Source organism: Carassius gibelio, chromosome B3, assembly GCF_023724105.1.
Source record: "Carassius gibelio isolate Cgi1373 ecotype wild population from Czech Republic chromosome B3, carGib1.2-hapl.c, whole genome shotgun sequence".
In the NCBI taxonomy this organism is placed as follows: Eukaryota; Metazoa; Chordata; class Actinopteri; order Cypriniformes; family Cyprinidae; genus Carassius; species Carassius gibelio.
In genome coordinates this window covers 20,364,321-20,482,576 of record NC_068398.1, presented here as the reverse complement: position 1 = coordinate 20,482,576, position 118,256 = coordinate 20,364,321, and the positions used below count along the sequence as shown (strand labels likewise).

At 37.7% G+C, this 118,256-nt stretch overlaps 5 protein-coding genes and 1 long non-coding RNA gene across 14 annotated transcripts; 4 read left to right on the top strand and 2 right to left on the bottom strand.

The window, feature by feature from the left end:
- The first annotated feature begins 2,259 nt into the window (after nt 1–2,259).
- On the top strand, nt 2,260–10,546 carry LOC127952009 (U1 small nuclear ribonucleoprotein 70 kDa-like). The gene is made up of 10 exons (XM_052550221.1): nt 2,260–2,453; nt 2,974–3,127; nt 3,312–3,374; nt 3,631–3,685; nt 3,769–3,833; nt 3,925–3,987; nt 4,082–4,163; nt 7,929–8,030; nt 8,320–8,419; nt 8,959–10,546. Exons 2-10 carry the CDS (start codon nt 2,981–2,983, stop codon nt 9,752–9,754), a joined length of 1,473 nt encoding a protein of 490 aa, XP_052406181.1. The 5' UTR covers nt 2,260–2,453; nt 2,974–2,980; the 3' UTR covers nt 9,755–10,546.
- A 116-nt stretch (nt 10,547–10,662) lies between these two features.
- On the top strand, nt 10,663–14,994 carry LOC127952010 (protein lin-7 homolog B). The gene is made up of 6 exons (XM_052550222.1): nt 10,663–10,941; nt 11,484–11,602; nt 12,684–12,755; nt 12,839–13,048; nt 13,168–13,331; nt 14,272–14,994. The coding sequence occupies exons 1-6, from the start codon at nt 10,866–10,868 to the stop codon at nt 14,291–14,293; spliced, it is 663 nt and encodes a 220-aa protein (XP_052406182.1). The 5' UTR covers nt 10,663–10,865; the 3' UTR covers nt 14,294–14,994.
- A 4,472-nt stretch (nt 14,995–19,466) lies between these two features.
- LOC127953730 (potassium voltage-gated channel subfamily C member 1-like) lies at nt 19,467–89,324 on the top strand. 7 transcript variants are annotated; one of them, XR_008153320.1, is made up of 8 exons: nt 19,467–20,400; nt 26,169–26,853; nt 53,838–54,822; nt 57,302–57,508; nt 58,757–58,882; nt 82,662–83,591; nt 83,758–84,114; nt 84,886–89,324. XR_008153320.1 is itself a non-coding variant. In XM_052553011.1 (6 exons), exons 1-5 carry the CDS (start codon nt 20,339–20,341, stop codon nt 58,870–58,872), a joined length of 2,055 nt encoding a protein of 684 aa, XP_052408971.1. In that variant the 5' UTR covers nt 19,467–20,338; the 3' UTR covers nt 58,873–58,882; nt 84,886–89,324. The 7 variants fall into 7 exon arrangements, 2 of the variants coding, with proteins under 2 accessions (XP_052408971.1, XP_052408972.1); XR_008153322.1 differs by having other exon boundaries at nt 53,838–54,732; nt 82,662–84,114; XR_008153319.1 differs by having other exon boundaries at nt 82,662–84,106.
- Nucleotides 72,662–75,178, bottom strand: LOC127953732 (uncharacterized). The gene is made up of 3 exons (XR_008153323.1): nt 75,052–75,178; nt 74,188–74,227; nt 72,662–72,786 (listed from the first exon to the last, which is right to left on the bottom strand). It is a non-coding gene; the product is annotated as an uncharacterized LOC127953732 (long non-coding RNA).
- Nucleotides 89,325–93,713: 4,389 nt separating the features above from the next.
- LOC127951767 (apoptosis regulator BAX) lies at nt 93,714–106,171 on the bottom strand. 2 transcript variants are annotated; one of them, XM_052549771.1, is made up of 12 exons: nt 105,778–106,171; nt 105,660–105,690; nt 101,827–101,997; nt 101,599–101,734; nt 101,056–101,160; nt 99,849–100,925; nt 99,727–99,757; nt 99,388–99,546; nt 98,990–99,071; nt 98,693–98,825; nt 98,347–98,439; nt 93,714–94,374 (listed from the first exon to the last, which is right to left on the bottom strand). In XM_052549771.1, exons 1-6 carry the CDS (start codon nt 105,797–105,799, stop codon nt 100,770–100,772), a joined length of 621 nt encoding a protein of 206 aa, XP_052405731.1. In that variant the 5' UTR covers nt 105,800–106,171; the 3' UTR covers nt 93,714–94,374; nt 98,347–98,439; nt 98,693–98,825; nt 98,990–99,071; nt 99,388–99,546; nt 99,727–99,757; nt 99,849–100,769. The 2 variants fall into 2 exon arrangements, with proteins under 2 accessions (XP_052405731.1, XP_052405730.1); XM_052549770.1 differs by lacking the exon at nt 98,990–99,071.
- Nucleotides 106,172–106,658: 487 nt separating this feature from the next.
- Nucleotides 106,659–117,006, top strand: LOC127953696 (aldehyde dehydrogenase family 16 member A1-like). Of its 2 annotated transcripts, none has more exons than XM_052552961.1 (17): nt 106,659–106,707; nt 106,899–106,996; nt 108,959–109,058; nt 109,155–109,278; nt 109,357–109,514; nt 109,622–109,699; nt 110,999–111,345; nt 111,764–111,922; nt 112,020–112,173; nt 112,374–112,449; nt 112,545–112,650; nt 112,829–112,959; nt 114,245–114,412; nt 114,522–114,726; nt 115,314–115,499; nt 115,685–115,810; nt 116,034–117,006. In XM_052552961.1, exons 2-17 carry the CDS (start codon nt 106,910–106,912, stop codon nt 116,208–116,210), a joined length of 2,382 nt encoding a protein of 793 aa, XP_052408921.1. In that variant the 5' UTR covers nt 106,659–106,707; nt 106,899–106,909; the 3' UTR covers nt 116,211–117,006. The 2 variants fall into 2 exon arrangements, with proteins under 2 accessions (XP_052408921.1, XP_052408920.1); XM_052552960.1 differs by having other exon boundaries at nt 109,152–109,278.
- The last annotated feature ends 1,250 nt before the right edge of the window (nt 117,007–118,256 follow it).

Below are 118,256 nucleotides of genomic sequence, written 5' to 3'. Positions count from 1 at the left end.
CCTAAATGAACAAACACAAAAAAAAAAACAATAATAATAATAATTTTAAATTCTAGGCATGTAGTTACAATATAAAATATTTTTGATATCTGGATAAGATTATATTTAACAATGTAAAAAAAAAACTTTTAAGTTTTCCAGCATCTAACAACAATCAGCAAGGTTAATGCCCGGTGGATTCTAATTGGCTGTCAAGATTTTTAGCCTTCCTCAGCTTAATTTACAATGATACTGTTGCTTTGTGTCATTATCATAATAGTTTTTTTGTGTGGCCTTTCCTGTTCTCATAGAACGATTACTAAAAAAAAAAAAAAAGTCATGAAAAACGTTCTAGAAAAGTATGTTTATTTCAAAGGTTTTAAAAATGTAGAACTTGGAGGGAATCTGACTAACAAAAGTAAAATACAGAAGGGGAAGTTGTGTGGCACTAGCCATCTTCATCTGAGGGAGGCTGGTCATCAGCTGCCTGTTGTTTCTGCATCTTAGCCATGAGCTCTGAGAAAAAGAAAATAGCTTCTTATTCTTAATTTCAAATAATATAGTCTATTGGTGAGTGAAAAATCAGAGATCTGGCAATTTTGGTGACCACACCTTATTTGTGATTAATGTTAAATCATTTTCTCCAAAAGTTTGGGGTCAGTAAGATCTTTTTTATGTGTGGTTTTGAAGACATTTTGTGGAAACCGTGACACGTTTTTTTCAGGATTGTTTGGAAATATTATGTAAGATCATTGCTAAATAAAAGTATACATTTCTTTCAAAACCAAAAATCTGACTGATCCCAAACCTTTGTTCAATTCAAGGATAAATAGATAAGCACCTGTGGCAGGGTTGAAGACGTTTGGTCTGCTGATTGCAAACATAGCAGTGCTTTGTTTAGCGTTAGTGCTGGAGCACAGGCCTCGCAGAAAACAAAGACATTATACTTCTGAACAGACAATGACATACTAGTTCCACAGTCAAATATGTGGCTATGACATACAAACACAATGTTAAATTATTTAGATATGAGAAACTAAAGCAAAATAATGTGGATTTGTGTTGTGGTAAGAGTAGGGAATAGTATTTGCAATTCAAACTGGCAATAGCTTAATGTAGCATACTTTGTAATAATGGGGTTTTAAAATGAATCTCTACGAATGAAATAAGGGAGAGTATTCTCATCTCTTCATAACGTTACGGTTGAACCACTGATGGCAGATGGACTATTCTGATGATGCTGTCACACTTTTCTGGACCTTGACAGTGTTAATTACTTGGCAGTCAATGGGACATTTACAAGCCTCCCAGTTTTCATCCAAAATATCTTAAATTATGTTCCGATGACGAACAAAGCTTTTACGGGTTTGGTACGACATGGGGGTAAGTGATTAATGACAAAATGTTCATTTTGGGGATGGAGTATCCCTTAAATCAACAATGAACAATTATGTTAAAATACTCAACAGATGTTTACTTCATCCCAATTATAAGCTAGATAAACAGCACATATGGTCAAAATGTGTCCTTTACCTTTGTTAGATCACATTCATTAATTAAAGTGCCACAATCTTGTGCGGGAATTGCAGGGGCAGAAACACAAAATTCGAACTCTTACAGACTCTCTTTCTCACACACACACATATATACATTTTGATGCTTCTACATTTGTATTGGGGTTTCAGACATTCTTAATATTAATAATAATATGTTTAATTTATTAGCGCCTTTCCCGAGCTCAAGGACGCTGAACATTGAACGCCAAAGCAACAAAAATTAATAACAATGAACAATTTCATTGGACATTTGCCCAATGCAAATATTGCAAATGATGCAGTTGCATATAACACAGATTATGTAGTGAAGACATGAAAATGGAAAACAAATGTGTATCTACATGTTGTGTAAAATCAAATAATAGGTAATAAATACATTTTTGAACGTTACATTATGATGCACTGGTACGAAAGAAAGAGATAAACCAATGGATATTGCATTTGCATTCATAATTACATTCGCGTTTTGTGAAAGAAAGGAAAACAAAGAAAAAGCTCAAAATAAAATATAACATCTCTTTTCTTTATATTAATTTTAGATTCAACATTAATCCAAAATAATTTACCATACATAGGATGCAAAAAAAAAAAAAAAAAAAACACCAGAAATGGAAGATGATCAACTTCTAGTCAAAGCTTTTATTTTGTCATACGTAACCACGCCCCTAACGTAAAGCTCCACCAGACGAGTACAAACGTCGTAAAATACCAGCGTGGTTTGCGGCCTCGCGCCATTTTAAGAAAGAAACGGCTCGTTCAGCTCGGTGAGGATACACGCTGGGTATTGTGCGGACCGAAAAACACACAAAATACTAAAGGTATTTAATAAATTCCCGCACGAAAAGTTCCTACAGAGAGACGCAGAGGAGTTTCTGCGCTGAACTCGGAGGTTTCGTCGGAACCGAGTGAGAAGCTGAGGTAACGTTAACTGACTTCAGGAGGCCGCTCATCTCTGATCTGATCAGCAGAAACCGTGAACTACTTGCAGCTGACCCTCACCAGGGATGAGTCTGTGTTTACACGTGTGTTACAGAGCGTGCACTTCCATCACTTGTGTGAAGCGTTTCGATTTGTTTACCATAATAGGTTAAACAGAATAGTGAAAACGCGGTTTATGTAATCAATAATGTAGTGCGATTATGGTGTTGTTTGGTTGAAAGAAGCTAATCGAGGTAACGTTAGCAGACACTGCTAGCTGCTAACTTCCCGAAAATCGTTTAAGTTAGGGGGAGTAACTTTGATACAGATACTGGAAATGCTAGAAAAGTTTCCTTCTCCGGTTAAGTTTACCAACGTAAATATATCACTGCTGTTTTTTTCCTTAATCTCCTCTTATTAATAATTTACCCAGCTGTAACTGCACAAATATGGTGTTTGGGGTAAATGTTAAAGGTTGTTCCAGGTTCTGAGTTAATCCATGTCCACTTCTCGTTTCCAGGTGAACAATGACTCAGTTTCTCCCCCCGAACCTGCTGGCATTGTTTGCCCCGCGGGACCCGATCCCGTTCCTGCCCCAGCTGGAGAAACTGCCCCATGAGAAGCATCACAACCAGCCCTACTGCGGGATCGCACCCTTCATCCGGCATTTTGAGGTGCTTTTAGTTGTATTTTATCTAAACAATTATTTTATAGATTCTTTTAAAATAATATTAAAGATCAGATTTCAAGTCTTTGATTAAAAAAAAGTGTCGCATGCATGATTCGAATTATAAAATATATTTTGATCATTATTGTGTAGAATTGTTATATAATGTTTTTTTGCCCACTGTTGGTCAGGACCCCAGAGATGCTCCTCCACCCACGAGAGCAGAGACGCGGGAGGAGAGGATGGAGAGAAAGGTGAGCAAGTTTTGCCTGAATTGACTTTTTATGGAAAGTTTACTCCTTGTTTTGTAATGCTGAATGGAGTAAAGCTTGTTCACAGGCTTTTATTCAGAGGCTTTATGAGTTCAAGACAACAGAACAGTATTTTTTAAGATTTATTAATACATTTGCCATTTTAAAGTGATTATGTGAGTAGTATTCTTTATATAGTACACTTTTCATGGGAATTTTATTTTGTGTGTAATTTGGTCCATTGTGATTTGAATTGCAGAGAAGGGAGAAGATGGAAAGGAGGCAAGTTGTGGTGGAAGGAGAACTGAAGCTATGTATGTATCTGAACCCACTTCTAAGCGAACCAATACAACACACTATTGTAGAACCCTAAAAACTGTTTCTTGTACTCCCACAGGGGACCCACACAACGATCCTAATGCTCAAGGAGATGCGTTTAAGACCTTGTTTGTGGCTCGAGTTGTGAGTGCTTTTGTTGACTGACAAGAATCTAAAGGTTTAGAAATTGTCTTGAAAATGCACGTCTTACCATTTTTATTTCCTGTTCATGCAGAATTATGACACCACAGAATCCAAACTACGCCGCGAGTTTGAAGTTTATGGTCCTATCAAACGAGTAAGTTATACTAAACTTTAGCGCATTTCCATAGTATGCTATTGTCCATTTGTAATCCTGCAGACTCATCCCTGAATTTATTTGGTTTTATTAGATCTATATTGTGTTCAACAAGAAAACGGGAAAACCAAGAGGCTATGCGTTCATTGAATACGAACACGAGAGAGACATGCACTGTGAGTGACCAAGACTTCTCATTCTTCTTTAAACTGTGTTCAGACCAGCTACGCCACCTGTTAATACAAGGAATCATTCATTCTTTTCATCCCATGAAAAATATTAATTCATTTTATTTTGAAGCAACAAAGTATGTTGTGTAGACTGAAAAAGTATAGTCTAACTTGCATATGAGAATGTGTAACTCTGCCAAGTTATAAAACTCCATTTGTGTGTGTTTTTGTGTGCTTGTATGATCGCTTGTCAACCCTATTATGTCTGTGTTCGTGGTATATTCCTGTTTTTCCCCCGTGTGTATGTGTGTTGCATTTGGTGTGAGTGTGACGGTGCAGCACATGTGGGGGGAGGGGGAGTGGCGTGTGGCTGTGCGTTAGCCCAACACACATTCTGATGAATGTTGCCACTCTATGGCATCTCTGTAATGTTTAGGCAGTGTGACACAGCAGTGTGTTTCCGACCGGAGCGGTGATGGTAAGCTAAAGGCTAAGGCCGTCTGTTGTGAAAAAGGTGACCCATATACTTACACACCTGTTCATGTCTGGTGCACAATCAGTCGTTAATATCAAGGCTTTTGTATAACTCCGTTCACACACAGGGGCGTTCATGACTGAAGTGTTGCGGAGCGAGTCAATGCTTTCTATTAATTGTGTGTTGTTCTCATTGCTACTGCAGCCGCCTATCTCTGATGGCTATTGGCCAGAGCTGGCTTGCAGATCTTGATGATGGTTTTGATACATCTACACCCTACTACCACAGCTCAGTATATGGTTGGTATGATGGGTTTGTATGATGGGTAAGATTTCTTTACACCCCTCATCTAATTCTAGGTTAGGTGTACCAAATCACAGCCCCATTTTTATGGCTAAACATAGGGCCTCCAGTTGTCATTGAGTGTGGCTTGGGCCCGTTGTAGTGAGTTTGAGCCTACCATTAATCTCTTCTATTAAAGCCATCGTACTACTACTAATGTGGTTGTACTCTGTGAGATTTAGACTGTAGGAAAGTTGCATTTGAAACAGAGTGGTGCGGTAAAGAGAACCTTTTGGGTGTATTGCAATGATGCATGCAGTGCACAATTGCAGAGTTATGTTAAATTAAAAGGCTGATCTGATTTTTTTTTTTTATTTAAAGCATGCAGAATATATTTTGTTTTTATAAAGCAAATTTATTTGCCTAATACGTAATACCTGACACAAAGGTGCAGTCACATTTGCTGTTTGGTTAAGGCAGTTTTGGCAAGCTTGTCATTTTAAAAGGAATCCAATCAGGAATTTTGCATTTCAGGAAGGCGAAAGATTTCCCTGCAGAGTTCACTGCCGGTTCAAGTTGGTCTCGCAAATTTGCATGTTGACCAGCAGAAAGTGACTTCTGTGTGACCTGTCATGTATAGCTATTGACAATACACAATTGTTTTTTTTTTCCCTAAGAAATTGTGACTGCACCATAACACACTTACTCTGCAACGACAAAATTGATCTACATTTGTGTTGCACATTAATAATGTGAATGAATATTTCACATTTCTACAGCTGTTTTTATATCGCTAAGCGTTATAGAGACCATAACTATTTTATTACGTAAAAGATTTCACAGTTGACACTTAATTGTTATTGATTATTGGCATTGTGTATAGGCATAATGTTTGGAATTTGCTTTAATAGAATAGATTAACAAAGGGCATTGGATATTCAGATCACTGCACGGAACCCAATTACATTTAAAGATTCTTGTCATGGATTCACCCTGTACTGCTTCAGTGGTTAAATTCAGTCCCAGAATTCTTCTGTGAGATACTTACTCCATAAATCTAAAATTCCCATTTAGGTTGAGAAGCTAGGAGCTGCATGGAGAGTAACCTTTCCTATGTATACAAATAAGCTTTATCTATACAACTCCAAGTGCGCTAAAAATAGGTGCAACCAATAAAATATTAGAATTAACTTTTTACTTCCCTTAACAGAAAGGCTAAGGGTTCATACTATGTTTATTCATATTCTTCTAAATTTTAGAATTAAAAATTAAGCATATTTGGAGATCTTTTTAAATGTCATTTGCGAAGTAGATTTAATCAAGACTGAGAGATTTTGTTATGGATATGAGGGTGGTTGGTAAGCCCCTCTTATTGGTTAGGAAGGTGAGGGTTGTGGTAAGGCCCTCTCTTAACTGCTAAAAATGAGGGTGGATGGTAAGGCCCTCGTTGGGTAGGTGCCTTGAGGGTGTTTGGTAAGCCCCTCTAGTCTGGTATGGTAGTCTGAGGGTTGTTGGTAAGGCCCTCTAGTTGAGATGTAAAGAGAGGTGTGTGAAAGAACTTGAGGGTTTGATGGTAAGGCCCTCATAATGGGTTTCAACTGAACGTCGTCGACAGTGCAGACCAGAGTAGCATCGTGGATTTCATCGTATCGCTTGTTGAAGGATTGGATCAATTCCTTGGTTCAAGGTTGTCCAGTTGTGGTAAAAAAAAAAAAAAAGTATCAAATGTACTGAAGGACGTTTTGGTTCAAGGCAGCTGAAATCACCAGGCTACATTTCCGTGGGGTTATCCATCAAGGACTTCCATCCTTGGCCAGGTGTTATGGTAAGATAGCATCTCCAGGTAATGTGGTAACACTTAGATGACTAAATTCTCAAGGGCTTAGACTTTTATCTTGGACCAGCAGAAGGAAAGGGACCAAAGGTATTGGCCATATTGAATTGTGAGAATTTTGTAACCTATTTAAAAGTGGTAATTATAGCAAATCCATTATTTGTAATATAGAATCTAAAAGTAAAGCTCTACCAGAATGTTTTCTCTTTTCCCTTTTAGTTTGTCATGACGTGCGTGTGAATGGTAACTTTGCTCATAGAAATTGTGTAGGCTAAGTGTGAATGAATGTTCCTGAAAGATTTTGGAGAATTGAGAGTGTGGCTTTTAGCTTAACTGTGTTCACGAAGTGCCTTTTTTTTCAAGATTTAATGAGATTGAAATGGCATTAATGGGTAGTTAATGAGGATCACTCAAAATTTGGAGATGACTTGTGTGGTCAAAGCTGTTGATTACAATGCTTCCTAGTTTTTGTGATCTACCTGGCACTACCTTGAACTGCCTCGATTTTTATTTCCATCACTTAAGTTCTGTAATACTCAGACGATCCTTAATTCTTTTTGAATCTCAGAGAAATGGCTTTTTACCCCTGTATTTCACAAAGCTTTTTGTAGCACATGCTTTAGTGCCTTTGGACTTTGTCAATTGATGTCTGGATTTTGGAATTTTAGAGCATTTTCGCTTTTTCCCAATGCGTCATACTTCAATTTAAGGAATTAAGAACCTTGCAATATTCCTTAAATTTGAACATGAATCGTGTGAATTTATATACAGGATTTTCCCAAAGCATTGTGCTTACATGTATAATAAATGAACATTAGTCACTACTGTCCAGCTTTTTAATAAAGCAGTTTTTGTCATATTTGTTAGTGTCTAAATCCAAGTGTGTAATCAATAACTGATCGTGATGTAGATGTTTTTTTTTGTACATTTGTTTTAATGGATGGCAACATTGTCAATTTATCTCATTACTGGTGGCTTATCCATTCAGAGGTAAGCGTGTGCCCTTAAATAGCATAACATGTTTGAATGGAGTTCTTCCCAAATTCAAGGTATGTAGCAGGAAATACTGTTTTGTGTATTCTTGTTTCTCATTGTATACCTCTTTCTCTCTCTGTATTCTCCTTATTCCCTTTTTCCCTCAATCTCTTCTTTTCTACTGCTTGTCTATCAACTCCCCTAGCTGCCTATAAGCACGCAGATGGCAAAAAGATTGATGGACGTAGAGTGCTTGTTGATGTTGAAAGAGGACGAACAGTCAAGGGATGGCACCCCCGGAGACTTGGTGAGCATTTCTTGTTCTAACCAAGTGCTCTTTTCAAGGCTTTGTTTTTCCAGTTCTGCTCCTGGGGGGCCCATTGTCCTGTAGAGTTTGACTCCAGCCTACCCCAATTTTAATGAAGTTTCTGTTAATCCAGAGGATTCTTATTAGCTGGTTTTTCAGGATAGTGGCCCTCCTGGAACAGGATTGGACATTCCTGTTCTAGAGCAAAGCTCTGAAGGGCAGTGGCTCTCCAGTGCCAGAATTAACCAAAGATGGGAAGTCTTCATTGTACTTTTATTTCAATGTCCAGGCGGAGGTCTTGGTGGTACAAGGCGAGGAGGGGCAGATGTCAACATAAAACACTCAGGCAGAGATGACACCTCCCGCTATGATGACCGACCGATTGGAAGGTAAGTTGAGTTGGACATGACTGATTTTAAAGGGCTAGTTCAGAAAAACTACAAAAGCTACTACCACGTTCAAGACCCAGAAAGATAAGGACATCATTCAAATAGTCCATGTGACATCAGTGGTTCAACCATAATGTAATGAAAATACTTTTTGTGGACAAAGAAAATAAAAATTAACGACTTTGTTCAACAATTTTTTTTTCTTCTGTGTCAGTCTCTATTGTGCATTCACAAAAAGTATTCTTGTAGCTTTATAACATTGCAGTTGAACCACTGATATCACACTAACCATGTCTTTACTACCTTTCTGGGTCTTGAATGTTTGAATTGTATTGTTGTCTATCTAGGGTCAGAAAGCTCTCAGATTTAAGAAAAAAAAAAAATCTTTGTTGTTCCGAAGATGAACGAAGGTTTTCTGGGTTAGGAATGACAAAGGATGAGTAATCACAGAATTTTCGGTAGTTTTTGGGTGAACTACACCTTTAACTAGGTACATTTCAGTCTTCCAATCCTGACCTCTGTTGTCTCTAATCCCTTAGTGACCGCGATCGGGATCGTGAACGCAGGGATCGTAGTCGGGAACGAGACCGGGACCGTGGTGAGCGCCGTCGTACTCGATCCAGAGAGAGACGGAGACGTACCAGATCTCGTGAGCGCGAAAGGGTCCTCGCGACTCCAGCGGAGGAGGCAGGCGGTGGCAGTCGCCGCCGAGAAAGGGAAAGAGACAGAGGTGTTTCCGGAGACAGCCGAGAGAAGAGTAAAGACCGAGACAGAGAAAGAGACCGCAAGAAGAGAAGCAGGAGCAGGGATAGAAAGAGAGACCGTGAGAGAGGGAAGGGTGTGGATGGAGGAGAGGAAGGCATGGGAGGGCTAGGTGATGGCATGATGCCCGAAGGAGGAGATAGGGGTATGGAGGACGCCTTGGGTGGTGAGCCAGGACGAGGGGAGGATGGAGGGCCTGAAGGAGAGGAGAGAGGACGGGATCGAGAAAAAGACAGGGAGAGAGACCGTGACAGGAAACGCAGCCACAGAGATAAAGATAGAGACAGAGATCGGGAAAGAAGGCGAGACAGGGATAGAGATCGTGAGCACAAGCGGGACCGGGGCGATCGGGACCGTGGGGACCGTAGGGAAGACAGACACGTGTCGTCCTCAGGAGATCAGGAGGGTTTGGGTAACAGAGGTGAAGAGGGTGAAGATCAGCTGCCGCCACAGTCAGAAGAAGGTTCACAGGATGGGATGAGGATGATGGATCAGGATTCCATGCAGTCAGGAGAGGGCTATGCCTCAAATGAGAATGGATACAAGATGGAGCCCCAGGGCGATGAATACTAAACGTGCCACCATTGTGTGAATCATCAGAGGTCGTACCGTTGTAATGTTGATTGGATTCACAAATATCCTCAACCATTATTTAATGCCTCCACCGTTTGCTTGCACTATGTCCACAGTGTGTAAGTATTATACTGTACTACCATACCAACAGCTATCACAGAGAGATCTTAGTGTCTCCCTGGTCGGAAGCATCCTTTTGTTAAAATAAAAAAAAAAAATAATGTAGTTGGAACTGTGAGCCTTTTTTTTTTTTTTTTTTTTGAGCCCTATTATTTTATTTGTGGGGCTTTGTTTGCCTAAACTTCACTAAATAACCAGCCTTATGAAACATTCTGACATCAATTCTTTATCAAGGCACTGTTTTATTACGATGTAGTTTATTTTGTAAGAGATGGGTAACTGTCAGATGATAGGGGTTGTTTAGTACAGGTATGTCCATTTTCATAGATGTTTGTTGATTACAGGAGTTATTTGCCTGATGGTTTTAAACGTTATTCGTATAATGATACATTTATATCTGCCCCCATTTTTCTGTAACTTTTTTTTTCTATATTTTGTCTTGTACATTTTGTTTTATATTTGGTTCAATATATGGATCGTTTGCAAATTGTACAGTGACCCCTAATTTTACTGAAGTAACCAAGGCAGCAAACATGGACACAAATTTGTTTAAATGGGAATGTCTGCAATGGGTTCAGAAAAATCGCTCTTAGGTTTTTTTTTTTTTGGAGCTTGTAACTCTGGTCGTATTGGTTATGCTTTTCATTCTTGAATAAACTTTTTATTGCCAAATTGTCTTGATCACTTATTTCTGAAGTCTTGCCTTATAAACGATGATAGATACGCCACTAGTTTGTAACAGCGAGGTGACAGTCTTTGATTGAGCTCGCGCCTCTGACGTACTGGATTGCGTCATTCAGTAAGCGGCTCGCGCATCTCGCCACCCACCATAGCTGCTCTTTCACTGCGAACCTGCTGAAAGCGATTGATTTGAACAAAAAAAAAAAAACAAATCTTCAGCTTCAAACCTATATCTTCTATATTACACTCCTGCCTCTGATAAAAGGAGGTTGAAAGCGGTTCAGTCCAGCACTGCAGCAGACGGGTCTTCATGATGTCCTCGTATTATCACACGGGGAAAGAGCTGGACATGGCGGCGTTGACGGAACCGCTCTGCTTGGAAAGGGGTAACGTTAATTTACTTAATTCTGTGCCAAAAGACGCGAGTGCTGTTAGGAAATACTCTGGCAGATATAGCCTTACCAATGAGCTGACAGGTTGTTTTTGTGTCTTCACGAGCACTGAGTGCCCACGATGTGAGTGAATGGATTTCCCCAGTAGAGAGTGCTTGTATTTGTATTACGCTCGAAATGCATTGCCTATTTTTCTGTTATTTTGTCCTACTTTAGATTTCTTCATCGGCAGCGCTGCTGATAATATTACGGAGTCCCTTTTATTTGGCTTGAGAAAACCAGATGATCTACTTTATTGAATTAGACAAATGTAATTTTGATACTTTTTCAAGGAAAGTATTTAAAAATAAAACCGTAATTAAAAAAACAATTTGGCTTCAAAAAATGAATAATTCCAGAGTCTGTCCGTACGTCCATTCATCTATTTATCTGTCTAGCATCTATCTATCTACTAACCTATCCATCCATTCGTCCATCGGTCCATACTCTCAATTTTTTTTAAATGTATATTTCTGTGATGTTTTATTTTCTGCCAGATGTTTGCCGAGTGATAGAATTGCTGGACAGGCTTCAGAGAAGCGGTGAACTTCCTCCTCCCAAACTCCAGGCTCTGCAGAGAGTTTTACAGAGCAAGTTCTGTGCTGCCATCCGAGAGGTAAAGGTTGCCACAGCCCTTTAAACACAAGGACTCTTGACTGGGACTTTGCTTCTGTTTAAACTGTTTGCTGGAATCTGTTCATTAGGAACAAATTGCATTAATTTAAAAAAAATAAATAAATACTAATTCGTTTTTTTTTCTTGTACTTGTACAGAACACTAATGGAACATAAATAGCTAGGTAAAAAAATGAAGGTTTGAAGTGAAATGTGTCAGCACATCAGACAGCACTTGTCGTCTGCCTCCTCCGCACGTGTTTGGTCTTTTCTCGTAGAGTGAATTGTGCTGCACTGTTCCTCCTGGATGACTCACTTTCTTGTCTCTTGAGACAGCATCTCACTTCAGTCTCCATAACTCACTCCTTGATTTGTAGTAATGGGTTTCAATGGCAGAGTCCAGTCTGTTCACAACTTGCACAGATATTCTTGTCAGACTCATTCAGCTTTCACATGTCCTTCAGATGCCCTGCTCTTTTGCGTAGCTGAGAGATAACATATTATAGGAAAGACAAGATTTTGATCAGTATGTCTACTTTGATTTATTCCACTAAAATGTGCCTTCTACTTCACAAAGCTTACATAGGATTGACTGATAAAACTACACACTTGGTTTTTGTATGAGAGCTTAAATATAGGATTAGGTATCTTTCCTCTTATATAGAATGCATATAAATTATTTTCACTAAAATCAACATATCATGCCCATCTATTTTATATATGTATTTGGTAATCAACTGCTGTGTAATAAGCAAGATAATGGACATTCACATTGATTGTCACAAAATAAACCCATAGCGCCAAGTTCTTGTGTGATACTACAGGGCTTTATTTAGCAATAATAACCAACAGATTGTACATTATCATTTCATATGAAGTCAACAATGAACAATTTTATATTGTTAAAAGACATCAGCAGTTCATGTTAACTGAGTTATGTATGCACTTGAAAATATGAGTCAAAGTTTTATGGCATTTGAATGTATATTATTCAATGATCTGCAAAGCATTGTGTAATGTGATAATATTTTTTAATCTTACCTAACTAACTGTAAAGTACAAACATTTTTTCCCTTTTTTAAGGTCTATGAGCAGCTTTATGATACACTGGACATTGTAGGTGGGCCAGAGGTCCGAGCACAAGCCACTGCAAAGGTAACTTTTCACCAAACAAATTGCAACTATATTGATCGAGAATAATTATATACTGAAGAAGACACTTCGTTGTTTTTTTCCAGGCCACAGTTGCAGCGTTCGCAGCCAGTGAAGGCCATGCACACCCAAGAGTGGTCGAACTCCCTAAAACAGACGAGGGGCTCGGGTTCAACATCATGGGTGGAAAGGAACAAAACTCTCCCATCTACATCTCCAGGGTCATCCCAGGGGGTGTTGCTGACCGACAGGGTGGTCTGAAGAGAGGAGACCAGCTGCTCTCTGTTAATGGAGTGGTATGTGGGGACTTTACGATTTAGATTTCTGTCTGTGACCATGACATTGCTTTGAGCAGAGCTGTGTTTAGCCAGAATAACAGATGCCAAAACGTCCTTTATTTCTTCATTGTGTGTAGAGTGTGGAGGGAGAACATCATGAGAAAGCTGTAGAGCTGCTAAAGGCTGCGCAGGGTTCGGTGAAGCTGGTGGTGCGTTACACCCCTAAGGTCCTCGAAGAGATGGAAGCCAGATTTGAGAAGATGAGAAGTGCCAGGAGACGCCAGCAACATACCAGCTACTCGTGAGTGTGCCACTTAAGTTCTTTTCCTTTCATTCCTTTTCTCTGTTGTTCTTTCCTTTTCTCATCATCTCTCTCAGCCCATCATTAATCAGAAGACATTTTAGTTTTGTTCAATACATCCTTGCTGAATAAGCACTCATTTCCTTCAGATCTTTCTGAATGGTAGTGTATCTCACCACATCTATTCTGTGTTTAATACAGTAGACAGTTTGTACAACTGACTGTTAAAATTAATAAAATAAAATTGTAATCTTCATGTTAAAGGGTTAGTTCACCAAAAAATAGAAAATTATGTCATGATTTACTCAACCCTCATGTCGTTCCAAACCTCTAAGACCTTAGTTTATCTTTTGAACACAAATCAAAAGATATTTTTGATGAAATCCGAGAGCTTTCTGACCCTCCATAGACAGCAACACAACTGAAACATTTTATGGCCCAGAAACATAGTAAGACATAGATATAATAGTCCATGTGACATCAGTGGTTCAACTGTAAAGTTATGAAGCTACGACAAAGTGCACTTATACATCATGGTACTCTCGTGAACGTGTGCCGACTGACATGGAAGAGAAGAAAGTGTAGATTAAAGTTTATAGTTAAAGTATTCTCGTAGCTTCATTAAATTACAGTTGAACCACTGATGTCACATGGACTATTATATCAATGTCCTTTCTACATTTCTGAGCCTTGAATGTAGTAGCTGAATGGCTGTCTATGGTGGGTCAGAAAGCTCTCGGATTTCATCAAAATATGTTTTTAACGGAGAAAAACGAAGGTCTTACGGGTTTGAATGATATGAGGGTGAGTAATTAATGACATCATTTTCATTTTTGGGTGAACTATCCCTTTAAATGTCTTTAATGAAATATGCAATATTCTACTGAATGCGTTAGTAATCTGTGTTTTAAAATTTTGTCTGTTGTCTTTTCACCGACAGGTCTTTGGACTCCAGGGGTTGACCAGTCTCAACCTCTGATCGACCATACGATCCATTCTCCCATCCTCTCTGCTCCTATAGGATGACAGAAGACCCAGAGGAGATCACTGTAGACTACCCTTAGCTATTTATGTTAGTGGAACTATCTCAAAACCTGTAGACCTCAAATGTACTATTTTCCCTGGCCATGTAATGGGAGAGACCGTATAGTGCATCTGTGTTCTTATGTGGACCCTGCACCCTGTGATGTTCTCGGGGGTGGTGTGTGTCTGTTAGCACAGAAGAGAACTTTAAAAATGGGTTGGCTAGTGCAAATACACTGTGTGTGTACTTCTAGGACTTTGTCTTTTTCCGTAGGATTATTGCTGAACTGAATGGCATGATGGCTCCTACTTAGAATATTATTCATTCATTCCCGAATCGAGCCTGTGTTTTCAGACAACATGCATTGACAACAGAGTTAAAGCTATGCATCCCAGTTCTGTAAGTATTCTTGTATTACGTGTTCTGCTCTGTGTGAGCTACATCAGGAGACACAAACACTGTAATTGCAGAAGACCCTTCCTGAATGAACAGATCGCTCTGTACAAAGCATGCCATACTCAAATAGGGTCGTCACTATGAGTGGCTTTGTGCTGCCAGCCATAGTGCCTGTGTTCAATGCTTGAATTTTTGAGTTTATTAATACATTTATTCATACATTAAAACCAACAATTTATTGAATAGTCTTGTGAGTTCATTTATGCCCACCGATTGTAAACATTTAACATGATCAACAAAGCTTTGACAAAATATTTTGCGAGGGAGTGTATGAAGCAAACCAGGGACGAAATGTCCAAACCAGCACAACCATTGGACACGCATCGGCAGCCTTTTCCGTTTTTTACTTTAAAACTTGCAAGGTAAGGTAGACGCGAGAAACCTCAAACTTGGTTGCCAACCAAGAATGCCCCTCTTCCTCCAGTGTCAGAACAAAGGTCCTGCCTCTGCTCACTTCTCTCTCACCTCACATATTGAGCATGAATGTCACTGAACGGATCTCTGTACAATGAAATCCTCTTTAAAGCCCCTGGGCACTAGACCACACACTTCCTCAGCGAGCTGGCCCAGAGGGTGAGGTGTGTGTGTGAGTGTCTTTGGAGATTTTGCTAGGTATTTGGAACTTAATGCCTTTTTGTATATCATTCATATGTGTCTGTTCGATCCTCTGCAGCTCAGAGACTGGCCAACAGTGAGAGTGCTCTCTTATCTTATCAGTAAAATGCAGGACGGGTCAGTTTGCAGCACGTGAACCTCCGGCTGAACACTTTAGCATTATGCAGGTGAGATAAAGAGGCTGAACATTGTAGGCTCAGGAAAAATGTCTTCTTGTCCATCCTTTTCTTTAGAAAAAAAATAAAAATCTGAGAAAATTACAATGAAACTGACATGGAACAGGCTGTAAACAGTACATTACATCATAAACATTTATTAATGGTTTGTACCGTTATGAGGAGTCATCTCTGGCAAAAAGTGTCCCGAAAGACTTGAATTTACCCTATTCACACATCTTTACGAATCATTTATAAATCAAAGGGGGGAATATATATATATATATATATATATATATATATATATATATATATATATATTTTATATATATATATATATATATATATATATATATATATATATATATATATATGTTACGCAATGGGCAGTAACTTCATCAATATATATAAAAAAAAAATGCTAATTCAAGTAAAGTATCTTCTGGATGGCTCTAGCTATGAGGATTCAGTAGCGCTCCACTGACTATAGTTTTATCTCCATTCTCCACCGGAGCTTCTAGGCTGATGGAATGACTCGCACTTCTCAGGCACTGAACAGAAAGCTCGAAACGGCTCAAATGGCGTTTGTGCGGGAACCAGTAACGTTACCGTACAACCACGGCCGACTTCAAGTACTTTAAAAGGGTAACTCTCCAACACCAGAGGGCGCTGCGAATGCACTGATGGGTTAAATGTGAATTCTGAGGTCAGCAGTGGTGGATTCTAAAAAGTGATGAGGGAGATCAAAGGGTTTACTGACGTGATTCCGTCCCAAGATGTAAGTCGAAGGTAATGTATTATTTGAGCAATCTACTTCTAGATGCCATTAGACCAAAGCATTTTGTTAAGGCTTTTTGTTCCAGAAAGCACCAGAACATCAGGGGTGATGTAAATCTGAAATCTGGCCTATAGTGAAATATGTGCAGCTCCAAGTAGTTCCTGACTTTTAATTGTGTATAGCAGCAGAATGTATATCTTGCATTGCTTGATTATTTAGAATTCTAGTGCATGTAACACACACTACACAGAATCCAACAAATCTAAAAAATGTCTTTGCAAACGGACACTTTAACAACAGTATGTTTAGGGTTTAGAACTGATTGCAAACCATTTTTTGAGATGATGTAAAAATAGTTAAAAAAAGATCATTATTTAATTTACTCCTATCATTCCCAACCTGCATGATGTTCTTTCTTCATTGAACTAATTTTTTTTATTATTTGTGCATACAGTATTGTGTTGGGCCCCATCCTCTTTCATTCTGTAAACACAGCCTGTTAAAACATTCTTCTTTTATGTTCCATACTAGAAGAAAGTCATAAGTTTAGAACAACATGACGGCAATAAATGATGACAGAATTTACATTTTTGAATGAACTATCCCTTTTTTGTTCATCCAGCTTTGAATTTGCAGCATTAGACAGATGCTTTGTTTTTCATGTTGGCTTGCTGTAGGCTTTATTGGAATGATTTGGTGAAGCATCGCTCATCTCACCTTCTGGCCTGGTGAGATTGTTTTAAGAGCACTTAAACCTTCTTCCTGTGTTTTAGCTCTTTTACTGACACAGCAATGGTATGGAATATGCAAAGGCATTTCCTTATGCTATGGAATGAAGAGCTTTAGTCTCAGAGGACCCACCAAATTTGTTTTCTATTGACAAAGTAATATATGAACTAAGTGGATGGTCAGCATAGAGATAAAGCGAGAAGTTAATAGACTTCAGAGCACTAGTATGTGCATGCAGTGTATTAAAACTAGTCTGAGAGTCTTGTGCTTTTTCTTGCCATTTTCCTCTGTTATTGATAACCCTTTTTTTTTTTCTCCTTCCAGGTCAGATTTGTCTCCTCGCTCTGTCCTGGATGCAGCTACCTTTAATAGAAACCTTACCAAGAGCGGAGCTCACAGTCGACTTCCTGCTCACAAAGCTCCATCCACTCTATCATGTGAACCTCGACTGCCTCACACACCTCTGCCTGTGCCCCACAGGGGGAACAGTAGTCTGTACCTGTGCCTCCCCCAACATCGCAAGCCACTGGTGTTGAACAGCGTAGGATGAAATGGCAAGAAGATGGTTGTAGAGGTGTGTTTCTAGTACTGAGAATCAGACATATGGAGGAAATAAGATGTCTATGGTATAAGAAAATAGACAAACTAGGGGGGTGGTTTGATTTTCAGTTTTGCTATAATTGATCTAAACTTAAAAAAATGGTTTAGTCAATATTGCTTATTTTCCATGCTTTTCTTTTGTCACTCAGTAATAAATGGAGAACAAAAATATGTTAGAAGTGATTGGTGGAAGCATTGATTTATTGATCTGGAGTGTGTTCCAGTATGCATGTGTTCTTTTATCCTTAAATGGTTGGTTCATTCAAAAACGAAAATTCTTTGCTTATCTCATGCTCATGTCATTTGAAATTTGTATGACTGACTTTATTCTGTGGAACACAAGTGGAGATATTTTGAAGATCATTCAGCTTTTTTGGCCATATACTGAAGTTGTTGACCTTGTATTAAAAATAGTGTCTTATGTTCCACAGAAGAAAAATAAGTCATAAAGGTTTGACACAACATGAAGGTTAGTAATATTTTCCCAGTGTGCTGTAATTGACTATATATGAAATTATTTAGTGCATTTTATTCTGAAGATTACAGGAAGTGTGCTTAAAATCCCAGGGGAAAAATGCTGCAAGTAAAGAGGGAAGACCAGGAAGAGACAGAAATATCGCTGAGGAGGCAGTTGGCTGCACACCTAGACAACTCTAGAGGGTTGCACAGTAGTGTGTGCTTAAACACTACCTTTCTCTGCTCGTGATCTCATAAAGAGAGCTTACAACAAAACAGAGAGCTTGGGGTAATGGGTAAAATATAGAGAATAAGTAAGAATGTTGCAATATAGTCTGAATTTTGTCCCAGCCAGTTTCCTCCACCTATACTTGCTCTTGCGACATTTGACTGTCCTCCCCAGCTCTTCCTCCGGCAGCTTGCCAAAGAGAGCGAGAGAGCAAGCAAGACTGATGATAGGCCATATATGGGAGCTGGATAAATAAAAATTAAGTTAACAGGTGAAGGCAAAGATTATGAAACAGAGAAGGCTAGATTTATCTTTCAAAGAACTATTAAAAGCAAATCAAATAGCTAAGGGATAGTTAAAAGATCAGAAAGAATAATCATTATTGACCATGTCTAGACATCTATGACCTCTTATGGTCTTCAGGTTTTCTCATGGTGTAATTTGATTAGAACATTCTACAATCTAGCCTGCAATTTTTAATGCAGACTAAATGTTAGAAGTTTCCATTTTTAGGCGTGTCCCTTCAGGATATTTTTTCTTCGATATCTGCCCACTTTTGCCCAGCTTGCATTATCTGGTTTCCTTTGGATGTTGAGTCTGCCTATGCAGAATTCTGGGACCTGACCTGGTGCTTATCCTAATTGGTGTAGTGTTGTTGCCATTTTCACACAGACACAAATCCCGCCGTCTTGTTTTGGAACACCCATGAGAAGGAGACATGTATCAGTATGGACTGAGATCAGGGTTATAGATTTACACTGGTAATTTATGGCCCCTGGGAACACACAATGACCGAGGCAAAAGAAACATTCCTGCTGGCCAACTGGTCGACATGTAAGTAGAGCTAATCTTTGTGCCATTTATTTCACTTTCTGTATAATTTCGTGTATAATATTTTAAATAAACATCTAGCTATTAATAGCCCTATTTATTCATTTATTTATTTCTTAAATATAATTCTGCATTATTAAGGGATGGGTTAATGAATGTGTTTGGGATATTGCTTTTTTCACGTATGAATGCCGGAAATAGCGACAGGTTTGTTTCTTGGCGTGTATATGGTTAAATGGCACAGGGTGGGGTTTGGGGAGGGGGCACCAGCTGCCACCTTTCCTTTAAAGAGCTGAAGGGAGGGAATAACACCGAGGGATCCCATGTCACCATTAGATTAAGGAATAAATTGCATGGAAATACAGATTTACCAAACAAAAACATCGACAGAAAAAAAGGGAGGGGAACAAACGAACGGAAGAAATAAGAGAGGCAGCTCAAGGAATAACATTTGTAGTCGTGCCCGGCAAGCTGCTTGTTCGGCATAAATCAATTCAAACAGACATCTCAGTCTGCAACTAAAGACCTGCTTTCGGTCTTCTTAACCCTGGACAACGGGAACGGGTGATGATACGGAAGAAAGGATGCTAAAACTGAGAAGAAAGGGATAGACTGTTAATGGAGTGAGTGCATGAAGATTTAAACAGAGAGAGAGAGAGGGAGAGGTGTTTCCCCGCTGCACGTTTCGCTTGGATGAATAGACTTGTTTCGTGTAGGGAATAAAAGTAAAAGGTTAACACGAGCTTCAAGAAATAGAAATGCTTATTTACCAGGAAAATATTTTTTGATATCAGACCTGTAACACCTGTGTAAATAACGAGAATAATTTATTTGAGGAACAAGGATATCAGAGGTGCAACTTAGGTGATTTATTCTGTTTTTCGTAGGCTAGTCTTCTGTATCACCAGAGGAACTGAACTACGCACTATAGCACAGTTGCGTTGTTTTCAACTAGCAGGTGTTGTAGCGAGAATAGCCTATATTGCATTATTCATAACTGTAGCCATTTTATAAAAAAAAAACAACTAAATCTTGGGTTTCTGCACAGTCACTTGGACCTACGCCAAGAGGATCCCTCAGTTCAGTCAGAAAACAGGCAATTGCACGTAGCGTTTTTGTGCAGTTTGTGTGTTCATGTGTGTGTGTTCAGTGACACGCACACTGCACGCACGCGAACAGAGCCAGACCCAAAGCGAGTAAGTATGTGATATAGGTGTCTGTGCTGTGTCTGTGTCGTGATTTTGTGTACAAGTGATAAAATATCACGTATGTTCTGAGTGTTTCTGACTGTGCCCGGTGTACTGATGCAAAGCAGGCCTTCCTACCCTCTGCCTCTGCCAGTCAACGAACTCAACAAGTAGTAGTCAGGTCTACTTTGTTTTTGCCACTTAAACCCCGGTGCGAATTAAGGGAGGGATTTAGTCTAAGCCCCATAATTAAGATTTGGAAAAAAGGAAGAGTGGTGTTCATTTATCACATATAAGCATTTGTACGGTATTACAGCGTTTTGCTAAGAATAAAAGTCACATAACAAATTGTAGTCAGAATATGCTAAATAGACGTTCGCAAATAGAATTCTGGTGATGTAACTACGGCAACGGTACACCCATCGAAACGCTTTAGATTAGTATCGGACGGTACAAGTCCAAACAAAATGACTTGTCACATAATCATAAATGTACACTATTATAAATCGGTCACACCAACCTTGTGTTTTGTTCAAACTGTCTATTAGTTGTCAACTAGCTGTGAGACGTTAGTTACTGACAGAAAAAGGAGACCCCCTAAAGGTCACTCAGTAATTCGCACACAACTTAAACCCCTTCATAATTTTATTTTAAGGTATTATTTTAATATAAGGTATTTCTGGTGTGTTCCATTATTTTGAGTTGTCAGTCCAACAGATACATGGACGTTTTATGTCCCACAATTAATTGGTGTCTGATTTTTTCTTTACAGTCACGTCACCTTGATAGGTGATGGAATGTGTCTTTTCTCAGTGTTAACGTAAATATCAAATCCCACTTGTACTTGTCTGCCCACTACCCCCCTCCACCCCCACCCCCGAAACAGGGCAAGCATAATTTCATCAAGGACAACATGTTCCTTGATCAATGTCCTTGTTGATCCTAGAACAGCATTCCAAACAACCAAACAGAACAATCAGAAAATATCTGTTTTAGGCTTACAACCAGAGTTAGGTGCTTCTACACAATGTTAATCAGCTATCATTTCCCACTGATTGTGGGATTAAATTATGGGTAAGGTTAGGTATAGAGGTTTGGATGGGGTTAAGTCTATATTTTTGGACAATAATGTCGATCCAGGGTCATCAAAAGATGTTGGTCCAGGTACATGTCTTACTTGGCAAAATCACGGCGATCCTGAAACAGAGAGTAGTCAAGTGTATGCCCATGTTATAGGGAACTCCGTGTTCTCGTTCCATGATTGAGTTTCTTTCTCTTTTTTCCACTTCCTACCCAATGGCAAGGTTCTCTACAATCAAATGTCAACAAAACTCTAGAAAGTTTGTGTTGACCGTAGATAGGGCTCTTTTTTATCATACAATGACCCCTATCTCTTGCTAATACTCTAAAAAAAATGAGTTCCAGTAGGGTCTTGGATATTAACATAAAACAAGGCTAAACATAGATAATAGAAAGTGTAGGTTGGATAACCAAATTGTTTACTTTTGACTGTCTAATATATAATCTGAGAGCCCAGTTGCATAAGCATAGTCACTATGTGAAGACTGTGTCTTAAGAACTAGTTTGACCAACTAGCAGGTATAGCCTAGGGGGAACCAGTCTTACTTTTCAATTCAAATTAGAGCAGTCTACTTTTTTGTGACTGATTTTAAAAAGTTATGACTAGTCTAGAAGAAAAAAACCATTACATGACTTACTAAGACTAGACTAAGCAGTTTAGGCAATCGGCCAGGAACTTGTTAAGAACTAGTCTACTGATCTATAATCAATACTTTTGTTAACTTGTTTTTCTCTTCCTTTACACTTCCTCTTCTAATCACATACACCGGTTAAACTTTTTTGGTTTGTTTCTCTCAGCTTTTAGTCCCTCCCTTTCCCCCTCCCTCCTTTGCCCACTCACATCCCATTGGCAGTGCCTTATTTCAAACCATTTACTCTTCCTCCTGCTGATGCCTTTCCATGAACAGTACGACCCTTACACCTCACCAGAGATGACCCCGTTTTGACCTCTTCTGCCCTCTTTGTTTTTTAGTTCTTTTTTTTTGTCACCCTACTCCATTCTTTCCCACCGCTAAGAATAGTTTCCATCAAGTTCATGTGTGATTTGGCTTAACACAATTATATCCCATCTCTCTCCGGCTTCATTCCCTGAGTACTTAATGTGGGACTATAAAGGGATGGTAATTAACCAGAGAGGGCACTTTTATTAATTAGGTTTTAAAGAGAGCCGAGGCTGGAGGAGGGAGTGGGGTTATAACTATCTTAAGAACACTGTTAGTGCTAGATATGGGAATATAGTCATGCACGTCTCAATGCTGTCACTGTAAGATGAGTCCTCTAAGCCCCATTCTGAATCTCTTTCTCACTCTCTTGACTGAAAATAAAGAATGGGCCTTTTGAGAAGGGCTGAAAACAGAGCTATGATTAGTTTCAAAGCAGAGGTCAAAGTCTGACTGATGACCTTCTGAGGATATATTATATGTGCCAATGCTTTGTAGCTTGTCTTTGCACAGCTTAATTTCATTTAAAGGTCATTAATTGTGATGTGACATTTTTTTAAGGTGTCTTTGTGTGTGCATCCTTGCTCTGTTAATTTATTTTCTTGTAGTGATATTCTACAAGAGATTGTGATATGAGCAGCTGGCTGAGAGTAGCTTAGTGCACACAAACAAGGGAGAGACAGAACGAGGAAGGATTTCAAAAAGCCTTTATCACTAAGATCAGAAAACTATGAGATAATACATTGTCAGTTCATATAGATGAGCGATTGAATTGCATTTGTTAAGTGATTTCAGTTCATTAAAAGGGTGTACGGTGTAAAAAGGGACACAAACCTGTATGCAGTGCATCGACAGATGGTTTGCATGAGGCATCCATACCTCAGTCGGGGAGAAAGCTTGAAGAGGAGGGGGTACTGCAGTATTTTGAGCTGTGCAGTTCCCCAATGAGTCCTCTAGGTGGCCTTTGAGCACCGCCGAGCTTCAACTGCAGTGGGATAGCAAGCAGAAAAATCCAAAGAAGCTACACTGCACCAGACAGAGAGAAAGGGAGTTAAGAAATGCAGACGCACTACAGCAGCATACTGTACAATAAAAGAAAAAGAGCATAGATATGGCTCAGTTCTTATTCTCATAAAAATGCATGTATATATAATTTCTCTTTGGCATTGTTTCTGGAAATTGAATAATTTATGAATGGAGCTTCATTTACCTGTACTGCAGTCACTCCTTCACATTTCCCTCAGTGGCCGTAATCTGTTCTCTCCTTTTTTCCTCTCCCTGTGCTCTCTGTCGATATAGTGCTGTTGTCTTTTATAGGCGTATCTGTCCTTACAACCAACCCCCATCCCAATGGACATACACACTTTAATGACCTATCTCCCCCCCCCCCATCCAGGCACACACATTAAACAATGATTTCCCTTTTCAGTGAGAGCCCTTTTTTTGATGCTCTGTCAGCACAACTTTACCCCTAGTTTCCTCTCAGTTTCAGTTTTACTATTCCTCATTTTATTTATTTACTCCTTTAGTGTTCCTTATAGTTATTTATTTCACTTGACTATACAAATTTGACGCATTTAATAAAATGGCACCGGTTTGACTAATATCGATATGTTGGGCGGCCCAGACAAACATAGTGAGGTTTTGATGATGTAGCAGAAGCAAAGTGTTTCCACTTTTGAGGATTTAGTCATGTATAATTATGAGAACTACTCTAAGAATATAGATTGTAAAAGGAGTGTAACACCAGCAGAGTTGTGGGCTGAGTTTTTACATTATTATTTTTAATTACTTTATATTATGATTATTATTATTAGTTTTTTATGTATTTTATTAATGACTCTTCAGTTTATGTCTGTTATAAAAAATTGTTCTGCTCATTTTCATTTCCAATGCTTATTCTGCTTTAATTAAATGATTAACTGAAACGCATGTGCTGTCCATGGTGCTGAAAGCAGTACTCAATTACATTGTTTCATATGATTCAGCCTCTCTCCTTCCTACAGTTCTCATATTCCTGTGATCTTTGTTTCAACAGTTAATCACAGGGGGACATAAGGGAATGCAGGAGGAAGAGTGAGCTGAGGAGAATGGATAAGAGTGGATAAGTAATGAGGGAAGACAGTTTGACAGATATATATGGAGCAGCCATGCAGCACAGCCAAACAAGAGGAACAGATATGGGAGAGTTATTGTGAAAACTAAAAGAGACACAGCAAAACATTTGTCAGTGAAATCGGACCCTTGTCCACTGTAAAAAATGTTTTCCTAGGCAATAGTAAAAAAGAGCTTCAAGTAGTTTTAAAACCCTTATTTGACATTACAGAGTCAATGTGCCTATATTAGGTCGCACTAACAAAAGTCATTTTTACAGGTTAAATCAGCTACAAATGGCATGTTACCACAGTGTACAGCGACCCCAAGAGAAAAAGATAATAGCCTCCCTGCTCCATATTTCCAAAATGGGACATTTTGATTGGAAAAAAAGAGAGGCAAGACTCATTTGTTTCACTATAGCTATGATGTAGAAATATTCAGTTTTTAAAGCTCTTGCTTAGTGTAATTGAACATGAATGTGCATATGAGAGGTTATGCAAAACTAACCCTTTTTAGGCAAATTTAATGATTGCACACATTTAAACAATTAACATTTTATGGATTTTACACCTATAACCAAGGTTAATACTGTATACCGAGTGTACTGAATGGTCTGAAAAACATTAGCACTGCCCAGATAGAGACAGTGTAAGAGTTAATGCTCTGCAGTCTTTTCTCCCTATTTTGTGTAGCTCAGCAAATAATCGTTCTGCCTTTAGCTTTTCTCCTTCTTCCTCCCACCCTTCGTCTCGCTCTCATTTTCTTCCTCTCCCTCTTTCTATTGGATACGTTGAGAGTATGATGTGGGGAGGGGGGTGGCTGTGAAACATTCAGTCATTTTCATCTCCCTTCGCTGTAATTGAGCAGAGTGTTTCAGTGAATTGAGGGACATGAGGGCTGAGTGATGGCAAAAGCTGGAAAAGGAAAGATGGGTGGGCATTGCAGAGGAGGAGGGGTCTCTTTCCTGTTTATTTTGGGACCCTTGAAGTATACTGAACTCACTCCTTCATTAAAATGCTTATATACCTGCATCATCATTCATCTGATTTTGTTTGTTGGCTAGGGCCTTCATTTTGACACAGTTTTATGGACAGTACCATAAAGGACCTTAAGTTTATGATATTCGACAGACGATGGTCTTATATTTGCTTTTTCTTCAAAATTTCAATAGGATTTGGAAAAAAATCTGGATTGACTTTGTGTTTCAACACATATACTCTAAAAAAAAGTTATAAAACTGGGGCAGCACCATTTAAAAGGCACACGTTTGTTGAAAGGTTCCCAAAGGAGGTTTTGTAGTAAGACCATAGAAGGGCAGTTTGGGTTCCCCAAAGAACCATTCAGTGAGCATTTCTTAAAATAACCTTTTTTATTATTAGTGTGAAGAACATTCAAATAATATCCATGGTTGTTAAAGATTCTTCATGGAACTATAGATTCCGATAAAGAATCTCTAAGCATATAATACCTTTTGAAAAGGTACCACCCCGAGACAGCTTTTGTAAAATTTTGCCTGTGGTTGTACCGAGCCATTAGTAACCGATCCAAGAACTAAGGATGATGATGATGAGTTAAAGACAGGTTATTTTGACCAGTCTGATACTGTATAAAAATTTGAGCATCACTAATTTTCTCTTCTCTTCTGTTCTTCCACTGCAGGCTCCTCCTCCCCCCCTCCCCGCTCGGTTCTCTCTCCTCCTCTCCCTCCCCCTGCTCCTCTATGCTCAGTTCGGTGTGTGTCTCCTCTTTCAAAGGGCGCAAGGGTGGGAACAAGTCGTCCAACAAAGCATGTTACAGCGCAGACATGACTTGTCCGTCAGACAGCGAGAAAATAGTGATAAACTGCGGGGGGATTCGGCACGAGACGTACCGCAGCACACTGAAGACGCTGCCTGGGACGCGCTTGTCCTGGCTCACGGAGCCAGATGCGTTCAGTAACTTTGACTATGACCCCAAATCAGACGAGTTCTTCTTTGACCGCCACCCCAACACCTTTGCTTTCATCCTCAACTATTACCGCACAGGGAAGTTGCATTGTCCTAACGATGTCTGCGGTCCTCTCTTCGAGGAGGAGCTCGCGTTCTGGGGTATCGACGAGACGGACGTGGAGGCTTGCTGCTGGATGAACTACCGACAGCATCGGGACGCCGAGGAAGCGCTGGACAGCTTCGAAACGCCCGAACCGGAGCCGCCAGAGGACGACCCGGCGCTCACGGGTGGTGCGGACGGGGATTTGAAGAGGTTGTGTCTGCAGGAGGATGGCCGCAACCGCAGCTGGTGGAGTACCTGGCAGCCCCGCATCTGGGCGCTGTTTGAGGACCCCTACTCCTCCAAATACGCCAGGGTGAGTGAGTGAGTGAGTGCACCGACATCTTGTTAGTCTGCTTTATTAAACGTGTCTGTAGCAGTTTGGAGCTCACGTAATCGACTTTGTGATACATGCTCAGCTAGTATTTGACTGGATAGTTCTCGTGCACCTGGATTTATGGTCTACTTCTAAGTCGCAATAGTCCAATCACTGTCGAACTTGGCACAAGTTGTAAACTTTTGGAAAGTTTGATAGCTGTGTTCGGAGAGAAAAAAGACTAGGGTTCGTAATGTGGAGCCTCTCTCTTGTCCCTCTCTCTGATAAATGCAGTATTTTGTCTCGCTGTCTGTCACTGTCTCCACGCGCATTATTTGCCGGTGAATACTGCGTGTGGAGCTCTCAGCATGCGCAGTCTCTTCCTCGGTACTCTGACGCAAACTTTCCTTTTTGCGTCTGCTTCTAATGTAATTATAGCCTCACTTAAATGTTGAAAAGAAATATTTCTTAATATTGACATTTTCCTGCATAGCTGTGGTCGTGTTCAATCGTGGTGTGACCAATGTTTTTCACTCAAGTAAGCAATGTTTTCCACTCAAATCAATATTTAATGTCCATTTATTTGATGAATAAGCGTCTCGCAAGACGAATAATTATCAGTCAGACAGTAGGCCTAATTATCGCAAAAGTGAACTCTTAATTATGAGACACGCATTCATATTTGTGCCGCCAGTCATTGCGCAGGCGCAAATTGTTGATATATATATATATATATATATATATATATATATATATATATATCGTTGTTGTCCATACTGCAGAATGGTACCAGGCAGACCCCGACGATACTGAACTTCACAGGGCATTTACCTTGAGGTGTGAAATACTGATCTGTGTCTATGAACTGCAATTCCTTGCAAACTGTGAATCCATATATTTATTTATTTATTTATTATGTTAGAAGAACGTTTTTCCCACTTGTTCCTGCTTTAAACAATTGTGCCTGATAGTTAGAATGTTTTCATGTTAATAAACTTTTTAGCTATTTTGCATATTTAATCCAAAATAGCTAATTTTTGCATAACAAAAATCATGTGACCCTTAAAATGCTATAGGTTTAACCATGCATGGTATTTGAGAACATTCTGGCTTACCAAAGCAAGTTACTGGTGTCAATTTGTAGGCTACTTAGGTATTTATCCACTTTGGGAGCACAGGATCTTCACGATATCCCGGGAACTACTGCGTTTCCCATGGGTCTTTCTTTTAACTGAATCAGTGTCATGCTTACTCAGCAGAAGCCCTGTGTGTGACTGGCACCACAATTACCTGATAATCTCTACATCCATCTCACATCCAGACCTGAAGCTTAGAGTAGGTTTTTATTTGTATTTTTCTGGGTGCCATACTTGGGATCCCAATTTTGGGATAATAAGCATAATAAGGTCATATGAATTCAGAGACTTTTTTACAGATTGGGGGTAGTTGTGGCCTAATAGTTAGAGAGTCAGACTTGTAACCTGTAGGATGTGGGTTTGAGTCTCAGGTCCGATGGGAATTGTAGATGTGTGGAGTGAATATCCAGGCCTCTCTCCACCCTCAATACCACGACTGAGGTGAGACCCATGAGCAAGGCACAGAACCCCCAACTGCTTGCCGTGCGCCACAGCAATATGCCCCGGGTGTATTTTCACAGTGTGTGTGTTCACTGCTGTGTGTGTGCACTTGGATGGGTGAAATACAGAGCACAGATTCAGATTATGGGTTATCATACTTGGCCACACTACACTTACTTCCCTTGTCTTCTTAAGCAAGTAATCAGTTTGTTTCCCTTTCAGACAATAATCTTGTTTGTTATTTATCTACAAATCTATAGCAATGTTAGGAAACCAAAGTCACTTACTGACCCTTGTTGGTTAAGAGAGCACATGAAACACAGTTCACCCTTTGCCTCTCAGTATGTCATTCACAAGCTAGTGAACAGCAACCATTTATCTCCTTTATCAGTGCAGGCTGGTTATTTAAGATATTTATCTCCCGTGGCACATCTAGGTCAATAGATCATAGTCACGAGCAGTCGATACACACTTGCTTTCTTGAAATGAACCCAGGGTTCCTTTTTACCGATCAGTTTTTGATTGCATTTTGGGTTGCATGTGATTGCAGAATTTGCTCTTAATGCGTTTGAAGTGTCTCCGATTGTAAGTTACCCATCTCTTCTCACAGTTCTCAAGGGGAGGGAGAGATGCCATCATCATTTTACTGCGTCGTCACTGAACAGAGGTCTTTTATCAACCGTGACACACTTGGTGTTTTATTAGTGGGCTGCTGTATGGGTGCAGGGCCTCGTGCCGGATTGCTAATCATCACTTACAACCTCCATGTCCCTTTCTCTCGCTGTGCTATAGCGTAACACTGCGGCGTCTCATACTAGCTTACTGCGTGTTGATTTCTGCTGCAGAGCAACCGAATAACAGCAACAGAGGCAGAGTCTGTGCATTTGTTTGTGTGTGGAAGTAATGCTGTTAGTCTCTTTTTATAAATCTAAAAGTATGCAAATGCATGCAAGGTGTGTGTTATCTACATTTTTGGTTACATCTTTAATCGAGTCAGTTTTCATTTCAAGCATTTGTTATGATGGTGAAGGTGTCTTCAAAGCACAAGCTGACTTTCAAAAGACTGTGGCGTCAGGCAGTATGTAAATATAAATAGCATGAGTTTTTGAGTTGATCTATGAAGGCAATACTGGGAGCTGTACTTCTCTCTGGTTAAAATCTGGTTTAAATGGGATGTTCCAGTGAGCCTGTGCATAGGTGAAGAGATCTGGCTCCTCATTGACCAGCCTGTAGTTGGGTCAAAGACGTTAAGATGTGATGGGGGGGAGGGGCAACTACAGCAGTTTAAAGCAGTTTAAAGAAGTATTACACTTTTTTTATGCTTAAACACTTTTTCGTCTTTGACCCAGTTTATTCAGGTGTTTTCTAACTTTCTGATCCCATAAACTACCAAATATGATGAATGGATTGCAAGGGGTCCCTTCCTAAAACATACAAGACAAATAGATATTGATGTATTAAAAAAACAATTTATATTGTGAAAAAAAATATCTCTAAAATATTTACTTAAGTTGTACTAGTACTCAACAGTGTATTTTATTTTATTTTATTTTATTTTCTACCCATAATAAAGTTTAGAAACTTATATTGTGGAAAATAAATTATTTTATTTTAAGTTAAAATAAATAATTATAAAATATTATCTGAAAAGTATTTACTTTCTTTTATTTACAGTATTTTTTTTTTGGACAGTATTCAGTTTTTTTTCTGTAATAAAGGTAAATTAATTTAATATACACATTTTATTTGACACACTTTTGTGGCTTCCTAGGGTCCCTGAGCTCTAGCTAGAAACCCACTTATCTAAGTGACAATTGTCTCTGTAGCGTAAAGATTTGTAATTTATGTGTGATGAACTAGAACAGAAGGTGCATCACCTGGAGAGGAGAAAAAACATTCTATACACTGGAATCGTATGGCAGGTTAATTCAAAAAGAAGCAACAGAGACCACAAAAATAAAGCATCCTCAAAGACAATTACAAGAGGAGCAAATGCACAATATGCAGAATGATTGGAATTGCTTTAGTGTTGGTTTAGGATCTCAAGCTTGTAGTCAAGAGCATGTTGTATGAGCGGATGGATAACAACCTGCGGGTCCATAGTCATTCACATGCAAAATCCTATTCGATAAGGATGAACAACTATTAAATGAACTACAGAGCTCTAGCAGTGTTTCTTAGCAACAGCCCGTAGTCAAAATAGTGCTCTTTGTATTTTGATCCCACACGTAAATATTATACATGCAGAAAACCTTTAATTAACGTCATAATTCACCTCGCCTCAAGTAAACAACAGGTATGGATTTAGAAATGTACGTTTGTTTTGACACTTAGCATTTTTCATAATACTGATCACTTAATAATTGCTTTTCCATGCGTAATGTTTTAGTAAATTCAACCCTCAATCGATGGCTGTGTCTCAAACCCTAGTGAGTTCCCTACTTAGACAGCATTTTTGTGTATCATATCGACCTGTACGCCTATGTTTGTTGCCAGTACAATTCAATCTATTTTCATTCTAATCAAAGTAAGTGTCTTAACAACAGCTGTTCACCTTAAACCAATAATTTCTTCCAAGTATGAATAATATCCCATTTTTATTTGTAGCATAACTGAAAACATTAGGTCATCCTTATCTAAATGACAAATTAATAGACAATGGATAGATAGATTGATGGATGGATGGATAGATAGATGGATGGATAGATAGATAGATATGTAGATGGATGGATAGATAGATAGATAGATAGATAGATAGATATGTAGATGGATGGATAGATAGATAGATATATAGATAGATAGATAGATAGATAGATAGATATGTAGATGGATGGATAGATAGATAGATAGATAGATAGATAGATAGATAGATAGATAGATAGATAGATAGATAGATAGATAGATAGATGGATAGATGGATGGATGGATGGATGGATTTTGTGGAAAACCTGGAGGAAAAGGTATGCATTGCCAATATTTCTGTTCTCTAATGTTCTAATCAAAATAAGTACACCTTAACACTATTTAATTCCCAGTATTAATATAAAAAAAAACATAATTTTAAGTGTAACATATCCACAAACACTGGCCTACAATCCTTTGCAATAACTTTGAAAGAATGAACGAGCGAACGAGTGAGTGAATAGAGGGAAGATTTTGTGGGAAAACTGGGGGTTATCGGATTTTTTTTTTTTTTCAGGACTCACGCTGGATTTCCCAATAGCATAAATGTTCCAGACCCTTAGTGTATAGTACTGTCTCCCCACCAGGTGTTTGTAAACCGTTAGCAACAATGCTGAATAGCTGTGCCAAAAACAACTGGAAAAAATGACATGTCAGAACTCCAGGGACCTGAAACTATTTGAAAAGTGTGTCGCTCCTTGCGTGTATTGGCAAATGAAAATTACTCCTTGCTTCCTGTACAACATTTGATTCATTCAATGCAAAGACGTTTGAAGTGCATCCTCAAGGGCCACACGGACCACAGCATCCCTCTATGTACAACACATCGAGTGTGATCGGATTCCTTCGGATGCTTTCCTTCTAACCGCAAGCTTTTTCTTCTAAAATGGGCTTGTGTTTATCAGTTCCTTAAAAGTATCAATTACCTTTTGTGTTCCCGGTAATGATCACGCTCATTTGTAACCAGAGTTTGTCTGGCTGTAAATGCTTCTTTTCAGATGAGACTGCTTTTGGCATCAGTGAACACACCTCCAATCTTCCCCCACTGTTTCCCTTCTTCTACTTTTACTACATCTCTAAATATAGGAAGAAAATGAGGGATATGTGGGACAAGATCTCGCTCCTCTCAGTAACAAGCAGGTCTCTTCTTTCTCTTGTACTGTTCATTTGCACAATCCTGACCTGGCAGCGAAAGCTGAACCGAACCACCAGGGTGACTTGGTTTTTATGCAGTATTTGTACCGCACATGTCTTCTGGCCACACATTGCAGCAGCATTATCAAGTGCATGATAATAAAGCTTATTGAACCAGTCACGCTGAGACCAATAAATCGGTGAATGAGGGATAGAGAGCACTGGATGTGCTTGAGTCTACAGTCACAGACAGTGTGCTTTCACCCCCTCCTTCACTGGCTGCTGTCCAGCTCGCCGGTGAATGAGTCCGTCCGAGTTGCAGTGTATTTGCTTTTACAAGGCAGCTTTTCCTGGCTCGAGGCATTTTGTATGCTTCAGCCTTTTCTAAACTAGACTACATCCACATCCCAGTGAGCCGGGCATCCACCCTGAAGTCTAGTCAGCCAGTGAGCTTGTACCTATGTGGTGCTTTATGCGGTGCAGCGCTCCTACTTTGCATTTTAAATATGTGTTGAAGACCAACCGATGCCAGAGCCAACGACTTATCAGTGTGAAACCACCTACTTTAAGGTTTTTTTCATAGCAAGACCTTTATACTGTTAAAATAATCAAAGGATGCCCAGGGATGTCCAGAATGCCTCAATTTGGTCAAACTCTGCACCACTTGAGCTTTTTTGTTACCTGGGCAAATCCCTTGTTCCCTTGAGCACTCATTGGTCACATGGGGACAGGCGGCTAAAAAAACAGAGAAGAAAAGCCTTGTATTTCAGCAATACACACCTCCCAGAGGTCCATGTGGGTCCAGCGGGACGTTAATGCTTCTGACCCACAGACATCATTTTTAATGTGTCTAGCAGCTGCTTAGTTTACAGGTCAAATGCTGAATTATTCTTATCGTTCCATTTTAACGGAGTTTGTCAAAAAAAACAAAAAAACAAGGCAAATACAAATATTAGGTAAAACAATCCATTTTTATTGACTCTACTATAGGCCTTTATTCTTTTATATACTGTACTTTTTAGTTCTATAGACAGTTACTTTTATTTTATATTTTTTTCTGTAGATTTGTTGTTTATCAAACTTTTTACTGAGAATCAGCAAGACGTCTTATTCATTAGCTGATATAGGTAAATAACTAGTGTAACCAAGAGTAATAACAAAGTGCAGTAAACTACACGTGTATAAAAAAAAAAAAAAAAAAAAAAAGGTTAAAAAAGGTAGCAATTAATATAATAACAGTAACTAGTATGCAATATCAGCTAAAACAGAAGTGGCTGGTATTGGAAGCCACATTCATGTAAAAAATTACATCTTTTCCACCATCTTGGATTTTTTATACTAATCTTTGTGCAGTTTCTTGTCTTTTTGTTTCTGAATCGTGTTTTATTGTGTCTAAAAAGAAATAAAAACAATTTGGAATCATAACTGTTAAAAGGCAAAAAGCTAAAGTTAAGATATAACTTTATATTTTTTCTGAGGAACATTTCTGTGGAATATTCATTCAAAATGTTTTTTCCCCCATAATTTGAAAGCCATTAAAATCCAAAACAACACTGGATGCCACTGACTTTCTTTGAGAGGACAGAAGGACATATTTCAAAAACGTTTCAAAGAAAGTCCTACATGTTTAGAACGACAAAAAAATCCAACACGCTCTCCCAGAGTGACAACATCTATTTGGATGTCTGTGCTCATGGCACTTGGAAATATATTCATAACAGTCACAAGGGGGACTCTGCAGTATCTCATGCAAACACCATATATGTGTTAACACACATACAGACTATTTCTCTCTTTCTCTCCACCCCCCTCCCCCTCTCCATTTCCCACCAAATCCCTTGCGTTTTCTCAGGTACACTCCCACAAGACATTTTTGCACAGGGCAGGAGAAACTGATCTGTGACAGGAAATAGGAAAGGGTGTTAGGAAGGAAAAGGGACAGAAAGAATAAGGAAATGAGGGAAGGGAGAAACCATGGTGCATCATGCCACTATATTTACTTTATATACTATATTCTTGTTCTGTAATGTTAATCCCAATAAGACGCTGCCATTCCATTGCACGTGCAAACACACGTGCGCGCGCGCACACACACACACAAGACTATTAGTATGAAGCGATTTTTTTTTCTGCCGGTTTTAGATAAGCCTTTTCCCCATGGATGTGGCTAGATTGCATGCTCGTGTGTCTGTGTGAGCGCACTGGAACCGAGGAGAAAAAGAGCAGCACTCATAAGATGCTGATGCTGGTAATACTGCAGCATGCTAGATGGAGAAGCAGGAAAGGGAGAGGGGAATTGCAAATGAGAAATGAGGGAGTAAGACTGAATGAGAGCAAAGATAAGATGGTAAATGGAGAGCTAAAGCAGAGAAAAAGAAATGATAGACGAAAGACAGAAAAAGGGTAAACTGGCTCTGGACAGTGAAAGAATAAAGATGGCCGACAGTTGTAAGCTGAAATGCATCAAATATTTTCTTACAGGTGCACGCAGGCTGTTTCACAGGCTGTTTGCCTTTCAATGTATAATCACAGCTAGTGTTGTGGATGCTTTAGACGCCTGATCTGCCACTAAATAAAAAGTAAAAAAGGGACTTGCGACTTTGTCTCTCTCAGTTTTGACTTTTTTTGCATGATACTTTTTTAAAGTTTCATCTTATATTTCATAATTCTGAGAAAAAAAAATCAGAACTGAGAGATATAAATTTGCAGATCGGAGGGGGAAAAAAGTCTCTAAATTTTGGCTCTATTTTTAGCAATTGCAAGTTTAAAAGTCAGAATTGTGAGATAAAAAGTCGCATTTACCTTTTATTTTTCATTCAGTGGTGGAACTGGCTTCTATAGGATGTAGCATGTCACACAAGCAAACATTGTCTATTGTAGAAAAGCTCTACTCTTGTGGTTCACAACCATTCCAACCAGAGGTCGCATTCTTTAACGTTCCACTTGGAAACAAAGATCCGTAATGCCAAACCCCTTTAAGAAATGTTTACGACTGTGACGATGAGCGCTTATCAGGATCAACTAAACACTGGATTCTCAAAAGTATGTGAAATATTTAAAGTTCAGGGCATAGAATCTTTAAAATATGTCCAAGAGTTTTACACACTGGTCTGTTATTATGGCAACATTTCCACACCCTGGAACGTGACGCTGAACGAAACAGCTGCCATGGATTCCAGACCTTCAGCCGTCAGTCTGGCTACGCGAGACCATGGATCTGGATATCAACTAAGATTTGAATAGTGCCTTGATTTACAGAGGGCCTTATGGCCAGAAAGCTTGAGAACCGCTGCACGATTCGCTATAAGCCATCATTAATTGAATTTCATAATAAATCTCATGAGCTTTAAGTTAAAATAAGTAGAATTTGGCCGGTCATGTGATATCATGTCTTAAGATGTCATCTTTTATTGCTCCACTTGAGTTCATCTAATGTGGCTGGACATGATTTTAACATATAGAGGTGAACAGTTTTTTTTTTTTTTTTTTTTTTTTATAAGGTTAAAATAACAACAACAGTACATATTTAAGACAGCTTGCTGATGTTTAATGAAACTAAGGAAGTCTGACCATCTGAAACATTCCCCAACCCGCTTCAGAAACCAATACCAGCAGACTAGCTTAGGCGAGTTGAGGTATGTAGGAAAATCATGTCTTGTGGTGTGTGAAAGAATTCTAAAATAATGAATTTTGACTTGAAATTGCTGCATGTGCAAATCAAAGGTGTTTGTATGTGCACTTCTACATCTGGGTGTTTTTCAGCCATAGTTGTGTAGGCATACAGCAATGAGAAGTTTGTGCATCTCTGTGCTTTTGGCACTAGCCACTGCATGCTAGCTTTTAGCATTTTCTCAGAGTGGGGCTCTCACTTGGACTAAGGACAAAGGGAAAGGCACTCTGTCATCCCAGCTAACGGCACAGACTAGAGTACAGACAGAAGGAGAACACTGCCAAAATACAGCTCAGACAGGGAGAGAGGGGAGAGATCGGGAAGGAGTGATTACGGGGAGCGCAATGATGGAGAGGAAGGGAGACGGAAAATTTGCAAGGACAAATGTGCGTAGTGTGCTGCAGTTATCAGGATCGAATACCAAGCAGAGGAAAAATGCTGTACTTCTGATTTCCTCTGATTCACTTCGATAGAGCGAGTCTGTGTGCAAAAGAAGCAAGGAGTGTGTGCTTTCTGTGTATATCCGGGAGTTTTGCATGTGTGCTTTCTTTGTCAATACTTCAGATGTGTAGTACACGGGCAGTTTTAGACAAAGAGCCTATTAGTAGGTCCTTTAAGCCAAATTTCTAATATGACAAAGACAAGTCATTTACACAATAAAGTTATATATTGTATATATTGTATATTAACAAATATTAAAAAATAATACAATAATAAAATATGCTAATGGAGAGAGATTAATAATATATATGAGAGAGAGAAAGATGAGAGAGATACAAATATATTTTTATATATATGTGTGTGTGTGTGTGTGTAGTTTAAATTTAGTTTTTTTTCTAAATATTATTACTCTATTCTCTTCTCTACATGTTGTGGCATCAGCATGTCTCTAAAGGCTCCTGGGGAATGTATGTTATGAATGGATATTAGAAAGAGAAAGATAGAAAGTGTGAATCTGGTGGGAGGTTGAGTCACTCTCTTGTTCTCCATTAGGCCGAGAACCTCAGTGTTTTTATCAATGAGATCCAATGAGTCGTTGGCAAACAAAACACTCAATAGTGTATTGTCTCTCTTTCACTCTGTCTTTGTCTGTATCCCCGAGCTAGCTCGATCACACTACATCAACTACTGTTACGCAATACACTCATCTTCAGTCTCAAAGGTTCATCTTTTACTCTCGCTGAGCTGTCAATATCCACACTCACACCACAGACGTGTGAGGATGTTTACTCACACATGCACTCTATACTATACGGATACAATGATTTTGCACTTTTAATCTTTGTTTTGGAGAACATGCTCATCAGGTTTTATTGGAACTTGTGGAATTGATGCAGCTCGAGTGCTGCCAAGGAGCACAAACTTAACTCTTAAGATGTTCTGAAAGTTTCACTCAAATTGTTATTCTGATAGAATTTGCAATAACATATTTTGCATGAATGCAAAATGCATTTTCACTAGTGCTCTTAGACTTTTGGACCTCACTGGAAGTAATCAGGTGGATTGTTTGATTATGTCTGTGTCTGTAAGAGTCGCTGTGTCTGCTGCTTTTCACTCCATCCTGACAGTCACTGACTGTAATTGATCTAAAGTGCTGAGCTGTGTGTGTGTGTGTGTATGAGAGACATAATAACATCTGACTGTATGCAATATTAATCCGTGCCTTGGCTGAATGAAGCATGTTCGCCAAGATACATATTAATGTAACATAAGAGGGTTGAATTATATTGACCAGTGTTATAATGAATATCAGATTGGTTTTCGCTTTGTAAACACTTGAACATCAGTTCAGTATTTGCTTTAAATCAAACAAGAATCATTTAATCTGTACAATTAAAGATATGGACAAGAAAATTATAAGAATTTAGAACTAAATGAAAAAAAAACACAAAAAAAGCCCGACATAAAAAAAAAGAACATTAACAATGATTGAAGATTACTTTTATGTTCACCCCATACTTTAAATGTGTTTATTTTTCTTGTTTCTGTGCAGTAAGTGTTCGCTTTGAGTGAAAGATTTGTCTTCAGGTCTTCAGTTTGTTTGTTTTTCTGTTCACTTGGACCATGGGCTCCCCTTTAGCCTTTATTTCTTACAAGTTATATGTACTTACCAAGTCACTGTATGCTGCCATTAACGTCTTGTTAAATCTTCTTTAGCCTCTGTCCTCTATCATTACTTGTGTCCGTGTGTTGGTTATCTGGGGATCCAGAATAGTACACAAACAGCGTGACCTCTGTGCTGGTGATTGCTACTGTCTGTTACTGGACCCAACTCTAGAACCCTGCACTCATATAAGGCATGCCAGATAGTTTTATTTTTAAGCTCAAAGTCACTATACTTTTCTTCATTTTGTTAACTTTTTTTGTTGTCTTGACTGTAGAGAGTGGAGCAGTAAAGGGGGAAATCAGACATCAATCTTCTATATAATTGCCACGACACTGTGTCTGAAGCACATACACTAACTGCTACATCAAGCTGTCATATTTTCTTCAAATTTTGCTTGATGTCTTGAGAACTTGAAGAGATCAATGTACTCTGAAAACCCACCATAAATAAAGAAGACTGGCCTCACTTCATAATGAGAATTAAAAAATAAGATTGAGAATAAGATCATTTCAGTAATGTTGTTTTATGTTATTTTCTTGTATATATATTCAGTTTTATTTACCAATTTTAGTTCTTCAGCTTACTTGATTTCAATTATTAACCAAGACAACATTTCTAACTGTCTTTATTTTTTTTTTTGTCAAGTTCTTCATATAATATATTTTTAATTGCAGCTTCCTTTCAGTTTAAACATTTGTTTTTTTGCTTTTTTACATAGTTTGAGTTAACAAAGACACAGAATAAGACTTAAATTGAACTTGAATCGCGTTTTTGGTGTCAGACTGGACCATCCGAAATGTGGCCCATCCAGTCAGGGTGAGGTTCTAAAAGAAGAAAGACACTTTTAAAGATGAACACCAGAAGAAGTAATGATTTTAAGAGTAACATTTTTCTTGTTTGTTAAACTTTATACTGTTCCTGGTAGATGCAGTTAGAAACCAATTATGGAATATTTTAGTTTGGGCGAAAAAGGAGCAAAATGGTTATGAAGAACTATATTTTGAATGGTTTTACTAAAAAGAAAAAAAAAAGAAAAATATATATATAAATTTAGATGAATCTACTTTAAAATATATTGGAAAGATGTAGATGTATTTAAGACGAAAACTACTTTCTCTCTTGCTCTCTTTCAAACATATTCTCTCTCTCTCTCTCTCTCTCTCTCTCTCTCTCTCTCTCTCTCTCTATCTCTCTCTTTCAAACATATTCTCTCTGTCTCTCTCTCTCTCTCTCACTCTTTTTCAAACATATTCTCTCTGTCTCTGGCTGGTAAAGGTGCCAGATGCTGATTCCTTGGGGTTCCAGGGCTCTGGCCTTCTCCCCACCCTGGTGTCCTGCCAGATCTTGAGAGAGAGAGGGACATGGAGCACAGCTTGTCCTGCTCTTATCCCAGATGGCTGTTGTGGCAGTACTCTCTCGCTCTCTGTCCACTTTTTCTCTTGTCTTAATTTTTTCCCTCATTCAGTCACATTGTCCTTCTAATCAAACACTGTCACACATACACGCTCTCTCACATCCTCACACATGTACACATTTGAGCTGACAGCGAGGGATCAATATGAGCAGTGTTATGAGGACAGCCTCTGTAGAGAATGACATCACACACGTACACCTCACAGCGAGAGACAGTCATGTTTTGTGCTAACAGGAGATGCCTTATAGAGTTTTACCCTACATCAGCTTCTGAAAATCACCCAGACAAAACTTAAAGCTCTAAGAAGTGAATACGGACTACAGTATTTAGCTGCCTGATAAATATCTACATGGCTTTGAAAAATTATGTTTATTTTGTAACAAAGCAGGCTATTTGATTCTATCATTTTAATACTGAAATGTTTTTGACTTGAAACTGTTATGCTTATACACTTGATGCTTTTTGACAAAACATTTTTGTTAACTCTTCAACGATAAGGTTCTGTTCATTAACATTAGCTAATTCATTAGGTATGAATGACATGTTTGATTCACATAGTATTAACTCATGAGAATGTGATAAATGTTGTAGCAATGTAATGTTTTTAAAGTTTAATGCCTAACAAATCAACTTGACCATAGCAACCATGGATTATCAGTAATAGGAAATTATGAATACATTAAATATTTATTTTGAGTTAAGAATGGCATGAAGACTGGAAAATATATTTGTATATCATATATTAAATTATTTATATTTAAGCTATGTAAAATCTTCCAAACATCACCCGAATACACTTTCATAAACCTATAATAATGATTAACATTTTTGAGTTGTTGTGACGGAGTTCATGGGATTTCACACACACACACGCACACTCACACACAAACACACACACACACACACACGCATACATTTTTTAAAAGTTTTTTTCAATAAATCAATAAATATAAAAAAATGGACTTAATCAACCTGACAAATTAGCTTACATCAAATAGTCATAACATGTATTATAATTACATAATGAACATGTATTATTATTATTATTATTCAGTGTAGATCAGTATAACAGTAAGTATCAAGAAACAAGTGATTTTAGAACAGATAAGAGGTGTAACTTTGATTAATATTTATTTTAAACAAAAATGGAACAAACTGAACCTTATTATGAAGTGTTTCCACATTTTTACAGTATATAGCTCAATTATCATAATCATAATCTGTCATGGAATTGCTTGACATAGCCATAATCTCTCATGGTGAGCTGAAGCAACATTTACAGTATGAGTCCACACATATGCTACGGTGCAACCTCGCGCTTGCCAGTTATTTCCCTAAACCCTCTTTCTCATCCGTCCAGTAGTAGCTGTTATATCATCGTGCCGTGTAGGTGTGTGTAAGTGCTGGCTTGTTGTGTGAGATGGTGCTCCCAGCATCCCTGCACCAGAGCCTCCCGCTGACGATATAGGGGGGATCTCAGCTTGGCAGCCTAGCGCTATACGGCCTTGGCTGTGTGCTGCAGGAAAGAGGAGGAGGAGGATCTGGCAGGTGTCCGTGTCATTTTTACAAAGCTCCACCAGCACCAGCCACTGCACAGAATCCCCAACCAATCAGTGCTGCTCCTTACACAGCCGCCACTCGCTTCTCCCCCTCCTCCCGTATCCCCCGTTCCCTTCTCTGCACTTCACATCCCTCCGTCTCTCCTTTTCATCAGCATTGCGCCCTTCTGTTGTTTCCATCATCACACCCCCTAACCCCTTTATGCATCTCCACACACACACTCCAAGTGGGTTTGATGCCGGTTATAGGTTGTTTTTGCATTATGGATGGCTTCTCTTTAGCAGGCGACCGTTTCGGCATTCCCACTCTCCCATCTCTTTCACTTTCTCACACCCATTTCTCTTCTCGGGCCCCTCCTCCATCGGTTTTCCACCTTGGGTATCCATTGGTTCTTGTCATTATGGTGCAGTAAGGCAAAAGAGGGAGAGGGCTCGAGGCGATACATTACTGTGACGCTCCAGAATGCTTTCCCCTTCCTCCATCTCTACCTTTCCCTTTCTGCCTCGCTAACATGCTTGCTTAGCCAAATATGTTATTCTGTCCGGTAAGCCACTGCTTGTCCTCTGGTATGCGTATAGAAGAATGCTGCACATTTCTTTTTGACATATTAAATGAGATGCTTTTAGTCGATGGATTTATCAATTGATTTCTAATGAAATCCTCTCCACCACTCTTTGTTTTTCATTTAAATGATCCTATTGATTTTTTTCATGCTGATTCAGTGCAGTGATCAGCCGCAAGCACTGAGTGGTGCCGATTACCCCCCGAGAGGCGCTTGTGTGCGTGTTTATGATGTGTTTGTGCTTGATTCGATCAGGGATTCTCGACAGGTTTTGCTTCAGGATCCAGACTTTTTATTGGAGAAGTCAACGCCGTACCAAATGTGTTTATTATAAAGAAGTACATTTATTCATGCAGAAGTGAAATAATAATAAGAACTTAATAATATACACCACATATAACAATATTATTGTTACTTAAGGTACAATTGTAAACATTTTGGGGGAAATTTGTGGTTTATAAAAGGTCAGATGTCCATTGTCAACAAATGTATACTTACATTTCACGCACTTTTAACCAATCCGACTTACAGTAGAGGAACAAAACCAATTTGTCACAGAGCAAGCAATATTCAGAGTATATGTGAATTGCACCTTTAGGCTACATACGAAAATGAACCATTTTGTAAATGCCTGAACAAAACCAGACGAGTGATTTAGCAGCCGAACAAATAAATACTAAGATAAATATTGTATTCGTTTGATCGAATGAAAGTGAGTTTTATTTTACATTAAGCATTTTCTCCTTTTTTTTTGTCTATTTATTTTGTTATCCAAACTATACATGCTTACATGTTTGCATTTCATTATTAATAGTTTTTCCATATGTTAAGGTATTATAAACGTGAGTCCATCAAGTAAAGAGGGTATGCAGAAATATTCAGAAATGTGTGTGTTTTTGCCATCTTTTTATTGAATAAACTGAATGGTTTGGAAAATGTTTTTGAAAGGACTGTGCTAGTAGGTGAACAATGCATTTCTAAAAGTAAGTGTCCTTTTCTGTCACGTTAAAGACAAGTAATATAAATAGACATCAAGTCCATTAAACCTCAGACAAGTTTATTTAAATGTGCTTTGATACGTAGTTTTGATTTGAAGTTTTGAAGAATTTCAAATGCTGCTGTTTTTTATTTTTAAATGCAAGTCTAAATAATTTCATACTTTAAAACTGTATTTTTTTTTCCCTAATATGACATGTTTTGTGAAGTTTCTCAGATTTTAAGAGTTTCGTTTTAACATTGCATTCTGTTGCATATTGTTTGCCATAAGGTCTCATGGTTGCCTAAAGCAACATATTCAGTCAAAATTATATGCTGTGATATTTTCTCAGTGAAGTGTGTAATGGAAATTTCGAATGGTCAATGTGTTTAGGTTAACAGTGATTTTCTAAAACTAAGCAGCTTTTTATTCTGTCACAAATACCAACAGACAATTTCAGGCACGAAAATCATCATTTAGTAGGGTACCAATATCTTGATATGGAAAAATACACACACTGTCCCCTGTAGCGTGTACTGGGTCTAAGCTTTTTAACCGTCTTGCTGAATGTTGCACAGCTGGTGGTGTTGTTGAATCTGCCACTAGCAAGGTGTTGTGATAATGGTGGACATGACCCTGTGTGACAGAGGTGTCTGTTTCCCCCGTAATGATTCCTAATATGTCTTCACCTGTGTGTGTGCTCTTGTGTTTTGTATATGTGATCCACAGTATTCTTGTTCATATGCGCAGTTGCATCAGGCAAATGCTGCAGTGCACTGGCATATAGCAGATTAGGTTCGCGCAGGATTTCTCTATTTTTTTTCTTTCTTTCTCTCGCTCTCACGCACAGCGCTGCCGGATATGAATAGAACAGACCTGGGGTGCAGGGAGCAACCACAGGCAGAAACATGAGCACTGTGTGGGGAGATCAGCATTTCCTCAGTTTTCCCATACGAGACCTCAGAGACCTGCACTTTCACCTCTCACGTAAAGAGGGCGCTGTTTCATACGAACCCTGCCGTACAAGCGTCCTCTGCATTGCCAGCATCTAGTTCCATCTCTCTCTCTCTCTTTCTCTCTCTGATACTCTAATATCTCTGCAGTTAATGCAGAACTTGTGGCTTGCAGCATCATGTACACTCATCTTGGACACTTCCCAGTCTCTGCTGAAACTGAGCAGAATCAGACAACTGCTATGCGACCTGAGGGAGCGTACGGACCATTACACTCAGTGATTATATTCACACTTACATGCTATTTACTGTATGGTGCACAAGAAAACAGATTCTGTTTTGAGTAGAACAGATGTTTCAGATCATGAAAGCTTATTTTGGTCATAAAAAAAAAAAAAGGTTTCTTCATATGTATCTGCTATTTGTGTTAAATGAACTAACAGTGTATAAATCATTTTAATGCTAGAGTTTTAATGGATAAAGCTTCTCCATTTTCTTATATTTCTATATTTCTATCTATATAAGGTGTCCCATTCATATAACTGAAAGTGAAGCATTTGTAGAGTTAAATACGTTCCACACAGAACTGTCTGTGCCTGTTTTACTGTCTCTCTCTGTTTTGTTGAAAATACTCTTTGTTCACTGTGTTGGGGTATTTACGTACATAGCAGTGTATGGAAAATTGTTTTGGAATATGAATTGGCCCATTTCTCAGTAGATGTACAACAGCATTTTAAGGCTACTGCCAATAATGGTGACTTTATCTTCATTTAATTTCATCAAACATTAAGTAGTCACCACAGCTAATAAATGTGTATTTTTCTAATGTTTGTTTTAAGTTATGAAAACATCATTTGTGAATGTTCAGTGTCATTTAAAAAAAAAAATGTTTAAATAGTACTTTTCTGGATAATCTGAACATTAAGGGAACATTTCATTAGATCATTTTGCAAACATTATGGGAACTTAAGAAATAACATTTGAAACATGTTGGATGAATTTGCAACTCAAATTTTTTAGGGAAAGATTCAATGAACAACACATAAATAGTGTTTTTGTTCTAACATGTATTCAGATAACTTTGAACGAATGGTCTATTAATGGGATAATTCATCCAAAAATGACAAATACTCCATGATTTACTCACCCTCAAGCCATCCTATATGTGTACATGACATTCTTCTTTCAGACAATTACAATCAGAGTTATAGTAAAAATATTTCCTGGCTCTTCCAAGCTTTATAATGGCAGTCAATAGGGGTAGAGATTTCAAAGCCCAAAAAGTGTATTCTAATCAGAGTTTATGCTCCGCCTACGTCCTTCATCATCCGCTCTGTTGTGTACATGAGTACAACAGTTAACAGAAGTTAGGGATAACGGCTTATAAAGTTGTAAATATCCATATTTTTGTTTACAAAAATACATCGATTTGCTTCAGAAAGCATTTATTCACCCCTCGAGCCAGGTGGAGTACATTTTATGATGGATGAATGCACGTTAATGGGCTTCAAAATCTTGACCCCCATTCACTGGTATAATAAAGCTTACAAAGCTTCTTTCAGACGATTGTATTTGCCGGAAAGAAGAAGGTCACATACACCTTGGGTGGCTTGAGTGTGAGTAAATCATGGTTTTTTTGGTGAACTGTCCCTTTAAATTTAATGAAAGAAAATTTGTTTGTAACTAACACGGATTGTTTCCTGTTAGCTGGGACTGTACAGAATTGCTTATTTCATCACAATTACACAATGGGACTCGCATCCATGTGCAGTAAACCCTAAAATAGCAATGTTGTCTGAAAATTTAACAATGACATTATTTTTATGGCTGCTAGAGCACTCATTTGTACAAAGTCGAGAAAAAGCAGGTGAGCTGACTCAATAGTGTGTTGTACATTTGGGATCTGAATTCTGCTTTCATTTTTCCCATCGTGTGCATGATAAAAGCAGGTTTTTTCCCCTGCTTGTTCTCCTTTCTGAATTAACATTCTTATTTAGCCCTGTTCTGATCTATTCCTGGTGAATTCTGATGTACTCACTCCCTCTCTTCCTGTCCTGCTTCTGCTAGTTTCTTTCTCTCACACACTCTTTCTCTTTTCCTGTCTTAGTATCACTCTCTCTGTGGCATAGCTAGGTCATGTATGCATCACCGGGCTCTGATTAGTATGGACCTGTCTGTAGGGCTTTATACATCCCATTTAATTGATGCTAATAGTGTTGTAATCTTCTGTCTGTAATGCTGCTTCTTTTCCTCTTAATCCTACTGTACTTCTCTGCACTGTTGCATTACGCTTGCACTTCCCTATTCGCCTTTTTGTTAATTCTCTCTAAATCTTTGAACGACAAACATGCTTATACTATACCATTTTTAGAGGCGAAACACGTGCGGCAGGGAGTGTCTTTGACTTTGTGGAAAATGCATCTGAATTTTATTTTTAGTGTTTTCATACATATTCTGAGGTGGAAGTGGCGGTGGAAGGACATTTGAAACATTTTTAGAATAAAATTATAGACTCCTTTTGTCTTTCTATGGTTTAGTTTGCCCCTAGCATTATATGTATCCAGATTTACACAATGAAACAGTATTTTTACCATTTTTGCTTAATGTAAAAAAATTGATGCATAAATGACATGCACTTTGTTCACAAGTGATATTTACTCAGTAGTAATTAGTAGTAATTTGTCTTTTTGTGTATATATAAATTGTCTGTTGATTCCACTCCTTGTCATATTTTTATGAGAGAATTGCATAGTTAGAAATTGAAAAACTGCTTCTGGGACAAGAGTAAAGTATAAAATCTATACAAAACAATTAAAGGAAAAAAGTGCTTTCAAGACGACAAAAAGAAAAAGACGCCATTTTTGGAAACTACCAAATGGTCTTTTGCCTAAGAGGTCAGGAATTTGACTAATGTTAAGTGATTAATATTGATATTTGCACCTCAGAAGAATGGACAGAGAAGAATGGACAGAGAAAAGATACAAAAAACAAAGAGAGTACAAGAATGTGAGTCCTACAAACTGTGATGTGTGTGAGACAGTGTGGTCTGTAATATTTTTGGTGTACTGCACAGTGCTAATAAAAATTAGGTCACTCCATGTCTAATGAAAGATGTGGACAGAGAAAAAAACTGCAAGATGAAGGCGGCGGGTGAAGAGAATGAGGAAACAGAGATGGCTGGGATATAAAGGAGGGATTTTCTCCTTAGAGATCAGAGAAGATCAGATCATTTTGTAGATGCATATTAAAAGGGATGTGAAAGATGGAATAGAGTTCTGGTTCTGTAAACTACGACATCTGCCACGTCTCTTGTATATACTTCCGATCTCCTCTCCAGTCATCTGCTCTTTAAACTTGTGCGCTTGTGGCCAGATTGCTCCTTTACTCGAGACTCTGCCTTCTGTTTCCAATACTCCAGACAAATCTAGACCTCTATTTTTAGCCCACAGCCTATGTATGTTCATAAACACCAACTGTAGATGATTTATTAATGATAGAAAAAAATATTATTCTGCTGTGGTTTTAGCTTTGAATTCTATGGAGAAGGCCATTTCCCTTCATTTCAGTGGTCCCTTCCTTATCTGTGGTGGTGCAGTGGTAATGCAGCAGCATGCAAGCTAAGACGAGATGTGGAGTGCTGTGCTCCAGTGTTTGAGGTTGATATGAGTGTGATCCAAAAGTCATGAGACCACATTATAAATCAGGGATTTAAAATGTAAACTTTAAACAAATAAAAAGCTTTGGGATTTAGAAAATGTAAAACAAATAAAAGTTACATTGTAAAGTGTATGATTGTACACTATGGCTGTATTCAAACACTCGTATTGTAAAGTGTGGCAAACGACTCTGTTGACACACAGCACAGATTACAGAAAAATTGGTTTTGCGTCCTGAAAATGTAATTGTGTTAAGTTGCATGTGAACATAACCATACTAAGGGTCAGTTCATACAGAACACGTGGCTCTGGGCTGCTTTTAAATAGGTTTTATATGTAAACGTGAGCTATGTTTAAGTGCCATTTTTTAACTTTGTTGAAAAAAAAAAAACAGCATATGCTGGTTAGGTATGTTTTGAAGTTCGGCTGCTGGTCCTAAGCTAGTTTTGGGCAGCTGTGGCCTAATGGTTGGATTTGTAACCCTGAGGGTTGCAGGCTCGAGTCTCAGTGCCGGCAGGAGTTATTTTATGAGAGCACGTTCTGTTTAAACTGAACATAAGACATGACTGGCAACTGTATTATGCTTCTGTAGCCCCCTATTACTAGGTCACTTCTCAATTGTACAAATTTGTGACATTCATATTGAAGGTCTCGGACCTTTGAACTCCAAGACAGTACAGTGACTTGTAGTGGGTTTTAACTTGCACAGTAAACTCAGTGTGGCTGCCTAGTGCTGTCGTCCATCAGAATCAACATGTAGCCTATATTACATAACTAGTGTAGGTTTTGAATATTATTAGAGGGAATTTTGAAGGAATTAATGCACTGACTCAGTGTGAGCTGTTTCAATGACACTATGCAGCACACGCAAACACCACAACAGTGTTCAGAGGAATCTGAGACCAAATCTTTGACCTTTCGTGCTTCAAAGAAGGTGCAGTGCTGTGTTCTGTACAGTGTTCTGCACCATACAACAAAATGTTGTGTTTGTAAGACATGATGCATTGGTTTTTGATCTCATCAGGCCTTCTGATTTGCTGGAGTATGTTTTTTAGTATTTGCTCTGCAGGCAATTCCTCCAGAAATCTAGCAGGCATTTCCCACAGAGCTGACACAGTGTCTCTGGGAAAAGCAACACTTAAATGCTCCTCTTGGAATAGCTCGCTTTACTTACTTACTCGACCGTTCTCAAGCAAAGTAATGGTGAGGGTTCTCCTGAGCTTCCTGGAACAGTTTCTGGGGAAAGATGATGATTGTGCTAATCCTAAATGGAGTGTGGGCTTTCACTTGGTCTTGTTGTGTTAAACGTACTCTTATATTAACAGCACAGCACAGAAAAGATTTCTCATAATCTTTTGATCTTTTGATGATTTGGAAATCAGTTGATGATCTTATGCTATATGTTTTATTTATTGCAGAGTCTCATTTTAATGTAAAAAGTAACATTATATATATATATATATATATATATATATATATATATATATATATATATATATTAATTTCAACATATTTATGCATATGGTAGCATTTTTCTGATCTATTTTTTATATTAAAAAAAGGAAAAAATATTGAAGTAAAAATAATCTTTAAAAAGTATTAAGAAAGACAATATTAGATGCATTATAGTAATGAGAATTTAAGGTTGAAATATCTTTATCTCACAATGATTAATAATTACATTATATATGTACAAAATTACATTAAAAGCTCCTAATAGTTTTCTGTATGCAAAATCGTTTTGTGTGTGTGTGTGTGTGTGTGTGTGTGTCAAAAACTGAATCAGAATGAGCTTTATTATGGGGAATTTGTTTTCGTGAACAGAATGACATCGACAGAACAAAAAACACATAATAAAAGATTAAAAAATACAAATAAGTAGGTAAGGAATGACAATATACAAAGTGTATGGCAGATATATTACAAAAAGCAGTTATGTACAGGTATATTATATGCAAAATTTAAATGTGCACTAAGTATGTGTGTTAGATAAATAAGTGTATGTGTATATAAATATAAATAGTGTAGTGTGTTCCGCAGTCATTATCAAGTGTTCATTGGATGGATTGCCTGAGGGAAGAAACTGTTCCTGTGTCTGGTTGTTCTGGTGCTCAGTGCTCTGTAGCGTCGACCAGATGACAAGGGTGTGTGCTGGATGTGAGGGGTCCAGAGTGATTTTGCCAGCCCTTTTGCTGACTCTGGATAAGTACACCCTGAGTGTGTGTGTGAGAATTATATGAAAGAAAGCACACAGGTTGTGAGTGTATAGTTCATGGTGGCAGCCACTAGCACATTCTTTTTCTGACAGTCATCTAAAGTCTTAGCAGAACTGATGTAGGGTCCAGTAGAGGGTGAAATTCGATGTTAAACCTAGATGATCATCTTGACTGGTGTGCTGGGGAAAGTTATGGTTATACTGTACACTCATTCCAATGTGTAAAATCCATTCTCATTCTCCTATGGTTCTGATATTCTGTCTTGTACACAGGAGTCTGGTCTTAGGACGTTTAGATGCTTGCATGCAATAAAGACACCTGTCTTCATTTTTTGTCTGGTATGTTTCAGCATGTTTTTAGAGGTTTTGACAGCATGGAATCAGCAGGCACCGTCATAAGGGGTCATATTTCACTCAACCTTTCTTACAGAAAAAGCTGGTCATGATCGGGCACAAACATGTCCGTCGCATCAGAGTATCTCGTAATGGAATAGAGGAACAAGAGCAGAACTGTGGGCAGCAAACAGCCATTAGGAGCGTGTCCACACTCCCAGAAGTGGCATTAAGGCATTATGGTGAAGAGTTACTTCATTCCAGGAGAGTCTCTCCTGCTAGAGTCCTTATTCATCCTCCAGTCTAAATCTTTAAACAGTGATGCTCTTAGACTTCGTTCCACAACTGTGGAGACAGATTCAGAAAAACTCAGTTCTGTTCTTGCATAAGCGCTGAGGTTTCGTGTCCTTTAAGAATAAAGGGCTGTTTGCTCATACAGTGCTCTGCAGTGTGGAAGCGATCTGATTGGCTGCATTTACACTTGGCACTAACATGTGATCACCTTGAGCCAATCATCAGTCAATCAGACTGATGATCCGACACTTGGCAACATCGACTGACTTTTCTATCTGGATTACCGATCGGATCTGTCTTCCCATGCAATATTTAAATAAGTCTGCAGAGAATGGCCCGGTGCAAAGTCAACTTGAAGTGGTGGGTTTTCTTTTGAAAAGCATTTTCAGTCGCTGGACATTTTACAAATCAAAGAGGAGTGTATAAGTTCTCTGTCTTTTTTCTCGGACAGGTCGTGAGAGATGGGGTAGATTTTTGCGTGATGTTGACCTGCTAATGCAGACACGATGGCTGGATTGCGTTCACATTGTACTGAGATCTGATCACAATCCTCTGGACCAGGACACGCTGATCGGATAACTTTACTTTGGATTCCATTACACTTGTCTTTTTAATGTGTATGTGGACTACATCTGGATAGGCCTACAGGTCGCATGTTAATGTCAAGTGTAAACGCAGCCAAAGTTATCATTTACGAAGAGTTGGCCAGTTTTAACTTAAACAACAGTGACATTTGATGATGTGTGTTGAGTGTCTGCCAAAGTTGAGAGTATTTTAACTTTATGCAAATGAGTCGCGAACACCAGTTGGCTTGAAAACTGTCAGATACTGTATTCAGATGTTGGCAAAATGAATATCAATGAATCAATTTAACTCTACATCTACATTCACATTTATGCATTTAGTAGACGCTTTTATCCAAAGCGACTTACAGTGCAATCAGGCTACACATTTATTTTACCAGTATGTGTGTTCCCTGGATATTGAACCCACAACCTTTTGCACTGCTAACGCTATGCTGTGTATGTGTGTGTGTGTGTGTACATATGTGTGTATATATATATATATGTATATATATATATATATATATATATATATATATATATATATATGTATATATATATATATATATATATATATATATATATATATATATATATAAAGAGTTAAATTCATGATGTATGATGTACTTTGCTCTGCTCCAACATTTTCCTACTTTCCTCTCCAGAATATGACAAAAAACTGATTTCTTGTCAAATTAGAATGATATCTTATTTTTACCATCTGGAGCAGAGCGTGTGGAGTAGTGGTGACAGTGTGCGTGGTAGTGTGTCTGCTTGACACACAAACGGGTCCCTCATCAGGATTTTGAGGGCACGACAAGATGGGTTCGTTAAATTAGTTCATGCTAATCGGGTTGGGGAATTAGTTAATTCTCCCAGGATGCCTCAGTCCTTCATTTGACTGCTCCTCGTTCATCATGGGAGGATTGACCTGACTGCAGCTATTTGAGAGATGTCCTGAAAATGTTTTTTAGGTGTCTTAATTCAAATGGTTAAGTAACTGTTTGTGTCTGTGTCTGTTTTCTTCGTGTGTTATTGTTTTTATGGGCACTGAAAGTGGTTTGTCTGTGCATCTAGACTGAAAAAATGTTTTTCATAATTAGTAGACTATATTTGTCAAATTTTCAAATGCAAACATTTTTAGAATAAGACAAATTTACCAATAAGATAAATTAATAAAGTCAATATGAAAATTCACCTGTTTCATTCATCTCTTTTGTAAATGCATATCATAGGTCTCATTGTGTACAATTCACCTATGTATTTATTTATTTTTTACTTTGTGATGTTTCATCAAAATATAATATTTAAATCATTTTAGCACAACAGCCACAGCTCAAATGTCCCCTCCCTTATTTTTTTTTTCTTTTCCCATTATTGATTTAGAAAATACTGATCATGAAAAAAAAAAAAGTAGTGTAAATGTCTGACGTGTCATTATGAAATGTGAGGGACATCTGGGCAACTGCCACAGGATAAAATGATAACCGTGTAGGTGGACTGTCAGTGCAGAGGAGCCAGAAAAGGAGGTGGACCGATATTCGTCTGTAAAAGGACTGGTTTACCCCAGTAAAGGGAGGAGGGGCACGTGTGGACTGACAGAGAGGAGGGGGAGAAATGAGGAGCGGGGAGTGGGGAGAATAATGTGAGCACTGCAGAGGGGGAATGGCAGCAGCAGCAGCAGTGTTTCTCACACACACACACACACACCTACACTTCCAAATAAATGGCTGTAATGTCGGGCTACGTTAAAAAAAAATCATAGTATGGATGCTGGCACTGAGATGGATGGAGATAAACCGATTATATTGATGGCAGGTGATAGGAAAAGAGGCTGTGGGCTTTAACAAGAGACGTGCACTAGCCAATCAATGCACATCTATCTGCACGAGAGCCAACATGACATGTCTGTTTTCAGAATGGTGACCACGCACAGCACACACCAGCCCTCCCTTCCTCTTTTCTCATCCCTTCCATTTCCTTATGCTCTTCTATTTCTAAATATACATTTCTTTTTTCTCTCCCTCTATCCCCTTCAATTACAGGTCTTTGTATACGTACCATCTCTTCTCATTTTTTCTGCCTCCATCATCCATTCTCCTCGTCTTACTCACAAAGTCTGCTTTCCCCCATCTTTTCTCCCCCTGTGGTGTTTCCTCAGTGTAGCGTGTCAATGAGACTGCTGCATTCACACCATTCCCACTATTCTTAGAGCACTTGTGCTGTTTTGTTGTAGTATTTGGCGCCCTCTATCTGTAGTACACCTCCTTCTGATTGTGAAGGACATCTGCAGTGGTCCAAACTGCATCACAGCAGCCTCTGGATGTTAAAGTGCTTATTCTGTCATGTAGACTATTTTATTTTCAGGGGTCTTTCCATGCGCTGGTGTACCTGATGCCAACAGCTTATGGCTCTAAGCACAGAACTGGCTGGCATGCCATTTGATTCAGAAAATCTGAATAGAATAAAGGCTTTTTCAATCTTTTTTCAGGCCAAAGACCTTTTGTTGTATTGTGAGACCAAACACTGACTCTGTTACATATTGTTGAAATTGAGCATTGCAATTTAAGCCTGGTCTATAATAACACGTGTTTTATTTTATTGATACATTCACATAGTCTATTGTACTTAAATTGTAAACTCATTCAAATAACTATTATTGTTACACTAACATTTTACATGGTATGTTTTAATGTGACAGGAAGAATGAAATGTTTGCTTGGATCATGTTTTACAAAAAATAAGTACTTATGCACTCTTCTACGCCATTTGATAATAGTGTGAGGAGTGTGTTCAAACTGAAAATACGACAAGAAAATTTCACTTCAAATACCTTCAAATATAAAATATAGCTATAAAATAAAAAGGAATGGTTTCATGCGCTTTACTGTCACAGCTTTCCTTAGCAGAAGATGAATGTCTATCAGACACTGGATGAGAAAATAACCTTCAAAAAAGGCATAGTGTATATTCTGTCATTTGGGACACAACTTTGGTTTACTATCAAACGATATTTGTCAGAGCCCCTGTTGAAGACTCCTTATCTACAGCAGAACAGCAGATTGCAGAGGAGGAAAAAGTCATGATGTTAATTATGTTTTAGATCAGATTATCGTCATGTTTGCAGTTCTGCCACCGACATTACACACTTCAGCTTTAAGCACTGTACCAGTTCTTTATTCCAATAGTGATCTCACTGATGTCACTGTATAATATTAATGTGCTCATCTTCTCATCTCTCTTTGTGTCTTTCTGTCTCTCTCTGTGCCTTCCTCTCTCTGTTTCCAGTATGTGGCGTTCGGCTCGCTCCTGTTCATCCTCATCTCCATCTCAACATTTTGCTTGGAGACACACGAGGCCTTCAACACCATCTACAATAAGACAGAGAACGTGACGGTGGGGAACGTCACACGGGAGGAGATTGTGTATGAGGTAGTGACTGACAACTGGCTGACCTACGTGGAGGGCATGTGCGTCATCTGGTTCACCATCGAGGTGTTCGCCCGCGTCATCTTCTGCCCGGACAAGGCGGAGTTCTTCAAGAGCTCGCTGAACATCATCGACTTTGTAGCCATCCTGCCCTTTTACCTGGAGGTGGGGCTGAGCGGCCTCTCCTCGAAAGCCGCGAAAGACGTGCTGGGCTTTTTGCGCGTGGTGCGATTCGTCCGAATCCTGCGAATCTTCAAGCTCACACGTCATTTCGTGGGGCTGAGAGTGCTGGGTCACACGCTCCGTGCCAGCACCAATGAATTCTTGCTCCTCATCATCTTCCTCGCTCTGGGGGTGCTCATCTTCGCCACCATGATCTACTACGCAGAGCGCATCGGCGCCGACCCGGCCGACCCCACGGCGAGCGCCCACACCACCTTCAAAAACATCCCCATCGGCTTCTGGTGGGCAGTGGTCACAATGACAACACTGGGCTATGGTGACATGTATCCAGAGACATGGTCTGGTATGTTAGTGGGTGCCCTGTGTGCCCTGGCGGGCGTGCTGACCATCGCCATGCCTGTGCCCGTCATTGTAAACAACTTCGGCATGTACTACTCTCTGGCCATGGCCAAGCAGAAGCTGCCCAAGAAGAAGAACAAGCACATCCCTCGGGCTCCGCAGCCTGGATCGCCCAACTACTGCAAGCCAGACGCCCTGGCCATGGCAACTGCCTCACCGCACAGGATCTTGGGTAATGTGCTGGGCAGTATGGTGGTCTCTGGAAGCATGGCAGGAGACTGTCCTCTTGCACAGGAGGAAATCATAGAGATTAACAGAGCAGGTGTGTGTGTGTGTGAGTGTACCCCATGTGTTTACGTGTTTGTATGTGTGACGTTTCTTTACACTCATAGGTTACATTCCCAAGAATAAAGGTGCGGTCACACTTACAGGCGCTCTGTGAAATCTAGTGGGTGAAATTGTGACCTCATGATTGGGTGTTTTGCACACAGTTGGTCACTTGAATTCATCACACAGATTCAAAGTGACTACTGTGCTTTTTACATTGCCTCACTGTTCACAAGCGATCATTTTGCCTTAAATTTCACTAATGTGACCGCACCTCAAAAGGATTAGTTGTATGATTATATTATGAAAAAAAAAATGCTATTGATGCATCATGCACAATACTTCCAAGTGAGTGTATTTTTGTATGTGATGTCAACTAGCTCCATCTCACCCATCAAGAACACTTTGTTCAAAATGCCTGTGGTCATCACTTATAGCTTTTTATAATGAACTGTCACCGCCTTAACTGGGTCTGAAACTGAATCTTGCGTAATGTCTACACACATATACCCACAAGTATTTGAGAGTAGTAAAATGCAAAACTGTGCTGTCACGGCCGAGTTTGACAGAGAACAGGAATGTTATTAAAGTGATAGCGGGATTACGCTTCATGCGTTCCAGTGAGTTTCTTAGACAACCAGAAAACATCCCACCCAATCAGAAGAGAAGGGAGTATGAGTACAGGGAGTACAGCTTTCTGTAGATGATTGACATAGAGCTTACAGCAGTCTATTTGCACACTCACTGCAGAAACACATTTTTCTAAGCAGTATGTTTTTATATATCCAGTAAACAAAATATTTAGCTTTTCAAGTAAAGTTATTCTTGATGTAAGGATGTTTTACGGTACAACAAGAACTTAATTCTTTAAGAAATTCGGATTGGCATATGCTATATTTGATCTATAATATAAGCAAAAGGTTTCGGATCACCAGCACATATCTGCCGATGTTTCGATGATTTCAACACCAAAGATACAGATTATGACAGATGGCAGTGCGTCCTTATAAATAGGATGACTTTAGATCGTTTATATTAGAAAGTAACATTTTTGGAACGAGCAGCCTCTTAGATGGATGACAGCTGTAGTTCTCGGCTCCTCCTCCTTGTTTTGCTCTTCCATGGAGTTCTCACAGCTGGAAGTTCCCAAGGAAATGAAAGGGAGCATGAGCATCCTGAGACGCTTGCTGTGAGGAAACGCTTTAGCACATGTGCCCTCCTGTAGCTTCAAACCATTTCCACATGCCCTTGACACCTACAGTACTGGCACCGTATCCATCATGCGTACTGTTAATGGAGTTTTATTATGTAGTGTAAAACTAAAAGTATGAAGCGTATAACAAAGTCATTTGTTTGTCACCCGTCCCCATGTGTGAGTGTGGTTCTTTTGGCTTGCGTGAGAGGTGCTCTGATTCTGTGACTGATTCTGATTCTGAGGTTTCTAGGTTCACACAAAATTCCCAACCCATATGATTACATTTTGTCAGTGGAAAACACAAGGAGATGTTTCGTTTGAGCTGCTCCATTTCATACAGTCAAATTGAATGGGGTCAATACTAAAGCTTTATGTGAGGCACGGATAGAAATGTACTCACTATTTACTCAAAATCCAGCCATGGTTTCCATTTTACTACTGTTGTATGAAAAGAGCAGCTTGAACATTGCTCTAGATTTCTCCTTTAGTGTTCCACAGAACAAATAATCCATGTGGATTTCTAAAGAAACTAGGGGGGAATAAATGTTTTTTTAGTTTATTGTGTTATAAGTATTTTTATAATCTCTTCAATTGTTGTCATTTAATGGCTGTAATACAAAGTGAGTTATATCTGCTGTAGTGAACCTCATGTCACGACCTTTGCTATGACTTTTGTGACATGCATTCATCACCCTTTGTCACCATTCAACTGTGAACGTGTTCATCTTAACAGATTTCACTGATAAATATTTTTAATTTCTTCCAATGAGGTCCAACTGCATCACGGCTCTCTGTCATCTTCTCCCTCGCCTCCCCATCCTCCCTTTTATTTCCATCTCTCTCCATGTCTTTAGCAGGCTTTGCCCCTGGCTTCTTTCTGTAAATTGTTGAGCGGTAACTCACGTCAGATTAGATTTGACAGCTGTGTCGGAAGCTATAAGAACAAGTGCCCCTGCAGCTTCTTTGTTTGAGTGTGTGTGTGTGTGTGTGCGCGCACATCTCACTCTTTCAGACACTCATTCATGCTGTGTGTGTTTGTGTATGTGATGTTCTGAGTTCCCTGCACCATTTTAATCAAGTGATGCTGCTCTTTTTGTAGCTCATCTATTTTTGCTCATTTTTATTTATCCCTTTTCATCCCTGACTTTTTTTTTCTTCTTCCCTCTTCCTTGGCTTTTCATGTTACTGTGACTGTCTCTAATATCACATGCACACTGTACCACAAATAGTAATTTTCTTTCTTTCTTTCTTTCTTTCTGTCTGTCTTTCTTTCTTTCAGACTCAAAACAGAATGGAGATGCCGCAAACGCAGCTCTGGCTAATGAGGACTGTCCCACCATAGATCAGGTGCTGGGGCCAGATGACAGGAGTCCGGCCACCGGTGGGCTGGGGACATGCACGGGGCGTGAACGTTACCCCCACGATAGGGCCTGCTTCCTTCTCAGTACCGGAGAGTTCCGCACCACAGACAGCAATGTCAGGAAAGGTACGCAGCACCCACGAACAAACACGTTATTTACTCATACTTTCAGTGTACATCACACAGAACAGGCTCAGGGAAGGTAAGTTGTATGTTCAGATGCTTATTATCGCATATTAGGGCAAAGACCACATACACTGTAGCAATATATATTTTATACACAAATAAACATGCACTTCACAAAGTACATCAGAGATATACGCATTAAAACAGACCCTCCAGCATCCATACTAACAGCATCGCTCCCTGCCTTCCTCTTATGCATTTCTCCTCATAATTCACCACATCAATCATTCTGAAGGCCGCTCATCATTAGCAAAGCTCTTACCACACACGCAGTAATAATTCACTTCATATCTTTGTAAAATGTGTTTAATCTTTGATAAAAGCAGGATTTTTTAGTGAAAATAATCATAGCACAAATTAAATTATTAACAGATACATCAAACAAGCTCTTCAAATGCTGTCTTTCTGTCTATTCATCGCTCTGTCTGTCTATCGTTCTGTCTGTCGATATATCTGTCTTTCAGTCTGGATTGTGCAGAATTAAAGGAATTGTCTTTCTTTCAGTTAAAGAGTTTGAATCGACTTGGCCTCATCTCAGAGGAAGTTAAACTGGAATTCAAATTGGGATGACAGGAAGAGGAGTTTAATACAGATAATGCATTCCGTTCTTCCATCTTGCTTAATTTATAACATATTTTTAATGAAATTTCAAGGCTTTTAAAATATTTTCATTTAACTCTACTTTCTTACATTTATATGCAAATTGCAATTCTGATTTCTGTTTTCTAACTAAATTCAGATTCAGGAATTAAATTAAAATTCCTGACTCAATTAACACAAAACCAGCTACCTCTCTCTTTCTCTCTCTCTCTCTCTGTCTGTCTTTGTCTGTCTTTCTGTCTATCTATCTATCTATCTATCTGGTTTGCCAATGCTCTTTCTTGCTCTCATTCATTTTTTTTTTTTACTTCTTTCTCTTCCTGGCTTCCCACCCTGGCTTGTCTCTACACATGTCTTTTTCCCTCCATCCATCCCCTCATCTTGCCCTTTTTCTCCTTATCTTCTGCACTCTGCGTCACATCCTCTTGAATCTGCTCTTTTTTTTGTAATGGCATGATTGACATCTTCTGCCTTTCTTTCTACACTATACCTTCCTACTCCCTGCACCTTTCCACCAACCTCCACATATTCCAAATACACTCCTCTACACAACCAAATCCTACAACCCCCCACCCACAAAAACACTAGAAGCTGCAGGCGCCAACCCAGTCTGCCCCCCAGCAGAGGAGTGGTTCAAGCCGGATGGGCCACTGCTACAGCAGGACCTCAATGCCAATTCTGCCTCCTCTTGGATCAAACCATAATGAATCCGAGGTAACACTCAAAAAAAAAAAAAAAAAACATGACGCAGTGTAGAATTTAGATGAATGAATAGAGCTCGATATTTAATTAATCCCACACAGCACAGTGCTATTTTAAAGGGAAATATTTTTTATATGCACACATTTCAACAGGATATATAGAATTTGTACAAGGAATATGTTTAGCACATTCATGCATTAGAACAACCAACGCAAACATAGCTAAGACACACTCAGGAACAATATGCCTTTGAGTCAGAGGGGGATGATGTTTTAAATATGTTCTGTCTCTGTGTTTGACAATTTACACACGGATATAACTTAAGTATTTAATATCTGCATAGACTAAATTCACACAGTAAGATCAGCCATGACAGTGTCACTTTTGAATTAATGGGCAATACAATGTTTTTTTTTTTTTTTTTTTTTAATTTGCCCTAAATTAATTCATTCTAGACTTTAATATTATTTGTAACCTAATAAAAAATGCTGAATAAAGTTCTATAATTCTAAATGATATCAAATCTAAAATAAATTAATAAATTGGTAGTCCATGAGACATCTTAAACCAATAAATTCTAGAATACCCTTTAAATAATTGATACATGTATTTTAATTCATACTAAACCCAAGATGTACATAGAACACAATCACCGTTGGGGAGTTACATGTAGTGGAATTACCTAATTTAATGACAAAATTTAACTATTACAGTTACTCAGAAAAAAAAGTATACTTAAATTACAGTTACTTATGAAAATGTTACAGAATACAGAGGGGGTTGCATCTGAAATTTTTTTTACACACCAACAGATTGAATTAATTTCTTTCCCAAAATGCATCGACTGCTCCAAAATACGAGCCAACAGTGTGTTAAGAGTTTAGGACACAGAACAGGACATATACTTTTTTACTCTTTTATTTACTTTTATGTACAGTATATCCTTCACGTTTAAATTCGGCACAGTTAGACGCCAGTGTTCCATAGCTTGTTTGATTTCAAAAATAGTATCATAGCAATTAAACTATATTTTGTTATGTTTTTAAATCTGTAGTTAACCTCAGAACAATCTCAAAGTAAAAAGAGGTGCTAAAGTCTGATTTAGATTTTTTTATAAAGTACTGTATTTGAAATAGTCACTATACGTAATACATTTTAAATAGGGTAACATCTGTAAGCTATTACATTTCCAAAGTAACCTTCCCAACCCGGAGTGTAATATTATGAAACATATTCCATTTTAGAAAATTGAGTTATTCACCATTTCAGTAACTTTCAGTTGTTTAATTTCTGACTCACAGCCTCTTTCTCTCTGGCTCAAATGTGAGTTTTTGCTTAGACTAGCTTAGAAACCTCTGCTATATATCTACATATATCTCAAAGACTGTTACAGTACATTAGTGATGTCATTATGGCACTAGCTCCCTCATCTCTATCTTTCTCACTCGCTTTCTCTCATTTTACCCTCAAAAGAACTTTTATCATTCTAATTGTATTTGCCTCTGATTATCTCCTCAATTTTTTTCTCACCCCATTTATACATTACCCACTTATACGCTCAAATATTAAGGATTCAACACAAGTTACCACTGCACTTTTAACCCTCAGGCCAGTATAAAACACACTTACCTTCACACACCTACAGATATGATGCGTTGAACTAATTCTTGTGTGACAGCAGGTTATTTGTGTGATTCCTGCTTACTTTGTGTTTGTGTGTTTGGGGGATGTTGTATTATTTACACACATCTGATGAAATGAAACAGTGTTCATTTTTATTTGTGTGTGTGTTTGGAGATGTTGTATTTTCTGATGTGTGCGCTTGTCTGACGAGCTGTTGTTGTGTTATCTCCTTCCTCAGGTTGTGTCGTGTCATGCGTTTGTATGTCAGCTCTTGTTGCTTCACTGTTATATTGTCTTCCCCTGTTCGTGTGTGTTTTCGTGTGTGTGCACTGTAATCCATTCAGTGTTGCTGTGACTTCTTCCTCCTCCTCCTCCCTAGCGGTGACCTTTCACCTCAGTAGAGTGCCCCTCAGGTCTTTGTAAAGACTTTCAGCACTCTCTATACTGCCGTTCAAAGGCAAACACAGCAACTACACATTACATCATGACCAAAATCTTGCTTCTCTTAGTTCTCCTGTAATGAACAGGTTTGGCTCAACTATGTTTAAACTCAGAGTATCAAATAAGTGAAACCGTCTTCCCCAGTTCCATTGTTGGTGTATAGATATTGTGTTTTGCCTTTGTAGGGCTGTATAATTGCCATCCAACATTATATTTCCTGCCAGAAAGAGGTCTAAAGAGGAATGCCTTAATGTTTATGGGTTTTGGTGAACGGTCACTGAGAAGGGCAGAGTTTTATTAGCCTTTTCTGTTTATTTTTTGAATCAAGCTGGTTTTTTCTCTCTCCTGGAACTGCCCTCCACTGTGGGGTCTACTGACCAGTGTTTCATCACAGCCTGCAGATGAAAACCCTTCATTATATGGACCAGAAACAGTCAACGCCAGTATTCTAGCCATGAGTAGATAAGTTCTCAGCAGGGCTGTGCTGAAACACTGGGCTCTGACGCAGTTAGGATGTGTGCTACAGTCCTGTAGTCTACTTATCTGGGACATGATTCTGCCTCACAAATACACTAAACATCAGGTGAGCAGAAACAAATGTGTCTGATAGATTTGAAAGAGACACGTGAAAAACTAAAACGCTCAGCAAACACATATACTGATAACCACAGACACAGGTAAGTTCTCGTAGGGCTGTAATAACAAACCTGGGCTGTTGCAATGGCAACTGGACACTTTAAGGGCTGTGCAATGCAAAGTTTTCATGCATTTAGACCAAAATCAGGGGTAAATGTGGAACTATTTTTGCTTTCTTCTTTCCCTCTTTTACCTTTTTTTTCCCCTTTCGCACTTTCTCTGACAGAATGTGTTTTACTGTGGCCACAGTGCCTATTCAATTATACTTTTAGACAATTATGTCGATGAATGCAAAAGAGCACAGGTCAGGAAAGGTCAAAAGGTTTCCTTTGGACGTTTCTATTTTTTTCTTTATAGATTCCATAATATTGCAACCTGTCTCTGTGTATATTTTTATGTTTTGTATGAACAAGTCTGAGGGTTTTTGTACCTCTTTATATTTGTGCCATTGCTTTTCAGTGTGGTCTGCTGGTATAGATGTTTTAAAATAGTTCACCTCAAAATGACAATTCATTTACTCACTGTTATTCCAATCCCAAACCCTTATGACTGAGTTTCTACGGTAGAACACAAAAAAAGATCTTTATCAAAATGTCTAAGATGCTGTCTTTCATACAATTTGTGAATAGGTTGTCAAGATTAAAATGAGGACAAAAGTGACGTACTGTTATCGGTTGTCTGTCGGCGTTGCTCTGCATTTGTCAGTACAATATGGGTAAACAAATGTGTTCTGAAATTGTCTCTAAAAATCAAACATGTTTAATATCCTCCAACTGGACAGAATAATAGTGTGAAACTAAAAAAAAAATTGCCCATCATACACTACATTATTTTCTGAAATCTGTCACCAAAATTAGCAGACTGATTCTAATTATTGACAACTATAAGATCTAAGACAAAGTAGTGTAGTGTATTCCAACCTTAATGCTCTATATTTCAAGACAATTGAAGCCTTAGGTGCGTCCCAAATCGCATACTAGTGTTGACAGTAAAAATTACAAAAAGAAAATTTGCATTTTAAATGTACTTAACCTAAAAAAAAATTGATACACTCAACTGTCGCAGCTTTAATTAAATAGCGTAGGGGGAGGGGTTATCAGACTCTGATTATTAATGCCATAATAACCTTATTTAATTCATACACTTAGTGCATAAGTACCTTATATAATTCATACACTTAGTACATAAGTACCTTAAATAATTCATACACTTAGTACATAAGTACATAGTGTGTAAGTGCATAGTGTATAGTGGGTCATTCAGGACGCAGTTATAGTGAAATTTTAGTATTCACTGAAACTCAGCTATAGTCAAGAGCAGCTTGGACATTTTGCTAAAATATTATGGTGATTTAAAGAAAAAAGCCATAGGAGTGTGAGTAAATGATGACAGAACTTCAATATATGGGTGCCTTTAGATTCCATTCCCTCGCTCTCCTTCTCAATCACCTCAGCATGTATTTTTCTTTCTTCTTCCCTCTCGAACTTCTGCCTCTTTCTGTTTCTACCTTCTGCCCTCTCACTCCTTCCTGTCCACTGTTGCCAAGGAAACAGTGGAAGAGAGCATTCTGGGACTAAGCGAAACATGACGAAATGTAAAATGAAGGGGTTAAAGATGGATCAGGCAAAAAAAAAAAAAAAAGATATTTGTTGATGTGCGTCCCAAATCACAGACTTGTGCACTATTCTATTATGTTTTTTTTTTTAGTATGGATAGTGCTAGTGCTGCATTCACACTGAAAATTCCAAAAAGAAAAAGTGCACTTTAAAGGTCCCATATTGGAAACTTTCCTGGAGTTTTATTTTAGGTTTTGATGTCCTTAAGAATGTATATTTGAAGTATAATTACTAAAAACAGTCTCATTATATTTTTACAGCTCCTTTCTCAGGAGGTCTGCTAAGAACAGGTCGATTTTAGCCTGTCTAATTACTATTCATGAGCCTCTCTTCTGATTGGTCTGTTGTTTTCTGAGTGACGCACGGCCAGACCAACCACAGGTAACTAGGGTCAGCCGACGTCACAGCGCTAGCTGGAGGCAGCAAAACAAAGGGGAAACTGTAGGCTGCCCACTCAGATTCAGCTACGCAAGGAGCTTAAAATATCATCTTGTTCTGATGTTGGGTGCCAGAATCGATTTATTTATTTATTTATTTTATTACAGGGACAATGCATATTAATAAACATTTCTGTAAATATGCCAGAGTTAGCCAGAAGGCTATTTTTCACCTGCAGTCCCTAGACAGATGGTAATAGTCACCCTAAAAGAGAGTAAATGTACATATTTACATACAATAAAACAATTACAATCGAAGTAATTCAACCTCAAATTAGAAAATTTGATCACATAATCTGCTGCCGCTGCCAGACAAACAAACCGATGACACAGCTATGGATAAACACGATAAAACGAGTGGACTGGACAGAAATGTGTGCCCTGCAAATGCTCGTTCAATAAAGTATTGTCCTTTGTTGTTATGGACGAGTCTACAGATTTCTTGCCATATGTTTCTTGCATCTCATGATGTCGTTTACGAAAAATGTCTGTCCATGTGTGTAAAACAACAAACTGATGATTTATATATAATCATTTGTAATTGTATATACATTGTTGTGATTTATTGTGGCTGAAACTATAATGTAGCTGTAAAAATAGTTGCCTGCTGAAATTGAAATGTATATACATCTTCAACATGACGTGCGCAGCTAGACAGACACAATGAGTGTCATAGTAACAATCCTGTCAGATCACCCATCCTTTGAGTAAGAGTGTAATGTAACAGGTTGGCCGGTATGGTTTCATGGTTGAAATTAACCTTTTCGACATGTTTCGTTGCTGTTTTACAGAAGTCACAACGGTTCGAGAAAAATCTACTTTAGCTACTTTAACAAGGTAGTGAGTATTTTACTATGGACTGAGTGTTTTGAAATAAATATGGTAGTTAAATAGCCCCTAGACCTCAGTTATAGTGAAAAAAGCCAGGAAATTTCAACTTTGACAATATGGGAACTTTAAATACCCAGATGATGCACTTAAATAACCAAAATAAAAAAAATCCAAATGTAAAATGTTGGACACTTCATGCACTCAACTGTCGCAGCATTAATTACATAGTGAAGGGGGAGTGGCTATCATACTCTGGTTATTAATGCCATAATAACCTTATATAATTCATACACTTACATGGTTGAGTACATAGTGTACGTGTGCATAGTGTATAAGTGCATAGTGTATAGTGGGTACAGCTTTGGTCTTCTAAAACCTGACAAAATTGGTTGACGTTACAACCTTAAAGGGTTAGTTCACCCAGATAGCAAAATTATGTAATTAATAACTTACCCTCATGTTGTTTCAAACCAGTAAGACCTCCGTTTATCTTCGGGACACAGTTTGAGATATTTTTGATTTAGTCCGAGAGCTCTCAGTCCCTCCATTGAAGCTGTGTGTACGGTATACTGTCCATGTCCAGAAAGGTAAGAAAAACATCATCAAAGTAGTCCATGTGACATCAGAGGGTCCGTTAGAATTTTTTGAAGCATCGAAAATACATTTTGGTCCAAAAATAGCAAAAACAACGACTTTATTCATCATTGTCTTCTCTTCTGTGTCTGTTGTGATAGAGAGTTCAAAACAAAGCAGCTGGATATCCGGTTCGCGAACGAACTGAGTTCAAACAAACCAATATCCCGGAGTAATTCATTTACTCAAACAGTACACTGACTGAACTGCTGTGAAGAGAGAACTGAAGATGAACCCCGAGCCGAGCCAGATAACGAACAAAACATTGACTCGTTCTCGAGTCAAGAACCGTTTCTGTCAGACGCGTCCCATTCGAGATGAACTGATGATACTGCGCATGTGTGATTCAGCGTGAACCAGACCGACACAAAGAGCGTCTGAACCGAATTGATTCTTTTGGTGATTGATTCTGAGCTAGTGTTATGAGCACGGGTAACCCGAAGGCTTGAATCAAAGGCAATCATCGCAAATGACGCCACGATTACATCGAGTGCAAAAGAACCGGTGAATCGTTTTCTTCAACCGGTTTATTGAATCGAACTGTCCGAAAGAACTACTGGTTATCCAAAAACCGATGCAACCGGTTCTTGACTCGTGAACGAGTCAGTCTATTGTTAGTTATCTGGCTCGGCTCGGTGTTCATCTTCAGTTCTCTCTTCACAGCAGTTCAGTCAGTGTACTGTTTGAGTAAATGAATTAACTCAGAGGGAGTTTCAGCCACATTAAAAAAGTTAACAGCTTAAATAATAATAATTTGTGGATTAATGCGTATTGGAGACGTGAACCGTTTAAAACGATTCAGTTCGATTTGCTGAACTGAATGATTCGTTCGCGAACCGGATATCCAGACTGCTTTGATTTGAACTCTCTCTCACAACAGACACGGAAGAGAAGACAATGCTGAATAAAGTCATAGTTTTCGTTATTTTTGGACCAAAATGTATTTTCGATGCTTCAAAAAATTCTAACTGACCCTCTGATGTCACATGGACTACTTTGATGATGTTTTTCTTACCTTTCTGGACATGGACAGTATACCGTACACACAGCTTCAATGAAGGGACTGAGAGCTCTCGGACTAAATCTAAAATATCTGAAACTGTGTCCCGAAGATAAACGGAGGTCTCACTGGTTTGAAACAACATGAGGGTAAGTTATTAATGACATAATATTGCTATCTGGGTGAACTAACCCTTTAATGTTCAGATGCCCACTTACTCCCAAGATGCACTTATGTGATTATTATGGTTATTTTATTGCTGTTGTGCCCCTGTTGTTTTTGTTTCTCCTTTTGCCCCCTTTTATCAATCATTTATTCAGTCTAAAGTGCTCTTTTGGTGTGCTGGTGTTTTTGTATGTGACATTTTGAGTACGCTGAGAGCTTTGACACACATCTTTGGTCCCTGTCATTGACAGACTCTAGTGGTGAGGCTAAATGTGTAAGAGCTGGAGTCTGGATGCTGGCCCCAACACATTGACTAAGTGGCATTGTGGTCATCTTCCTCTCTAGCCATTGTCTTAAAGCATAGAAATAGTACTGCACTGCAGCGCTGCAGTCACACCCCTCTTTCTCTCTCGTTCTCTCTCTCTCTTTCTCCATTCTCTCTCTCTGCAGACTGATTGATTTCCCCCTCTACTCCCATTTAACCTCACTTCTGAATATTTGCTGTAACCAGAGAACCAGAGGGTTCTCTCTTTAGGGCTCTTGATGAGCTAGACCAATTCATTATCAATTTCACCATACCATGTATCACTGTGTGTATAAACAGTGCCTTATGTCCGTTTAAAATAATTTTTAATGATGATTGAATGATTTAAATGATTGAATCATTTCCCACAAACCTTAAAGGCCAACTGTCAGAGTTTGTGAGAATATGACTGCAGTGGAGTAAAAATTGAGCAGTGAGATCAAAGGTTGCTGGCCTGGCTGATAATGTGTATATATATATATATATATATATATATATATGTATGTATGTATGTATGTATGTATGTATGTATGAGAGATGTGATGTAAAAAAGAAAAAACCCTCAGAAAAAACGTATATATATATATATATATATATATATATATATATATATATATATATACACACACACACACATATCTTTTTAATACGTCTTCTTAATCATATAGTGAAGTTCTGCATTATTTAGTTTTTGATGGACCAGACTGCTGGGTTCAATCATTGTCTCAGCAGTATTTATTATTAATTGTATTAAAAATTATTAATTATTCAAGTGATGTTAAATTATCCATCAAGTAATGCACATAAATGCAGAGATCTGCAGATCCACTGCATTTAACTTCAGTATGACTGAAGCCTGAACCTGACTGGATCAAGTAAAGAAACTAAAACATAGTTTGCATGATTTTTGGTCATTTATGTTCCATCTTCTGGTGAATCAAGACCAGTTTATGCTCAGTGCAAGGTTTTTACTCAAGGTTAGTGAATGGTTAAAGTATATCTTATTGTCTTTCAAATCTAACTGGATGTGTTGTGTATGTATGAGCGTGTCTTATCCACCATCAGAGGTGGTGAATTGCATGTATGACACTATTTTCATACAAGATCTGAATGTTCTGTGAATATTATTTCAACATTTGTTGTTTCACTCTGTGTCCTACTGTCTTAGATGGAATGTCAACATCTGCACACTTAGATTTCTTTCTGTTGTTTTTAGCTGCATTTTTTCTTTTTTTTTTTATTAAATGGTTTATTATGTTTTATTAATGTAATTCCAAATACTGTTTTGCAATCAACAGTGACATGTTTAATACCCTTAACATCCATTATGCACTGTAAAATGTAATAAGTTGAGTTAACTTAAAAAAGTGAGGAAACCGATTGCCTTAAATTTATAAGTAAACTAATGTATTACTTTTAAGTTGGTAAAACTAAATAGTATTTGTAAACTAAACTTATTCATTAAGTAAAGTATAGTATTCATTTTAAGTTGGCAAAACTAAATAGTATTTGTAGACTAAACTTAAACATCAAGTACAATTAAGTACTGGTGACTCAAAAGCATTAGTTGAGTTAACTTATTATTAGTGTTCACTTTACTAGTAAATTTAAGGAAACCGATTGCCTCACATTTTTAAGTAAGCTAAACTAACAAAAACGAGTAAAGCAAAAAAAGTTTGTCAAAACATTCATTTTAATGTAACCGTGTACAAAATTGTTTTTTAAAGCAAAAAAGGGTTGATGGTGAGTGATTAAAATAACCAATTAATCAACCCTACAATAAAACATTTGTGTTACTGCACACAGATAACCGATTAAAACATTTTTGTTGTGGGTATAGGGATTTGTCACCCATCAACCTGGATACAACACCCTAAATGCAACAGACACAATACGAAATCTTTGTTATTACTAACAAACATCTTGACTAAAAGTTTTGGTTTTGCATTCAGGTTGGAAGGTGTCCGATTAAAACTATACCAAAAAAATTAAACAACAGACCTACTGCAACACGGTCTTGTTTCTGCCATCAGAAACACAAAGAACACACCTTGACCAAAACATCCAATTTATGCAGCAATTAGAGTTTTGTTTTTGTTCTTGTTTCTGCAAACACTTAAGATTTTAAATAAAACATTTGTTTTAATCAGTCATCCATCAACAACATTGCAAAAGTGCAACAACAGACCTACAATCACATGGTCTTTTTCTGCCATCAGAAGCATAAAACAAAAACAGATAAAAACATCAAGGTTAAGTTGCAGGTATTAAGATTTTTAATCAGTCACCCATCAATCTGGATACAACACCCAGAAGGCAACAATAGACCAATTGGTTTCTGCAATTAAAAATATATTGAACAAATTCTTGACTACAAAGCTTTTAGTGACTGGAGTTTTTGTTTTGTATCCAGGTTGGCAGGTGACTGATTAAAAAAAAAAAAAAAAATGCTGCAACAGACCTACAGTAACATGGTCTTGTTTCTGCCATCAGAAACATACACGCAAAAAACAAACCTACAGTAACCAGACTTGTTTCTGCAATCAGAAACAAAAAAAACAAAAAAACATTAAAACAGTAGGTTTTTTAGTGATTGCAGTTTTGGCTTGAGAGATTTGTGCCCCAGGGAAAGAAAAACCCTTTGAATGAACTCAAAAGTGTATTTAAGCTGTGAAGGGTACTCCATATTTAAAGCATAGATCAGTCCAAAAACAAAACACATGGCATGTGGAACATTCTCAAGTCCATCCATTGCTATAAGACCCTCCAAAATGATTGCTGTATCAGTGACCTCCAATGGCAAACCTTGTGGAGACATGGGGCTGTCCTCTGGCACCACAGTGAGAATTCCTATTGATACTTGAGGTGTGACAATATCAATATCCTAAGAAAGAAAGAAAGAAAAGCAATATTAAAATACATTCTTATATTGCAAACGCAAACAAGTGCATGTTCCTTTTAAAAATTTAAACTGCTTAAGGTGCTGTTATTAGTTCTTGAAGTAACTATTTGTAACAGGGCTTCAGTGGGAATTGTCAGTGATAATTTGGACCTTTTCAGCAAAAGCATCTTTGAAACATTTAATAACAATATCTTTTTAGTAAAACAGTTACATCCATCCCATGATCGGTTTGGTTTCAAACATTCCTCAAAATGTCCTCGTGTTCATCAGAACAAAAATGTATACAAGTTTGTAACAAAATGAGATCCTTTCCCTATCCTTTTAATGTTTAATTTATTATTTAACAATAATTATTGGTCATCGAAAGGAGTTTGTTTTTGTTGTTACTGCTGAAACCGTATATACCAGCAGAGAGTGAAGCGATAGAGTGGAGAAGGGATGCTGCTAAAACTGTCACGGGACATAGGTAAAGAATGGCTAAATATAGAGACCTCTTTGCGCAGAGTAGTTGGATTGAAATTGAATTGGAAAATTCAAGACACTATTCTATATGAGATTTTTATACTTTGAAAACAGTTTCATCCACATTTTAAGATTTGATCAAATGTTATGGAAAACAAAGAATATATTTTACTTGCATTTTATTTATCTTCTATGTACTTTATATAAGATCTCTTAAATAAACGTAATGCTGACACAAAAATTGGGAGATCTTTCTTGTAGCATTTTTTAAAAGATATTAAATTAGAATACTTACAAAACATGTTTTGAAGAAGTCTGTAGTGTCTTCTCCAAGAAGGACTGCAAGACCACGGAGAACTGCTGTCCGTCGAGCAGTGACATCAGTGATGTTCTAACAAATAACACATAAAACATCAAGATCAAGAGTGAAAACAGATCACTTTAAACTTGACAAAAAACACTTACTGCAGACTTCATTTGTATTAGATACTCTGAGAGCTTTTTTCCAGCTGTGCCTTTCTTGGATTCAAAAATCTCCAGAAAACGAGAAGTATTTTTATCAAGGGCTGAGAAGAATTCTTGCTTGAGGTTTTTGCTTGTTATCCGGTTGAACTCAGCAATAATCTACGAAAAGGAGAACAAAAACACATTAAGACTTGAAACATTTTTACATGCCCTAGATAAAATGTGTCTTAATTACCTGACTTTCCCTGAAGAGTGCTGGCCATCTTTGTAAAGTCTCTTTTACTGAAGGCTCCTTTTCAACCAACTCTTTTCTTCTTAGCGAAAAAGTTATGTCCATGTACTGTGCTATCAGTGTAGAACTTGGATGTCGTTTCTTCATTTCCTCCACAATTTCTAATCGTTTTGATTCCATGCTGCTTTCATTTTCACCAGCAGGCATATTGGGTAGAAAATTTATCTCGAATCGTTTGGGTTTCTTGACATTTCTTGGAGAATCTTGGCTCCCTCTTTTCATTGAATTAACAAGAACATCGGTGCATCCAGCTCTCCTTAGTTTGCTCCTGTAATTACCCATTTTAAACTTTATACTGTTTTTCCATCCGTTCCATCCAGTGGAGGAGCCTGGTTCAAAAAGGCATGGATGTTTTTTGACAAGTGCCGATGCAACATCATTGAAATCTTCTTCACGGGGATATGCTTTAAATTTGTACATGGCCTCGGCAAGCTTTTCAAGTACTTCATGTTTCATGTCCCTGGGAACTTGCAAGTATGTCTTATCTCTCATAAACAAAAGGTTTCCCTGGCGCAGTCTGTATTCCACATTCACGGAAAAGCTGGGAATTTCAAATGTTTCTGGCCATGGATCCTGGCGTGTAAGAGGTGACTCTTCTTGAGAGGTAACAGACATAATGTCGGTGTCAGCCTGGCTCGGTGTAGGTGATGTCACAAGAGAGATTACCTTCAAAGTGGGCTTCTCAGGTAAATCTGCAATGTCAGTAAGGTTAACAAGTGCATTGTTAAAATCAGCGTCTTCATACTGAAGAGAGAACGTGTATGGAAGATCAAGATGCTGCCCAAGCTGTTCAATCAGGGAGTCCAGGGTTTGTGGTTTGCTAGGAAGTGTGACCTTCCGTATATCATTGTCAGTCACAATCACTCTTAAAACAGTTCTTGTCTCCATTATGTCATGTGGACCTAAAAAATAATTTGAGAAAACATCCACAATTTTCAGTATTAGACCCCAGACAACATTCAGCACAAGATGAAGTGTTTAATTGTAACAAATATCCTGCCTTGTATTTTGTAGGTTGGCAGTGGAAACAAGTCATTCAAATCAGACAGCTTAATGACTGACATAAGTGGTACATGGCTGGACAATTCATAGGAACGCAGATGCTCAGTGTACCACGCTGTCTGTTCTTTGCACACAAACAAAACATCTGTGTTGATGACTACAATTTTAACAATTTGCCTGAAATCAGGAAGACCTGAACAGGAGCCGACAGAAACAACTACATCAGGACAGTACTTAATACCATCAATGCATACTGAGGATGTAACAAGGACAGTGCTTTGAGCACCAAAGTTGTTCTGAAGAACATTCTGAACATTCTCAGGAAAAGATGAAATCAGTGTAACTGCAACTTTTTCCATCTGCACAGAAGGCTTGAAAAAAGAAATTGAATCCATGTGGTACGCCATCATTCTTTGATGTCGGACTGCCAGAGTTTGAGGGACATTTTTGAAATTTTTTGTGTCACGAATTATTTGCTTGAAGAACTTATGTTTGCCTTCAAAACCTTATCCCCAAGGAAATCAATAGTTTCCTCAGTGAATCTGAAGGACGTCGCCAGTTCCAAAATGTCTTTCAAAAGCATTAAAATCTCCCATGATGGATCGTTCTCTGGGATATCAAATCCAATCATGAGGGGAAGAAGTCTTAGAAGTGCCCAATTTTCATGGCCATTACCACCAATTGTGCCTCTAGAGGCAAAGGCAACTGGAATAGTTTGAGGCTGATCAGTCTTGTCCATGAATTTGTATGGAAACTGCTTGATTGTTCTGTTTAAGTAGTCAAGAGTAATGTACTTTTTGTTGATCAAATCATTAAGACACATTGCCATTTCAACGGGTATGACACCCTCTAAGAGATCATGCATGAGGTCAGGTGGAAAGCCGCCGATAGTGTGAAAATAGTCTAGCTCTCTGAAGACACAACTACCTTTCACACCATACTGTTTAACCAAACTCTGATCTTTTAAAACTTCCTCAACTTGCCTTTCGTGATTTAGCTTGGTCCTGGATTCAAATGCTCCTGTCCGTACCTCTCTTTGTTGGATTTCGCTCTTCTTCACCATACAGAAGCGACAGGGGTGTTCCACAATGAAACTCTCTTGGAATCCTGCCAAGGAGTGGGCACCAAGGTTATCAGCAGACACACAGAGAACAGTTCCCAATAAACATTCTCCTAACCGCTCTACAAAGACGCCATGTTTCTCTAATGTTTTCAGATCTTGAACAAGAGGGTGTAGGACTTTTTCATATCCACACCGTTTCACTGCACTAGCTTTGCATAAGATTGCCAACTGAATTGCATGAAGAGAAGACAGATACTTAGAGGGAAGATTGGCAAGGACCCAGTAAACACTGAACATCTTGTGTTTCTTTTTTGAAGTGCCAAGAGGGTTGGCAATTTCAAATTCATCAGTGTAGAGGGTAAGTAAAATCCTACATTTTTCTGCCATCAGAAAAGGATTCTCAGAGTAGTTAGTGCCATCTCTGTAGGAACTAATTCCACATGCACTTCCATCGGGAGCAAGAACTTTATCAAGGACCTCTGATCGGTTTAAAAGCAGCTGTAACATGTTCAAGATTGGCACATATGCAAAAGACTGTGATTCTTTGTCGAGTTTGTATTCTATTGGCATAACTATTGGAAATTCTTTCTCAAAGTATGATGCTCTTTTACTGATGGTAGATAGAGGCTCACCAGACTCAGTCATTTTTAAGAGCAGATTATTTTCTGTGACAACTTTCACAATTTCTTTCAAAACATTATCACTATAAGTGATTTCATGTTGATTTAAAATCTGTTGAATGCCATTACTCAAAAGTGGCCTTGACAGAAGAAAAATCTGAGTAATTTGTTGTATTACTTCTTGTACTGCTGCATCAGATATATGCAGAATGGTTTGCATCTTAAGGAAAAGCAATCCTAAATTATGCTTTAGTTGTCTCTGTAAATCATCTAGACTTTGATTTGGGTCACCTTCTTCATATTCATCCTGGCCAAACTCTGTAGAATCAATTGAATCATAGCAAGAAGCTGTACTTTGTGTAACATCTTGCTGTAAATCGGCAGCAATATTTTGCAACTCCACTAAAATGTTGGGCTTTAAGTTCCTCTGCGTGCTAAACTGGTGTTGCTTACTTTTATGAGCATTAAATGTGGAATAAATTCTGCTTTCAAAATTGCAGTCTTTGTATGGGCACTGAACCATTTCATTATTTTTCAGATGTTGACGCAAATGGCAGAAAAACAAGGATTCTGTGCAGGGTTCTTTAAATTCACAGAGAGGACAATGAAATATCAAAGGTGCTGGTTCTGATCCACTTGTTTGTTTTGCATTTTCAGAGTGATTTCTTGTTAAATGCACTTTTAGAGCATTGAATGATTTAAAAGAACACAAACAGTCTGTGTGAAGACAAGGAATTTGGTTGGTTCTTGTGTAGCTTCCATGTTTAATCCGATAATGCTTCAATAGCAGAGCTCTCTTTTCACAGAAATAAACACAGAACTTACACTTCCACTGCATGTCCACTGCACTCTTCAAAGAAACATTCTGCAAAAAAGTTAACAGAGTTAAAGTATATGGATTAATAACAAGCAATTTGTAAAAACAATTTTTAGCATCCACTTTAAAAACTTGTATAAAATATTGGTTTCTTTGCAGCACCTCTTATTTAACATTCTTTTGCATTTTAAGGCATTAAATTAATGGTTTTCGTGTCGATTCGTTTGAAAAGACAACAGAGAAAGACGATTTAAACTGGCTCACGAATCACTAATTTGTTCAGTATATGGTCTGAAGGCACGTGAGGTGTTTAAAATCAGAATGAGTTTTTAGTCTCAAGAAAAAAACGTCGCTTAGACACACGTGCTTACAGAATATATAACCTTACACATTATTGTATTTATTTTAGAACACAAGGCAAAAATCCTGTATACTATGCTCAAATGTTCAATTGCAGGTATGAGTAACGTTACACGTGTAAAGAGCTTCTCTCGTCCATCCCTAATCTGAAAACCGTTGTTTATATATAAACGACATCAACACTAATTATAAACGTGTTACTTTTCCATTGCATACATTTTACTCAAGTAATTATTAAGACTATAGCTTCAACTAATCATTTACACAGTAACTTGTATTTTACTTAAGTTTTTGTTACTCTATCCACCTCTGAAACTTGTCTGTTGACCTAAAACACGTTTATCTTTAAAGCGAGACGATTACCAATTATTAGATTGCTAAGAGCAATCCAACGTCATCCATCGATTTTATATAAATATTTTAACAAAATATTACTGTTTATGAACTTTGATTGATATATTATTATTTTGTAATGAAAATGTAGCAGTTAAACTATAAAAAATGAGACTCACCTTATCATTCTCTTATCCAGCCACGTGCAAATTAATGAACCTGCTATCTGAACCAAGTAACTAGCATGTGCAGTCGTCTTCTTCTTCGTCCAATTAATGATCTCTCACTCCTTTGGAGTATTATCGCCACCTACTGTATATCTGGTGCATTCACAATACTTAAACTTTTAAGTTGAGCTAAATGAACAAGTTGAGTTTAAGCACTTTGAGTGGGGAAAAAGTTGGAATTACTTAGTTAAACTAAGTAATATCAAAAAAATTAATAAAGTAAGTTAAGTTTACTTAATCATTTTAGTAAGCTCAGCAATTACATTTTACAGTGTGTGCACAATGTTAAATGTCATAAGTTTATATTTCTGTCCATCCTGGTACTGTTTTTGCAGGTGCTAATTTCTGAATGTTAACTATTCCCTCTCTTCTCACCGCAGTCATTACATCCATCACATATTCCTGCCCTCCTTTAATAAGTCTCTTTGTGTTCATCTTTTCTTAAAGTTTGTCTGTGTGTAATCTTTGTATATTGTCGTTTCGTGTTGTTCTGTGTACTGTTGTGTCGTGTTGTGCTGTGTCTATGTGCAGTTCTGTGTCTAAATCATACGCAGATGTGATGTAACTTGTATGTATTTGACTACCAGTGTTTGTGTTTAAAGGAAGAACAAATATCCACTGGTGGATATTGCAAATATTAACCCGGACAGATTCTCACAGATCAAATATACTGTGTATGAACTCGGACAGACTAAACTTGGCTGCGTTATAGACTATAATGCAGTAATGCTATAATTCACATCATAATGTAATTAATTAATAAAAAATATTATTTTCACACTAGTAAAAACCATTGACGTCTTCTCCGAAAACTCAGATTCTCCGCACTTGACCTTTGTGATGTAACTTAAAAAAAAAAAGGATGGACTTTCTTTAACATGCAGTTTACTAAATTAGTAAATTGTTCAACACAGTATATTAAATTTTATTTTATTGCTGCAAAGTTTCTGGTTAATATTTGTGCCACACACTAACCCTCACCTTCCGTCCCATACCCAGGCTACTCAATTACAGTCCTCGTAGTGTCACTAAAGTTTGAGATGAGGTACATAATCTTACCAGAGTGGGACTTTCATCCATGTCAGGTCAAGGGCTGGCCATACGGAGATAATCTCTTTGGGCTTGTAAGCATGATTGTTAGACTCATAAACTAAACTGTGAAGCTACGATGTATTACTCTGCATTTCAAGCATTCAGAGAGCTTGCTTCTGACTCAAATCCTAAGAAACTGCACATAAAGTGACAGTCCCACTGGATGTAGCCTCATCTCTATCACAGATGCTAAAGAATTGCAGAAGCACAGAGTCTGCCAAACTGAAGACTTGAATTACACCAGTCCACAACACATACATAACCTCTTCAGTGTTGCATGTGTGAGTTGTGTTATTATGAGGCCGATAATGAGATTAATCGACATGTCAATGTTTAAGCTGGCATCATTGTACTGTTAGTAAATATAGAAAATGGCTAAATGTTGGCATTATTTGACTTTTGCTCTTCCATGACCATGAAAGCTCAATTCTTAAATATATGTCTATAAATATAGCTTAAATAAATTGAATAACAGTTAAGTTTATTTTTCTTCCCCTGCCCTGTTTCAGTTTGTCTGCTTTTTGCTTTGCTTTGATTTGTTCTATTTTTTTTTTTTTTCCGTTTTACTGGCAGTCTATGTATCTATATCTGTTGTTCTACGTATCTTTGAACGGAAATCCAAAAGCATAGTTGTGTCCAAAACACAATCATTTTCAAGTTGGCATTGTCATAAAGCAGCTATTTATATAACGAATGGGCTACTAATGCTTTTTTAATCGTCACATTACACTGTAATTGTTCAGAGAGAAAGAGGAAGAAAGATTGCGAGTGCCAGCGGTCAGTGTACTTATTTCTGTTGGACACACACTGGCTAGCCATATTGATCTTAATTAATTCCATCCATTAAAGGCAAATGCCAATAGGGAGGTAAAGACACTTTTTAAAAACCAGCAAGAGGAAGAAAGTGTGTTCTTATCTGTACAGTGTGTGCATCACGGGTACAAAACCAGAACATGACGTTCACACACACATGAGTTCTTTTCTCTCTGTAGATGAGTACTCTTATATGTTTTATTAATTATAAACAACAAATCATTTGGTTAAGTATGTATATTTCCTCAAATCCATGATGAAAAACAGTCTCTTTCTGACATGCACAAGTGGTTTGGTGAGAGGAACATGATGACCCAGATCTACCTACAGTACCACTGCCTTTCTTTGCAGCTCTTATAGGTGATGCTTTGGTGTAGATTTTGAATGACAAGCGGCTGTGCAGCACCCTGAGTGTCCCAGCAGCCCTCTGAGTCACACACACACACACACACACACACACACACACACACACACTTCCCAACAGAACTGCATCACGCAAGGGACTGGAGATAGGACTGCCGACTATACGACAGTAGGACCTTCTTAACACCCCGTGTTTTTCCTTCCTTGTGAGCTTTTGTCTCTTGGTGTGTTTTTGTTAAGACTTCTAACTCACTGTGTTTGTGTCCGTGTGAGAAGTTCTCCTGTGTCAGGAGGGGGTTGTCTACTGTGTAAGGTGCCAGCTCTTCCTTCCATATCCATTCGTGTTGGCTTTTTCAAAAAAAACAGCAATATCTGAGTCCAGTTCAATTTCTTAAACAAACAAACAGACTATACAAAGGTAAGCTGTGTTTAGCTGTTATCATAACCAGTATTCATATTATTAAGAACAGCTATTTGAAAAAAAAAAGTTTTGTATTTCACCCCAAACTTTGGAAAATTCGGTCATGATTTATTCTCCTCGTTGTTTCACACCTAAATTACTTATTTCTTCTGTGGAGCATAAGAGAAGGCATTTTGAACATGTTTTAGCCCATACAGTGATAGTCAATGGTGTCCAGAAAACACTGGTCTTCTGAGACTTTCATCATATAGACAAGAACACAGACATCATTTTTCAAAATGTCTTATATTGTATTCCACAGAAAAATGAAATTCACGCAGGTTTGGAATGACATTTACTAAACGTTCGGGATTTAAGTAGCTGACAGATCATGGTCATTTGATGTCATAAAATTACATTCAACAAATATTTTTGTGAGCATATTCTGCATTATCTCTCTTTTGAATTAAGCATGAAAACACACAAATAAATGTAAACCTTTTTTTTTTAAACTCCCCTGAAATAATTTGAAATTTGACCTAAATTATTATTATAGCCCAGGAATATCACTAAGATCTGTAAAGGGAATTTGTAACCAAATTAAACAACACTGGACTGGGTGAGAAAAGAAGAAAAACTGTAGCCTGAAATGAATGTGGAAGGAAAGCTTTCAGGCACTTTGGGGTCAGGTGAAGCTGTTTTAAGTCCCTATTAATCTACTGAAACACACGCATTTGTAAAAGGAAGACAAATTTGCTGCTAATAAAGGAAAGACATCTAGTCTGAAATGCGCAAGCTTCACCTGGCCCACAGTGCTGAGAGAGGCTGCTTTGACTAGACGGAGCTCCTCTTGGACTCCAGCGCTAGTGTTTCGTCTGAGACTGGGTCAAACACCTGGATGCTAAACTCTTTACCTCTCTACTGGTCTGAGTCAGCCATCAGGTGCTTCATCCACCTGCTCTTTTACACATCTGCTCTTATCTCTCCCTGAAAACTGTATGTGGCTGCGACTAAAGGGAGTTTTTTTTATATATATACTGCTGTGCCATAACAACAACAACAACAAAATATTGACATGAAAACTTGATGACATTTCATAACTCTCATTTTCCTGTTTTGTCCTTGTCTCTGTCTCTGTCTCTGTCTCTGTCTGTCCCTGTCTGTCTTTCTGTCTGTCATTCACATCGGTTTCATTTTGTCACTCTTATTCAAAATTCCCTTTTTTTACCCTTCCCTTCCTTTCCCCTTTTTAAAAAATGCAACTTTTTTTTTCATGAATCTAATGTTTTTGTTTGTAAAATGCTTGCATGATAATTCCATTCATTCATCTTCCTCTACTGTATGTAACCTATTCACTGACCATTGACCGGATTTTTGGGGTTTTGTAGCTGCTGGCTACGAGAAGTCCCGCAGCCTCAATAACATCTCTGGAATGACGGGGGTCCCCCTGCGCCTGACCCCCATCACCCCCATCAACAACCCACCCTACGAGCCCTACAAATCCCCCGGCCCCCTGCGCCGCTGCCGATCCCCCATACCCTCCATTCTGTAGCACATCTTAGGAAACATCATTGAAATAAGCAGAAAAAAGACTCCCACACACCATTATACCGCAATAGTATTAATAATCACAGTAACGATGCTAAGTACTCACACCTCCGCTCCTCCATTGACTGGACAGGGTGGGGGTCGCCAGCACTCTTTTAATATGTCATGCCTCAGAGGGAATGGGATGAATTTGTTTAGGGATTTAGAGCTTTAAGCACTAAAACGACTTCATCGCATATACTTCAGACAGGCAACTAAAAACAATTATATGCTGTGACGTCAGCGGATTATGCCTTATTATCGAAGATAAATAATAATAAAAAAAAGAAGCACTGAATATTAATAGGATACAACTCCTCACTGGTCCATAGACAGCGACGAGCACCCTGTAGGAAATGTACTGTTGTAGTTGAATGACAGTAGTTGTCTTTTCCTCTTGGTCACTGCCTGATCCACTGCCTGGTTGTGTAAAAAACGACACTGTGATCCAGCAGGCTTATTCATTGAGTACTAGTCGCTGAGATCAGCTTTGATACACCATAATAGGTCTTAAAAATCCACTTTATATGATGAAGGTCATAGGTCAACATGCAAGTAGTTCAAGTGCATGCTAGGAAAGACGTCAGTTAGGCAAGTAGAATATAACTCAGATCACAATCCTCTTTAACTGATATGAGGATATGAAAATGAACACACAGAATGCTGATTTGAACTTATAATTAAGCCCTGTGGTAGAGAATGAATGCATCATGATGAAGGAGTTTTTGGTGATTCAGGCCATAGAACATGATGAGTGTTATGTATTTCCTACAGCAAAATTTGTTGTCACTTGATATTTTAATGTATAATTCACACCGTTATTATAATTATGCTCTATATTTAGGGCAAAGAAAAATGCTTAAACCATTCTTGTGCAATATCGACTTATTATGATGACCCCTGACCCTGATGAATCCAGCGAACTTTACTATTTGCAACTATTAACGACGAACAGAGAGACCGAGAACTGATCATTATTTTAAAATAGGCTATTTTTTTACTGAGCACTTGGATATTGCGATTCGGATCGGGGTTTGGAGTTGCGCGCCGGTGGCTTTGAGTTGACAATTTGGGAGGACAGGACATCATGCTGTTGCATGGAGATCTACGATTAACATTTTGTTTTTTGTATTTTGACTCTCTGCATATTCAACACCAAGTACCACAAAATGAAAAGAGCAGTGGTCTGAACAAATGGTGGAAATAATAATAATAAGAAGAAGGAGCCATTCCTATTAAGGGCCTATAACCTTCTGCACTTTTTCGGGACCCTTTTTAATTTGTATACTAGTGGATGAAGGAACTGTCTTTAAAATATATCCGTTCCTTATTATGGTATTTCCTTGTTAATATGAAGACATATCAAGCTGAACTGCGCACATCACTGCTCATCTGCATATCCCGGGTTTGTGGTGAACCAGACAGTAGCCTCAAAGTTTCCCTACAAAGGGCAAGAATTAGCTGGACGTTTTCATCATCAGCATCATCATCATCATCACTGGCATAACCCTCCCTCCTCATAATCATTTTCCTGATTACTGTTATTCCTCTAATTTGAATGCAGTAGAAAATCAGTTTGGTTTCTCTTTGGTCCCCTTCTTTTTTTTTTCTCTCTGTTTCTTTTTATTTATTTTGTTACATTTTTATTTACCTGCTCTGTCTCTGGGATGCTGCCCTTCGTTCCAATATAAAGGAGGGAACATTGAATGGATGCTGGATTGACAGCGGTCAGTAAAAGAAGAAAAAGAAAAGATGACAAAATCAACTCTCTGAAATGCAGATATATGAGCCATATATTTCACTGTTGGGATGGGGGGGGGGCATATTGCATATTTCAGTGCACGGATGCAATACACACCTCTGGTGAAGATATCTCTGCAATAGCAGCTCAAAGCTTCTTGATATTTAATCATTTATTAATTTACTACAAATCATCTGTAATCTTTCTTATGGATTAAGCAATATCTATTTTATTCTAGCATTTATTTATTTGCATTTAGGTTTTTTTTATTTTATGTCTTTTTGTTATTGCCACACTACTTGTTACACTCCTCTCTTCTTTTCTGTTTAAAGAAGTTCACTGCTAGAGTGAAGAAAGTCACAGAGGTTGTTGATTACATGGAGCATCTGCATGCCAGCAGCAAACTAATGTGTGACACTGTGCTTTAATGAGTAAAACACCAATCATTGGTCGTCTGCATGTGTGCTGCACTGCTTTATGTACATGCTTCATATACATTGAAGGCCTCAGGACAGTGAGCGAGGGCCATCTGGTGGATGTATGCTACACCACTTGTGCTTGTGTAACTGGAGGGTTCAGTCTCCTTTAAGTGTTTAAGGGAGATGCTCAGATCAGTGTTATGAGTGACAATTTTATTTTTCTTTTTTTCTTTTTTTGTGAACTAGCAAGTTATTTAGCCATTTAAAGACAAAATACAGTAACTACACCACACGTTTTTCGTTGAATCCAACAGATTATAGTCTTAAGAAAGTTGATTTTGCTCATTTTGTAAATATGCATTCACTGTATTTTGTCTTTGCATGGCTGTGAGGCAAGCAATCTAACGTAGATTTTTAATTCCTTTAATAGGTGTATATTAAAAATGTATGTAACAAGGTACCTTGTAAAACAAACAAAAGAAAAATGCATTATTTATAACCTTAAATTCAGAAAAATGACCTGGTATGCTAAGAGGGAGAGAAAGAGGAAGACTAAAATGACGGTATCATTCAAGTTCAGCCAAAACACTGTTTTATTTCTCACCTTGTGTCTCCTCCATGTCCTCTTCCTCCTCTTCATCTCTTTTCATTACCTTACTTGTTTTTTAATGCTCTTTATGAGGGTGTATAGTTCAGGACTTTATGTTATGTACAGTTTTGAAGGTTAACTGTAATTTCCACATGCATGAATTTCTATTGCGAGCAATAAGGAAATTATAAGTCTGTGTTTTGATAAGAAAATGTATTTTAACAGAGGTTTATGTACATGTTTGTTGATATGAGTGTGTACATATGGATGTGTTTATTATGCACATGCATATTAATGATTTGCATGAAAAAAGAAAATAATTCCATGGATGTTTTGTTACCAATCAGTCATTTCTGACTTTATTGCTGTGGGAGGCGGGGCTTAGTTTTGCATGCTAAGGTGCTATTGGGTGGCAGAGACTATTACAACTGTTGTATGGAATGTGGGGTTTTGAATGTGCTCTAACTATGAACCTGTTTAAGTTTTCTTTTCTTTATTAGACATCAAAAGCATTGCAGATTGTCATTTTATGATTTATTCTTTTTCATCTTTTCACAGAGAACTATTCTGAAAGCCCAGTGCTTATCAGATATATGCAAAAAGAAGCAGTAACTGTGAACTAAGACTAGAACAGAAAATCCACTTCTTCCTTCACAAATACATTCCCGAATGAACACCTGAGCCCCCGAACCAGTGTCAGCTCCTGTACAAGTGCATTTTAGTTTGTATTCCCATCTCATGGCATCATTAATCTTATTTAATCATCTTAGTTTTGCATTATTAAAGAGCAGATTAGTTGTTTTTCTCCCCTTTGCTGTTGCGTTAACCTTAGTTCTACCCCCCTCTGCTGGTTTCACGGGGGATGACGTAGCATTCACTGTTGTTGATCATTAGCACACCTTTGTCACTTTAGAATACAGATTTTAGCCCTTATTGTTTACCTGTTATATTTAAGATAAAAAAAAAGATTCTTTAGGCATTCATTTGAACAGACTCAGTCCAGAAGGAGTGATTTCTTGTTCACTGAACACTGATCAGAGCAAAGAGAAAGAAGCTAATGCTAAGAAGTCTGCCTGCTGCAGCAATGCATGTTTCCACATATTCAAGATAGCTAGCACTTAGCATCCCTAGTGCATTTTGTGGTTTTGCTGTGTGTAGTCTATCTGTTAAAGTGTAGTCAGTGTGAACAGAGTGGATGGGATGGCTCCACTTTAATCCCTTTATCTCAGCTCTAAGGTTTCGATGTGAAAGAGACAGGCCTGCCACTAGTTAGCTTAGTTAGCGAATGCCCTGGTAAAAGCAGAGGCTGCATGTGATCACGGAGGACAGTGTAAATAATTCCCTGCATGTGGAGTTAACAGCACAAAAACTATCGTTTGATTCAAATGAGACATTCGGAATGTGGAGAGAAGGTTGAGTTCAAACGATTTTGCGACATTATCCAAAATCCTCTCTGTTTCTGACTTACGCTGCCCTGTCACTACTCAGGTAAATCTCTTTTTGTTTGTCTATACCAGTGCTTCCAAAATGATGTCATTCGAAATAGAGAGAGAGGCAGATGAGAACACCCCCTTAATGCGTGCATTTGTGTAAATATGAAATAATCATGTTTGATCCTAACATTGCATTCATTCCAAGTCTTCCTTTTCCACAGTGTCCTTCTTGCCCTTCATTTCGTCATTTCATCCGTCACTTTCATTTATTCCCAACTCTTACTGCTTCCAAATAACAACCAAAAATGCCCGGATGACATTATGAGAAACAGGAAAAATAAGAGGGATTTGTAAAAAAGAAAAAAAAAAAAGAAAAAACTGTATATGGAATCAGGACGCAACCAAATTCAGGAGATGAAAGCATGAGGGTCAGATGCACAGATTGTGTGTTTGGGGAACAGTTTTGGGAGGATTGTCAACCAATGAAGAAAGGCATCGTGAAATGGAGAACAGTTTGAGGAAGAAAGAAAAAAGCAAAGAGAGGAGGAAGGGAGCTGAACGCTTCTCAGTGTAAGAATGTGCGTATGGTGTTCTGTGCCACACACTGCGTGTTTTCATGTGATGTGCTTGACTGTGTGCTTAGTGTTTTGATTTTCTTTGTGTGACACTTTGTTTTCCTGCTCGTCTAATGTTTGGCGCTGTGCTGAAATGGTGCACTCGCTCTCTATTCCCTATGCCAGCTTCACTGTTTGGTAAAATATCAAAATAAGGGCACTTCATGGGGAATAGGGAGTCGTCTTTGGACGTATGAAGAGGATTAACTGATGTACAATGAGCTTTTGCTTGGTTCTGGTCCATCTTAGAGGGCTGACAAAATCAATGATTGTTAAATTGATTCTGTTGATTTTATTGACCTAGGTTTAGAACAAGATTTTGGGGCCCTCAACGACTGGAACTTTTATTTAGCTTCGTGTGCGTTTGTTTTTGTGAGTGTGATTCCTAGAGTCTTGCATTTGTGTGTTTTGTTTTTGAGCGCATGTTACGATGGGCTTTGCTATGAGTACACTTGGGTTTTTGGTTCGTTTCATTTCTTTTTACATTTGTATTTAGGAGACTTCATGAAAATAATGTTCTATGGACATTACTCCAAAACAAACAAAAAGAAAAAAAAACAGTGTTTGGCTTCTTTAGCTTTGGCTCTCGAAGTTGCATGGTCTGAAGTGACCTGCGTCTGCGAAAGCCTCTAGCAGTGTGTAGCCTAGCTTTTTATGTGTTTGTATTAAGGTGACGCAATACTGATTTTTCTGTCTTCCATTTTCCATTTTGCCTCTCTCTTTTCTTCCCTACAGTGCTGAGCTTCTGAACTGCCACTTTTATAAAGCTCCCCAACCGCAAAACCTGTCCAGAGGCAACCCCCAGGGTCACCGCAGGATTAGAGACGGCGAAAGAGAGAAAACGAGAGATGAAAGGAGTGCTTCGCTAAACCAACTTGAAGAAAACATTGTAACACTAGTCTCTCCATTTCTAATTTTAACCCCCAACGTAGGTGCAATAAACTGTCAATATCACGTTTTGGGAGGATGTGGATCACATTCTTCCTACAGGGATCGCTGCCCTTGGAAAACGGGTGGGATTCGTCATACAAACTGTAGTATATCCTGGCTCGATCTGATGGAAATGGATGCAATTTTGAAGTGATTTATTTTTGTGGGGCGATCCACCATGATAATTGCATCTGAAAGTGGACCAAAAACCCTCGATCCAGTCTCAGATACACATAATGTGTGGAAAAAACACCCATCATACCCTTCAACGCTATGCAATTCAAACACACATTGACAGTCAGTTTCATCAAACGCTTCAATCGAACAGTTTATCAGCCAAACTTTTTCTGCTCCTTTACCTTTTGGAGATCTTGCACGTGCTTTAAATGAAAATAGACAGTGCCGCCATCGGCCTGCCACATTCCTATACCGTACAGTTTCCCCATTCATCCAATTGGAAATCTTGTTCAGAGTGTCCTTCTCAGGGCTCAAAGAAAGGTGACTTTGTCCACTATGAAGAAAAGAGCATTAGCCTCTCTCTTTTCTCTCTCTCTCTTAGTTCAGCTCTCTGCGTCTCAGCATTTCTGTTCAACTGTAGATGAACTGCATGGCATGAATAAAAAAATAAAATAAAAAAAACAGAGAGAAAGATGATAGAGATCATGCTGAGAGGAACAAGAGGAAACTGTAGACAGGACCACTTTGTTTGCACAGTAAAAAATGGGTGACTATGGATCAGTGGATGGGGTCACTTTCTTCACCTTCACGTGGGGAACAGAAAATACAACAAGTGCATGTTACCTGTTGAAGGACAGAGGGGTTTTTAAGTGGACTGGGTGAACTTTGAACAAAAGCTGAAAAAAAAGAGAAAATGGAAAAACAAATGCATTTTTTTTCTCACTTTGTTTACCAGCATGACTAAACTGCATGACTTTGCAAGCCCTGAACCCCAAATTAGAGGGCTTGAAATCACTAAATGCCGAAATCAAATGGAAACAATAACATTTTATGCTAAATGCTTCTAAATTATGAAAAAAAAAGAATATATTTAAAAAAAGAGAGGCTCTTTATTTTGTTTTTGAATAATAAAAAAAAAGAATAATGTAAAAATATATAAGATCGCAAGATTCACACAGTTTTGTTGGGTAAAAGAGGAACAAACCCCACTCAGTCTAGCTGAGTGATCTAGAACGAACTCCTTCAACTACGACTGCTCCCTCAATGGTTTCGAATCACACATCTTCCCTTCTCTTTGTCCATCATTTCACCCTTTACTTGAACTTTCCTGGCTCTTTGCTCTGCCCTTCACAGTCTCCCTCAGTCATGGCAGCCTCCAGCAGTGGCGCGACAGCTCCTCTGGAGACCTCCGACACCTACAGGGCTCTTTTCTTTTGATGGTTATGGGTCTGAAAAGCAAGGTGGAAGGGGATTTTAAGACTGTGGGTGAAGTTGTCTTTTTAAGTTTAATCCTGATGGAAAGTTTTGGCTTGCTTTGCGATGCTTGCGCTTTTTATTTCATCCACATTCCACGGGTAAATCAAAGCTTTATCCATCGGAAGTGAGTTTGCATCCACTTAATATCAGTCTAATGAATATTAGCGTTGTGTGAACTGCTGTGTCACGAGACCCTGAGCACTTACTGTACATCGCAAAGCACTATTATTCAATCAGGAAGCCATAATGTGAGAGTAGCGCCACCATATGAGCTCAAAGGTGCTCAGGAGACCGTGTTGATTCAGAAACCTGAACATGGTTTTGTAGTTCTTAAGTTGTGTTGAGTTTGTTGAAAATGTTGACATTTATTCTGTAGTTCATTTTCTGGTGGTACAGAGCATTGCAAGGTTTTAACAAGATTTTGTTACAGTCACTTAATATTTGTCTTATTTTGAAAGTTTTAAAGATTTGCATATGCTGAGCACCCACTAAAACCAGCCATGCCATACCAAAATGGACTTCCTTATTAACTTAGCAGCAGACTTCTGATATTAGCATCAGTATTAGCATTAGCCTGTGTGAGAGGAGGCCATGATTCCACCAGTGTCGCTTTTAACTCGTAGATTACACGTGTGAGTAACTGTTTGACTGTTTAAAACTTTTGGTGTCTTCAACAAGATACCAAGCACTGGTTACGTTACAAAAGTTGGTTAGTCTGTTTAGGTGTTGTTTACGTTGATTTAAAGTGTAATTTGCTGTCTTGAAACACATCGCTAATCGTTCAGAGTCAGATGTAAGCTTAGTTTAGTAACTACCTATGCAACACCTAAGCAAGACCTTAGCAGCTCACACACACAAACACACACACACACACACACACACATGCCATGTGCTCAGGCCAGCTGGCTGGTGTCTGTTTACCGGTGCTGTGTGTCCAGGGAGGGAAAATGACACAGATGCAGCTCCATCACCACAAGAGCCAGCATTATCTGCTGACCGTGTAGTTTTTTCTTCATATGTTAGCAGCTGGTCAGAGTAGCTTGAAGGTGCGACCGATGTGTGCAGCTGTAGTAGCCATGTCGCTTTCTTTAGTGGTGCACTATCTTCTTGATTAATACATCAGGCCTGTTTTTTGTTATTTGCAATGTCTTTTCTGCATGCTTCTCATGGTGCACGAAGACACTCATGCACTTTTAGAGTTAACCTATATGTTTATATGTAAGCATACACTCATCTCAAAGGGTTTGCAGGACACCTGAATTGTTTCACATGTGCTATTCAGTTCCAGATTGCATTTGCTGACCGGTTAAGATGATGTGTACCTCTCTGGTCGTTTATAAATCCGATTGGATGGTGTTTTGGAGCAATAATGCTAGAGGGCCACTCTTTCCTCATTGTCGTCATTAGCAATTGGAGGACATGTTCATCTCATCCCTAATAAGAAATCCTGTGTGCCTGAAACTGTTCCCTGAATGTGTACGCAAACCGGCCACATCAATTGAAGATGCTCTCTCTGCAAATGCTTCCCATGAGAGTTTGTCTTGGCGTGAATGAGACTGCAACCCCTCCAGATGGCTGACAGCTCAACATACCTTTACTTGAAACCCAAATGTAAAACATATCAGAGAGGAGCAGAACAAAGCCAGAATCAGTCTTCACGCTTTCTCAACTTCCTGTTTGCATTCCACCCCCCTCATCTGTTCCCTCTCCTTCTCTATTTTTAAGGAAGAAGCTTTTTTTTGCATCCCTTGTTCTTGTGTTTTTCTATCATATTGTTTGAAGTTGACTTGTTTTGCATGCATGGAATACAATGAGGACATAACTTGTGAATAATTTATGAATGGCCAGAATGAGGTAATCATCTCTTTCACCTGGGCTCTCTACTCTGCAACTTCTCTTTCTGAGATCATTAGAGAGGAAGAAAGAGCATATGTTGTTCCTGGTTTCCCTCACATCCCTATTTCTCCAAAATGTAGCCATGCCAAATATAAATTAAGGCTGTACTCTAGCCATTCCGAAATACTCTGTGTTTTATTTATATATTTATATATTGTTTTAAAGATTATATTTATCTGTATATATCTGTAATGAATATTCATCAGAGCTTCCACAGACTCAGAGCTGAACAGATGCAGCAGATGTCGACAAAAAACAGCCTGCAGGAACTCAGTTTTCACTGCATGTGTCTGTGCATTTATTCTTGTATAGTTTGACCCAATATGCACTACGTGTCCTTTTCTACTTTAGTTATTTAATGTAGCTTGTTTAAAGGGGGGATTCATTGCACTATCACAGCTAATGGAGCGGCTGTGTCTACTGCTGAGCGCAAGCCTAACCATACACCCCCCCTAAGTTAAGAAAGAGAGAAAGAGAGAGAGAGTTAGAAAGAGAGGCCAGTGAGAAAGAGAAGGTTCCTAAAAGAAATGGATGAGTTCTATGCTACTAAGATTGATGCTGGATACAATTTTATTGTCATACAAAAAAGGGGAAAAAAATATCAAGAACTGTATAAAATATATTTCAATGGAATGTTTATTATTTACCTTTTATATTTTTGAAATGTATAAAGAAAAAAAATTAATAAACTGTAATAATTTAACAGAGTTTGTGAACACTGAGACTTAAAAATGTTATATTACTAAAAGTATGGACGTTTGAACGTGAATGCTAACCTACCTGATCAAATCTTCTCCATTACAGATAGGGAAAAAATAAAATAAAAAAACAATTAGAAAAATGAAATACAATTTAAAAAGAAAAAGTTCAATAAAATCAATAAAAATGTTAAAACCTCATGCCAAAATTTTCAACATGTGTCCTGTGTGATTCTTCAAATGTTTATTGTGATTTCTCATTGTTAGTCTGAGATCTGAGAGCACATTTACATGTCAATTAGTGTGCTTGCCCTTTTTTAACACTTTAGGGGTGTAGCGATTCATTCCTTTTCTTGATGCATAGATTGAAACCCTGACGATGCACATGCATCAATATTGAAACATGTTTTATTTAATCGTGAATCATCGATTTCAGACAGTACTCAATTTAAAATGTTAATAACCGAATGAGTCACAATTTCTATAGTGAAAGTCGTGACATTTTCCAATTATGTTAACCCATACTCGAAATTGGTGCTCTAACCCATCCAAGTGCACACACACATCAGTGAACCCACACCGTGAACACACACCCAGAGCAGTGGGCAGCTATTTGCTCCAGTAACCCAGGAGCAACTGGGGGTTCAGTGCCTTGCTCAAGGGAACTTCAGCCATGGGTACTGAGGGTGGAAGAGAGCGCTGTTCATTCACTCCCTCCACCTACAGCTCCTGCCACCACCGAGACTCGAACCTCCGTTCATCTCACCTTCAAGACTTCTCTCTCCTTAGTAAAAGTTTTACTAAGTTTTACTGTTTTATTGAGACAAACTTTTACTAAGGAATAGAGAGAAGTTGAAAACCAAACTGGACGCAAGAACAGCTGTTACTTCTTGCCCAACTTTTTAATGAAAACAACTTAAACTTCCCGATTAAGGCAACACCTTTTTAAAACCTCATTATCGTCAAATGTTTTCTGTTCTGGCAACTTTTTAATATAGTTAGGATGATTGTAATGGCCCAATGATGGAGGGGGACCCCCCCCCCCCCCTAACTAGTTCTTATGACACAGACTTAACATAGTGACTATGTTTATGGGCCCTGAAGTCTTCATGGCGTCTAAAACAGCCTACTGTTGTCGTCAGTTCTGCATATTTACTGCCATTGTCACACTAGACTGAGTAAAATGAAAGGTGAAACAAGAGCAATATACTGTATATAATAACTGTTTACTTCATTTCCTTATAATTCTCGACCAAAACAATCCATATTTAGCAGCCATCCTCAAAACTATAATGTAGCTAGCTCAAAAGAAAATATCTCTATATACAGGTGCATCTCAATAAATTAGAATGTCGAGGAAAAGTTCATTTATTTCAGTGATTCAACTCAAACTGTGAAACTCATGTATTAAATAAATTCAGTGCACACAGACTGAAGTGGTTTAAGTCTTTGGTTCTTTTAATTGTGATGATTTTGGCTCACATTTAACAAAAACCCACCAATTCACTATCTCAGCAAATTAGAATAATTAAAAAAAAACTTTTCGGCTATCTACCCTGCTTTTGTGAAGTTTTGAGATGATAAGATACCTAGCAGTACTCGTTTACTTTTTATAGAACCAGAAGTTTTTCATCGGGTGTCATTTTAAATTATATGACGTCATTACATTGGCATCTTGCCACCAGCCAATCGCTGCACTGCTGATCATGGTTTCGAGTATCGATACATATCCCCTTTTAAGACAACACATGAACGCGGTAACTCAATCCAGCAATACTTATCATACACAACAGGTGTGTTCGAAGAACCAAATTAGCCGGATCAGGATTAGCACGATGATATCATCTTGGATGTGTCATTTGATCTAGGATGTAATAAGCGACGTACGAAGAACAGGCCCCAGGTCTGGTGTCACATGACAAGCATGTGGCATCACCATGGAAACAATAAAGCAATACATTTTCTAAAATAATGGTTGTCTAAAAAAAAACTCACGCCGGGGGCTCAGATAGAATATTTTAAACTCACGTGAGAAAGGTTGGACAGTTGTGTTGTGTGTGATTTTTTTTAAAGTAATATATTATTTAAATTTGTACTCTTTTTATGATGTAAGATTATAAGGTTGAAATAGTTATTAATTTTGTATGTGTGTGTGTGTGTGTGTGTGTGTGTGTGTTGATGTGCGGTTCTCTTATCCAAAACAAATTTATCCTAAGGAGACCATAAAAACTACCTTGACCTCAAAATAACAAAATAGCATTTCTTCTTACAAAAGTGATGGACTATCTTGGCCTATTTAGTTATATTTATATTATGTGAGTTACACCTTTCCTCCTTTTCATGCAAATGTTTATCATGCAAATGATTTAAAAAAAATGTTTTTCCAACACGCGACGTTAGTCTGAGATGTCCACGTTCTCGGACTCTGAATTATGCATTTCTATAGTAATTTATCACCATGCTCGCTTGAGATATTGGCATCGCCTTGGCTGAAATGTAGGACAGAGTATAGGTGGCTAGGGAGGAGTGAAATAAGTGCAGTTAAGATGGACAGCTCTGAAGTCTCGAAGTGGATCAGATACCTACAAGATCAAATGAGGATATCGTGTTATTCACGATCAACAGGGTGTGCTGTTTTGCTGATAAACATGATATAATCTCAGTTCTGTTGCTTTTATATGAAAATAAATATGACGAAGAAGACTTGTTATTAAATTCCATTCGAAAGACGTGTCATAAATTGTCAAAAATAACATGCATATATATATATATATATATATAGAGAGAGAGAGAGAGAGAGAGAGAGAGAGAGAGAGATAGTACAACAATTACATATCAAACATAGTGATCACTGAGTCTGTCAAAGCATTTGGGTATATTTACATATATTTTATTATCACATGTACCTGTAGGCTATAGGTTCTTTTGAGATGAGCAAAAGGCTCGTTTAAGAATTGATGCTCCGGAGGAAATTTTTACTACAACCAGGCTTATATAGACCTACAGCTCTAAAGTCTCGAAGTGGATCAGATACCTACAAGATGAGGATATCGTGTTATTCACGATCAGCAGGGTGTGCTGTTTTTTATATATGTAGTACAACATACAACAACATACAACCAGGCTTATATAGACCTACTTTGTTGCTAATAAATGTATTATTATTATCTACAACACACCCAAAGTACCAATTATTGAAGTTCTACCACTGATGTGTTTTCTGCCTATTCATAGTTTGATAAAGACAGATATTAGGTTAGAATTATACCTATATTTATCGCAATGTTTACCACACTTATTTTATATTAAGTTAGAGACCATTGAGGAATTTAAACCAAAGCATGTTGTTTACATTTCACGAAAACCCTAAAGAACTTTTGGAAAATGGACATCCGTTGCCCCCTTTTGCATCTCACCTGAGAATAGCAATGATGAAACCACCATACTCACGTCCTTCAAAATCTGCTACTATATTGCTGATATCTGAAGTGAACGATGCTTGAGAAGAGATGATGTACAGAGCAAGGGACTGTAACCTCAACACCGGACAAAAAGTGAATCATTTTTTTTTATAGAGGGTCTCAAGGGACCCCAAGCAGAACATAATAAAGGTTAAACAGCACACCCAAAATATTTTTTTTTCAGCTACCTACATCAGTTATTAACTATGATCACATGCTTGCGTATTTTATATTATTGATCAATATTTGAATTCATTGTCGAGGCTACACATGACACGAGTTCTAGTTTCATTGACACAAATGAATTTGGATGAGATTATATCATATTAGTTGGAATTGTACAGTTGCGGTGTGTCACGGATTTCCAAAGCTTTGTATGGACCTGAGATTTTGCAGCCTGTATATTATCTGCTCTGCTTTGATTGGTTGATATGGTGGAGAAAACAAGTATGAGCACCTTATGTTGCTAATGCATGTGTTAAAAGCTTTGAGTAACAAACCTTTTTTTTTTTTGGCACAATTTAATGAAAGCCTCAAACTGTTCAGAAAGCCTCGGTTTCCCATCACTAGTTTTAATAGCCATTGATTATGTTGTTGAAGGGTAGACCCCTACACCACCAGATGTAGTGTAGGGGTCCACAGAGGGCCACAGCTCTGCAGTGTTCGATAATAAATTCTCTGCAAATGCTTCCCATGAGAGTTTGTCTTGGCGTGAATGAGACTGCAACCCCTCCAGATGGCTGACAGCTCAACATACCTTTAATTGGAACCCAAATGTAAAACATATCAGAGAGGAGCAGAACAAAGCCAGAATCAGTCTTCACGCTTTCTCAACTTCCTGTTTGCATTCCACCCCCCTCATCTGTTCCCTCTCTTTCTCTATTTTTAAGGAAGAAGCTTTTTTTGCCATCCCTTGTTCTTGTGTTTGTCATGCCAACATTGTCAACATGTGTCCGGTGTGATTCTTCAAAAGTTTTTGTGAGTTTTTTAATGTTACTCCGGAATCCAAGAATGTTTTTTTTTTTTTTTTTTTTTTTTGCTTATTGTTATAATGTTGGCATTTTATGGTGAAGGTGATTCCTTCAAATGCAACTTTAATATCTAAATGTTTTAAATAATGATGTTCCTTTACATGCACCTTCATGGGTTTTCGGGAAGGACTTTATTTAATGTAGGCCTTTTGAATTGGTGTTTCATAATCTACATTATTGGAAAAGCTGAAACAATTACATTTCAAATGTAACAATAACATTTTTGTACATCGTATTGTTAGTGCATTGTCATTCAGTCTATGGTTTCAAGGTTATTTATACATTTATACTAAAAATTTTTATAGACGAGGTAGTGGTTAGTAACTATTACAGTGAATAGTCTTGGCACAGCACCTATGACATTTCAAGTCCTGCCAGTTATTGCTATACTCCCCTTTTTGCATGTATTTTATCCCTCCTCACTCACATGGACTGATACATGCCAAAAAAAAACATTCACATTCTAATTTCTGTCTGATCATACATTTTTCATTATACAATGTTTTATACTTTCTTACTATGCATAATATTGGCAAGCAGTCTTCTCTTACTCTGTCAAAACATCTTTATTTTAGGTCCATTCAATTGCATGTGTAAATCCCAGCATTTTTCCTTTTGGCACTGCATCAGTCATCTGTTTAGTCTCCAGACGATGAGGCCACCCAGCAGTACTCCACTGATGAAGAAGACTCCACAGGAGAGTGAGTTCAGACTGGACGAGGAACCAAAATCTTGCTCAAAGGAGTAATGAGCCAAGGAAGAGATACTGTTGATCTGCAGGTATTTAAAAGAGTGACTATTACCAGAGGTGAAAAGTAACTAATTACATATACTCACATATCTGTAATTGAGTAGCTTTTTTGTGTAGCCTACTTCTAGTTTTTAAAGTAATTTTTAAAATCTGTAATTTTTCTTGTACTTAAAGGGTTAGTTTATCGAAAAATGAAAATGTTGTATTTATTAATTCACCCTCACCCTCTTGAACCAGTTCACCAAATCGAAACTGAATAATTTGAAACGGTTCTCGTCTACAATACGCATTAATCCACAAATGACTTAAGCTATTAACTTTTTAAATGTGGCTGACACTCCCTCTGAGTTAAAACAAACCAATATTCAAGAAGAACTAGTTAAATCGAATTATTCGTTCGTGAACTGGACATTGAACTCTCTCACAACAGACCCGGAAGAGAAGACAATGCTGAATAAAGTCATAGTTTTTGTTATTTTTGGACCAAAATGTATTTTCGATGCTTCAAAAAATTCTAACTGACCCTGTGATGTCACATGATGATGTTTTTCTGAGGTCTTACTGGTTTGGAACGACATGAGGGTGAGTTATTAATGACATAATTTAGATTTTTCGGAGAACCAACCCTTTAAGTATATTTTGTTTGAAATATTGTACTTCGCAAAATTTTAAAACACATTAATTACTGAGTTAAACAAAAAAAAATGATGCAGACAGACAAGACATGTTATGGCGCAGACCCAGCTGAAAACGAAACATTCACAAGCATGTAGAGGTAAGGTAAATATTGCACTGATGGTTAAATGAAGCTTTGACAATTATAGGATTTTTATAGGAGCTATAGGAGTTATAGTTATATATAGTTAGAGGATATCTATTTGATTTGTTAAAATGTTTCCATTTACACTTCGCCACATACATGTGTTGTTGCAAAACAGATATAGATCCGATCTTCAATTCCCAGATTATATTTAAATTTCAGAGGCAGCTCCTTGGGGTAGGCACAGCTTCCCCAAAATTTGGAGGTGAAAATGGGAGGAGGATGATTTAATGTTAAAAAAAAATCACGGAAATTCAAAATTCATGCCTCTGAATGTGTATTTTTTGTTTGTAATTTCACAGCTGTAGTACCATAACATGTTACTGAAGTTGGAAAGTTTTCTATCGCAAATGTGCTGAATCTGCTGTTGTGATCACAACCGCTGGGTTATAGAGAAGGGGAGGGGGAGGCCGGGTGATCGCTGAGCTCTCATGCCTCCGTTGGTAAAAAAAAACACAAAAAAATAAACAAATGAGCCAATCAGCATTCACTTTCAGCGCTGAGGAGAGTTGAGAAAAGAAACCTTGTAGGGGAGGCTAGCCTCCTTTCTGCTATATCAACAAAGATGTAAATTACATGATATTAGTTTGAACATCTACCGCTGCACTGATAATGTACAAAGTACTTATGAGTAGCGATATTGAATATTTGATTTCCAACAGATATACCAAGATGTCATTTAAACAATATGTATACAAATTAAAAATAAAGGGAGATTACACCTATGCTGGATACTGGTTGCAGCAGTTGGCTAAATTAAATAGCACAACAGGCAGCTCTCTTTTAACATAGACTTTTAAGAAGGGATGCTTTAAGAGATAAGACCAGGTAAGTGAAATTATGTTATCTCACTGTATGTGTCATTTTCTTTACATGTTCTGACTAGACTAAATAAGAGTTTCTTCATTCTTTAGCGAGATGCTAGTGGCCTAATCAGATTCAATTATCTATGCTAAGCTAAAAGTGCTACCACCAGACCCAGAGGTCAGCTGAATGGATTCAAAAACCTTAATACTTTATTGTCTAACTCTAGGGGAGTTAGACAATAGTGGAGTTTAAAAATAGTGGAGTGTTCCTTTAAAGTGGTTAAGCAAATAATAATTGGCAGGGATCCCCAGACCAATACAAAAAGTGTGCCACATCTATTTTAAAACCCACAAGCCGCAATGACTCACTTATTAGCAGTGACTTACTGCCACCTACTGGAATTTTTTAATTTTGTGTATATATATATATATATATATATATATATATATATATATATATATATATATATATATACATACACATACACATATATATATATATACACATACACACACATATATATATATATATATATATATATATACACATACACACACACACACACACACATATATATATATATATATATATATATATATATATATATATATATATATATATATTCTAAATATGAGTTTCTAACTTTTTATGCCTTATATATCAAAACATTATTTCTGCATATGTAACTGCATGTTAAATGCATTCATATCGTGCATTAGACATTGTGTAAATACATCTAAATGCCACTTCTTTTTTCTCTCTGCATTACAAAGATGAATTTTGTTGATACTGATTTTATTTGCCTGGTAACAGCCCAAATGTCTTATTATTCTAAATAACTGGTTAAATGTAAGAATTTGCCACAAAGGATAATACACACTTTAAAAAAAAAAAAAAAAAAACGCCTTTATCAAGGTAAATATGCCCATAATCTCTCACTGCTGTGAACTGACCACCACACAAAAAAATATCAAGAACTTTAGGAGTGAGCTGTCCACAGCAATCCTTAAGATACCAGCATAATAATAATTGTTGTTGTTGTTGTCAATATGGCACACCCCTAGCAGGACTTACAATGTTGGTTGGGACCAGGGTCAGAAATAAACAGTAGCTTGGGGCAAATATGTTGCCCAAATTTATGATTAGGTGCAAAAAGTGTCCCTGCACAATTAAGCAAGAACTATTATGGTGGTCACAATTTAAAGGTGCTGTAGGGAACCTTTGTAAAAAAATATTTTTTACATATTTGTTAAACCTGTCATTATGTACTGACAGTAGAATATGAGACAGATAATCTGTGAAAAAAATCAAGCTCCTCTGGCTCCTCCCAGTGCTCCTATTGCCATTTGCAGAAACTCCATCGCTCCCGGTAAGAAACAACCAATCAGAGCTGCGGTCCGTAACTTTGTTTGTGTTCAAAATGCAGAAAAATTTATATAATAAGCAAGTACACCATGAATCCATTTTCCAAACCGTGTTTTTGGCTTGTCCTGAATCACTAGGGTGCACCTATAATAAGTGTTTATATTCAGTCTATTTTAGATTGCTTCGGGGATACCGCAGCGGAGTAACCCAGTACCTTTGTGATTCTTCATAGACATAAACAGAGAGAAGTAGTTCCGGCTACAATGTTCTTCCGCAAGACGCAAACAGTTCTGTTTATTAACCGCTAGAGCGTCAAAAGTTCCCTACCGCGGCTTTAAGTGTCATGTGAAATTAATGAAACTTGTTACATTTTAGAGCAGATCTACTCATGTTGCATCAGATGTCTTTATACTAGCATTTTGCAGCATTGAGCATTATAGCCATTCACACACATTTTTGTTGAGTTTATGAGTGCAGTGTCCAATCAGAGGCATTTTGATTCATCACCGTGGAAAACATCATGGATCTGCATTAAAATCTCACATCCCTCCCTAAATGTTTTAAATGTCATGTGTCGACATGTTTGTGGTTACTGCAGTTTAATTTGTAAAGGTGTTCCTTTAATTAAAAACAACTAGTTTGAGATTTATAGGCCTATCCCAGGGGTGTCAAATGTGGTTTTTCAAATAAGCCTAAATGATTAGATTAGCTGGATCTGATGTGTTTAATTAGGGTTATGTCTAAACTGTGCTTAGGAACTGAGTTTGACACCCTTGGCCTATCCCATTTTTGCCTCCCTCCCTTTGTTAAAATTTACGTAAGTAATTTTTACTCTGAGTAAATTTTAAACAAGCTACTTTTTACTACAGTAGATTTTTAGACTGGTACTTTTACTTGTACTTAAGTACCATAACATTAAACAAATTTTACTTGAGTAGAATATTTTTGCTTATCAAAGATATGCTGTGTTAGTACAAGTGCTGTCATGTTTGACAAAACATACCCATCCTCCCCTACTGCAGATCCAGTTCTGTAGGTTATCCCTGAAGTAATCCAGTGTCCAAGACACAACGCCTGAGACAAAATCAGCAAGAATCTATCCATGCAAAACAAAAAACAAGCACAGATTAATTATAGTCCAAACTTAGAGCATTAAAACTTAGGTTTGGGCACTGAAACCGTACAAAAGAGTGTTGGCATTACACATTTATGTTGAAATGTGTATGAAGTTAGTGGTTTGAATGTATCCTGTACCTCATAACTAAAATTTATATTGTATTTTTGAATCATACATAGAAACACACACACATAAAAATGAATGCAGTTTAAATAAGAAAAGCACTGCATACCTTTGCAATGGATTTCCCAATAACACAGATCAGAGTAACAATTTTCCCCCAGGTGATGTCATCAACAAACACTTTGTCTACAAGCATCTGGAAACTCCGTCTATCTACCACACGTGCAAACCCATCAACCATGCTGAAATTAAAAACATCTTTAATAAAACAGACTTGCTTTTGCATTATACTGGTGCAATTTACATTTTTATTTCATTTCTCATAATTGAAACTTTTAGTTATGACTTTATATCTCAAAATTGTCAACTTCAGTTCACCCAAAAATGAAAATAGTTGTTTACTTACTTCATTGTTTTTTTACTGTTGAGCACAAAATATGATTTTAATAATGTTGGTAACCAAACAATGGACGTTAGCCATCGACTTCCTTAGTATGAAAAAAAAAAAAAAAAAAATTATATATAAACATATACATATATATATATATATATATATATATATATATATATATATATATATATATATATATATATATATATATATATATATATATTTATATATATATATATATATAGTGGAGGGTAAGTGGAAGGAATTAATTCATTTTCATTGTAAGGGGAACTATCCCTTTAATTCTTTCTTAAGCTAATTTTGACAGTAATATTTTTACTCAGAAGCTAAATTCCGTAATTATTACATACAGTAATACTCTCGCATAACAGACATTTGATGTCGATACTAACTCGTTGAATCTGGGCTCTCGATCGAGAGAGTCGCCGATGACTCTGATAACGTCGGCCATCTGGTCCAGGAGCTGCTCCCGCTCAGCGCTCATTTGCTGCGGTTCAGGAACAGACACATGTGCACATGTTCCTGCTCTCTGTACCTGGTCCATCACTGACCTGGGAACATCATTTGAATTAAACGAACGACATGTACTGATTATTACTTTAGTGATGCTACCCAACGTGAATGCCAATGAAAATGAAAATGCCACAGCGAATAAAAAAAAAAAAACATGGCATCCAGGTAAAAAATATATTACGTTATAAGCACAATTGAAATATGTATGTGAAACTTACCGAAGTACAAGTTTCTCTGAAAACTGGTAATCTAAAAGATTGAATCAAAATAAAATGTTACTACATGGGATGTCACGTTAAAAAAATAATGACAAAGGCCTGTTTGTTTGGTAAAGTCATACCTAATAATTCCATGAGCGCTTTTTTCTTCTTTCTCCGGTCCTATTGATTTGATGGCCACTTCACAAACCACACTGAAACTGTATGTGGACTCTGCCTTTACGTCAGAGCCATCGTATGGATATATCGCAGACCTAACAGGTTTAATAAATATTGCGGTCCAAATCAGATAAAATAAAATAAAACTGTTGTCAGTTCCGCATCTTCGCTGCTAGCGTAGCCTACAAGGCTTAAAGGGAAAATAAAAGCGAAACAAACGAGATTGGTTTGCTTAATTCCCTTGCATTTCTCCACCCAAAACAAATCTAGATTTATGAGCAGCCATTCTCAAACTATAATGTAGCTCAGAAAAAGACTATTTCTCACACTCTCTCTCTCTCTCTCTCAAAAAATAAATAAATAAAAATCTGTACAAATGCCTATAATTTTATTACAGAACCGTTAGGCATAAAAATGCACTATATAAATGCACCATAATATATGTTCATGCATCTGTCTATGTATGTATGTGTGTGTGTGTGTGTGTGTGTGTGTGTGTGTATATATATATATATATATATATATATATATATATATATATATATATATATATAAACAAAGTTTTGACATACAAATGATCACGTATTATTATTAAATTATATTTAAATGTGTACATGTGTCAATTATCAATAAAAACGTTATGCTCAGATTTATCACAACAATATGCCCTGGTCCTGAATAAACATGTACCCTTCTTCAAATCAATATGACCATATACAATATGTTTTCAACAAAACAGTATAAATACATATAAAATAAAGGCATATTCAAATAAAAAGGGGGGCAAATTACAAAATCCAGATGTAATATACAGTACAAGGTTTTGCTCAAGTTTTGCTTAACATTATGGACACTTTTGTTGCAACATTTTCATTTTCTTCCTCTTAGCTTTTTCTTGGAAATTTCGAGACGATGAAGCCACCTAGCAGTAGGCCACCAGTGAAGCCCAATATGACTCCAAAATAAGAAAAATATTTACTAAGTGAAGAACCAGAAAACTGCTCAAAGGAGAAACAGGCCAGCGCAGGGATACTGTGCATCTGTATTAAGGAGTACAAACAAAGGAAATCAATAATTTTCAACACATCTCCTAACAACATTAGAACAAGATTAAACAAAAGTCAGCTATTTGAGATAATAATGTAAAAATGTGTCTTCATTGTTTCTTACCCATCCTCCCATTTTGCGTATCCATTCCAACAAAGTCCTCCTGAAGAAATCCAGACTTAAGGTCAAAATGTCTGAAACAATTGTGGGTAAGCATGCAAGGACCATCTATTGAGAGGAAAGAGCTATAAGTTACTGTATATGCACAGATATAAACATAAAGATGCATGTCTACAAACAACAGACACATTAACATACATTTTAAAGGGGTCATGAACCTCAAAAATAAAACATCCCTGCGAACTTTTGATATATAAGAGGTCAATGTGCTATAAAGACATCCTGTAATTTTCAGATGTAATAGTGTGGCTAAACTCTGCCTCCGCCAAAGAAGATTAACCCCTGCTTCTAAATCACTGCCTGTTTAACCATGGCCAACAATTCGCACATGAAGTGTAAATGACGAGAGAAAAAACGCATGTCTAAACAGAAACATAGCAATAAAGATGTAATATTATAAGTGAATGTCAGAGAACAGTACAAAAGGCATTTCATGACCCCTTTCAAAAGACAACAGAAACATGCAGGGTCTAACTAATCCAATACCTTTGCAGACAGCTTTCCAATTGAATAGAACAGTACTATAATTCTCCCCCAGTTGATCTGGTCATCTGTGAAAACCTTTTCCACAAGTTCCCAGAAACTTTTCTTATCAGCCACTTTTACTAAGCCATCAATCATGCTGTGAGGTCAGAAAAACAGAAGGTGAAACCTGGTGTTTTAAAACCAATGTAGACAGCAACACTGATGTAAAGATTCAAATCTCAGACTGACTCATTGAATGCTTTATCTTGTTCGAGTCTATCACCGATCGCTTTGATGGTCTCCGCCAGCTGTTCAACAAGCTTCTGGTCCTGGCTGTTGCTTACTGGACGAGCTTCAGGAAGGCCCGGTGGGGCTGCATGTACCTCGGCTGCTACCTTCATCACCTCATCTCTTACCACCCTGAAAGACATTTATTTGTTAACTTCAAATTAGTCAAATGTTCATACAGATTCACAATTACCTCCAATAAACAAGAACATTTTAACAATTCATTATGACTTTCCTCAAATGCCATTTACAAAGGCATGAAATGGTGCTCGAATTCCAATTACAGGCAACATCACTATGACATTTAGATTTTTCCAAATGATTGGATTGCTACCAAGCATAGTTGATGTTCTACAAGCTATATTAGGTACATTACAGTTTTTGCAGTGTCTGTTTTAGTGAGTGGGTTCAAGTAAATAATGAATACATAAAAATGTTACAGTCAGCATTATCTTTGTGTTTTTTAATCGAAAAACTTATTTTTTAAATTGAGTTTACATTACATTTTTAAAAAAATATTTAGATTTTTCTTATGTTGTCGAAAGTTCTATTGAATATGTTACTAACTGGAAAAAATATAGTAATCAACATTTTAAGTGGATCATAAAATCCCTTAAAAACAGCCCTAAAACAAGAAAAGTTTTTAGGAAAACTTTGATGAAAGGTTTTGATCCACTTCAAATGCTGACTAGTGTAGTTTATTACAACAACTAGTGACCTGCCGCACAGGCTATGTTATTTTCTTCAGTGGTGGACATTGGTGGATGGTGGTGGCCTACTGTCAACTATTGTATGTTATCTTAAGTTCTCAGATACCAATATAAGAGCAAGAAACATACAATTTTTGAAGGGGACACAAATAATACAGCTAAAATTGTACTTGTAAGGAAAAATTAATACAGAAGAAAGCCTTACTCCTATAAGTGTAACAGGGAGAGCGTGCCAAATTAGACAACTTTAAGCTGTAGTGGTTGCACCATGACAGTGCTTGTGTTTGTAGACAAATTTAGTATCAGTCAAACAAGGTAACGTCATTATTGCTAAAATAGCGAACTCATCAAAAAAAAAAAAATCATTGACATCACATGATGCGATTATAATTTTTCCTTTCTCTTTGGAGTGTTAAAAGCTCTTGGTACATAAAGAAGATTTGTAAAGTTGCAAAGAATAAAGTCTCAAATCCAAAGAGATATTCTTTATCAAAGATAAGAGTCAACTAGGCCCCTTTAAATCAGCTCATTTTAACCTATTCGGTTGTTAAGTGACGATGTAAGAAGCCAAGTCCAAGCCTCAATCGCTTTACCTCAGCAGCCGTTTATGAGCACTGTTTGTTCATATTAATAATTAAAGCTAAACGCTTTCAAACTTATGGTGTACACTACAGTCTCCGTACTCACAGCATCCCAAACAAAACGTTTTTTTATATATTTATTTATTTATATTGTCATTGTCTGGCTATCTGGGACTTCGGTATGGAGTTAAAGGTTATGATTATAATTTTTTTTGTAAGCATTATATCACATTGTGAGTGCAAATTAGCACCTTTTGTTGTTTTCTCGTGGTATCCGATAGACACGTGACATCAGACAACAAGTGGATGGTTTTAAGCCTAATGCCTACACTAACTCACATCTTAGTTCCCCAAGTTATGCCTTTTTTCTTTGCGTGAACATTTGGGTGCAATTATGAAAGTCTTCCCACAAAGAAATATGGCATAACTTTATTTTTCGCTGTGTGTTTCTTTGTGAAAACGAAGCTACTTTGTTTGGCCTTCCAAATGAGAAGTTACAGTGTAGAGTAACTGGTAGAGCTTGTTGTCGTTTCCTCTATCACAAATCCAGACATGGTTTTATGTTAATGCTAGGGGTGTGCCAGTACAAGTATCGGTACCGAACGGTTCACGGGCAAATTCCAAATGTAAGTGATCCTCCCTATCAACTTAAACTGGGGACTTTAGAGTGAGCAGGGTGTGCGTGCCATTATGTAGTCATTAGGAATGCACTTGACAAAAGGAGCTAAATAATTTCCTCCTTATCTTCAGCTGAGATGTTCCTGTGATAACGCAGCACCTGTCTGTCAACAGATTTGCTTATGGACACCGACATAAAAACAATATAACTTGTATATTTTAAAAAGTTTTATATATAGCCTATATTCGTTTCAATAAATTATTTAGCATATATATTTTTTTACTTTTTAAAATATGTTTACAGACATCCCAACCTGCAAAAAGTCATTTCAGGGAGGTATCCCGAAGACCCCCCCCCCCCCACCCCCAAAGGAAGGAAATACATCTCAGCTGTAGCAACCTTCTCAGTGAGACTTTGCCTATCTGAATGGGAGAACTTCCCTGCGCTTAGCCTCCCTAACATGTTGTGGTCCCTAAAAGATATAGCATAAAATATTATTTCTATAAGCTATAGGCCTATGTAATTATTCGTTAATTATGTTTAAATATGTAGATTACTTTTACTATTTATATAATCTGCTTATACAATTTATGTAAACTGCTTTTATTTATTTTCCATTGCAACTTTAAACAGGTCTGAAGAGTTTGTTGTTTTCATGTTGCCTTGGCAAATAGCCTGAATAATATGCAGATGAAATGAAACTTGTCAACTCACCTCAACATGCCTTTTGCAATCATTTAACCTGCCATGGGCAATGCTTGAGCAAGACTGTCATTATGTTTTACATCTACAGTATAAGACTGGGGTACACTTTCGTGTAGTCTGCCGTAAAATGTGTCTTATACTTTTTTTTTTTTGTGGCACTTTCCCTCTGCCATGGTGCTCCTGTTTCTAGATAGACATAACTGATTAATTTTGTTCGGGAGAAGCCCGCCCACACTGACAATTGATTGGTTGATTTGCAGAAACAGGCCAATCAGGATGCTCTCTGTCTGACATGCGCTTCGCACACACGCACATTAGCACACACACGCACATTAGCACACACACGCACGGTTTTTAAAAAACTTCGAAAATAATACTCCTCCCCCACTCCGCTACCGCTCGCTTCGTCCTGCCAAGAAAAAATTTTTGGGATAGGTGGGCCGCATTTGAAGGATCCTATGAATTTGGACAGCCTTCGTCGCGGCGCTGTGACGTAACATCCTTCAAATGAGTACTCCGAAGGATGTAGACCCTGAATTTGGACACAGCCACAGTGTGTTAATTGTTCAACTTCTAAAATGGTTTAATGGGCGTAACATTTCCGTCACATGATTGAAGCATTCAACCAATCGTAACGCACTGGATAGCTGGCAAAGGCCAATCAGAGCACAGCGAGATCCATTGAGAAACGATATCTATGCACACCTAAAAATCAACGAGTTTCAGAAAGGCGGTGAATAGAGGAGAAACAACAATGTTCATTATGTGGAAAATAATGTTCAGTTGTTATATTATTTTAAACCACATAAACACATTGCATTACACAAAATAATCAACATCATATGACATGACCTCTTTAAAGCATTTATAATACAGCATTTTATGCTGTTCTCCGAGCGCCTCCCACAGGATAATGCACATCTCTGCTAAAACTTGCCGCATGTGTTCAGAGGTTAGAATATAAAGTTTACAAAATGTTTTCCATATATTGCCAAGACCCAGACTCTGCCCCATCTAAATTTACGGTCATGAGCCTACTGGCTGGGGGTTAGACTATATAGACTATAGACTTTGTGACTGTAGGATTTGTAACTAGTCTAACAGAAACATTAAGTTTATAATGAATATTAAATATGAGATAACACACAGTGACGTCTTAAATTTTAAAAAGAAACATACCCGATTAAGAGTGCTTCTCCAATCTGGTCATCTGTAGAGCGAAGAGAAACGTAAGTAACAAACATAACATCGCTTAAGAGCACAAAAAAAAAAAGAAGAAAAAAACTCAGTTACTTACCCTGCGAGACTTCGCAAGCCATATCAGTAAAATAAACGCAATCTATAGCCTATAGTTGTTGTTACTGTTTCAATTAATGTTTCAGCTAGATAAAACGTAGTACCGGGAAGTACCGCTCTATTCTAGTAGGCTATTCCAACTTTTGTCGAGATGAGTAACAATTTCGGTTTCGTTTCGAAGGCTGCGCCCTCCAGAGGTCGCTCATCGGTCGCCTACGTCGCCGAGGCTGCCTCATTTCAGAAAAGTAACCATTGCATTCCATAATAATAAATAAGCTGCTGACATGCGACCGAAAGGGGCAACCTTCGAAATGAGACTTATGTGCCTTCCTGAAATCAATCTGATATCTATGCCATAACGAATATGGGTTTACTTTAAAGTCCTGTGCATTTCTAACGTAGCTAGGCTATTACTAATTGTAAATGACAGCTCATAGTAGAAGTGTAGTTTGACGTAGCCTATCCTACAACCAGTGTTGCCATGTCCACTTAAACTTCTGTGCGATTGTTTGTTCATAAAGTTTACTTATTATCTTATTATTTTAAGAAGCCTTTATTATTTTAAAGTATATTGTTATGAAAGTATTCGTGAAAACAATTTATTTAACATTTCACAATGTCTTCATACAGTTGAATATATAATTTTTTTTATTTTTTTATAGTATATTTTATATATATATATATATATATATATATATATATATATATATTTGTCTGTGGTGTCCCATCCCGGCATTCAGATCAGGAAAAATAAATATAATAAGTTTTCGCTGATTATCGCTTCTTTTTTTTCTTTCTTTTATTATTATTATTATTATTTAATTTTTTATTATCTTTTTGGTGACTTGCTGTTAAATACGACTTTGCTTGATTTTCTCGCGCGATCTGGCAACACAGTACAACCCAGGAAGAAATACCAGCGCGTGGACCTGTAAGCACACGTTGAATGCACTTTTGAGTTTTGTTTAATATTTACGTGTTTCTTGTAATCTAGAATCCGTCAGATCCTGCTTATTGTAACTGACAGCCTTGCACATTTGATCGCTGTTATTTATCGAAAGAATCAATACATTCAGTATTATTATTTAATTTGAATAAGCATATTCATTTTTATTTCTATAGGTTAAATTGTTATGGCAGGCACTTCTACAAAGACTGTGCACGACATCTTTCAAAATATGGAGTATGGACCATCCAGCACGAGCACAGCAACTGCACAGGTAAAGCAATCCTCTGGGTAAATGAACTTTGTATCCTACATTTACAAAGCGACTTACAAATGAGGACAATGGAAACAATCAAAATCAACAAAAGAGCGATATATGCAAATGCTATAACAAGTCTCTGTTAACTTAGCTTACGCAGTAGCCTACACGTATCAAGTTATATAATAAATAAAAATAAAACACATAGAATACAAGAGATTAGAAAAGCTAGTGTTAGTTTTTTAACAGTACAAGCAAGAAAATGAGTGCAAGTCTAAAAGGGAAACGTTTTTTTAAAATAATAAAATTAGAATAGAGAGTGCTAAAGTTAGCTGATCAAATAAAATGCATAATACTTTGACTTATCAATTTGATATTTATGTATCATTTAAAGTGCCACAGAACACTGCCATCTTTTCACCCTGTGTTACAATGATTTACATGTGACTGCTCATTAGGATACAGACAGCTCACGAGAGAAGCATGTGATGCTGCTGGTGGTCCTCTTGCTGTAAATTTACCATTAAAAAAAATGGAAGTCTCAAAGGAGTAGTTCGATTAAGAAAAAAAAAATTGTCATTTACTCACACTTAACATGTAACAAGTCCATATGACTTGTTTTCTCACGTGAAACACGAATGAACATCTTCGTCTATAACATAACATAAACATATTTTTAGTTTTTTATCATTTCATTTTCTTGTGGAAGTTGATTACTTTGCACTAAGGGCACCATAAAATTGAATGCATATATCAATGAAAAGGTGTGTAAAATACAAAATAGTATTTATAATTTATATTATCCATGTTTAAGTGATAAAGAAGACCTAAATATACAATTTAAGCCATATCTCATAAATATGTGACTCATTTTAGAAAAAATATGATTAAATAAATAATTGGGACATAAAAGTCAATGTATAACAGGAATGACCCAACTGACAGCTTCAGTCACCATTCACATTAATTGCCATGCATTAATCTTTTTGCCATGCAATTACAGTCGAAAGTGACTGAGCTTGTCAATGTTTATATTTCTTATATCACACTTTATAAAAAGCCAAAGAAAGGTCATACAGGTTGGAACCAAATAAGTCTATGTAATTTTCTCACATGCTACCACTTTAAGTGTTGTGAGCAAAGTTCAGAATGGTTAACTGTTCATGTATTTGTGTGAGCTATATTCGTTCTATGAATGATCTACTGCAACCTTCACACTGTTTTTTCAAAGCCACTCTATTGGTTTCCTCAGAGAGGAGGAACAACCAAACTCCAGTTTGCTTACTTTAATCAAACATGCTTGTTGTTTGAATTATCAGTCATTTGAATTTTCAGCATATTTAAACTTAATTTTAAGTTTACTGTCATCGTTGCTATCCAATTTGTGTGAGATATTAATTCCAGTTAAACACACATTATCAAGACCTCTCTTTATCTCCCTGCACTGGCTGTCAGTTACAGCTCGCATCAAGTTCAAGAAACTGATGCTTACATACTGTATAGAACCGCCTCAGGTTCAACACCTGCCTACTTCCACTCACTCTTACGAATCTACATCCCTGCAGAAGTCTGAGATCCACTAGTGAGCGACGACTCATGGTACCATCATAAAGAGGCATAAAATCACTTTCCAGAACATTCTCATTCATCATTCCTGGTTGGTGGAATGATCTTCACACCCTAATCAGTAATGTTGAATCTCTTGCAAATTTTAAGTGACAGCTGGGAACTCATTTCTTTCTAAACTACTTGGCTTCATCATTAAAAACCTTAAACCTTATTTTATTCCTTCTTTTTCTAGCTTGTACTTAATATCTAAAGTTTGGAATTACTAGCAATTCCTGTGTCTGTTTGCCTCTTTAAGAAGAATCATTTTATGTTTTCCCAAATTGTAAGTCACTTTGGATAAAAGCATCTGCAAAATGACTAAATGTAAATGTCAAGTAGCTGTTCTTTTTTTTTTTTTCATTCTCTCAGTCATGGCTGGAGAAACACTCTCGCATTCTTGGCTTCTTCATTGATGGGAAATTTTCCAGCCCTGCAGACAGACAGACCCAAGATGTGACTGATGCCAACGGTAAGCAATATTTGATCTTTTCCTGAAGTCCAGATCTGTCATATTATCTTCCATGGGGTGATATGATATTCTCCTCCTCCTGTCCTTGTACAGCAGCGGTGGTCTGCAGCACTGTTTGTGCTAAAGCTGAGGATGTTGCGTCTGCTGCCTCATCTGCGGCTGGAGCCTTCAAAACCTGGAGTGAACTGAGCTGTTTCCAAAGAGCCAAAGTGTTACTCAAGTACTAGAGCTTTACTCAGAATGATCTCATAAATGTTACATCATGTGACCTCATTATTAATGTATGTCTGTGCCCCAGGTTGGCGAGTGTCCTGCAGAGACACAGTCAGTGTGTGTCGGAGCTGTGTGAGCTCTCTCAGTCTTCTGTCTCTCCCGCTGTGCTCATTAGACTGGCCCAATACTATGCCAGCTGGGCTCAGCTACGAGACACGCTCATGCCTGAGTGGATCCCACAAGGTGTGTGTGTGTGAGAGTGTGAGTGTGAGAGAGAACTTGTTGAAAATGTGTACTAGGAGGCATGGTTGTACTAAGAGTCTCATGTCATGTTTTTGTCTGTCCACTAGGTGTTGTGGCAGTGGTTGTTTCAGATGACTGCTCTGTCTACTTTCTTCTGCTTAAAGTTTTACCAGCTCTAGCTATGGGTGAGTCTTTCTCTTAAAACATGATATGATAAATAATATATGAACAATATAATGATACTTTAATATACTCCCACACTTTCAAAAGATAAATGAAGTGGGATAAAAATAGAGGGTAAAAAATAATTTTTAATAACTTGCTGACAGCAGCAGTTTAGGCATTTGAAGGTTAACTTGTGTTAATAGTGTTGACTGTAATAAAACTGTGGCACTTTCTAAAAATTGCATTGTTGCAGATGCAGCACTAATGGCACGTAAATAACGTGTCTCACATTTAAAGGTGTGATTAATGCTAAACATAAATTAATTAAAAAAAATAAATAAAAAAGTATTGACAGTATTTTGATCATCATCCCTATACAATTGTTGGGTTTGTGTTTGTGTTATTGTTAAACCTTTTTTTCATTGGTTTACATTTAACTGGTGTTATTTTAGTATCATAAAGATAGTATTACAGGTTTTATTAATAAAATATTTTGAATCATTAACATTTTTGTTTTCCATTTTAACATTAATTAGTTTTGTTCACTTTTTGTTTTTTTGTCATTAGATTTTTTTTAAACATCCATATAGTTATTATTATTATTATTATTATTATTTATTTCATTTTATTTTTAGCTATTGTAGTACATTAAGTTAAATAAATAAAACTGAGAAATGTTGCCTTGGCAAATAGCTTAAATAAAATTACTAGATTTCATTTTAGTTTTATTTTAAGTAACATTTTTATGTTATAATTATAATTATAATAATATTTACATTTATATATTTTCCATTTTTAGTTACTTTCTTTCATTTTGTTTTTGTCATTAAATTAGTTTCATTTTCAATGTGTCTATGTGTATATTCATTTTAAGCATTTAATTTTGTTTTATTTGTAGTTGTTTTAGTACATTAAGTTCAACTAAATGTAAATGAGAAGTGTTCCCTTGGCAACTAGATGAAATAAAATTACTTAATAATATTTATTTTTATTTCAGTTAACTTTTTATTTCAAGTAACTATTGTTGATGATTTTAGTTCTAAATATAATGAACATTAATTATAACCCTGCATTTAACTGCTTTAACAAATTATATATATATATATATATATATATATATATATATATATATATATATATATATATATATATATATATATATATATATATATATATTTGATTTAAAACAGCTCAATTCATTAAGAGTTCTTGCTCATAAATGTAAAATACTTGTAATCCTCATATCTGAATGAGATGTGCGGGTGCAAATCAAACTGCGGTTTAACTATTATTTATTTACATGTCTATTTATTTTCTAGGCAATACTGTTCTTGTGGTGCCTGGCAAGACTACTACTCTTCCTGCCCTTCTGTTGGCTCAGCTGTTTCTGGAGGCTGGGATCCCTGCTGGAGTACTGAATGTGGTCACAGGCAGTGAAGCATCACTGGGTGCCACAGTGGCTCAAACTCCACAAGTGAGCTACCTGACCTACAGCGGAAGACAACAGACTGGAGAAGCCCTGGCTAAAGCAGTGGCTGGTTGGGGAGTCCCAATGTCTTTCTCTCTCTCTCTCAGCTCGGTGTGCCCTTTTATCATCTTTGATTCGGCAGACCTCGACAGTGCTGTGGACGGCGTGATAGAGCTGGCCTTCAAGAAGAAAAGAGATGTAAAAATAAATATACAGTTCTTTTAAATATTAATAATATCACAATATTGCTGTTTTACTGTATTTTGATTAAACGCATGCAGCCTTGGAGAGCATGAGAAATTTCTCAAGAATATAAAAAAATAAGATCTTATCTATTCCAATATAGTAAATATTTTACAAGTTTCCTAGTTTTTCAGCAAAGAACATAAGAAAATGTGTGTTATGTGGTATTTCTATATGTATTTAATAATTGGGTAGCTAATATTTAATATATATACTATTTGTTATTAGTGCTTATTTTCTAAAATAAAATAGTGGCGCTTCAGCAGTACTGCTGTAGTCTGCTAGGGGTGCTCAGTGATTGAAAACCACTTGTCATGTATAGAACAAATATAATAATAATCTTTTTGCCTGCTTGTCTCTTTCTCTTGTCCAGTTCCAGTGGGTGCTCTGTGTGCAGGAATCAGTGTTGGACAGTGTTGTGGCCAGGCTGAAGTTGAGAATGACTGGGATGAAATGTGTTCCTCTTGCCACTGAGACAGACAGGAATCTTCTAGATGCTGCAGTTCAGGAGGCCCAGCAGAAGGGGGCGACAGTGTGTGGACATTTAAGTTTAAATCTTGACAAATATTTTAGGATGGATTTTTTTTTGGTATTTAATGGGCGAATACTTGTGGTTTCACACCTTGTAGCTGATCCAGTCATGTCCACCTGGAACTGGTGCTGTCTACCCCCCTACTGTACTGTGTGGACTGGCTCCTTCCTGCGAGTCTGTGATTTCGCCTCCTCCAGGCCCTGTGCTGCCCCTCATATCCTTCAGGAGCTCTGCTGAGGGAGTTACACTCGGTGAGGATGCAGTTAAAAAGAACTGATTTATATGAAGCTAAAGAGTTGAAGCTAATTTCCATAGGCATGCATTGTTATCTGAGTGCAGTGAAAATCATTCTAGTTTGCAGCTTTTAATGGAATATTTTCACAAATGTACATATTATATTAATGCCATTGCAGTATAAGTTAAATGTTTTGTGATCTGTGCTTGTGTATAGGAAACCACAGTCCTTATGGTCAGGCGGCCTCCATCTGGACTGAAGATTTGACTTTGGCTTTGGAGTCTGCAAAGAGGTACATACATGCTTGGTCAACTATATGGACAACCTTGATTTCATTTAGATCTTGATCTCTTACTGCCCTCACTGCCTCTCTTTCTTTCTCTACAGTCTGTGTGTAGGTTCGGTGTGGGTGAACTGTCATTCTGTAATGGATCCCGCATTGCCCCTGTGTGGACGGAGGGAGAGCGGGAACTGCACTGATGGAGGCAGAGAGGTATATTATAAAAATGGTCACATGTTTAGTTTCGTGTACTGAGAATGGGATTCAGTGCTGTCTACGCTATTGTTTCTGTTCCTTTGGGTTTTCTACTGTATTTCTGATTGGTTGTATGGTCTTGTTTGGTGGCCAGTTCTGAATGCCTGACTCCTTTGTGCTTTTTGTTCCCTTGTAGGGTCTGTATCAGTTCCTTCGGCCGTCACGCTCACCTTCCCTTCCTCACTCCAGTCCCAGCTCTATCAACTATGCTGGCTTTGGTTCAGCAGCTTCCAAATTCATGATACCTGAAGGATTTGATCCTTCCAGGTGGGTGTGTTGAAGCTCATAGTTCAGTAGTTTGGTGGTAGGTTTGGTGTCATAAATTGATATGTCATAAATTGATCTTGTCCATCAAAAGTCTGTATTGATAAGTATTTAGATTAAAGTCCTGATAATAGCATAATACCAAATGCCATATATGAAAAAAATCCTCTTTTTTTATTTGTTTTTGTTTCAATGTTTCAATCTCAATATCCTTTTAGATTCTGGTTCTTAAACCTCTTGGGTGTCTTGATTTTTAAGGCCCTAAATAGTTCAGTCGCAGAGATATGGGGATCTCATTGTGGCTCCATGTGCAAGTTGTTGAATTTGACCCATTTTTAATTTAAGCCAGAAGTTTACTTCTCTTGTTTAATTCTGCCCTGGCCTACGGACAGTCCATGTGGCATCATTTTTGTCCTCCGCACAGTCTGCTAAGATCTGGGCATGGAGTCCGCACAAAAGCCAGATTTTTGGGTTCGCACAGCCTGAGCACGAGTGAGCGCTCATAGCTCCAGTTGGGTGTCCATCTGTGATCCAAGTCAATGCAGTTTGCTTTGAAGAGCTTGCGTGAGTCAGGGCAGAACACAGAGCATAAACTATACCTGAACCTTTTTCAGGGGAAATTTTCAGTTTTTTGACATGGACTGACCCTGTACTGAAATCACAATATCTTTGATTGATTATCTTGGTATTGTAGCAGCACTACCAGCAACAGATGGTGTGGGGCTCTCTCTTTGAAAAGGATTTTTTTTTTGAGCAGCTTCCTGTAATAAAGGTCACCGCACTTCATTACTTCCTCACACTTTACTTAATTCCTCTCTGCACCATAGACATCAAGTCACTAAAATCTGTAAAATGCACCCAGGCTTTCATCCACTGATTTAGATTTTTCCTTTTTTCCCCCCTTTTTCTTTTCTTCTGTTGTGTAACATGAATTATATTATTTAATTGTGTTAAATAAGTTCCCTACCCAGTGGGCAATCGATGTTGATAAGACCAATTTTTTTGTCAAAAACAGGTCAAATATTCAAATCAATCTGATGTTAAAAACCTAACGTGATGTTTGATTTGATATCAAATCACTCCTGATTGGAAGTTTCTAGTAATCCAGAAGACCTTGATTAGCTGGATCAGGTGTGTTTGATTAGGGTTGGAGCTAAACTGTGCAGGGCTGTGGGTTTGAGACCAATGTATAAAATATGGCTGAATAACCACTACTGCTGTCTGCTAAACTCAGACCTCTTCTTGTCTTCTTCTATGACCCATTTCTCTCTCCCCCTCTCTTTCACAGTGTCCCTCGCTTTTACTCGCAGCTCGTGGGTGGTCAGTTGCGTAAAGCTGACTCGGGCTGCAGCAGGTCAGTTTTGGCCCCTGGGGGTGCTGTATTGGCTCACTGTCCAGACGGAGGCAGGAAGGATGTCCGGAATGCAGTGGAGGCCGCCATTAAGGTCCAGCCAGGGTAGGAGCATATGGGAAAGTTACCATGAGGATAAATCATATGGACCAAAAAAAGTAGGTCAAACATTTTGATAAAATACTGACAAAACTATTGTGATGTGTTGTTGCAGGTGGATGAAGAAAAGTCCCGCTGCACGCTCTCAGTCGCTTTATTCACTTGCTGACAGTCTAGATAAGCGGAGGCGGGACATGGCTGTATCAATCCAGACTCAAACCGACATCTCATTAGAAGAGGCAGAGAAAGAGGTGCAGCTTAGCATCTCCAGGCTCTCTGATTGGGCTGCACGCTGTGATAAACAGCATGGTTGTACTCCAGTAAGAACCTACAATATTATTGATTAGTATATAAATGTTTGCACAACTGACCCTTCGAAAAAGACTGCCCGGCTTAGTTACTTTTGCTACATCTGATAAGCCATGGTCCTCCCATGCCACACACCATGTTCTCACACAGTGAAAAATACATTGCGGAGCAAAGAGGACACTGGCAACGCATATAAGCTTTCTTTTGATAAGACACAAAATCACATCAGTCAAATTTAGTTGTTTCTTTTTTTGTTTTAATTGGAACATTACCATTTTGTGGCTCTTTAATGTGTGGTGACCGATCACTGTTGTGCCTCAGTTCAGGCGGAATGGGAACTGATCATATCCTCCTCTCTTTTAGAACATCAGAAGGTTTCTAGTTTCAACTGCGGAAAGAAATCAATTCACATTTTTCAAGTTCAATTCCACTGATGTTAATGTACACTCCTGTCTTTTTTTTTTTTTTTTTTCATTTGATTCATTTGATTTGCAATTATGTTTGGTCAAATCGCCTGTCAATCGAGCTCTCTGCAAAGGGCAAGTTAACCCAAAATTTTATTTGCTCACTTTCTAATTATATGTTCTTCTCATTAAAGTTCCTGCCCCAGTCTGGTTCTGCCCTGTCATCTCCTGAGGCTTTAGGGGTGCTGGGAGTGATTCTCCCCAACTCCAAACCGCTGCTCCCTCTGGTGTCTTTGCTAGGGGCAGCTATTGCCATGGGTAATGCCGTTATCATAGTGCCAAGTGAAAAATCCCCTCTTCCAGCTCTTGAATTTATACAGGTTTGTTACTTTTTAAATAAATACATTTCTGTATATGTTTATGTTTTAAGTTGTAACAGTAGACACTTTACACCAACACTGTAACCTTCAGGCTGCCTCTATTAATTTCAATGTTTTACAATTAATCTTCACGTTGCAATTCTTTGTTTGTAACGTATTCGACTTCTGTTTTTTTTTGCTCAAAGGTCCTGCAGGCCTCTGATATCCCCGGAGGTCTGGTCAGTATTATAACAGGGGGCAGGGATCAGCTGACGCAGGCACTTGCCAACCACAGTGTGATTCAAAGCATTTGGTATTGGGGAAGTAAAGAGGTGAGCTGTTTTTTTTTCTTAAAATGGAAGCCAACAAATAGGCATTGAGATTTGAGGAATAGAAACGTGTATTTGACCTTGGCAGGGACATACATTAACAAAGATGTTGTTCCACAGTACGTAACTGTAAAAGCATGCAGGCTATTTTGCCTGCTTTGAACAAGGAAAATATTCTGGCAGCACTCATCTTGTTGCATGTTTGGAACTTTTTTTTTTTCATCAGGGCTGTCAGTTTCTCCAGTACTCCTGTGTGAGTCCCCTTAAACGTCTGTGGTTACACTGTGAAGAGGAGGAGGAGAGGGAAGCAGGACAAAACTGGACCAGCTCAAATCCCTCTCTTCAAGAAGAGCTTTGGAGGAAGGCGGTGGTGTGGAAAAGTATTTGGATCCCTACTGCATAAAGCACTTATTACATTTCAGAGGTGGAAAGTAACAAATTACAATTACTCACATTACTGTAATCGAGTAGCTTTTTGTGTACTTCTACTTTTTAAAAAGTGTTTTTTTAAATCTGTAATTTTACTTTAACTTTTTTTTTTAAGTATTGTACTTTGCTATATTTAAAAAAACATGAATTATTGAGTAAAATAATAAGTCGCTCCCTGTAAACTAGTACAGTAAATAATGAGCAGGAGAACAAACTGGCGCTAAAATCAGAAGAAAGATAGAGACTGACAAGATGTTATGGTGCAAACCCAGCTGAAAACGAAACCCTGTCGTATTCTGCTGAAGTCGAAATCTAAGAAAAATAAGTTAAGCCCTGGCCATATTTGTGCTGTATTAAGCAGTGTTAGCTGTCTTTGCCTATGGGAGACCAGACTAGTAGCTTATAAAATCCCGAAATGAACCATTCGCAAACATGTAGAGGTAATACTTCCGTCATTGCATTCCTGTTAAAATACAGCTTTGACAGTTTACCAAAAGGTTTTTTTACTCGAGTAGAATATTTTTGTACTCTTTCCACCTCTGTTAAATTTTGGACGACAGAAAGTGACTGGGCATGTTTAGGAGAAGTTCTAACTTTTGTTTCACATTCACAAGGTCATGTGAAATAAGGAAGGTTACTTTTATTAATGTTTCCCATGACAGACGGTTGTATTCTGACAAATAATCTATTATAACAAGTTTAACTTGTTTACTGCAAATATAGTACAGGTTTTATTACAAATGCAAAAAATTAAAACATTGTCAAACATTCCTTGTTGTCTTTTATAGTGTGTGTGAGGTACATCATTTAAAAATATGTTTTGTTTAGGGTGCTTAAATAAAATGATTAAACCAATATTAAATGATCAGAAAACTGGCCTAAAATGAGTGGTACTCTGTTCTATTTAACAAAAAAAAATAACAATGTCTACCCACCCTTGATAGTACACGTACAACACAAAGACCTCTATTTTACGTAAAAGCAAATGTAAAATAGACATATCTGTGTTGTACGGAGCCATAGCCATTGCTATTTTTTAGTTATTTGTATCGGATGTTAAATAAACATTAAACAAATTACTTGAATGTGTTTATGATTTAGAATGTAGTCTATCTTATGCGTTTATCAGATGCCTTTACACCGCAGATGTTTCCCAGATCAACTGCTCTTTAGCAGACATCTGAGAAGACTTGAAAAGTAGCATAGAGCATTAGGTTATACTGTAAGTTTACATCGGTCTCTTTGTTCAAAAGACAATTACTCTCATTACTATCTATTACTGTTTTATTATCTATAGTTACTATTACCATCTCATTCTCATAACTACCAGAAGTCTTATATATGAAAAATACTGATAATTGAAAATTACTATAATGTGGCAGTCTGAAAGCTGTTTACTACAAAAGCTGACATGAAGACATCGGTCCACGCCCTGTTCTAGTTCCAAATGTGCTTGCGTCAAACATAAGGAAGTGAACATGTGCAATGCTGCTGAGTCACAGTGACACAGCAAAATGCCACGTCTTGTGAGTGGACATGTTTTATTGATGACAAAAGTGAGGTTTCGTGTGCAAATTATTGTGCAAATTATGGTGCAAAAATGCTAAGTCACTGTCACCTGATGGATTACCTTTGCATCCGATTCTAAAGGTAGTTACTAAGTAATAAAAAACTGAGCTCCATATAGTTGGAAGACTGTCGCATGATTTTACCACACCATGGTTTCTGTTTCTAAAATGTAACATACGCAGCACAGCGAATTGAACATTTTTATTAGGATGATTTTTAGATTAACATCATGCTATATTACTTTTTTTTTTTAATCCTTCAATAGACTTCCATTTCACTAATTCAACTTGGATCTTTTGACTTGAGCAAACAAAGTCAGCAGTGCCAAGGAAGTCAAGGGTCATTTCATTATTTTGTAAATAGTTTAAGGTTCAACATTAAATGTTTGCTGTGAAAATACCAGGTGGCACAGGTGTCGGGTTGAAACAACATGTTGAATTATACAAAATGT

What these genes read in the sequence shown, in the direction of transcription:
- LOC127952009 (XM_052550221.1), top strand. Translation starts at nt 2,981, where the DNA reads ATGACTCAGTTTCTCCCCCCGAACCTGCTGGCATTGTTTGCCCCGCGG. An exon ending in GGAAGGAGAACTGAAGCTAT is followed by an intron (nt 3,686 to 3,768) that starts GTATGTATCTGA and finishes GTACTCCCACAG; the next exon opens with GGGACCCACACAACGATCCT. An exon ending in GATGACCGACCGATTGGAAG is followed by an intron (nt 8,420 to 8,958) that starts GTAAGTTGAGTT and finishes CTAATCCCTTAG; the next exon opens with TGACCGCGATCGGGATCGTG.
- LOC127952010 (XM_052550222.1), top strand. Translation starts at nt 10,866, where the DNA reads ATGATGTCCTCGTATTATCACACGGGGAAAGAGCTGGACATGGCGGCG. An exon ending in GAGCACAAGCCACTGCAAAG is followed by an intron (nt 12,756 to 12,838) that starts GTAACTTTTCAC and finishes GTTTTTTTCCAG; the next exon opens with GCCACAGTTGCAGCGTTCGC. An exon ending in CAGCAACATACCAGCTACTC is followed by an intron (nt 13,332 to 14,271) that starts GTGAGTGTGCCA and finishes TTTCACCGACAG; the next exon opens with GTCTTTGGACTCCAGGGGTT.
- LOC127953730 (XM_052553011.1), top strand. Translation starts at nt 20,339, where the DNA reads ATGTGTGTGTGTTCAGTGACACGCACACTGCACGCACGCGAACAGAGC. An exon ending in CAGAGCCAGACCCAAAGCGA is followed by an intron (nt 20,401 to 26,168) that starts GTAAGTATGTGA and finishes CTTCCACTGCAG; the next exon opens with GCTCCTCCTCCCCCCCTCCC. An exon ending in ACTCCTCCAAATACGCCAGG is followed by an intron (nt 26,854 to 53,837) that starts GTGAGTGAGTGA and finishes CTCTGTTTCCAG; the next exon opens with TATGTGGCGTTCGGCTCGCT.
- LOC127951767 (XM_052549771.1), bottom strand. Translation starts at nt 105,799, where the DNA reads ATGGCTTGCGAAGTCTCGCAGG. An exon ending in GGCTTGCGAAGTCTCGCAGG is followed by an intron (nt 105,691 to 105,777) that starts GTAAGTAACTGA and finishes TTCGCTCTACAG; the next exon opens with ATGACCAGATTGGAGAAGCA. An exon ending in TTGGAAAGCTGTCTGCAAAG is followed by an intron (nt 101,161 to 101,598) that starts GTATTGGATTAG and finishes TCCTCTCAATAG; the next exon opens with ATGGTCCTTGCATGCTTACC.
- LOC127953696 (XM_052552960.1), top strand. Translation starts at nt 106,910, where the DNA reads ATGGCAGGCACTTCTACAAAGACTGTGCACGACATCTTTCAAAATATG. An exon ending in GCCTGAGTGGATCCCACAAG is followed by an intron (nt 109,515 to 109,621) that starts GTGTGTGTGTGT and finishes TCTGTCCACTAG; the next exon opens with GTGTTGTGGCAGTGGTTGTT. An exon ending in CAGCTCTTGAATTTATACAG is followed by an intron (nt 115,500 to 115,684) that starts GTTTGTTACTTT and finishes TTTTGCTCAAAG; the next exon opens with GTCCTGCAGGCCTCTGATAT.